At 36.9% G+C, this 144,179-nt stretch overlaps 2 protein-coding genes, 1 long non-coding RNA gene and 2 pseudogenes across 23 annotated transcripts; 2 read left to right on the top strand and 3 right to left on the bottom strand.

Moving 5' to 3' along the window:
- Positions 1–966: 966 nt before the first annotated feature.
- Positions 967–19,592, bottom strand: MACIR (macrophage immunometabolism regulator). Of its 3 annotated transcripts, XM_047730767.1 has the most exons (4): positions 19,406–19,592; positions 11,351–11,440; positions 10,759–10,816; positions 967–3,454 (listed from the first exon to the last, which is right to left on the bottom strand). In XM_047730767.1, the coding sequence occupies exon 4, from the start codon at positions 3,429–3,431 to the stop codon at positions 2,808–2,810; it is 624 nt and encodes a 207-aa protein (XP_047586723.1). In that variant the 5' UTR covers positions 3,432–3,454; positions 10,759–10,816; positions 11,351–11,440; positions 19,406–19,592; the 3' UTR covers positions 967–2,807. The 3 variants fall into 3 exon arrangements, with proteins under 3 accessions (XP_047586723.1, XP_047586722.1, XP_047586724.1); XM_047730766.1 differs by lacking the exon at positions 10,759–10,816 and having other exon boundaries at positions 19,406–19,591; XM_047730768.1 differs by lacking the exons at positions 10,759–10,816; positions 19,406–19,592 and adding an exon at positions 18,232–19,018.
- Positions 19,593–24,593: 5,001 nt separating this feature from the next.
- LOC125101355 (uncharacterized) lies at positions 24,594–24,674 on the top strand (annotated as a pseudogene).
- Positions 24,675–48,137: 23,463 nt separating this feature from the next.
- On the bottom strand, positions 48,138–52,904 carry LOC125100523 (uncharacterized). Its single transcript, XR_007127579.1, has 3 exons — positions 52,752–52,904; positions 50,439–50,514; positions 48,138–48,562 (listed from the first exon to the last, which is right to left on the bottom strand). It is a non-coding gene; the product is annotated as an uncharacterized LOC125100523 (long non-coding RNA).
- A 10,258-nt stretch (positions 52,905–63,162) lies between these two features.
- On the bottom strand, positions 63,163–141,449 carry PPIP5K2 (diphosphoinositol pentakisphosphate kinase 2). 19 transcript variants are annotated; one of them, XM_047729329.1, is made up of 33 exons: positions 141,216–141,449; positions 136,009–136,370; positions 130,305–130,500; positions 127,624–127,714; positions 126,096–126,181; positions 124,060–124,214; positions 122,699–122,800; positions 121,364–121,525; positions 119,504–119,625; positions 117,233–117,334; positions 115,801–115,887; positions 115,006–115,081; positions 114,815–114,924; positions 114,029–114,114; positions 111,557–111,682; positions 111,293–111,411; positions 110,840–111,022; positions 101,687–101,828; positions 100,693–100,916; positions 94,105–94,232; positions 93,235–93,349; positions 88,289–88,396; positions 88,080–88,196; positions 85,194–85,361; positions 83,525–83,641; positions 82,685–82,858; positions 81,308–81,380; positions 79,626–79,745; positions 78,675–78,737; positions 76,775–76,834; positions 75,022–75,162; positions 70,918–71,043; positions 63,163–63,368 (listed from the first exon to the last, which is right to left on the bottom strand). In XM_047729329.1, exons 2-33 carry the CDS (start codon positions 136,120–136,122, stop codon positions 63,256–63,258), a joined length of 3,906 nt encoding a protein of 1,301 aa, XP_047585285.1. In that variant the 5' UTR covers positions 136,123–136,370; positions 141,216–141,449; the 3' UTR covers positions 63,163–63,255. The 19 variants fall into 19 exon arrangements, with proteins under 19 accessions (XP_047585285.1, XP_047585284.1, XP_047585286.1 ...); XM_047729328.1 differs by having other exon boundaries at positions 111,293–111,414; positions 141,216–141,448; XM_047729330.1 differs by lacking the exon at positions 76,775–76,834 and having other exon boundaries at positions 111,293–111,414; positions 141,216–141,447.
- Positions 66,971–67,772, top strand: LOC125099840 (profilin-1-like; annotated as a pseudogene).
- Positions 141,450–144,179: the final 2,730 nt, after the last annotated feature.

Here is a 144,179-nt window from a genome sequence, read left to right as displayed (position 1 = left end):
TTTACATTTCGATCTATCCCCCACTGTCTTTTCCTCCCTGACTGCTGACTCCAGGAGCCCTGCGACCAGAGGAGCAAACACAGCCAAGGGGAAGTCAGAGATGCAAACACAACTCACCTCAGACTGGCGGAAGAGGGAAATCCTACTGCCACTTTAAACATCAACAGAGCCTCAAAAACATGGTATTTTTGCAAAAAAGAAAAAAATATATATATGAAGTGTGGTGGTGCTGCCATTTATTGAAAGTCAGGCACTGTAGGATAGATAGCATCAAGTGTCTTCCAGGCAAGTGTGCCCTGTTTAGTACGAAATATTAAATTGAATAAAAACGGTGGGGGGAGAGTTCAAAAGTATAAACTACGTCAAAAGTCTGAAGAAGGGGATTTCTTTTTCCTCCAGCGAAAGGAAATCCAAGCCAACCCCCCCCCTTTTTTTTCCATGGGCTACTACTCCCTATAGGAGCACAACAAGATCACAGAGTGCGGAAAAAGCAAGGTTGAAAGAAGGAGCTCTCCAAACACACTTTGTAAACTACATACCCAGAGTTTCAGAACTCACTTTCTAGGAAACCAAACTCAAAACTATTTCTCTTTACCAACCAGATCATTGCTCACATGACATATCTCGAACTTCCAACCCCTTCATTTTCCCCACTGAGGTTCACCTGTCTTTAAGTAAAAACAAAACAAAACAAAAGAGCTACACATTTTTATTTAGCTCAACAAAGTACTTAGGTGCATGGGCAGGGGATAGATCTCATAGGTACACAGCCGTGTTTTCTCATGGACTGAATACATACCATTGCCATGAATATATCCTTTACCCTAAAATGCAAATGAGCACCAAAAATAATTTTTTTTTTTTTTTTTACAAAAATGGGGCCTAAAAATAAGTCCTTAGGCGCAATTCCTGAACAGTAACTAGCCTGTAGATGATGGACCTTGTTTAAAGCACCACACAACGATGTGTGTTTACATCACCCTTTTATTTCATAGTTAGAAATAATACAGTTCCACAGGGTAAATCATCAATAAATAACGGTGTTTAATCATTAAACGTAAAAATCCCAACTCTTTGGCATCTGACAGGATTCTATTTCTTGTCAAACTAATGACTGTATAGATAGTTAATCTTAGTGATCATTCGTCAATACAATTATGTTACAAAGGTGCAATTTACTTTAAAATATACAACAGCTGAAAATTTCCAGCCCACCAAGAAATCTGATCAATTCAGTAAGATAGGGGTCAACTTCCCCAAGGCGCTTTCACACGGTTTGCCTCAGTGAAAGTCTAATAAATGTTGATTAAGAGTTCCTAGGGTTTTCTAATACTTATTCTGCTCTAAACAGAGTTTGCCATTCATTCTGGTTAAAGGAAAGTCATATCTGCGCCAAGAATGACCCACTCGTTAATAAAAGGTGTTCTTATTTTATAAGCAAGACTGCTAACACCTAAGAAACTCACAGCCCCCAAACTAAAATTTAAAATAAGCAGTTCTATGCTGCCAGAAATGCCAATTCGGTAATAAATTGCACCTTCAAGAGTCAAAAAAGAAAAAAAAAGAAATAGAAACTTTTACAAAAGGTTAAGTTACATACATTTTTCTCAAAATATATTCAAGAATAGTTGAGCTGTATTTGTTACTAAAGCCAGGGCGTTATTCCTTTAGCAACAAATTAAACCAGTGCAATTGACACAAATTGTTAAGTAATCCAGGATTAACCCATTAAAACTGCAGAAGCACTTTAGGCTCCCACACTAATCCTAGAAACTGGAATTTCAACGAGCGCTTGAGCTGCACAGAACTAAAACTAGAATGACCCGGATGCCATGCTGAATGGTATCACTCCATACTTAGTTTAAGCATTCGATAGTAGAAATCATGAGTCCTTCTACTAAAAGTTTCATTCACTTACAGAACATTCAGATGCAAACAGTATTATGCCTATCATCCGCAATTAAAAGAATCCTCTCTATTTTAAAGTTCCAGATGAATTTTTAACTTAGAACGTAAGCACTAAGGAACCTTTTTTTAACTTATGAAAACTTCATATTGGAAACTTTCTGGAAAAGCTTCCCCCCACCCATTGTAAAATAAATACTTTGTATCCCAAATTTAATTGTATTAAGACACACTTTAATAATGCTATAAAGAAATATTTTACAGCCATAGAGATCCATAACTTTCCATGCGGAAATAAAAAAATCCACTGCTCAACAGTATTATTGAGGCAAGTGAAGAAAGATTATTCTCTTGTCGATCTGAAATGTTAAATTTTTCAGTGCAAAACCAGTTATAAAATATTTAAACTCAATATTTAAAAATAAAAAGTGGTCCAATTCAGCAATGTTCAAGTTCTAAATTTCATAAAACAAATCATTACATACATCGTATAGTAAAATACAGAGATTAAAGAAGTACTTGAGTACTTAAAGATATAAATTTCTAATGAATCATACCAAGTCAGCAACAACCAAGCAGATAACATTCCCAATTTGAGTGTCAGAAGCATAAAGATGGCATCGCTGTACCACAGCCTTTTTTCCTCCTAGCTAAAAAGCTATTCAAACTAATGGCTGACATTCTGTTTTCTTTGCAGTGGCGTGCTCTAGAATGATTTCCCCCCAAGTACCTGTGATTTCATTCCTGTATTCAAATTTTGATCCAGACAATTTTTAGGTTCCAGGAACACTGAGCTGATATAACCATCTATAATGTGAAGGAGTCCTGTACAGAGAACGACAGTGGGTTTTCCCAGCCAAGCGGATGCTGACCTACACTGGTCGGTACTCTCTGCCCCTGGCTCATGTGTTATTCCTGGCAAACACACGGTCCCCTCGGAGGGTGAGGTGCTGGAGCTGGTACTGGAGCACTTCTGTGTCCGCTGGCTCCTTGATGCTCATTTTATCTAGATTGAGGTAGTCCAGAGATTTGGAGTGGGCCCTCTTACCTTTAAGAAGACAAAGAGGCAGAGGCCCGTGGAGGGCCTTGTAAGGTTCGTAAGGTAAAGATTTAGTGCACTTGTCTCCTGAGCTGGGCATCCGCCTTCGCCTCCTGCCGTTCACGGCCGGGATCTCGTAGGGCTGGTAGTACCGACTTCTGGTTTTGTACAAACGGGAGGAACGCGCGAGTCCTGCGTCCAGCTGCTTGGAGCGCAAGGAAGGCACAGCTTCTCCCTTACCCTCTTCACCTCCCGTGCACTTCTGAGCTAACTTCAGGAGTTCCTCGCCAGTGGTAAAGCCAACCAAGTAGTTGGAGTCCATGTGCAGAATCTGGTAGCCCGACACAGTCCGGCGCATGGGCGAGCACGGCGTGCTGGAGCAGCGGGGCTTCTCCGCTTCCGCCTTGCCCGGGGAGCTCGCTTCGGCCACCGGCAGGGGCAGCGTGGCCAGGGTGCTTCTGGACTCTCCGTTGACATCGACTTCCATGGTAGGCACCAGGCGGCACACTCCTGAAAGCAAACAGACTCAGATCGTAACGGCGTCGTGCACAGACCCTCGGGCCAAGCTGGAGCGGTTTAGACGGCTCGAGGAGCATGAAATAACACCAACCTGAAAGGCGGCCACTGTCCAGCTGCCAGACGTTTATCTGTCTATAACGCACTCCAGAGCAGGCATTAAAATGACTATGACTTCTGGGTGCCTGGTGGCTCAGTGGGTTAAGCCTCTGCCTTTGGCTCAGGTCATGATCTCAGGGTCCTGGGATGGAGCCCCACATCGGGCTCTCTGCTCAGCAGGGAGCCTGCTTCCTCCTCCCTCTCTGCCTGCCTCTCTGCCTACTTGTGATCTCTGTGTGTCAAATAAATAAACAAAAATCTTTAAAAAAAAAAATAAAGACTATGACTTCTCTACCTTCACAAACGTGGAGGCAGCTTAAAGTCTGGAGGATGACTAAAAGGTTCAGATGGAGAAGAAAACAGAAAACAGTCCTTCCCTACAGGAGGCACTCCGTTCAATCACGCAAGCTTTATTCCTTGATGTGGTAGTAAGCAAATCAAATACAGATCTCGACGTGAGGCAAATAAAAATATTCTACACGGCGCCACAGGAATCCACCAAAGACTCCCAACTTGAAAACTGGCATCTTTACATTTTCCATCATTTAATTTAAAATAAGTGCTGAGCTCTTCACACCTACGCTTTTTTTTTTTTTTTTTTTCCCAAACATGTTTAAGGGGCGTATAATGAAAGATGAAAACGGATCGATTTCTGCAAAGGTTCCAACACAGGCCTAAAGAAATGTTTTGAAGGTATGGAGGTGTCAGTCTTAAGTTCCCCAAATGTTGCAAATGTTCTTCCTCCCATGTCCCCAGTGAATTATTTACAGCAAACCATTTCCTAGTTTAAAAAGAAACCCTAAATCCAATAAATCAGGTCACTTTTAGTATTAAGCATATATAAAATATCAGATGCACTCTATTTGAGAAAATAGGCCACTGATTTACACATTACTTTATTTTACAATACCTAAGACCCTGCACTTTTGAATAGTTTAAGAAATAGCAGAATAATTCTCAATGAATGCTGATATTATTCATCATGATGATAACACTATATATTTTGGAAAGCACCACTGACAAGAAGTACCACGCAAAATGGCCAGGTTTCTAGGAAGCAGCAGATAAGTCAAATTTTGGAAAATAAAAAAAGTACCAAGGGAAACTGAGTGTCAGTGTCTTTTCAGAGAAACTTTATTTCTACTTGATCATCAGTATGGAGTAGAAAACACAATTTTTTAAGTATCTCAGGTTGCCAACCAAAATGATGTCAAATAGTAACTAATTTTAAGATGAAGAATTTATTGGAAGAGACTGTTATATTAAATGATACTTATAAATGCTTTTGTGAAACAAATAATCTTTTCCTGGTTGAAGCATTTCCCAAAGTTTGGGTATTCATTTGAAATCCAAGCAATTCTAAAGCTTTTAAAAAAAAAAAAAAAAGGAGCCTTATTCCCTCACTTGCATGCTATTTCCTTTATGAGGAAATAACCAAGACTATGAAGAAGTCCCCAGACACCATCCTATCCTCACTACGTCTACATCTAGAACACAGCTGAAAACTGAGTCCTGGGAGAGAGCAAATGCCAAAGGGATCCACAGAGCTTTTACTTACTTTTTGCTCTAAACTTTAGTCTATGTAGTTCCACATTTAATTTAATCAAAATACTGTAGCCCCTTCAAACCTTTCAGATTTAAAGTAATTAGCTTTATTGTATAATGTATAAAGTAAATTTTTATTTGATTGTGTAATTTATTTCTCTGTTAGGAGGACTATCGGCTACTTTGATAAGCATACAGAAACCTGAAGATTTCTTATCTGATACACTTCAGAGGGCCTGAGCTTTGTCAAACCTTATACTGAATAAACAAATGTTTCCTCTAAGCCAAATGACATACTAATCTAATACTTCCTTTCTTACTAATTCTAGATACCCAGAAGGAGCCCAGGAGGTCAGATCCAAGGCCTCCAAGTTACGGAACCTGACAGGGAGCTACGGGCGTTAAGTGTATCTCTAATAGTCCATTCTGAAAGACAAGGAGAGGAGGGCCAGTGAGGCTCAAAGAACCAGGGCTGTGCAGGAAACGGAGCACACACGAAAATGGGTACCCCACGTAAGAATGACCCAGGTGATGACACTCAAGCAGTCAGTCCACATGAGGTGACACCCTTGGTCTAGGTCCCTTCCAAATCTGGGAATCCATGACAATCCACACACCAACAGCAGCCACCTTCCTGTGTTCTAATTCGGTGCATTACAAACTTGCCCCAATCCAAGCATGCCCACTCCACCCATCAGGGTTCGGGTAATAATTTAGAGGCTAGGCTGAAAGTCATCTGTGCCTCTGAGGGATAAAAACTGCTAAGCAAGGGAAGAGGAACAAACCTTTGTTAGGATGCAAAGGCTTGAGAGAAAAGGGCAGAAAAGTATCTATTATCTAGAAAATAAGCACCTAGAAAATGAGAAAACTAAAGACAGTGAGTGAAGTGATCTATAAAGGTGACGATTGGATGGGACATGAAACAGCTACCAGGACAATACAAAGAGATGAGTAACACTGCGGCTTCAGTTTCCAGCAGCCATAACATCGTAAAAACCACCACGTGGGTTGGCCAAAACTACCTAACAGGATCTTCAGGCACATACCTGACAGACAGTGATTTCACCCTGATGGTCAAACAAAAGAAACCGATGTGATCTAAGAGCTCTGGAAATTCCAACCGAGCAGCCTGGTGTAAGAAACCTGCCATTTTTGCTGAGGTAAACAACACACCCCCTGTTAGAAGACACCACTTAAGCAGCAACTTAAAGACACAACCACTTCCAATACACTCTAACAGGTATGTGGCCTAGGAAATAAGGTCAACACTCTACATCAGGTTTCTGAATTACAGTCTCATGGTCCTGGAACATAAGAACACTTGTCTTAAATGTTACATAGATCACTGCAACCTACTGAACTTCTGATGAACGACTGCAAATTCTGGAAAAGTGCTCGCATGTTTTAGTGACAAAAACATCAGTACTTCTGCTCCAAACAGTAAGAGAGTCTCAAAACTAACAGCTCTGTGAGGTGGTTTCGTTGGTTTCTTCAGTGTATTGTTGAACGTATGAGAACCTCTTCAGATCTTGATATTCATGTAGGAATGTCCATGGTGCACAACCTGACTCTTGTAAACTGCTTAGATTTTTAAAAAAAAACTTTTTACTTACATATTGATTGCCCTTCTAAAGAGCGCCTAGCATGCACCAATGAGAAAGCTAGGTGGCGGCCATGTTTCAGAAAAGAGAACACGGACTGGCAAATATTTTGTTTTTGGCTAGGTGAAATGCTGACCAAGCAGTATGCCCTCCACTCTTCAATGTTGACTCACTGAAAGCAAACTTCTTATGCTATTAAATTCCTGAGAATTTCCTGACTGGATTTAAAGACTGGACTAAGGCCCTGGGAGTCGTTATAGGATCAACTTCCCCAGGTGACCTCTTAAATGAGAAGTAGTATAGGAGCACATCTGAAAAAGAAGTTGAGCTACTTTCTAATTCCATAATTCTACAAAAAAAAAAAAGGCAGTGATACTAAAGATGGAGATACTTTTTCACACAGTAAAATTTCTTACTAAAAGCACTAGATCAGGGATGCATGGGTGGCTCAGTCAGTTAAACAACCAACTCTTGATTTTGCCTCAGGTCATGATCTCAGGGTCATGGGATCAAGCCCCGAGTCGGGCTCCACGCTGGGTGTGGTGTCTGCTTAAGACCCTCTGTCCACCTCTGCCCTCAACATCCCATCCACCCTGCTCACTTGCTCTCTCTGTAAAAAAATAAATAATGAGAAATTAATAAAAGCAGTGATCAGGAAACATGGCTACCATGACTACAACTGGAGATGGCCTATGATCAGAATATTCTTCATATTTTATCATATAGATTTATTATTCCTTAATAAACCATTCATGATGAAGCATTTTATTTCCTATCCTAAAATAAACTAAGCCTCATAAATGCCTACTGCCAAGATAAAAGATTACAAAGAACTCTTACAAATACTGCAGGTATGTGCAAAAGGCAGCCACTCCCACCGCACCAGTAAAAATAAACATGAACCGGGAAACTAGGCACCAGGCTAACTTAGGCACTGCTGAGCACTAGAAATCACAGAGCAATGACAACCTTATTGATTCCATTAATGCTTTTCATATGTAGTTTAAAGCAAAAATAAAAACCAGAAACAGAAAGCCGAAAAGTGTTGTTATTATAATTACAGAAGCAGCAAAATTTCTGTTCATAGAAGAGTCTACAACAAAAAATACAACAGAGAATAGGAAATTCAACTTGTAGTTGATGAATACTTCTAAAACTTGACTCTCCTAAACAAGTTCCAGGAACATATATGATTTTTTTTTTAACTGCCACCTAAGGGTCTTCAGGATCAAATTCCTTCACAGTCTAATCCGTAACAAAGGTACTGACATAGACTTACAAAACGTGAAAGACCTGACTGTGTTCATAGGGGCCAGTGTGTTTCTTTGAAACGTGGAAGGATTCAAAACTCAACCAGGCTAGACGAGGTAGTACCTCAGTATCTGCTAGAAAAATGTACACAGCACATTATTTTTAAAACATGGGTATGGCATGCCATTATGAATTCTGTCTGCAACTAATGCCAACAGGTCCAACGTACAACAAATGTGTAGGGGACCCTGGCACACCGAGATGAGCACACTCAAAAGACCATCATTGGTGTAAAATCTGCTCAGCTCTGAACACTCCCCAAGAGGTCCAACTTCCCAAGCATTTGGCACAAGGAGCATTTAAAAAATATAACCGAGGTGCCTCAGCTCCTCAGACCAGCTCTGAAAATAGCTGAGAAGTTTCACAATTGCCTTACAAAGAATTCTTTTTGAAATGTACTGCATTCTGGGAATTTTTTTTTTTTTTTAAATCAGGCTTATCAAAAAAAAAAGTCACCATCAGTAATCAAAAAAATTATCCCATATGCTTGAACCGTTTTTAGTAACACACAGCAATTCCATTTAAGAGAAAACATATATAACCGTCTAAATATACAGAACAAAAATGTCACCGTGCGAACAAAATCCTTTTCAAGAAATGATCCATTTGGAATAGAGCCGGCTCTTGGCAAATGGAGCCTCCCAAGCATGACTACTGTCAGTCTAGCAATATCTAGAACCACTTAGTTTTGGTGCCAGCATCATCTTGGATTTCACCTATGCAGAGCTTCTGATCATGAGGAAGAGGACACTGAAGCCATGAAGGCAGGGGCTTGCCCAGGGCGGGATAGGCAGTCCAGGTTTCCTGACACTGGCAACTTCATCATGCTATGTGTGGGGGACACGGCTCCTCAACTTGTACACATGCAAAGAGCATCCAAGGAACTTCAAAAACTACGATGCCTGTGCTCTACTTCAGGTTTGTGTTTGAAGTCCTATGGGGCACAGCCTAGGCTCTGAACTTTTCAAAAAGATCTCCAGGACATTCTACTCTGCAGACGTGTTTGGGAACTTGTCAGACAGAACTTATCAGACAGAAGAATTTCACTCCTCTAAGTCTGTGCCTTTTTTGTTTTACTTTGTTTTAGATCAGTCATTACTGTCCTACTAGTGGATACATTTTCTGCTGCTTGAAATTGTAACAACCTATCCCTAATGCCTTCTAGCTTACTGGGTTTAATCCACCGTGGACTTAAAAAGCATGTGCTGATCAAACATGTTGAAACTGGATATAAAATAAAAATAAATCTGTGCTGAATGAGAATCAGGCCCCTTGGTGTGCACACACTTTGCTACAGCTACTTCAGCTTCTTAGAAGCCTGTATCAGATACAGCCCTTTGGAAAACAGTTTGGCAATTTCTGACACAGTAAAATAAATGTTATTTAAAAACCCACCTACACTACTGTAGGTATTTACCTAGGGAAAATGAAAATGTATATTCACATAAAGACCTGAACATGAATACTTTTAATAGTTTTATTCATAATCACCAAAAACTAGAACAATCCAAACATCCATCAACAGGGAAATGGAAAAAGAAAGAGTGACCCATCCATACTATGGAATACATTTCAGTAACAAAAAGGAGCAAACTAAGATTACAAGAGTGAAAGCAGCAGATAGAAAATGCTACATATGTGTGATTCTACTTATATGACATTCTGGAAAACTAAAGGGACAGTAATCAATCAACAATTGCAAAAGGTCAAGGTTGGGAGGTGGGGATAAAACTACAAAGGGGCACAGGGAACCTTGGGGGGGAGTGATTAAAATAGTCTATATATAGACTATAATGGGCATTCCACAGCTGGGTACATTTATCAAAACTTATCAAACTATACAAAAGGATGATTTTTACTATATACAAATTATACTTCAATTTGAAGTCTGACTTCAAAAAATAAAAAAAATATATTAAATTAAAATAAAAGAAGCCTGTCACACACTTCCAAGTTTTTGAACATCCTCCTAATTTTAAAATTCTTCAAATTATCGGATCTCAGAATCACAAGGCATCTTAATGGTTGTTCAGTCTATGTTTGAACACCTCCAATGACAGGTAACTCATTACCTCTCGAGTTGGTTCATTTCACCTTTGCAGCTAAGCTAGACTGTCCTTGTATTTAATATATAACTATATCCATAATATATAACTATATCCATAATATATAACTATATCCATACATAACTACACATGTGCCTCTGAAGAGAAAAATACACACAGACCCACACACACACATTCCTGTAACTTCCACTCACTACTCCTAGTTTTGTGTTTTATTTAAATTAGATGAGTTAACTCAGCCACATTATTTCTTACTCAATATCCTCTAAAAGTATTTTGTACTTTGAGTTTTCAAACATCTTGCTTTTTTCCTCAAAACTTAAAATTTAGTAATGATTCCGTTTTCCCAATGTTTTAAAAATGCATTGTCATAAATCTGGTACACTGTATCTAACTAATGAAACAAAAGTGTCTGGTTTTCCCCATCATTCTTTTGAATCATTCTGCTGCTGACGGTTAATTTGGAGATCACTTATTATGAAACCAGAAGTTTTTCCAGAATTTTTTTTCCCCGAGTATTCCCCCCACCCAAGGATTCTGACCACTCGAATTCAAAGCAAGGACCTATAAAGATCTTGCCAAAGTATAATGAGATATCAAAGCACCAATGAACTCACATTAGTATACTTTTTAAAATTCTAAAAAGCTACAAAGATAATTATTAAATTCTTTTCACCTCCAAACACATGGAGTCACATGGGTAACTGCATTGGCATAGATATAAAGACGATGCACTGAAAAAAAGACAACGAAAAGACAACAGCACTGCGTTAATTTTAGCAAGTTGAAATTGATGGTGCAATAAAAGGAAGGTCACACTTGCAGTGAACTTCTGTATGACCAAGTGAAACTGATGGTCCTTTCAGTCACCTGTATGCCTTTCTTTAATAACATATGACCATATACAATAAGAACTTTTTGCAAATTATTTTGCCCATCTCTAGGGATTAATGTTTTACTAAAATTTCCCTGAAATCAGAGCAATTACCTCTTAACTACTCTATTCTTAAGTATTATTCCAAAAATCTCCTTTATCTCACAGGAATAAGTTAAAACCCCAATCAATAAGGCAAACACTTCAAGATAATAAAGTGAGCAATCTGCAACAATAATTTCAGTTCCCATCATTAAAAATTTCATTACTGTAGTAAATATACTTGCAATCGTATCTCGACATTTCACATTCATCTGTTTATGTAGTCCTTAAAACACATGATGATATGTTCATACAATGGGTTAACAAAAAGAAAAAGCAAAATTTAACTCACCAGACTAAATCCCAGAAGATGTCACTGTAGAATGTCCAATGAGTCCCAAGGGAACACAGGCATAATATTTCTTCTGCTCTACTCCAGATACTAAACATGGAATATAAAAATAAACCTTTAATTTAACAAGTAACACAACTTACAAAGCAATTAGAACACTTCTAACTGCAACACAGGAAGAAACTAGCAGGAGGTAACTAACATCAGGTACAGGTTATAGAGGATGCAATATTAATTCCTTTTATTAAAGCAAACTGACTTTGTTTAGCTAAACTGAACCTCAACCATTTTATCATGTTTATTCCTCTGTATTCTGCTGCTGAAATTCTACCTCGAGATTAAAAGCAGCTAACTGGACTAAATACAGAAACACAAATTTGGGGGTTAAATGTTAGCTCCATCACCCTAGCGCTCTTTGTGTACTCAAGAAATTCACAGTATCCTATGAAAAAATGTTGATGAGGCTAGGGTTAAAAGAAAAGGTCCTATTCATGGCCTGGCTAAGAACTTTGTGTCCTGACCTTGTATAAAGAGCAATATTGAGAATGAGGACGATACCATTCTTCCTCCCTCATAGAGCCGCTTTGAGGAGGAGTCAGGGGAACGTGTTTTGCACGTTGTAAAGCCCTTTAGAGATGTGTGATGTTATTATTATGCAATTAATTTTTGCTGTCTACTCATCATAGCTGTAAAATAGCAACAATAAAAATCCTTCATAAGACTTCTCTGAGGCAAATGGTTGGAAAGGCCTTGGAAAACACTTTTTTTCTTTCTTTCTTTCTTTTTTTTTTTTTTTTTTTTTTTTTTTTTTTTTTTTTTTAAGAGAACACCACTTCTTTATAGAGTTTCCACATTGCTTAAGATTTCGAGCATCTCCTCTAGGCCTCTCCCTTTCCTGGGGAGGTAATGTATAAGAGAATCTGTCTTTATCTCCTACCTTCCTTGTTAATTGGGTGAATTTCTTGAGGTCAAGAAAACTCCTCAAAATCCCATCCACCCGTGAAGATTTCTTTGGTGGTTGGGTTTCTGTTGCTGTGTCTAACCTGGGGCCAGGGAGCCTCCAGTGGGCTGAGTGGATTCATTTCACCAGCACAGGTGCACAGGGCCCCCACGAGGGGCTTCAGTGAAAACAAGCCCTCACAGCCAAAGCAAACTGGCAAGGGAGAAGGCAAGGACTTGTCACCTTATTACTTTCCTTACCACTACTGAAGAGTTGCATCCAAAGGAAATGCATCGTTTACTGAGTTAAAGGGATCTGCCTCTTGAACTTTGCAAACTGGAAGGAGTGAATGCACCAAGACCTAGCCGTCATTCTGAGACGCTCCCATGGGTATCAGCCTTTGCAGCTCCCCTAGATTTAGGAAACCGCTTCGTGATGCTCCCTTTCTCGCTGCTTCTGTCACAGACTGGGTCCAGGCTGGGGAACCAAGGCACCTGCAGGAGGAAGACTTCTTGCCCACCAGGGAGCCTCTGGTTTTTACATAAAGTGAACTGTAACGCGGCAAGTGAACTGTAACGCGGCAAAAAACTGTTGCCTGTATTACTTTTTTTTTTTTTTACCTAATATACCCATTCTTGGAAATGCCCCCAATACTACTGTTACAAAGTTCGAGTTGATTTCTTATTCAAGTAAATGGATTTTAGTGGGGATGGAAATTTAAAAAGAATTTGAGCCCCTCCCGCATGCCAAAGCTAGGGGCCAGTTCTGTGGCTTCATCTTAACCCCGACTCCGCGGTGGGGGGTACCATCCCCCTTGCAAAGTGTTCCATGAAGCAATGCTATCTGAGGGTCAGGCAGGAACTGAACCCCGGTTTGCCGGACTCCGAGGCCCACCGACCTTGCTTTCTATACATGTGGCCCCTGCACAGTGGTAAGCCCGGATGGACAGCTTTTCACACAACAACCATGTTCCTGAAAAATGTAAATTAATTTCTGTAAATGGAATTCTATTTCAAATGTGTGGAGAGGCACTTTATTTTAAAGCTTTATTGCCTCACTTGCGAAGTGATTAGAAGGAGGTGCTTTTAGCTACTAGTTCTCGTGTTATTTCCAACTTGAAAATGGGAGGATGGAGAGGCACATACCGGAGTCCTCTACAAAGTCCATCTAAATCCTGGACCCCTTCTCCAAGAGGAGCGCACAAGATACTTGAAAAGCATAAATCGTAAGGGAGGACAAAACCATTACCAAGCAATCCTGGCTGGTTATGTGGTTGGAGGCCAAATACAGAGAGACATTTCCACTTCATTTTTCAGGGCTACCTTTATCACAGAGTGAGATCCATTTCATTTAGACTTTTGGAAATTTAGATAGAAAACCTAGGAGCAGCAGGAACATTAGAAAAATCTGGACGTGTTTTAATTCTAAACAAAAACTAGTTTTAGGGGCACCTGGGTGGCTGAGTGGGTTAAGCCTCTGCCTTCGGCTCGGGTCATGGTCTCAGGCTCCTGGGATCGAGCGCTGCATCAGGCTCTCTCCTCAGCAAGGAGCCTGCTTCCCCCCTCAGCAAGGAGCCTGCTTCCCCCCTCTCTCTCTGCCTGCCTCTCTGCCTACTTGTGAACTCTCTGTCAAATAAATAAAATCTTTAAGAAAAAAAGCAAACTAGTTTTAGAAAACACCGTAAAATCTCATTCAAGCTATCATGTAATTTGTATCACGTGTTTGGTGATATGTGCTTCTTTTCAAGCTTTTAAATGCATGAAAAAATATATTTTCCAACAGTTTTTTCAAGAGCAAAAGAAAAATCAACCTAAAACTTCATTCTGGATTTGAAAACAGAGAGCCTTAAAGTAATTATCCAACTCTTGCCCGGGAGCTGATGTGGAAGTCTAGGAAATGGTCAGTAATTTCATAGTAAACAAAGTGTAGTAACTGATTATCCCTATTAGGGTCGTGCCAAGCCAGAAATAGAATACAAACACAGAGTCCAAGGGAGCCACCCAGGCGAAACTAAGGTGAAGGAGCTCCATTCCCTGTCTCATTTTTTCCTCATTTCTGACTCTGCTTATTTCTGTGTATAACCACCTGCTATCTGTGCACGGGGACTAAGAGGAAGAGAATAAAGATGATGAAGAAGAGAAGAATGAAAAGATGAGACCAGACACTAGTATAAGAATGTCTTCTTGAAGAGATTGCCTATAAAGGAATCTAGTTAAAAAAAAAAGAAGGAGAAAAACTAAAGAAAGGGCTTTATCCCATGTCCTGTAGAAACAATTAAGATTGTATGTAATGTAATATGAAAGTTCCCAAAGAACTGGATTTTTAATAAAAAGAAAGCAATGTTTTTGAACACCTTCTCTATGCCAAAAGCTATAAGCAATTTATAGGAGAAATAAGCAATTTCAAGGAGAAAATCCCACCCCCACTTTAAAGTATCTGACCAAGTAATATACTATTTGAGAGTCAGAACAAGAATCTGAATGCCTACCAGTCTGACTCCAAAGCCCACGGACACTGGCAGAATAGGGATGATGAATTAATATACTTTGTTTACTATGAAAGTACCAACCATTTCCTAAATTTCCACTTTAGCTCCAGGGCAAGAGTAGACAATCACTTTAAGGTTCCCCTGCTTTTAAATCTAGAATGAAGTTTTAGATTGAATAACATTTTTAGAATACTTTAAAAATCTATAAATCCCTAACACTTGCAACTGATTCTGGCCAATGCTTTGACCATGAAGGCTTGGCAAGGTATCAACAGATCTCCTCTCCAAGACAGTCAGCAAGAAGGAAAAGAACTCATGGGAAAGGCTTACAAGATATACTAAACGCTGTGCAGAAAAACAGACAGAATAGAGCAGAGGCTAGAATATATAATGCTTCCAGCTACAAACAGCTGAAAGGAGCAGAAAACCCCGTGACATTAGGCTGGAAGCAATGAAAATAGGAAAAAGTCAGCATGGCCAAGGTCTTCCCGCAGGCCTCTGGATAGGGAAGCCATGAGTGACTAAGCAAAAGACACCCAACATATGACTGCAAATGAAGCTTCTGCAAATAGGAAAGTTTGCAAACATTAACTAGGAAGTGTGTCAAATTTCTCAGGCAGGGTGATAGATATCAAAACAGGTAAATAAAGAAGAATGTCCTTCAAAAGTAGGGAGGCCATATGTCTCAGTTCACAGCCAGTAATGCGGCATAATTATTTATAGCACCCCCTTTATCACTCCAAAGTGTCCCTGTTGGGCAATTATACTGTTATCCTACTCAAAAATAATATTTAACAATGAAAAGGTAATGAATTAAAAGACTGGGGAGGGGGAAGTGAGGAAAAAAGACCCTTCTGCTTGCACGGTGGCTTCCCACACAGATCTGAGGAGTATTTATTTGGGTGTATCCACTCAGCTGCTCAATTATTCATTCACTCATTCTGTCATGCAACAATATTTCTTGAGTCTTATTATATCCCAGCATTGTACAGGTACTGGGACAAATACAAAAAGTGAAGCTGGAGACAAGGAAAGAACGAAAGACAGACAGACATGGAAACACAAGGAAATCTAAAACATAGAATAGTAAACTTGAATGGTACTGGAAACCCAGAGAAGGCAGTGTTTTTCCCCCAAATACAGAAAGCGCTACAGGGAAATGTTCAAGCCCACACAAAATCCCTATGTACAAAACAGCCGTAAGTATCAGACTTCAGCACAGATCTACTAATAAAATAGCAGTAAGAAAAAAATAATAATAATGGAGAACAAACAGTGTTAACAGAGGGAGATGGTGGGGGATGGGCTAGATGGGTGATGGGTAGTGAAGAAGACACCAGTTATGTTGAGCACTGGGCATTATATATAAGTTATGAATTACTAAATTCTACTCCTGAAACCAATACTACACTATATTAACTAACTAGAATTTAAATAAAAATTTGGAAGAAAAAATATATAAATAAAAATTAGGGGCACCTGAATGGCTCAGTCAGTCAAGGGTCTGACTCTTAATTTCAGCTCAGGTATTGATCTCAGGGTTGTGGGTTCAAGCCCTATGTTGGGCTCTACCATGGAGTCTACTTTTATAAAGAGGTTTTTTTTTTTTAGAAGAAGAAATTAAAATCTATCACTTCCAATCATATGGTTATAAGTACGGAGGCCAGCAAATAGCCCTTGTGAAATTTGGTAAATAAATCCCACTAATCATTAAAGAGTATATTATAGAAAACAAGATAAATTTTAGGCAAAGAAAAATGGTAGAGTAGAAGTTATGGGTTCTAATTCTAGATCCAACACACAAAGAAAAAAATGAAAACAGGCAATATTTCTCAGAGTAGCTATTCAAGGAGAGATCAGTAACATAAAAAAAGCAAGTGAAAAAAATAGGTAAACGTTGCATTCAGACTAATGAAAATATTTTGCAACCACTAGTCTCAAAGATTACTCTAAAAATAAAAAAGACAAGGACCAAAACATCTCTCAAGTAACAGAACACTGAGCAGAAATAAAATGGTTTAACTGCTAAAGTTACAACACACACAGTTAAGAACAAAATGCTTAGCTGTACCTACCCTACTCTACATGTTCCTCGTAGAGATTACTTCAATCTCACTTTTCCATTTGTAACTCATAAAAACTAAATCATCAACAATTTTAAGAAGAGTTATTGAGCAGGGTGTGACATTTCGGAAACCATACACCATCCCTGACCTTACAAACAAATCATTAACCTCACCAAGGGGGTAAGACAAACCATAATAAGTTCAGTAAGACCAAAGGGGTGGAAAAAAAAGGTGTTTCTCTTCCTACTATCAGTTCTTTTAATAACAACCCCCTGAAAGTGCAGCATCCATTTTCCCTCTATTTCTGCTAATAGAAATTAAAGCTAGATTACCAATTGTCTCACTATTATGTAAAGTCACCCTTCACTTTTAGGGAAAAAAAAACAAAACTGGTTTCACTACAAATATGACTGGCAGTAACTGGAACTGCAGATCTACATGCAGTCTTTACAAGAAATCTGCCTCTGAGGAAAGCATAACCAAAATGGGACAGGTGCACACAGTGGAATTGGCTAACCTTCCACATGAAAGCTTAAACCCAGGAACTTATTTTGATAGGCTGGTGATGGAATCAAGAGTTCTCTCTGGAGGAAAAGACCTGATTTTTTTTTCTCCCAAAGGATATAAATCAGCAACAGCAAAGCAAATTTCAACCCTGCATATAAAGTTTTATTACTCCCACCATACTAAATACTTCAAAGGGTGTACAAGAGCTCTCCAAAGGATACAAAATTATACAAAGGAAACAAATTCACTGACCATGATGCAAGGTCAATAAATACCCTGTATATCTTTTGTCCTGGTGTTGTCACTATTAAACAGTCTCACCTGCAATTAATTAACTAGAATGTTGACAAAAGCATACTGTATACACTGCTCTTATCAAATCAAGAACTCTACGGGTTCATTAATCCTAACATTTCATCCTCGCCATTTTATTAAGTTTATAATGCATACACAGCCACATGACAGAAACACCGAAATCTATGCAAAATTCATTAAACATAATTGTGTAAGCATAAATCATGGTCTTGAATTAATAAAGTACCCAACACTTCTGCAATAATAACCAATACTGTATTTTGAAATCACTGAGAAGATACAATTTGCGAAGAGATCATTTCTATCTCTCTTAGTGTGTAACGTCCTCTACAGGGTTAAAAAAAAAAATACATAAAGCAACTAACAACTCTAAATTGTAGGGTGGCTCATCTCAGAAAAACAATATAAAATAAAGAGTTCCAGTAACGTCAGAATTGTGCAAGAATTGGTCTTTTCAGCTAGGAGTAGCGAGCATGCAATAAAACGCTACTACCTCTATTCTTCCTCAAATGGTGAGAAAGTTCCCAGCCCCAGTTTTACCTGTGCACTACAATCATACACATACCATCTCAGCATCTTGGCTGGACACAGATAACTAACCCACCCAGGTGCAAACTGCTGCGGGCGGAGAAGCAGGAAGATCCTAAGGATGTGGAACATTTGCAAGGGGAAAGGGACGGGGCCATCATTCCCTTCATGTTCCCATCGCCTAGCTGGCAGATTTGCAGATTCCACCACTAGAGAGAGTTTGGCAGCTTCACAATGGGGCCGCCTGCTCAACGTGTGACTGCCGCCCGCCTGGAAACCCCTTTCCTCTGCTTACCACCCGCCCCAAAGTCCACCCGCGACAGGTGGGGAGAGGGCAGAGATGCCCAGCGACAAATCTGCCGCTTTCGCTTCTGGCCAGCACTCGGCCCGAATCTACACGCGCGCCCCCGGGCACTGTCGGTCCGTCCGCCCCCGCCGCACCGGCAGAAGCGCAACCGGCGCGGGCTGCGGGCTAGAGAGCGGCCTCACCCCCCGGATCAGCTCGAGAGAAGAGGACCGACGAGATAAGCCCGTTAGGGCTCGCCCCCAGGCGCTATCTGGCCGGGGCAGTCGCACCCGGCGCGCGGCCGGGGCGTGCGGCCAGAGGCGCAGCAGGCCCGGGAAAGAGCTACTTCTCAATGGGGCCCCGAGGCCAGCTGCCCCGCGGTGCGGGCACGCTGGCGGAGGAACTAGCGTGCGCGCCAACGCGCCCCGACTTCCGCACCGCCGCACCGCGGGAGAGGCGCTCCGGCTCGCCGAGTCCCCGCACCTCCCCAGCGAGCGCACGCCGCGCGCACACGGGGGCGCACGCCCCCGCACACTCACACGCGCTGCACACTCACGGCGTCTCCGGCCCCACCCCTGTGCCAAGCAGCCGCGGGCTCCCCGCACCCCGCAAGGGCCCCACCCAGTTCACCAGACCCCAGCCTCCTGCTCTGGCGCCCAAGGACCGGCCCGCCAAGGCCCGGGGCCCCTGGGGCCGACCCGCCGCCTATCCCGGCGGCCCGCCCGCCCGCCCGGGGTTCCCCAGCACCGGGCGGACACCGCGCGCCCGGCCCCGACACGAGGCAGGGAGGAAGGGGCGGTGCCGCGACAGGGGCTGGCACCGGGACTCGGTGACTGGGGCAACCCCCAAACCACCCACCCATCACCACCACCTTTTCTACAGCACAAAAGGTTGCAGGCGGAACCGCCGTCCCCGTGCAACCTACCGGTGGCCCACGGTGCCGCCACCTCCGCTGTGCCCGGGCCGCGGAGCCGGAGACAAGGGCGGGAGAGGCGCAGGGTTGCGGCGCCGAGATTCGGGCAGAGGCCGCCAGGCGAGCCAGCCGGGTACCCTCTCCTCTCCCACCGCGTTCGGCGCCAGCTACCGCCCGGCGTAGTCCCCGCCTCCTCCTCCTCCCCCGCCCGCCTTCCCGCCCTCCTCCCTCTGGCTGCGGAGGCGCAGCCCGTCAGCGCTGGGCCCGCCTCCTGCGCCCGCTCCGACACCCCGTGGAAGGGCGGGCCGGCGACAGAAAGGCGCTAAGAGGCCTGAAGTAGTTGACTGGGATGGGGGAGTTGCGGACTAGGGTGGGGAGGAGGAGTCCTAACACCTCCTCCCGGTCCCAACCCGCACTCCGACTCAGGAGCTCGGTCCGACTCGCAGGCCTGGTTACACTGAGGTTCCCTCAGTTAGGTGGTGGGGTGAGGTTTGTCATTTGTGAGTCTCTGCTTGAAGGACTCAGCACTGAGCAGAAGTAGAGAAACTGGAAGCCCATGAAATGACAAATTATAGGGTCAGTCTTGAAAATCGCGGGGTGAGGTGCATTCAAATTTAGATTCTGATTGGATTCATTGTTTTTGAATCCTCAGACTAGATCTTTTCCATTCTTGTAAGAATTGATCAGGCTGGGGCGCCTAGGAGGCTCAGTGGGTTAAGGCGTCTGCCTTCGGCTCAGGTCATGATCCTGGGGTCCTGGGATCGAGCCCCGCATCCCATCGGGCTCTCTGCTTGGTGGGGAGTCTGCTTTCTCCTCTCTCTCTCTCTGCCTGCCTCTCTGCCTACTTGTGATCTCTCTCAAAGAAATAAAATCTTAAAAAAAAAAAAAAAAAAGAGTTGATCAGTCTTTTCTATCCTCAATCCATACGAACCACCTCTGCCAAACAAGAAACTCGGCGATAAGAATATGACATTTGTTTCGCTCTCACGATGTGCCAAGCCTTTTCACATGCATTTCCAAATTTACACACCTCTCACTTCTGTAAGGATGTGACCATTATGATCCACACTTTAAAGGGTTGGAAAGTTAAACTTCCTCGAGGTCACACACCTAGTTAGTGCCTGAGCTGAGCCTGAACCCAGAGAGTAGAACCACAAAACGGTTTATAAATGTGGCTAATTTATGCTCCAGTCTCGATCCAAGAGAGTTTGTTGTTAACTTTGAACAAATTTAAATAAATCTTGATTCAAACATGTTCCAAAATCTACATATGCCTCTGATAATATAAAGGCAAATGAATCTGAACACCCCTATTTCAACGGAGTGATGCCTGCGGGCTTCTCCCCTGGAAGACATTTTATACTACCTCTGTGTGCCCTGAAGTAAGTGTGGGAAGACAGAGGGAGAAGGACACTTTGAAGAATATTCTCTAAAGAACAATTTCAGGAAACAGAAATTACTTTATTTCCAACATTCATACGTAGGTAGCTTCTCAAATACAGAAGCTGGCGCCATATACTATGTATTAAATAAATAAATGAATGGGTTTTTTGCATCAATTATTTCAAATTATAATCTGTTTGACACAGTGGTGAATTGTGCTGATGATCATGCTCATAAAACCTCTTCCAAATATTGTCTATTTTATATTCAGAAACTTCCTTTTATTCTGTCCTAGTTGAAATCTCATAACCTCTCAGAAGAATGACTTGTACTTGCCCTTTGCTCTGAAAGTTTGGCAATGTTCTTTGGCCAAAAGCAATAAAATGCTGGTTTGCCCTTAGCTTTATTAGGCTTCAGGCTAGCCACCTTGAAAGGGCTTTGCCTCGAAATTGCCTTGCCCTCCGGGTGGTGCTTCCATCCCACCTTTAACTCCTCACCCCATCAAAATTTCAGTCCCTTTTTGAGTATCACAATGAACACCCACCTAATAAACCAGTTCATGAGGCAGTTAATGACCAATAATAACTTTATGTGTGGCCCCTTGGTACCCTGATTGGGTACTGCCTTAATTCAGATCTGTTGTGGCTTTGTAGCGGCCACAACTACAACTGTTGTGGCTGAGGGGAGATGGGGAATGCAGACGCTCTTCCCAGAGCTTTTTTGTGTTTTATGAAGATCTATTCAATCTATAAAGAAAAATGCCATTCTTATAAACAATAAGGACACATGTAGAAAAGATCTTGTGATCTGAAAGGTCTGAATCTGAGAAGTCCAACACTCCATCAAAGATCCCTTGTGTAAGTTATATCTTTGCCTCAAGCCACCCTTCCCAGAAAAATCACTTTGAAATGATGGTTGCCTGAGAAGGCTTATATATGGATGGAACAGCGTCACTTAGCAAACAGCCAGTTGAGAGAACAAGGTAGATAGATTTGATAATAATGTAGGGGATATAAACTACAAAGCCAAGTGTGTAAGAAATATCACACTGCAGCCTTTGCTCTAAACCCGTTTGTTTCCATCAGGGGCTAACCAGGGAAAGAGAGGATTTTGAGTATTTACAAAGACATAACTAAGTCCAAGGAAATGATGCCACAGACAGTGGAAGAACTCAGAAGCTGAGCAGGGGTTGGTGAGGTGATTCAGAAATTAGCAAGCATGGCCCCTAGCTGGAGAAGGAAAGGGAGGAGACACAGGTTCTGGAGCCCAGGGGCCTGGCAGTATGGCCAGCCTGGGAGCTGCGACCATGGAAGAGGGACAGCTACTGCCAAAGAAGTCATTTAGGGCAAGGGAAAGGAGGAAAACGACTGTAGATTTTCCTTTCCTCGCACCATCTCATCTCCTGCCGGTGCCTGACATTCAGCCAAACTTCCACCCCAGCCATCCTGAGAATCAAAGAAACACCCGTCAGGGTTAGCTCTCTTGCCACACAGAGGCAAGTAGGGGAAGGGCCAACAGGCCCTGAATCAGCACATCTTTTTATTTCACTTTCCAGGCTTCAGTTTTCCTTAAAGCTTTTTCCCCACTCCCTTGTAGGGTCAAAGTTCCAAGAGTTCCACACCAGGCTATGTGTAGGTGGAGATGACAGGGAGTGGGAGGAAGTCCTTTGGTTTATATGCATCTGTCCACAGAGGCTTCTAGTGTCCCTTCCCAGAGCTACCACCTACAGCAACATGCTGCTGTGTACAACGTGTCCATAGATGGGATGGCTCTGTCCTACGCTCGTGAACCTTCCCTTTAGCTCTCGCCGGCTCTAGCACCACACCTGGAGACAGAGAATATGCCTAATGTCTCAGACTGTCTTGTTAAGCCTCATACATTATCAGTCACTTGTATTTAGGGTCCTTTAGCAAATATATGATGTAAGCAGGTTGAAAGTTTAAGAATGAATAAAGAGATAGATCTTGCATTCATTGTTGAAAACAAAGCAAGAGTGGCTCCATTAATATTAGATAAAGTAGACTTCAGATCAAAGAAAATGGACAGACAGAAGGGGACATTATAAAATGATAAAAATGGTCAACATACATGAAAGACTAATGTATAATGCACCAACTAGGAGAGCTGTAAGATAGAAGCTGGTGGAACTGAACAGAGAGATAGGCAAACACACAATTATAGTTAAAGACTTCAACACCCCTCTATTAAGAACTGATAGAACAATGAGACAATAAATCAGCAAGAATCAAGAACATCATCAACCAATAGGATGTAAATGACATCCATGTCCACCCATGAACAGAAGGATGCACAATCTTTTCAAATGCCCATGGAATGCCAAGAAGGATAATATCCTGGTTCATAGACCAAATCTGAACAAATTGAAAACAACTTAAATCGTACAGAGCATCTTCTCTAACTACAATAAAATCAAACTAGAAATCAATAATAGAAAGAAAACCAGGAAATGCCCAAGCACTTGGAACAAAGCAACAAACTTCTGCATAGTCCATGAATCAAAGAGGAACTCTTGAGGGACATCTTTTTTTTTTTTTAAAGATTTTATTTATTTATTTGACAGAGAGAGATCACAAGTAGATGGAGAGGCAGGCAGAGAGAGAGAGAGGGAAGCAGGCTTCTCGCTGAGCAGAGAGCCCGATGCAGGACTCGATCCCAGGACCCTGAGATCATGACCTGAGCCGAAGGCAGCAGCTTAACCCACTGAGCCACCCAGGCGCCCAAGGGACATCTTAAAAATACATTTATTTAACTGAATGAAAATGAAAATACAACATTTCAGAACAGGTGAGACACAAGTAAAGCAACATGGAAAGGGAAATTTGTAGCACTAAAATGTATACATTAGAAAAGAAGGGAAAAAATCTCAGATTAATCTAATCTCTTAATCTTAAGAATCTAAAAAAAAAAAAGAGCAAAATAAACCCAATAAACCCAAAGCAATCAGAAGAGAAGAAATAATAAAGATCAGAACAGAAATCAATGGAATTGAAACAGAAAAACGATAGAGAAAATGAATGAAATGGAAAGCTGATTCTTTGAAAGGATCGGTAAAATTCACAAACCTCTAGCAAAGTTAAGAAGAAAAGAGAAAACCCAAATGATCAAAATCAGGAATAAAACAGAGAATGTCGCTATAGACCCTGCAGACATTAAAAAGACGATAAGAACATATTATGAACAACTCTATACTCATAAATTTGACAACTTAAGTGAAACGGACCAATTCCTTGAAAAATACAAACTACCTCAATTCACCCAATATGAAATAGATAATATGAACAGCCCTGTGACTATTAAAGGAAATTAATTCATAATTTTAAAACTTCTACAAAAATAATATTTGGGTCTAGAGTACTCCTGAAAAACTCCATCATACATTTAAAGAATTAATACCAACTCTGCTGTCCCTCCCAGAAAATAGGAGTGAACACTTCCCAATTCATATTATGAAGCTAATAGTACTCTGACACCAAAACCAGAAAAAAGACCTCTTTAAAAAGACATCTATAGGGGCGCCTGGGTGGCTCAGTGGGTTAAAGCCTCTGCCTTCAGCTCAGGTCATGATCTCAGGGTCCTCGGATTGAGCCCCGCATCGCATCGGGCTCTCTGCTCAGCAGGGAGTCTGCTTCCCCGCCCCCTGCGTGCTTGTGATCTTTCTCTCTCTGTCAAATAAATAAATACAATAAAAAAGAAAAACACAGCTTTAAAAAAAAAAGACATCTATAGACAAGAATCCATTGTGAATATAGCTGTAAAAAACACAACAAAATATTAGCAAATAAAAATCAGCAATATAAGCTTTGCGCAGTGGCAGTATCGTAGCCAATGAGGTTTATCCGAGGCGCGATTATTGCTAATTGAAAAATCAGCAATATGTAAAAAGAAGTATACACTATGACTGAGTGAGCTTATCCCAGGGATGAAAGTCTGGTTTGATACTCAAAAATCAGTATTATCCACATAGTAATAGACTCAAGGAGAAAACTCGAATGATCTCATCAATTAATAGAGAAAATGTATTTGATAAAATTCAACAGATATTTATGATTTTTTTTAAAAGCTCATAGAAAAATGGGAATAAAAAAGGAAGTTTCTCAGTTTGATAAAGAGCATCTGCAAAAAAGCTACAGTTAGCATGATACTTAATGGTGGAAGATGAAATGCTTTTCCCTTAAGTGCTGGAGAAAAAACAAAATTGTTCTGACCACTCCATGTTCAAGTTGTACTGGAATTTCTAACCCACACAATAAGGCAAGAAAAGGCAAACAGACTTGAATGGAAGAAATAAAACTACTGTTATTTACAGATGACCTGGTTTTCTATAGAAAATCGCAAGATATTCAGACCAGGGAGGGAGACAAATCATAAGAGATTCTTAATCTCAGGAAACAAACTGAGGGTTGCTGGAGGGCAGGGGTGAGCAGTTTAGGGTGGCTGGGTGATAGACATTGGGGAGGGTATGTGCTATGGTGAGTGCTGTGAATTGTGTAAGACTGATGATTCACAGACTTGTACCCCTGAAACAAGTAACACATTATATGTTATTAAAAAACAAACGAACAGGGCGCCTGGGTAGCTCAGTTGTTAAGCATCTGCCTTCGGCTCGGGTCATGATCCCAGGGTCCTGGAATCAAGTCCCACATCGGGCTCCCTGCTTGGCAGGAAGCCTGCTTCTCCCTCTCCCACTCCCCTTGCTTGTGTTCCCTCTTTCACTGTGTGTCTCTCTGTCAAATAAATAAATAAATCTTTAAAAAAAAAAAAAAAAACGAACAAAGTTCCTAGGACTATTTAAGTGAATTCAGCAAGGCCTCAAGATACAAGAGGTACATTAAAAACTACTGTATTTCTGTGTACCCATAATGAATATATGGAAACCAAAACTACAGTCCATAAAACTGCGAAATTTATAGGCACTCAAAAAAAGAGAAATACTTAGGTTTAAATCTAACCAATGTATGCTGAAAACTACAAAATGCTGATGAAAGAAACAAAGATCTGAATAAATGGAGAGAAATATGGTGTTCATGGATTGGAAGATTCAACCTAGTAAAGATGTCAGTTCTCCCCAGATTGATCTTTTGGTTTAATGCAATCCCTATCAAAATCCCTGCAAGGTTTCTTATGTAGACACAAATGACCTTATTCTATAATGTATATGGAAAGACACAGTCTCAGAACAGCTAAAAAAAAAAAACTTAAAAAGGTAGAGGGGGTGGGGGCGCCAGGGTGGCTCAGTGGGTTAAGCCTCTGCCTTCAGCTCAGGTCATGATCTCAGGGTCCTGGGATCGAGCCCCACATCGGGCTCTCTGCTCAGCGGGGAGCCTGCTTCTTCCTCTCTCTCTGCCTGCCTCTCTGCCTACTGTGATCTCTGTCTGTCAAATAAATAAATAAAATCTTTTAAAAAAATGGTAGAGTAGGGGTGCCTGGGTGGCTCAGTAGTTAAGTGTCTGACTCCTGATTTTGGCTTAGATCATGATCTCAGCATTGTGAGATCAAGCCCTGTGTAGGGCTCTGCACTGGACATGGAACTTGCTTGGGATTCTCTCTCTCCATCTCCCTCTGTGCCTTCCCCCTCACTCACACTTGAGCTTTCTCTCTCCCTCTCTTTCTAAAAAAAGAAGAAAACAGGAAGAATCAGTCTACACCTTTGCAAGACTTATTATATAGCTATTTTAAATGAGAACAGTGGAATAGAATAAAGAACCCAGAAATAGACTCACAGAAATATGGCAAACTGATTTTTGACATAGAAGCAAAAGCAATGTAACAGAGGGAATATAGCCATTATAACAAATATTGCTCCAAGCAATTGGATATCTTTAGGGAAAAAAATTGAAGTTTAACCTGTCTCATACTTTATATAAAAATTAACTAAAAATGAATCACAAACTTAAATGTAAAACATGAAACTATAAAAACCATAAAACATTTAGAAAGACATATACTTCTCAGTTACAACATGAAAAACATGATTTTAAAGTGAAAAACTGATGTAGACTTCATTAAAATTAAAAACATTAGCTCTGCTAAAAACCCTGTTAAGAGGATCAAAAGACAAGCTAAAGATTGGAAGAAAATATTTGCAGACCATATAGCTAATGAAGAACAGGAACCTAGAATATATTAAAAATGCCTAAAATGCAAAAAAAATTGAATAATCCAATTATAAAATAGGCAAAATATATAAAGAGATATTTCACCAAAGAGGGCATATAGATGGCAAATTAGCACATGGAAAGATGTTCAAGATCCACTAGCCATTAAGGAAATGCAAAGTAAAACCACAATGAGATATTACTTATACAACTATCATAAAGGCTAAAATAAAAAAATAATGACAACACCAAATGCTGGTGAGGATGTGGAGAAACTGAATCGCTCACATTGCTAGTAAGAATGGGACATGGTAGGGCACCTTGGTGGTTAGTGAATTAAGGGTTTGCCTTTGGCTCAGGTCATGATCTCAGGGTCCTGGAATCGAGCCCCACGTTGGGCTCCCTATTCAGGAGGGAATCTGCTTCTCCCTCTCCCTCTACCCCTCCCCTGGGCTCGTGCTCTCCCTCTCATGCTCTCACTCTCTCTCTAATAAATACATAAAATCTTAAAAAAAAAAAAAAAAAAGAATGGAACATGGAGTAGACATTCTGGAAAACAATTTGGAAAAACATTCTGGAAAAAAAAAAATTGAACATGCAGTGACATGTGACCCAACAATTACATTCCTGAGCACTTTTTCCAGAGAAATGAAAACCCACATTCACCCAACAACCTGTACATGAATGCTTGGAACCTTCATTATAATAATGTTCAGCATTATTTAGTAGAGTCAGAAACAGGAAACAACCTAGATGTTCTTCAGTGGGTGAATGGTTAAACCTTAATGCATCCATACCATGGAATACTACTCAGTAACAAAAAGGAAAGAACTATAGATACATGGAACAGCCTGCAGAGAATTAAAAAAGCCAATCTCAAAAGGCTACAAACTGTATGATTTCATTTACAGAACATTCTTCAAACGACAAAATTATAGAAGAGTAATGGTTGCCAGGGGTTAAGGCTGTGATGTTGCACTGTAGTATAGAACTAGGTAGCACTCTAAGTTACCAAGAGGGAATCTGGGTAAAGTGTTTATGGGTTCTCTCTGTATTATTTCCTGTAACTGCAAAATAAGTCAAAATAACAAGCTTTAAAATACTGAAGGAATTTAAAAGCAGCCCATCTGCATGTCGACAACAGATCTCTAGAAGCATAGCCAAGAAGTGGAAACTATGAATTGCGCCCAGGGAGGAAAAGATGATGGTTGGGGAACAGAGTGGGAGGTAATCCATTTAGTATACATTATTTTGTATATTTTGATTTTGAATGATGCAAAATTAATGCTTATGCAAAAATAGATTTTTCACATAATCTGTTTTGAAATCCTTCAACCAGTCAGAGCCTGATGGTTTCCAATTGTTAACAGTTTTGATTAATCTGTTAATTTTCTACTCAGAAACTACATGAAGTGGCATTTTTCCCCCTTGCAAATCAGTAACCTAGTGTGGTACTACAATTTCTTGTTCTTCCTAAACGCTTAGCCAAAATCCTCCTTTTTTAATTAGGAGGATTCACTTTAATATGCCCATTCTTTTCCAAGAAAAAAAAGAAGGTTATGGAAAAATCTGTGTTCCTAGTTGTTACTATTGTAGCTAGGACAGTGTGTTGACTATGAAATTACTGACCCCTTTCTCACATTCCACAATAGCATCAGGGCAAAAGTTGGATAATAACTTTAAGACTCCACTACTTTGAAATCCAGAATGAAGTTTTAGCTTGATTTTTCCTTTGATGTTGATAAAAACAGCTGGGAAAATATAACTGACCCTTGAGCGATACGGGTTTGAACTGCGCCCAACCATGTATACTTGCCTTTATTTTTATTTTTACCTTCTTAAAGATTTTATTTATTTATTTGTCAGAGAGAATGGGGGTCAGGCAGAGGGAGAAGCAGGCTCCCCACTGGGCAGGGAGCCAGATATGGGGCTCGATCCCAGGACCCTGGGATCATGACCTGAGCTGAAGGCAGATGCTTAACCAACTGAGCCACCCAGGCGCCTCTAAGATTTTTATTTTCTTAAATACAGTACAGCATTGTAAATGTATTTTCTCTTTTCTGTGATTTTCTTAACATTATCTTTTCTCTAGCAGACTTTACTGTAAGAATACAGTGTATAATATGTACACAAAATATGTGTTCATCGATGGCTTACATTTTGGCGCGGGGCTCAATCCCAGGAGCCTGAGACCATGACCCGAGCCGAAGGCAGAGGCTTAACCCACTCAGCCACCCAGGTGCCCCTAAAACTAGTTTTTGTTTAGAATTAAAACACGTCCAGATTTTTCTAATGTTCCTGCTGCTCCTAGGTTTTCTATCTAAATTTCCAAAAGTCTAAATGAAATGGATCTCACTCTGTGATAAAGGTAGCCCTGAAAAATGAAGTGGAAATGTCTCTCTGTATTTGGCCTCCAACCACATAACCAGCCAGGATTGCTTGGTAACGGTTTTGTCCTCCCTTACGATTTATGCTTTTCAAGTATCTTGTGCGCTCCTCTTGGAGAAGGGGTCCAGGATTTAGATGGACTTTGTAGAGGACTCCGGTATGTGCCTCTCCATCCTCCCATTTTCAAGTTGGAAATAACACGAGAACTAGTAGCTAAAAGCACCTCCTTCTAATCACTTCGCAAGTGAGGCAATAAAGCTTTAAAATAAAGTGCCTCTCCACACATTTGAAATAGAATTCCATTTACAGAAATTAATTTACATTTTTCAGGAACATGGTTGTTGTGTGAAAAGCTGTCCATCCGGGCTTACCACTGTGCAGGGGCCACATGTATAGAAAGCAAGGTCGGTGGGCCTCGGAGTCCGGCAAACCGGGGTTCAGTTCCTGCCTGACCCTCAGATAGCATTGCTTCATGGAACACTTTGCAAGGGGGATGGTACCCCCCACCGCGGAGTCGGGGTTAAGATGAAGCCACAGAACTGGCCCCTAGCTTTGGCATGCGGGAGGGGCTCAAATTCTTTTTAAATTTCCATCCCCACTAAAATCCATTTACTTGAATAAGAAATCAACTCGAACTTTGTAACAGTAGTATTGGGGGCATTTCCAAGAGTGGGTATATTAGGTTAAAAAAAAAAAAAAGTAATACAGGCAACAGTTTTTTGCCGCGTTACAGTTCACTTGCCGCGTTACAGTTCACTTTATGTAAAAACCAGAGGCTCCCTGGTGGGCAAGAAGTCTTCCTCCTGCAGGTGCCTTGGTTCCCCAGCCTGGACCCAGTCTGTGACAGAAGCAGCGAGAAAGGGAGCATCACGAAGCGGTTTCCTAAATCTAGGGGAGCTGCAAAGGCTGATACCCATGGGAGCGTCTCAGAATGACGGCTAGGTCTTGGTGCATTCACTCCTTCCAGTTTGCAAAGTTCAAGAGGCAGATCCCTTTAACTCAGTAAACGATGCATTTCCTTTGGATGCAACTCTTCAGTAGTGGTAAGGAAAGTAATAAGGTGACAAGTCCTTGCCTTCTCCCTTGCCGTTTGCTTTGGCTGTGAGGGCTTGTTTTCACTGAAGCCCCTCGTGGGGGCCCTGTGCACCTGTGCTGGTGAAATGAATCCACTCAGCCCACTGGAGGCTCCCTGGCCCCAGGTTAGACACAGCACAGAAACCCAACCACCAAAGAAATCTTCACGGGTGGATGGGATTTTGGGGAGTTTTCTTGACCTCAAGAAATTCACCCAATTAACAAGGAAGGTAGGAGATAAATACAGATGCTCTTACACATTACCTCCCATATTCTTGTTACAGTTAGGAAAATGTCTCTATTCCTTTTATGAATTTAAACTTTTCTGCTGTGACACTGTTGTTCAGTGCCCTCTCTTTCTCTGTCTCTCTCTGTCTCTGTGTATGTGTTATTCTTTAGTTACCCCTAGGAAGGATGAATAGGCATAGCTTAGCCTTAAACTCTACCTTCTGAGTGCCAAAGCACACCTGGACTTTCCTTCAGGTTGTTCCAGATTGAATATCTCATTGAAAATGTGGTTGAAGATGATTTCATTTTCTGGATTATACTCCTTGGAGGAGGGGGACGGAAATAAGGGCAAGGTAAAATCCCTGTGGGGGAGGCAGTAGGATTTTCCTAAAAAGGGAAGGAAGAACATTGGCAGCAAGGAAAAAGAACGGCAGAAGAACAATACAAAAATACAGTGTGCTCTAAAATGACCCCTTCTGGTGGCACCTGGATGGCTCAGTGGGTTAAAGCCTCAGCCTTCGGCTGAGGTCATGATCCCAGGGTTCTGGGATTGAGGTCTGCATTGGGCTCTCTGCTCAGCGGGGAGCCTGCTTCCTCCTCTCTCTCTGCCTGCCTCTCTGCCTACTTGTGATCTCTGTCTGTCAAATAAGTAAAATCTTAAAATGACCCCTTCTCAGGGGTTGAGCTTGCCTCTTTTTATTTTTTTCTCTTGGACTAGGGCAACAGATATATATCTTCGGTATAATATTAAAGGTTCTTATCCTTGGTTATAATTAATTTTCTTTAATTATTCCTCACTCTTCAGAGAAAACTGTTTTACCCATGCAGCCTTGACTGCTAGTGCTTTTGGAGAGTTAGACTACATAATAAGTAAACAAAGTGTGGAATTTCCAGCCACAGGAATGTGGAGTTCAGGCCAGCTCCCTAGTGTGGGGGGAAATTAGGGAGCTGTAGTTGGTAGCAGCTGCCAGCAGAGATTGGAGATTGCGGAGCTGAGGCTTCAGGGATGGGTATGAAATGAACTTCCTCCTTTGCAAATCTCTTAAAGAGAAAGTAAGAGTTGGTGAAATGGGAAGAGGTTGCCACGCAGATCACACTCAGTAGACACAACGTAGCCCTTCTCACAACCTGGAAACCACCTTTAAGACAAGTAACCCCCCATCCCCACCTTCACCTCTCCCCTTCTTATCTTGGTTTGTTTCATTAAGAACAAACTTTCAATGTCAGAGAATTATCAGCTGTGTAGTCATCTAACTAAATAAGACAACAAATCAATCTGAGCCCATTTTAAGAGGTTGGTTCCTATTAGATCAGTAGATTAACACCAGTAATACACTGTATTCACATCAGCGTCCGCCTTAATTGAGTATGACGCAGACAGCCACGGTTTCGAAAGACATTAACCTAGTGTACGTCACCTTAAATTTATGAATCTCTAAGTGACATTCCCTTGATGTCTCTGTATTTTCCATTTTGTTTCAATAGCCACATGGGTCAGATGTGTTTCTGAAACATTGTAGGTAGAGAATAAATAGAGAATGAAGAAAAAAAAATATTTACCGTTCCTGTAAGTTTCCAGTTGCCCTTTTGAAGTCCCCACAGTTGCATGTAACTTTAACATTCATGTTCCCAAGTATTCTGCCCTTGTTGGTGTACAATTTGCATACAGTAAGTTCTTTGTTCAAAATCTGATGTCATCAAAAGGGCAGTCAAATCACAGAACTTTCATATCCTTGTTTCTGGAATGTTACCCATATGTTAATGTGTACCGCAAAGGTGATGATCATTTCTTGGACTTCTTGGAATTCTAAGAGATTTCCGTATTGAAGCTATCATCCTACCTAAGTATGCAGCAGAATTTATGACTAGAAGACTCACAGGGACAGAATGGATCTCGATGGTCACTAATCTCTGCCTCTCTAGGTTCATTTACAAAGAAGATAGTCTTATTCTGAGACTGGACTCACCTTCTGTTGCCCATGACAAAGGCTTTGAAATGTCGAGAGGTGTGTATCTGTAAATGATAAACTGACATTCGCAGAACACTGTGCAGTTTCTGTTCTCTCCTCCTGTGCTACAGCTGATAATCTTCTGACTGTAGGGATCAGGTTCTCCATTTCCTGGAAAAGCTCACTATCCAAAGTTCTATAAGACAAATCGGAAGCAGAAAGCTCACTTAATCATTCTCAAGGGAAATATTTCTTTTTGGTAGAGAAAGCAATTTGATGCTAGAAGCCCACTTATTTCAAAATTGGGTAAGAACTACACATACCACCATTGGTTCAGGTCAGATTGTCCAGGTCCCCTTGTTGGCCCATTTGGACCTTTCCTGGGCAACCTGAAGACAAAAGCTCCAAACGGTTCTCAAGCCTAGATTTCCACTTCTCCAGGTTACCCTTTCTGTCCTTTGAACATCTAAGTATTTACCTAGAAAAACCCTCCCCTCCACTCCCCCACCCCCGGACACTTTTTTAAACATCTGACAGCTTCCGGTTTTTTGAGGAGGTGGTACCTCCACTCATACAATTTGGTGAGTTTAATCAACATGTTATTATATTAAATACCATAAGCAAATAGTAGGATAATGATGACTTCCTTCTAAGACATTGTGATTTTTGCACTATCACTTTATTTTTATTTATTTTTTAATTACACTATTTTTTTTTTTATTACCTTGGAATCTTGTTCCAAGATTCATTGTTTATGTATAACACCTAGTGCTCCATGCAATCCGTGCCCTCCTTAACACCCATCACTGGGCCAACCCATCCTCTCTAAAATCCTCAGTTTGTTTCTTGGAGTACACAGTCTCTCATGGTCCCTTTCCCCCTCCGATTCCCCTGCACCCAGTTCATTTTTCCTTTATTGATTACTTTTGAAACTTAGGTCCATTCCTATTGAATCATCAGCCAGAAACCATAAATCTGCTCTTTGGTTCCTGTGTTCCTCAATGACATAGCCATCTCAGGGATGCTATACCACTAACTCGATCATAGTTACCAAGCAAAAGAAAGCTTTTGTGTTTCTGTGCTAAATCATCAGAGTCAGAAAGAAAGAGTTGGCTCTTAAAATTACACTGTGCATGCTTAAGGTTGGTCCTTAAATCAAATCTGGGGTGTCTGTGTATATGTGTGTGTGTGTGTGTGTGTGTGTGTGAGAAAGAGAGAGAGAGAGAGAAGGAGGGAGGGAGGGAGGAAGGGTTGAGAGAGAAGACATTCCTACATTCCCAGAGGAGTTGTTGATCATCCCCTTTTCACTGAAACTAGTTTAACTTAATCATATCTCTAGTCATATTTTTTTCTCTTGCCTTTCCATTGCTGCAAATCCTGCATGAGAACTTTCTTCATTCCGATATCCTGGGAGCACATTGGTGACATACAATCAATATCTTCAATATCTTCATGGTCCAGATTCTATCCTCCAATCCCCTTGTCCCCAGGATAGTCAACACTGAACTGTTGGGCAGGGAGCAATTGCTCACCAGTCTTGTGATCTTATGGAAGGTCTAGGTCAGGGACCAAAGCTTTTCTTTTTCTCTTTTATCACCATCATCCAGTCTAGTACACAATAAATGAGTACTCAATAAATATTGAGGGGAGCAAGGAAGGAAGGGGCATTTTGCAAATGATCTGTCAAAAAAAAAACAAGCAAAAAACTGGGCATTTTATGTTTTAAGCCATGGTAAAAGGGGATTGGTGGCAAGGAAAGCCCAATACTTAAGGTAATTGGAACCAAGACTGCCATTTTATATATGTGGGGGAAGGGTTAAAATTACTAATACACATGAGAGTGGTGATGATGAAGATGATGAGAATGATAAGTCTTACTAAAACTTACTTTTTAAAAATTTTTTAAAGATTTTATTTATTTATTTGACAAAGAGAGAGAGAGCACAAGTAGGCAGAGCAGCAGGCAAAGGGAGAGGGGGAAGCAGGCTCCCTGCTGAGCAGAGAGCCCAATGTGGGCCTCGATCTCAGGACCCTGAGATCATGACCTGAGCCGAAAGGCAGAGGCTTAACCTACTGAGCCACCCAGGCTCCCCAAAACTTAGTTGATTTTTAACTGGAGAACTAAAGAAATGAGGCGAGAACAAACTTTTGATTGGTTATAATAATATTACTGACACTCATTTACCTTAACTACTTCTATCTAAACCAGATTACTTTGCAAAATGATAATGATGATAAACACTCTGGTTGGTAAGATTACTTTTATTATAATTTTATCCCCCTAGAGTATTTATATAGGCCTCTTCATAGTTGTCATGTAGCATGGTGATATGTTTTTTCAGATTATTGTTTAGGACTTTGAAAGAGTAAAAGGAAATACTGCATCTATTCAAGGAAAAATAGATTTTCCCCAGCCATGGTGAATAAATTGTTTTGTTCTTTTACTAATTAGTCATATCCTCAAACCTTGTTGGATTATCTTTCTAATCAGCCTTGGCAAACCAGTGCTATTTTGTTTCAACTGCAGATAAATTGATAGCTTAGAAATGTAGCCGTTTCTTACGAACAGTACATATAGGCATAGCAGAACCAAGACAAATGAAGAGTTGTCAGTGTTTAGAGGTATCTGATTTGCTTTTCCTGGAATTAACTAAACTTTTTTGTCCTTGGTATTCTTAAATTTCATAGAATACACCAAAATGTGGGTTTTTCTTTATTTCTCATGTTTGTCACACTACAGTTTTCGTTCACTAAAAGCATTCATCGTTCAGTCTGGGGAATTGATCTCCATCGTTTCTTCAAATATTAACTCCTTCCTTTGTTTCTGGATCTCCTAATATCCAGATGTTAGGCTTTCTACCTATCGTCTCCATACTGGTTAACTTTTCTTCTACATTTTCTGTGTCATTATTATCTGTTCCCTCTGGGAAAGTGCCTCTATCAGATTTCTAGTGTGTCCGCTAATTCGGCAGCTGTACCAACTCTACTTTTTATCCCCTCTACGGGCCTCTTTATTTCAACTCCTATGCTTTCTTACACATAATATTTCCACCTGTTTCTTTTTACATTTTCTTATTATCATTTCGTGTTGGTAATAACGTTCCTAATCCGTTTGAGTTGTATTTACAGGGCCTCTTTTGAATCCTTGTCCCATCACTTGTAAAACTTACTCTCTTGATGGACTCTGTAATCTAGTTCGCTGTTTTCTTTAAAACACACACACACACACACACACACACACACACACACACACACACACCCCAAAACTTCCCTCCTCAGATATCTCCTCAATTTAACCTATCGGTTAATATTCCAACTGGAGTACTCATTGCTCTGTCCAACAACATATATGGGGGAAGGGCAAGGGTCAAACTCCAGTCTAGCTCTGACCTGATGCCCTTGGATTGTTTACAGGGTAGGAGAGAGGTGTGAGTCCAAAGGTGGAGAGCCACGGGCACCAGAGAAACATCTTAGTTTGTGTCGCCTGTCCTGGAGGTTTGGGTGAGGAGGCAGAAGAAGAGAAGTGACCATCCAAGAGCTATCAATCCCCACCTGCTTTTTTGGGAACTCCTAACCAGTATTTGGACCTCCAAGAGTTTATACCTGACACCACCTGCACGGGGCTGGATCCTGGCACCATTGAAGGCCCTAAGGCAAGGCAGAGAATGCCCTAAACCAGGACCATTCTGTCCTTGTACAACTGTTCAAAACAGCCCTCAGTCCACCCAGGACTTTCTGACAGCTTCGTGTCTATCCCGGTGTTTCTACTGCCATGGGTGTTGATCTTGGGTGAGTGATCTTTTGGGGCTTAATGGCACAATGTCTTGACTGGAAGGGGTGATTAAAGCTTACATCACTCAAACTCCATATACAATCCTTTGTCATCCTCCCGTGCTTCATAAAAACTGTTAACATTTCGTAGAGGCCCACGGTGCTAAGATGCTTGATTGCGATGTGCAGATAATGGCAATGTGGAACTTTCAGGCATGTAAATGGTATTCTGTGATAAGATATATGAAGGGTGTGAGATTGGAAATGGTAAATCAATACATACCACCAAAATCATGGCCGTGTTTGTTTTAATCTCTTCATCGGAGACACGTGATGATGTTGTCTTTCTGATCCAGAAAGAGAAAATCCTTTAAGACAGCATCCTACCTATTTGTAAACCATCACAGGCCCACCAAAATCTGCCTGGCAGAAATGGCCTTGACTGCTCTGATAGGTAGCAGTGCTAACTTCTGGCTTTCTGTATCAGTCAAAACAGCTAACTACATGCTTAAAAACAATCAGCCCTCGAATCTCAGTCCTTAAACACCCCGCAAGTTAACATTTCTCTCTCATGTTATATGTCCCCATAACAATGCTCTGCCTCATGTAGTCATTCAAGGACACAGGCTGAGGGACGTTCCACTGAGCCAACATATGGTGGCACTTGAAGGGAGGGAAGGGACATCTTATATCGGCTCTTCTGTGCCTAAGGCTGCCAGCCCTCACTGCCGATGAACGCTCATTGGCTAGAACCAGTCACATCGCCCCGTCTGCCTGCGGGGGGCAGGGAGGGGAGCTGGAGTATGTTGTTTTCCACAAGCCTAGGAGGAGAGGAGAATGGATATTGATGAGCACTGGTAATGTCAACAACATGTCCCCAGTGCTGTGTCACTGTATTTATGATACAAGCTTCATTTCCAAGATGACATAATGTGCACATTCACCGTTTAGCTTTTTCATTCTCTTTTTCTGTTTTTTTTTTCCCCCCCAGTGGATTTACTTCTTCCACATCCCTTATAAAGATATTTCCCAAGGTTCATTTTCCAGCCATATGCTACTTTTCTTATGCACTATCTTTCTTGAAGCTTTAAGAAACATCTATCATGGTGTTGCTCATAGTTCCTTAACTATAGTAGTTTAATAAATATTGAATTATTGATGAGCTAATTAAATATCAGCTCAAGGCTAAATGGTGATTTTAGAAATTCCATATGTGTCATGCACATTTAGTAATCTTTTATACTTAATAGTAGAAATCTTCAGTATTCTACGTCTCTTTTCTCATATTACTCCCCTCTCTACCTTTTCCTATACCTTAACACCTTAACTTTACTATTAAAAAACAGTATTGGTGCTATAATGAGCTCTGGCCTTTGATAAACCAGAGTTTTTAAGTAATAACAGTATGAGGATATTCCAATGATATAAAAGTAAACAAAAGAAAGTATTTTTTAAAATTTTCCACTTTAAACGGTCGAGTGATTATCTTTGTTTTTAGTTGTCTCTAAACAGTGTTACACAAATAATACTAACTTCAATGCCAAAATAATTTTGGAAACAGTATTTTTTTTTTTTAGTATCTTCAATCAGAAGCTATTTAAGAGGAATTTTTTTCATAAATAGTAACAACTTTTGGGGCTACGAGACCAAAACAAATTTTAAAAATATCAAATTCTGGGGTTTCCTGGGTGACTCAATCGGTTAAGCGGCTGCCTTTGGTTCAGGTCATGATCCCGGGGTCTGGCCCAAGCTCTGCATCAGGAATCCCAGCTCAGCAGGGAGCCGTCTGCTGATCCCCCTTCTTGTGCTCTCTTTCTCTCTCAAATAAATATATAAATAAAATCTTTAAAACCTATGTTGAAAGTTGGGTTGCCTGGGTGACTCATTTGGTTGGACCGTGGACTCTTGATTTTGGCTCAGGGCATGCTCTCATGGTCATGTGATCCAGCCCCACATCAGGCTCTGCACTGGACTTGGAACCTGCTGGAGAATCTTTCTCCCTCTGCCCCTCCTCACTCACGTGCTCCCATTCTCTCTCACAAAATAAATAAATAACATATTGAAAGTTATTTTTATTAAAACTTTTGCATGAATATATAAGCAATTCAAAAAACAAAGTTGTTCATTGATTCACTTTTAAAAAATATCTATTGAACACAACAGTGCTTAAGGCATCTTGTTAATAAATTGACTTTGAAATCTCTGACATTCAGGTACTAATGAATAGAGTCTAAAAATCTATGGAATTCTCTTAGATGGAGTTAAATTTGTATACTTCTCAGCCTGTATTATGTATGAATATATAGAGAGACACATGTGCGTATATGTATCTATATCTATGCATTAAGAGAGAGAGCAAGGCAAATGATGTAGCTCTTGTTTTTGCTGCTTTGTTATTGGGTTCCATGGGCCGGGAAAACTTGTTTCTTGCATTGTTTTTTTAGTCTGTTTTTAGCATTGTTTTTTTTTTTAGTCTGTTTGTTTAGTCTGAAGCTATACCCAAAGGAAACTATGATTCTATATGCAATTAGAAGTAAACTTTTTACTCTATACCAAACATTTTCACGGAAAAGATTATATATTAAAACAGATTTATTTTCAAGTAAATTATACCAATTCTCTCCTATAACTGCCTACTTGAGTGCTAAATGCTTTTACATACCTATTTTTTTTATAAAGAGCCAGAAAACAGTACCAGATATACATAAAATAATGGTGTCTGTTATGAATTTTTACAGATTAGAGTATAATTAAAACAAACCACTTGCTTAAAAAGTACAATTTGATAGGCACTGACATGTACACACACTTACGAAGCGATTACAACAATCAGGATAATGAAGATATCCATCAGTACAGGGTTGCCTCATGCCTTTGTCATCCTTTCTTCCACAGTGATCTGTATCACCATCCTGTCCACCCCAATCCCCAGCCCCAACCCGGGCAGCCAGTGATCTGCTCTGGCACTAGATTTGTTTTCATATTCTAACAAGTTACTTACAAGGAATGATACAGTGTGGATTCTTTTTTTGCCTGGCTTCTTACACGCATCACAATTATATGGAGACTCATTTCCGTTGCTTCATGTATCTATACTTTGTTCTATTTTAATGCTGAATAGTATTCCATGGTATGGATATACCACAATTTGTTTATTCATTCACTTGTTTGTAGACATAAAGATGAAGCTGCTATGAATATTCAGGTTCAAGAATTTGTGTACATATTTGTGTACATGCTTTCATTAATTGTGGGTAGATATCTAGGAGTGGAATGACTGGGTCCTATGATATGTATATGTGTGATTTTTTAACACAGCTGTCAAGCTCTTTTCCAAAGCGGTCAGATCACTTTATATTCTCACAAGCAGTGGATGAGGGCTCCAGTGGTTCTGCTTCCTTGCCAACACTTAGTACAATCGGTATTTTTAATTTTATTCATTTTAACACAGGTGTAGTAGTATCTCATTGCAGGTTTAATTTACTTTTCCTTAATGACTGGTAATTTTTTTGAATTTTTGTATGCTTTTTGCCATCTTTACATTTCTTTGCTCAAGTATATATTGAGATCTTTTTCAAATCTTATCTAGGAGTGCTTGTACTTCCAAAAATGTTTATACATCTTTTTGTTCTTGCAATAGTTTGAAAGTCTGAAATTATTTCTGAATTAAAAAGTAAAAAAGAAAAAATCATTATAAATATGGTCTCAAGAATTATAAATGTTAACAAATCATCTTTAAAGATATATTGGAATATACAAATACAATAAGTACTTAAAATATAAATATATACAATATAATATTAAATATAAATTAAATCTATTTTAATTTATTAAATATTAGACAATAGTTTAAACACAAATGATGCTAGCAAAGATCAAGAAGTGGAAGAGGACAGGTGTGAGGCAACAGAAACACAGAAAGTTTCCCATCCATGGGCTAAGGAAAAAAACTCAGTTTCAATCTTGACTTGAGTAATTAGAGATCTGTTTGTTCGATGCAAGTACAAGTAAGAAGTGAAAACTGTATAAATCACCACAGAAGACAAAAGCAAAAGAACCATATTCCTTATATTGAAAGACAAAGAACACAGGACATGGCACCAAAACATAAAAATAAAGTTAAAGCAACATGACAGACAAAACAAACATTAAAAAGATTTTTTGAGAAGTGCAAAAATGTTCGCAACATAATGTTAAATAAAATGTGTAAGATCCAAAATGGATTCAGAATGACCATAATTATGTGGAACACACACATATATATTCAGCACAGGAAAAAAACGAATCGAAGTAAATACATCAAAGCAGTTGTCTTTGGGTGGTAAAATTACACACAGTTTTTATTTTCTTAATTATAATTTATGTTACTTCAAAGTTGTCTATAGTGAGAATGAGGTGCTTTTATACTAAAATAGGAGTTATATTTTTTAAAAAGAAAAATAGAGCTTTCCGTCTCTCCCTCTTTCTCCAGAAAAACCTGATTAAATGGTGCATGAAATGGCATCAGGACCTTCTGCCTAACATCTCCCAGGAAAACTGTTAAGTCTGCCCCTCGGGCAACATTGCTGAGGTAACAAGTTTTATCACATAAGTTGTTTTACCTGGAACGCTCTCCCTCACATCAATTTTAGTTTCATTCTGGGCAAATGAAAGGTCATATCAAGAAGTTACAGGAGTAAACATTAATGTCAGTCAGTTTTGATTAAAGTGGAGAACTTCCTCCCATTTCAGAGGACCTAGAAGAGGGGGAGTTTCCCTTTATATTTGCAGTTGTTTTTTGTATTATTAGATGATTTTTGGGATTCCCCTCCAGCAGTGTCCCATTTGACTTTATGGATTCACAAAGGCTACACAGAGCAGAGATCAGGCACGGACTCTGAAGACAGGATCTGGACTCAAGTTCCAGCCCTTGAGCAAGCTAGTATCTTGAGCCTTAGTTCTCTCATCCATGAAATGAACACGATAATAATGGGACCTACCTTACAATTATTTTGAGAATCTGATGAATCTCTTGTCCCCCAGAGCAACATGAAGTACTATTTCTATCTCTTGTCATACACAGAATTGGGAAACACACTGCATTTCTCCACTGGGCTCCTGCTCCCTTTTGACCTCCCAGTCTTCTGGCTATAGTGGTTTTCAACCCTTTATCTTCTATCCCCTCCTCAAAAGCTACCCGGCCCCGTGGATCCTGCATCCTTGCAGTCCTGCTTTCTCCACTGCAGAATCATGGCTGGGGATAATCCACACCAATTTATTTACACGCTGTTCCTTTTCAGAGGGCCTTTATAGAGATAATGCCTCAATGCCATGCATCCAGAATGGTGCGACAAAGAAGAGTGGTCCAAAGGATGTTAACACATGTGCTAAGAGAAAAGGAAATGGTGTTCTGAGTGCTTAAAAAGTCAGTAAATATGCTTGGTTTAGCAAAACTGATGTACGCCATTTTGAGCGCTCTATAATAGGTTGATGTGTATGTCTTGGTGGGGAAGACAAAGTATGTAGCATTTCTCAAGCTTATTTGCCTGGTGGAAACTTTAATTTTCTCTCTCCATTCCTATTAACTGCTGGAATATTTGGCAGAACACCACTCTGAAAAATACCGCCCGTCTTTCATGAAAGTAGTGATACTCCGTGGTGAAAATCCCCCCACGGTCTTGTGAGAAAGAACTGTTTCTGAAGACACCGTTCAAGTCACGCCATCTTGCCTTGGTGACCAGATGGGTTCATCACCAGAATCACCAAAGTGATTGAATCCCCCCTCACCTTGCCACAAGCCTTCAGGCCGGTGCTCATTCTACAAATTTTTACGGAGGGCTCACTGCATGGCAGGAGCTGATCTCAAGATCAGTAGCTCTGACTTTGTTTCCCTGGGAGGCGGGGGGGGACTACAGAGCCTTACTGGACAGCTCATAAGGACTATGTGCCAAAGACTAGAAAATATGAACCAGACATTCAGGTAAGAGACTTTCCCCCTCCTTTTGGGCGCTCGAGAACAGAGCCAGGCCTGAGGTGTGGACGGATGGTGAAGGAACGAAACAGTGCTATGAGTTCTGCTTGGCCCGCTCTTCACAGAACAGCACTTGGGCGTCCTTGGCCACATACATCCCATCTCCAGTGTGAGAGTCATCCAACTTAAAGTCCAACAAGTTACACAGACTGATAATACGGACAGTGATGAAAACTGAAAATATTTACTACGTGAGGCACTCTGTTTATGTTAAATCCACTTCTACTCAACTCAAAGAGCTAAGTATTTTCCCATCCCCAGTTGAAATGTCAGGCAGCTACAATCATTGTTAGGATCTTAACAAAAACATACATCCTCGAATCCCTTCTGGATGCAAGAATATTCTCATTTTAATAATGAAAATGTTCAGTGCAGTGTAATAACTACTGTTCCAAACTTTCTCCCAGCTCCCTCCTTGTCCTAGTGTGGGCAACTCCTCCTGTCCTCACTTCAGAGGTGTGGCGAGGGTGGGAGAAGTAAGGGACAAGTGGCACAGATACGGCCCCTGGGGCTCCTGGGCTGGTGGGCCGCCAGCCGGGATTCCTTCTAGGTGGAGCTCCTCGAAGACACTGTCGCTGGGGTGCTCACACCATGAGGCTCACCGTGCCTTGCCCCCAAGTGGTCATCATGCTTCCTCCCTCCTGTCCTGGTCATCCACTTGGTGGCCTTTGTGGTGTTCAAGTAATTAAACAAGGGAAGCCAGGAGACTGAGGTGCCTTTAATGTCACGGTAGCCTACATTAGCAAGCGGAAACCTAAGTCTGAGTCAGTTCCTGTAAGCACACTCCCTCGAGGAAAATGAAATTGAAGAACAACCAATCACAGACCAGCCAACTGGTTGTTCCTAAGTAAGGCAACCACTTAAGCTACAGCCACTAGAATCATTCCCTTGCTTTCCTTCCAGGTCTGCTCTATGCAAGCCTTTTCCCCACCTCTTGTCTGCGGAGTGCTCCTAGCACTGCTTCAGAATAATCCATGCTTGCTCAAACAAACTCGTGAAAATTGCAATGTGCCTCGGGTTATCTTTTAACAGTTCTATGAGATAGTCTTTCCAGATAGGGATTCTGCCATCGTTGGAGTTCACATCTTGCCCATGAGAAGCATTCCTGTTTTTTTGGCCAGTCAGCAACAGACATGTACTTTGCGTGCAGTTCAGCTCCCCTCCCTCAGCTCTGCCACCTCAGGGCTAAGCAGCCACAGCCTCTCACAGGACCTTGATGTGCTCCAACTCCAGGGACTCCTGTCAGGCTTCCCCCAGGGCTTCTCCTGAAGGTCCCTTTCTCATGGGGGTGAGAAGGAATGTTACCCACTCTTCACTGCGGTGGGGAACCGTCTCCAAATACCTTCTCTTTAAAAACAGTTCTTGCGGGGCTCCTGGGTGGCTCAGTGGGTTAAGCCTCTGCCCTCAGCTCAGGTCATGATCTCAGGGTCCTGGGATAGAGTCCTGCAGCAGGCTCTCTGCTCAGCAGGGAGCCTGCTTCCCCCCTCCACCCTCTGCCTGCTGCTCTGCCTATTTGTGATCTCTTTCTGTCAAATAAATCAATAAAATCTTTAAAAAAAAAAAAAACAGTTCATGGGGCACCTGGGTGTCTCAGTGGGTTAAAGCCTCTGCCTTCGGCTCAGGTCATGATCCCAGGGTCTTGGAATGGAGCCCCGCATCGCATCGGGCTCTCTGCTCAGCAGGGAGCCTGCTTCCCTTCCTCTCTCTCTGCCTGCCTCTCTGCCTACTTGTGATCTCTGTCAAATAAATAAATTTAAAAATCTTAAAAAAAAAAACACTTTAATAAAATAAATAAACAAAAATGCCCAGTAGAGGGATGCCTGGGGGCTCAGTAAGTTAAGTGTCTGCCTTCAGCTCAGGTCATGATCCCAGGGTCCTGGGATTGAACCCCTCAGCGGGGAGCCTGCTTCGCCCTTTCTTTCTGCCTGCCTCTCTACCTACTTGTGATCTCTGTCAAATAAATAAATATTTAAAAGAAATAAAAATAAAAAAATAAAAATAGTTCTTTCTTTCGACCCACCCAAGCTCTCTTACATGCCCAAGGGAGGTACTGAGCTGGGGGTTGCAGTGGTTGACAACACTTTCTGTAGGTACTGTATCAGTGGCCCCTTGAATCTGCAGAAATTTTGAAACTACAATTTAGTTCTAGACTTTTGGGGATTCAGTGAAAACGGAAGTGGAGAGTCTCGCTCTAACAGCCGGGTATACAGCCAATGTCTGATTTTAAATGATAGCAGTTCTCTGATTATTCATTAGATTCTAGGTACTGGAGAGAGCATCACATAGGCAAGGATTTCTGTCCTTTTAATAAGTGTATATCCACAGCTCCTAGAACAATGTCTAACACACAGTGGCGCAACAAAATTTTAAAATGCATGTATTATTTTACAGATAAGAAAACCGGGGCTTACAAAAGGTGAGTAACTTGTCCAAGCTTATTCACCTAGTAAACCAGGGAACCATGGCTGGAATAATTAGCGACAGAAAGCAACTCATGGTAAGCAGAGGTATTTTACTTAAGCTTTTCTTTTTTTAAAAGATCTTATTATATATATATATATATTTGTGAACTTATATGGAAGTGTTTGCATAAGGCCTTTAAATTCATCTTATTTTCATAGAACTCTTCCAGAATTTGGTTACTCTATTTCAGACGTTCTCGCTGGCTCATCTCGCCGGCTCATCTGTCAGACTACCCGGCAACCTGACCTTGGATGGTCACACTGCCATCTGGTGTTGTATATACGAATTACAGGTCTAACATTACATACCTTTTGCATCAGCTAACTCATTTACTCTTCTTCACAACAAACCTGTGAAATAGGTACTATTTGTATTTAAAAAAAAAAACAACACAATTTTTTTTTAAAATTTATGAGCACCCAAGTGGGAGTAGGGGCAGAGGGCGAGGGAAGGGAAAAGAATCTTAAGACAACTTGGTGACGAGCCCAGAGCTAGACGCGGGGCTCAATCTCAAAACTCTGAGGTCATGACCTGAGCTGAAACCAAGAGTCTGACCCTCCACTGACTCAACCACCCAGCTACCCTATTTTACAGATGACTTATAGACTGGCAGGACCAGGACTTGATCCCAGGCTAGCTAACTCTAAACCTCACTCTTTTACTACACTGTCATTCTTCTCTAGTAGAAGGAGAACCAATTTCACTGTTTCGGTACTGCCAGATGTCTTTGGCCCTCTGCCTCCTCGCTCTTCTCCAACCTTCTTTTTGACCTTCCGTGGGGTTATTATGCTCTCCACTAGCCATCTAGGTGATGCGAGGCGGAAACTCAAAAACGTCCTGTCATTTACTCACATAATTTTCTTTTCCTCATTTCTGAGTATTTCACTGCCAATCCGAGTGAGAAGTTATAGTCTGGTATTTCATCAACCATAATGAGGCTTACTCTTTAACATCTATAATCTCAAGTTCAATAAGCATGATGCAAGAATTCACATGTGAAATTGTTATAAAATAATGACCCACATGGAAATGTTTGCCTCATTGGCTTATAGTTATTTCTCCCTAAGTTAATACTTCACTACCTGCATGGTTTGGAAGAGAGCAACTCTCCTTTGTGGAATCAGGAAATCTGATTATTACATATCGTCGATCTAATGTCAGAGCACATTTTTAAAAAATGAGTAGGTCAAACATTCTTAGTGAGACCAACCTTTAATGCTATATCCATTTTTTTTTTTTTTCCGTGATGCTTTTATCTTTAAAATGCCTTTCAGTTTACAGGGCACTTTCACATAAGCTTTTGGGGTTTGTTGTTGTTGTTAATTCTCTTAATTACAATTTGAAGTATTTTTACTCTCATTTACAGATGAGAAAGTCGGGATCTAAAAAGTTTTTTTTTGTGACATGTCCAGGGACATAGTTAATAAGTAGCTGAGCTAGGACTAGAACTCTGTCTGACTCTAATCCAGAGCCAGACCATTTTAAAGGCTTTCCTAATATCCATGCTAATGTCAACTTCTAAATTACCTTTCTTTCCCAAGAGAGGCCTTCACGAGAAAAGAAGTTTAAGGTCAAAAGCTTTTGGAAAACATTGTCTATTAAACTCTCCAGTGGAAGAATCACAAACTTGTAATCATTTTTAAAGGCTGTGAAGGATTCCTGCATTAATGAAGCTCATTTGACTTTGTTTCATCTAAGCTTATTTGTAGATTTAATTAATCATTAAACTTTTTCCCCAAGTAATTGCTAATAACATCCAAAGGACCTGCATTAATAACTGTTCAGTGTTAGATGAACAGCATACCAAAAAGGCCTAGTTCTACCATGTGGACAAACTATCTTTAGGATCAGTCTAGCAAAGATCTGAGCAAGAGAATAGTCATGAAAGAACAAAAATAAGAGAATGCTTTTGTTTTTTAGTTCTTGGTCAAAGAGATTTGCTATGTTATAAATGCCATGGAAGTAAGAACCATTTCTAAACTTTTTTGTAAGACAGGTAGTGCAATCCACTGTCAAAAAAAAAATGTTTAATGGAGAAAAATTACATTAATTTCTCACATTGGCTTTATTAATCATAAACAATTGCTTATCAGAAAATTGAAAAATTAAGCCCATTTTTCTACTAATAAGTGGCAGAGCTTGTGGTTATTCTGATGCAGAAAGACCATTTGCAAAACCGCTATATGCTTAAGGGACTTTTGAACATCATCACTTAATGACTTGACCAATGTCACAAATGTAATTTTCTTTTTTTTTTTTTTAAAGATTTTTTTTTATTTATTTATTTGACAGACAGAGATCACAAGTAGACAGAGAGGCAGGCAGAGAGAGAGAGAGGGAAGCAGGCTCCCTGCTGAGGAGAGAGCCTGATGCGGGACTCGATCCCAGGACCCTGAGATCATGACCTGAGCTGAAGGCAGCGGCTTAACCCACTGAGCCACCCAGGCGCCCCACAAATGTAATTTTCTTAAAGGGCCAATAATATTATTAGAGAGTGTTCAAATATATTAGAAAATAAGTTGTCTTGAAATTGAAAAAAATAAATGATTATTTTCTTTGGTGCTTTTTGACTTAAAAATCAATTCATTTTCCTTTTTTCCCTCCCTGCTATTCTCTCTTATTCACCTACTTAGTGATCCAAATTTCTTATCTCAGAACTCCACAGTAAAGGAATTTTCAGGTAGAGTAGGTAGAAATGGATGCATGGGTGTTTATCTTCAGGGCAACTAAAGCACTGAGACGTTTGGACAACCACAGATACAACCTGTATTAAGCTGGCAGACTCTGTTCCCCTCTCTCTCTGCCAAACTGAAACAGGAAACTTACATCTAGACAGGTATTATACCACGCTTAGTTCTTGCCTACATGAGTACCTCCATGTACACAGATATACACACATTTTACTAAATTATTGCTCTTTCAAAAAATACTGTTTACTTAAGATAGGAGGATTTGAAAATCCATTAGCCAGAAAGTTTGAAAACAACTAGTCAACTTCCGAATTATAGTGAACGTGGATTTAATCCTACAGATTGCTCCCTATTACTGTCATCCCTAGAGACTGGAATGTTAATCTAGCTCTAACTGTTGTACTTTTGTACTTTGTAAAGAGACGCCCAGCCTACTGTAAACTGCCATCCTTGTATTGCTTTCATGGCAGAAATTTTTACTAAAGGTCAACTTGTATCATTCAAGCAAATAAATCCTAACAGCTAAGGCTGAAATGTCTTTTATCTTTTTTCTTTTTTAAGATTTTATTTATTTATTTGACAGAGACAGAAAGAGAGAGAGTGCGCACAAGTAGGAGGAGCGGCAGAGGGAGAGAGAAGCAGGCTTCCCGCTGAGCAGGGAGCCGGATGCGGGGCTTGATCCCAGGACCTTGGGGATCATGACCTGAGCCGAAGGCAGACGTTTAATTCACTGAGCCACCCAGGCGCCCCTGAAATGTCTTTTAAGTGGCCTCCCACTTTCTCTCTTCCATGAAACTAAGAGGTATCTCTTCCCCTGTTCTGTGGTATTGAGGAAATAACAGTATCTTCCCTTGGTGGTCTGCTTTACAGTCTACTAAGCATTATCCCATATATCATTTAAGCGTTGCTTATCACAAAAAGCTTGGGGAAGCAGTAGTAGTAGATATCATCCTGAGTTTTACCTATGAAGCAACGGAGGTTAGAGGAGGGTGACCAGGAGACGCAGTCATGGAGGTCAGGGCTGAGACAGACAGATCTCCCAGGTTTTCACCCATTCTCTTCCTGTAATCATACTGTGGTCAGAGTTGAGATAGAGGCTGAATAAATAAAAGACAAGATTGAGCTTTATTTCTTGAATAAAGACTCCTGAAACCCTGTCAAGATACCAGAATTTCTGTGCAAATGCTTCTGATGTGAAAAACATTTTTTCAATAACTGCATAATGAATTACAAACACCAAATGATAATCCCTAAGAACTTCAGCCACTGAGCAAGGTTAGCAAATCAAAGTACTACACAGTGAGAGAGCTGGTCATCAGGAGATGGTTCGGGGAGACGAAAATGCCCAGGAGTTGGGGCACCTGAATCCCTTTTCCATCTATGCCAACTGGCCCACTGTGTTTCCTCTGGCAAACTTTCTGGATGTCAATTTCCTTATCTATCAAGTAAGAATAATCAGACATGTTCTGCTCACCTCCCCAGGCTCTTTAAAGAACTTGGCAAAATAATTCGTGATGATGTTGAAAAGAATATGTCTCGTTCAAATGAAAGGACTGTAGTTGAGTTACTTGACTAGAACTTCTGCTCTCTTCAAATCATTTGAATAATATATAGACTCAGCGTTCTTAAAATTGTGTATTTTATTTCTGGCAATATGTGAAACGTTCAGGAATATGTAAGTGATTTTAAAATCCGTTCTGATTGGGGGGGCCTGGGTGGCTCGGTGGGTTAAAGCCTCTGCCTTCGGCTCAGGTCATGATCCCAGGGTCCTGGGATCGAGCCCCACATCGGGCTCTCTGCTCAATGGGGAGCCTGCTTCCTTCTCTCTCTCTCTCTCTCTCTCTCTGCTTGCCTCTCTGCCTACTTGTGATCTCTGTCAAGTAAATAAATAAAATCTTAAAAAAAAAAAAGAATTCGTTCTGATGTTCTAATGACTACCCCCATTTACTCTGATTTCACTTCTGCTTTTCTTTTTAATAAAGGTGTTGGTTGAAAGTGGAATGTATACTCAGGGAAATATTTAATGTCTCATCTATAGTCTGAGAAGAATAAAGTAAGAACCAAGAACAGGGCAGGCTTCAATTTCAGGCAGGCTTCAATTTGAAAAAATTCTGTAGTAAACTGTTCTCTTCAAAGTGAAAACAGAAACAGAAAAGTTGCAAATCTATTCTGTGCAGTGTGGGCAATCAACTTCTTAGTAATGCAAGTAGGACAATGAGGCAAAGAAACTATCCTCCTGATCGTACTTAGTCAATTTCTAAAAGCTGGCAAGATTCTAGGAAGGTATAATAACTTTTTATATGAATTGCAAAACGCTATTAGAGAAAAGAACTTGTTATTATAATACCATTTGCAAAGCTCTAATTAGGTGCAAAAAAACTGTTCAACCGTCAGACGCCTGCCCTAGAAAGTCTGGAGCATGTGGACAGTTTGATAAAACTCAGAAGTGATTTGATGCATAGAAATTGTCAAACCTAGAGATTTCTTAAGAAAGGAAAATGGTAAATAATGGAATTAAATTTGTTAAGGAGGTTATGTAGCAGGATATTAACACCAAGGAGACTATTTTACCTTTTATTTTTTAAGCCACATTTAGTTATTTTAAATTTTATTTACTTTATTTACTTTGCAGAGTATTTTGATTTTTGGAATGAAGATTCTGTCTTAATCTGAATTTTGGGTACTGAGGCTCGGGTGGATCAAAAAAGTAAATTGTTTATCACACAGATAGGAATGAGTGGAATTAGGAGTTTAACTGTCTATCAAAATCCACACTTTTCTACTACCCCACATTGTATCACTTTCTAATTTTCCAGCCCATAATTCCACCTCTCGTAATTCATTGCAAGGGAATAATTTATCAGGAAAAAAAAAAAAAAAGCTGATACGGAAGAAAAAAAAAAAGGAATTTAAGGTCTCTATAATAACAAACATTTAAACACATTATGGTAGATGATCTAATAGACTATTTACCTATTGTGAAAATGAGATTTCCTCTTAATGAAAGTTGAACTCTTGAAATGTATCTAAGTTTCCTTCCCCAACCACTCTAAAATGACAAGAAAGGAGAGATTAAAAAATAACAAACCATAAAGCGAGTACGAATGACAAGAACATCAGATGAGAGGTGTCAACAGATTTATGGAAAGTAGAAAGCACACCACATTGTATTACTGGGTTTAAAGGGCAGAGACAACTGCAAGGCACTGCAGATGGGACACGAAAGTGAAGCAAACCAGTCAATCCAGGAAGCCCGGAAGGGCTGGGGGCATATGGTTTAGTGGAAGACAAGGATGGCAAGGGGTTTGGGGGAAAGGCTGTGTACGGACACCAGTGCTTTTCTCAACATCTGCTTCTCACCCAGCCCTCTATATTCACCCTTTCTCCTCCCTAGGAGAATACCAAATGCTTCTCTGAGTGTGACTTTGTGGCCATGTGATTCAGGGGAGGACATGGGTGAAATGTGGGAAACAGAAAGCTAACACAAGAAAGCAGAGGAGGCAGGCTCAGGGAGAAGGGGCCCAGAATTACACACAAAGCAGGGCACTCTGTTAATTTGAGTTCTGTAATGCCATAAAGGTCAGCCTGGGAGTACAAAAAAGGTTTTTCAGAGAGCACTTTGGTTTTTAAAATGCTCTATTTAATAAACTTATAAATTCAAAGTTGATTTTAAGCACTTAAGTTGACTTAAAGATAACAGTATGAAAAAAAAGATAACAGTATGGTATTCATAAATTTATAAATAAATAAATAAATTCATAATAATAAATAAATAATAAATAATAAATTCATAAATAAAATCACTTTTGAGGGATCCTTTTATTAATATTCAGTCCCATTGAGTAGCTTTGTTCATGACACTTGTGTAGGCTTTTTAAATTGCATTTTAAATACTTCAAGTGTGTGACAAATATTCCAAGAATTTATAAATTCTTATAGATTTGGTAAGTTAGATTTCAACTTAAAATCAAAATCAATTGTTAACTCAATCACACACCTTACAGTTCGCATCATAAGGCTGATTTGTTAACTCCCATTAACCAAGTTTTCTTAAATACTACAATTACATAAACCTCAAAACTGCAGAGATTCTTTAACACAAAAAAATCACTTTCTTTAACACAAAAAAGAGTTTAAATTTGATTCCTTAACTACTCCTCTACTTAATTAGAAGTCTTCCCAATGTTAAAAGATAAATGGTTCTTTCCCACTAAGGAAAAAACTCTTACCCACCCACAAAATATTGAAGTTACCATCCCATTTTTGTGGCCACCTGTTAGCATGTCCAAAGTTTCTTTCTATTCCAAGAAGACCTTGGACTAGCCTGGGATGGGATTCTTGCCTTCAACTTTGATGGGACTTACAGAGCACAGTATATTGCTGCTGTACTAAGTATGCTATGACCTTAAGGAGGAAGAGGGTTTTACGTAGCCTGCATCTCTTAGACTGTAAATACACATTACCTAATTTTTCTGTCTACTCAAAGAAGTCTCTAAGTTGGTCACCTTTATATAACTGGCTATGTGACTTGATTAGATTTTGAATTTCATTGGCCCTCCTTCAAGTATAAATATCCCCCTGTGTAACTTTAAAAACTGAACTTCATGGGGTGCCTGGGTGGCTCAGTTGGTTGAGCAACTGCCTTTGGCTCAGGTCATGGTCCCAGAGTCCGAGGAAAAGTCCCTCATTGAGCTCCCAGCTCCGTGGGGAGTCTGCTCTCCCTCTGACCTTCTCCCTGCTCATGATCTCTCTCACTTTCTCTCTCTCTCTCTCTCTCAGATAAATAAATAAAATCTTTAAAAAAAAAAAACAAACTGAACTTCATGAATCTTTCATTCACTTCAAATTTTTCCTGACTGGTAGGACCACAAAACTGTTAGGTATGGTAAGATGTCATTGGATTGACTTCTGAGTATCTGTCACTTTTTTTTGGGGGGGGGGTCTAGTTTTGTGTGTCCAACTTCTAGAGTCATCCTACTGACAAGAAACATGAAGGAGCTATTCAGGGGCAAAACATGGAACTAAGTATTTACCTGGTTGTTGAAAATAATACCGAACTCCACATATTCATTTACGTATTCATTAGAGAATTTAAAGAACTCACAATACATCCACTGAATGGAAACCGATTTTACAAGAAAGGGAATGATCAGAGCATACTACTTTGCTCAACAATAAGCAATATTTACATACCCACTCATACTGTAGGCCCTGATTAATGATTTAACAACCTTGTTAGAGAGTAGAAAGGAAAAGCAGAATTTAGAAAGTTAAATTCTTACTTACCATAACGAGAAGTCAATAGATAATATCTAAAATGGATACATCAAAACACAGTTGTGTAAGATTATTATATAGAAATGTAGAGGTGAGTCTCTGAAGAAAGAGCTGGAAAACACATAAGGAGATGCAATTTAGAAAATAAGCTTGGGGTAGGGATGGGTAGAGGTCAAAAAAAAAAAGGAAGGAAAGTGAAGCACTTTTTTTCATTTTAGTAACTTGACCTAATATAAACATATTAATTTAATAAAACTTATAAAACATTTTAAATGAAATGATAGAATTTTAAAGTGATAGTTATGACCATGATAAACACTATGGGTCATGGGAGAATGTCATGCCATGGAGTAAAGAACCTAGGAAAAACAAAATTTTCTGTTTGTGGCACAATAATTAGACGTATGTAAAGATATCTAAGAACAGTAACTGGAAGAGACCATGACAAAATGAGAACAGTCTTACCAGGTTGATGGAATAAAAATGACTTAAGTTTTTTTGAACTTCATATTAGCTTGACATCACTTGTTTTGAAAAGCTATTACAATTTACAGACTACCAGTTCAGAGCACACACTCTGAGATTGTATTAACATGGAAACCATCCCTGTCTCCGATAGTTTAGACTCCAATGTCAACAAAATTCTTTAAGCCTCCTAAATTAAAGCTTCTCACTCAACACCACCCTAGGCACCTTTATGAAGTCGTCCTTGTTTGCCTTTCCTATCTTCCCCTATGAGCAATCTCTTCCCGCCCCAACCTTATTCTGATCCTTTCATGCCACAATAACACACCACCACCTACTTCCTCAGAAAAAAATTCTCCTAGGATGCCAAATGTCTGCTGTGGTTTTCTCATGGGATTTGCAAGTTGTTTTTTAATGGTGAGCTCCTTTTCAGTGTGATTTTCTTTGGTGGGGAGTTCCCTGTGTGTACCCTGGACTGTGAAAGTATCCCAGTCATGTGTTTCCACATTTGCTTCTTTCTCTGGACTTACAAGACTTTTCCAGACAATGAGTAGGTGTAAGATTTTACAATTCTGGTTCACACAGCATGGAGTCTTTCCTGCTCTCTTCTATGAATGGAGCCCAGCTCCAGCAACTTGCCATGCATATAGTCTGCCACCTCAATCCCTATCACACTTCTTCAAGAGTGCCCTTAGCTATATAGCTCATGCTGATCAAATAAACTATCCCTGAAAAATCAAGGATTGAGGTACCCTTTGAATCCCTTAGACAAAAAGACTTCAAGCTTTATTTAGACACTGCTTTCTTTTGTTTCCAATACCTTTTGGTTTAGTTTCTTGTTTTTGAGCTGTTACATGCATTTTCAAAATAAATACTTTATCCAGAATTTTTAATTATTCATTTTGCCATGGTCTCTGTGATAGCTTTAAAGCACTTGGTCCCCAAAAGACAGTAAATTTCTCAAAGAATGCTAATAGGTCTTTTCATAACACCAGGGCTTAGCACAGTAATGGGTTTATAATCAGCATCCAGCACACATTTGGTGAAGGAATGCCTTTCTCAGATGACTGTGAGAAAAGCAGTTGATAGATTATGGGGTTAATGGCCAGATTAATGATGTAAGCCTTCCAAGGGTATTTGCATTTTAAAAGGGGCTATCTATGTGTTTGGCAGGGAGTTCATTGAGCTTTCTTAATGATTTTCCCCATATGATCCCCACTGTTGACATTTCAGACACTGTATCTAGCAAGTAGGTACGATTTTGAGCAGATAAATTCCTCCCAAATTCCCACCCCTTACTTAGCAACCAACTTTCCTGCTTATGTAGTAGCCTTCTGGCCCAACCCAGTAATATGAGATCATCTGATCCCTACAGGGTAACTAGTTTTTAGGGATAATTTTTTGTTGTTGTTAAAATGAGTTATAATCATGTTATAATAAAATGATATCAGGTCTACTGTTTCTCAAACAGGAAGAAAGATACTTATTCATCGTTGCAACATTGGTCAGAATAGAGGGCAGAAAGTAACAAGGTAAAGAACTTTCTTAGAATCAGGTCAGAGACTGTAAAGAGAGCTGAGAGCCCAGATAAATGTTCTACAGAATAACTACAGATGTTCATTAAAACAAGCAAACAAGGTATAATGCACATGCAGCAGAAATACAGAACGTATTATGTACACTCAAAGATTTCCTATTAATCATCTGCTTTAACACAATCTATCATACTACATTATCAATATACTAGGTATAATTTTTTTCTTTTTCTTGCTACAAAAACATTTCTCTAACTATATTCCATACTGTTTAGGCTAATATAAAATACAGTTTGCATTTACAATACTAAGCAATATCTAGAACTAAATGCACTCTGGGTAATAAACCAAAGTTAGTAAATATTCTCGAGTAGATAATTCTAAAATTGTAATTACAAGTTTTGTAGCATCAATTGAATTAACAGTAAATTCCTTGAAAGAGCCACTGGGAAGCAAGAAGGAGGAGTAATGGATATCAGTACCACTAACACTTATTTTAGTTACGCTATCTACCTAAATTAGTGTTCAAAAAGGAGGTAGATGTGGCATATTAGAAACTTTCAAAAAGATTTCCAAACGACCAAAGAAGAATCAGTGATACAAAACTATCGTGAATTATAACATTTGGGACTCCCAGGTCTCATTTTTCCTATTGGACAAATTAGCCTTTCTACATATAGTGAAAGACAGTCTTTGATTATCTGGCTTCCAATTTCTTCATATCAGCAATGTTTTGACAACACAATAGTAGATCCCATGTCTTTCATTCTCTCTGCCTCACCTAAAGCTTCTTACTCAACACCACCCTAGGCACCTTTATGAAGTCGTCCTTGTTTGCCTTTCCTATCTTCCCCTATGAGCAATCTCTTCCCGCCCCAACCTTATTCTGATCCTTTATTTTCTTTTCCCTTCACTTCCCATCTATCCATCCATCCACCTTTAATACTAAGCATTCTGTTCTATTGACTAGTTTGAGAAAAATCTAGTTTTTTAAAGTAGTAAAATACTTTCAGAAAGCATATTGGTTTTTTCCTTTTTTAAAAAAAAATTATCCTTTATATATCAAGCACTCATGAAGCACATTACATAGCATGATAAATAAGTAGCCCACTTTCTTCATTGAGATACATCCTTGTAAGGGCTTTAAAATGGGTACCTAAACCATACATCCATTATCTCACCAGGGTCACCCAATTGTGTCATTCAAACCACACATGACAGGAGATGGATGGGTGGGAGGGCAGACTTCATTTTGTTTTGTTAAATACTGTGGGTTTTTTTTTTTTCCCAAACCCTGCTTTAAGATGGAATGTATTGTCTTATTTTAAAGATTTTATAAATGAAAAAGATGCTAAAATAACTTTTTTTTTTGTCAGATTGTTACTAGGCAGGCTGTTCCTGTGGCAACAAAAGCAACCATAAATGAGTATTGGAACTGTCTAGAACATCCTTGACCGCAAAAATGCTGAAATGCAATTGAAAACAGAGCCCTGGTTGACATTTGGACTATACACAACTCTATTACAACAAAAGAATACAAATAATCCTTCAAATTTGTTCTTGCTGTTGCAGTTTACCAAATTACTATTTCATTCGATACTGACAATATTGGACTTAAGACAAAACTGGCATTACTAACTTCATTTAAAAATATTAACTGTTTTGGGGCGCCTGGGTGGCTCAGTCATTAAGCATCTGGCTTCGGCTCAGGTTATGATCTCAGGGTCCTGGGATCGAGCCCCGCATCAGGCTCCCTGCTTGGCGGAAAGCCTGCTTCTCCCTCTCTCACTCTCCCTGCTTATGTTCCCTGTCTCACTGTGTCTCTCTCTCTGTCATTAAATAAATAAAATCTTTAAAAAAATATTAACTGTCTTATAAAACAGGAGCTTCTCCTTTACTTCTTCCTCCTCCTCTTCCTTCTTGTCAAAGGATAGTAACCAAAAGAGAAGTGATTCCTCATTTGAAAATGGAGAAATCATTTCTCAATAAAAATGATTATCCCTAAATATAAAACAGAGATATAAACTGTCTTCAACAAAACAGGAAAACAGTTGTAACTTCAGATACAACCGATGAAAAGAGCTGTCAAATGAAGACAGATCTAACAGGAAGATGCCTGGAGAGGATATCTCTACTCCAGACCTCAAAGTCATCAGACAAAAAGACTCCAAAATAGTGGACATTATCTGAGGGGCAAAACCAACTTCTTGTCTGAGACAATGGAAGTGCAGTGGGAACCAGCAATGAGGGGTTTTCTGGATACGGCCTGGGACCACAGAGTAGCAAGCGAGGCAAAGCCAAAGGAGGAGATACGGACATGTCACTTACAAGAAGCTGTCTGTGGATGAGACTAGAGGGGAGGAAAGAGACTCCAAGAGGGAGTAGCTCTGCAGTTGTCAATTATTGTTTGCTGGAGAGAATAAAAGGCTAAAACAGCTCTCGCAGAGCCACAATCCTGTCATAAGTAGCTTTCTGAATACCCAGGAAGAGCTGTTTGTTCAAAATGCTGCATTACCCACTATATGGGTGTATACCAAATAGGTGAACTAGAAAGAAACTTATTTCAAGATGAGTGATGAATGAAAATGAACCCACCTGTTACTCGCACAAACACTCCAAGAAAATGACAGGAACAGGACAAATAATAGCAGGTAAAACCATTGTTGATACAGGGGTGCCTGGGTGGCTCAGGCAGTTAAGCATCTGCCTTCGGCTCAGGTCATGAGCCAGGAGTCCGAGAATTGAGTCCCTGAGTTCCAGGATCGAGTCCTGCATTGGGCTTCCTGCTCAGTGGGGAGTCTCTTCTCCCTCTGCCCTTGATCCTACTTGTGTTCACTCTCATTTTCGCTCTCTCTCAAATAAATAAATAAAATCTTTTTTAAAAATTGTTGAGAAAACTATTCAACAGAAAAAAATTGATCTACTGAGCATGTGAAATATACGACCAAATATACTGTCATAATTCAACTTAAGGAAACCAGAAGTTCATCTAGAGATACAGGTGATCAGAAACCACATAGCAACACAACCGAAGGAAATGCGATAGGAATTAACAGAGTTCAGGAAAGAAATGGAAAAGCAAGTCATCCCAAAACAAATGCCATACCAGAGGAAGTACAAAAGGGAGAAGTGAAACTGAGAGAAGGCCAAAAGGGGATAAGGTAGAAATGGTTTCATCTTGATTAATCAGGGGTTCAAAATGTGGCATTTAAATTGATAAGCATGTAATAAAGCCATAAAATATTTATAGGTATAAAGCTAAACACAAGGAAAACCAAACAAATAAAACAGTCAACTAAAACTGCTCTAGAGGGAAGGCAGAAAAAAAGTATACTGATTGGACATTGTTCATAGCAGGGAGTCAATAGCATCTAAAAAATGAAATACATAAATCAAATTACAGTTAAGAAGAAAACCACTAGGGGAACAAAGGAAACTAGAGCAAATATGGATAATACAAAATGCAGTGTACAATGTGTACTGTTGATTACTTATCCTTTATTCATCCTTCCACCCCTCATCCCTAACAGAACCCAAATTTTGGTCATATGTCCATCTTTTCTTCACATAATCATGTGCTCAAAGGAGGGATTCTTAACCCAGAGTGTTTCTGCTTCTCCAGGGGACATTTTGACAATATCTAGAGACATTTTTGACTCTCTTTTAGGGGGGGTTACTGGCATTTAGGTTAGAGACCAGCAGAATGCTTCAGGCCAAAATCCTATGATCTTTCAAGCCTTATCATAGGCAATTACAAAAGCCTTTACATTGGCTTTATGACAGAAAGCTGTCCTCCCCACACAGTCTTTGAAGGGAGCTGTAGTCAAGGACTCAGGCCACCAATGGCCACCATGCTCATATTCATATCTGCCTTCCCAGCCCTGGCACCTCCATCCAGAGGCCTCCTTCTCAGGGGGACCTTGGCTATGGCAATGTTCAGGCGTCTTCACTGAGACCTTCTTACTGCGGAGAGAGGTCTTGATCAACATACACTTCTCCTCTCTGTTTTTTCCACTTCTGGCCTTTCTTTCTCTCCCCTTCCTGTCCCTGGGTTCATAAAATGGCAGGTATCTTCTGCTCAGTGCTCCTCAGCAGTGAGACTATTTCCTCCATCCACACTGCATGTCATGTGATTGATCCCTACCCAGTGCCATTCAGTGGGGGGTGGGGCAGGAGGGAAGGAAGAACAGCGAAGAGCCAATACTACTTTTCTTTTGGGCCTCTTGCTTATATTATCACGGTAAGTAAACAGAGACTTGATCATTATTTTCATTTTGGCTCATTGTATTAACTGACTACTTCAACTCTTGCAGCCTAGCATAGGAATATTGCTAAACACCGACTAGGAACAGAACAGCCTTCCACAATAAAGCATTAATTGGTCCAAACTATCTACAATGCTGAGGCTTTTGGGGGAACTTGACCCTATCACCAGCTTCAGAGCCAACAAGCCCATAGAACTCTCCTAGAGAATGTTACTCATCCAGGAACGGATAGATGACCAAATAAGTTGGCCCAATCACATGGAAATGAAAGACTTCCTATTCCATGGGTAAGAGAATTTTCTTCAATTTTTGTTGTGTTAGGCATGAACAAGGGAGCATAAAACCCTAACTGCCATGGGCAGCCATTTTGTGAACATGAGGTAAAACAACTTTGGGATAAATCTTGTACAGTGCTATAGGAGTGAGGGAGAGAAGGTGGGTCCTTGAAGACAGTATGGACTGAGAAGACTGTGGCTGGAACCCACCTCCCACCTGTGGACTTGCAGAAATGTGTTCTAAATTTCCTTATGATTTTAAGTTTCAACTGGAGTTTTTCTTACTTGGAGTGATAAGTATTCTTTTACAAAAAGATAAACAAAATAACAAAAGCAATAAAAGTAGAAAGCATTAACCTAAAAGCAAAGGTATATTACATATGAATAGACTACACTAATATATGAAATTAGAGGAATCCTAAAATTGAATCACAAAGCAAAACTCACCATATACTATTTTAAAAAACTTGAAAAAACTGACAAAAACACAAAAAATACAGGGATGAATAAAGGTGTAATCAAGCAAATGCAAGCTAAATGAAAACTTCAGTCATAATCTTAATATCAGACATTTTAAATTATAGGACAAAAGCATCCAACAACAAAAGATTTTGTTGTAATGATAAAGGTTATACCCACATTGGAAATCTACCAGTCCTGAATTCATATGCAATGGAAAACACAGCCACATACAACAGAGGAAAAAAAAATAAAAACTGACAATAAAAGGAGAAAACCCCTAAGTGAAAACTTTCATTTACCTTTGTCTCAAGTTATGCCTAAGCACATGGACCAAATGAAAAGGTTACAGAAAATCTAAATGATATATTTAATCAAAATATAATTTACATATAAAATAATAGTTAGATATTATTATATATATTATTATATATATTATATATATTATTATATATTATAAAATAGAACTTATATAGTTCTCCATTCTCTGAAAATAGAGTAGACCTTCAAAACAATTGACCCATATAAAGAAAACATCACATGGCAATAGTGTGGTACCCATTATTCTGTACAAAGGGAGAGCTGTTTCTACTTGGACTCCTTATGACAAGTGACTCCTTCAGAAGAAATATAAAAATTGTTCCCCTGGGTAAGAAGCTGCTAGTGGTGACAGCTCTAGGTACAGTTTATGAAAACTGGAGAGAGGCTAGAGATGGAGGTGCTGAGCCACTGCAGAAATGATCCCTACTTGTCTAAGAAGAATACAGGCAGTCTACACTGTCCAGGTAAGTCAAGGATAAAATGATGTAATATTAATGAACACTATATGGAAAGCAAACTTTGATAAGCGCAAAAGAAAATACTGAGGACTTTTCATCAAGGATGAAAACCAGACAAAAAGGTAAGATCTTAGTTCAAACTGGCATGAAACTAGGTAATAGTGGAGATGCAGAGCAGAGCCAGAACACCTGGAGGGAAATCTGGGTAGTACTGTTCGAAACAGATTTTTGTCTTGTCTAAAGAGTTTTAATGAAGTATTTCTTGAAGAAGTGTACATTCAACTTGTCTCTCTCCGTGGCCATCTATTGCCCTTTTGCTCCATGTATATACTAAGCACACTGTCACAAGTTCTCTGTCCCTTTACTGTTTTTCTTCTGCCTCCATTTCCTGCTCAAAGGAAACATGAGAACAGCTGTTCAGCACATTTTGCTCCTTAACCTGAGGTTGGTGAATAACCCCCCACCCCGAATATTTCCTGTTGAGGATGGGCTATGAGACCTCAATACAACCAGGGCAGCAAAAGCCACCAGCACAACTTCAAGGGCAAAGTTAAGTCTGAGTTCAGATGTATGGTTAAGGATGGGAAGAATGAATAACTGGCTGGGCAGTTCCTCGGGCAGCGCCTTCTAATCTCTTTGCCGGGTGGAGGACTAGGCTGCAAGCGTATCTTCCAGTATTTAAAAGTATTTAAAACAAACGAAAAATATACCTTCCAGGGACAGAATCATTTGAGAAACAGATGGTTCAGTCAAACTTCCACTAAATAGTGGTAACTATAATTTCTTGCTCTTATGTATAAGCCTTTTTGTTGCTTCAGAAAAGGATTAAAATATTCTTTGAAATAAGACTGTCCAGTCTATACAAAAATATTACTGAGTTTAGTGACTACAGTCAAATCACAGTTCTTGTATAACAATGGAAAAAGTGAGCTATGCTGAACTTTTCTAGTTAATTTTTAGGAAATATATTGCAATGTATATGGCCAACAGCAAGTTTTATTTCACAACTAAGATAGCACTGTTTAATAATCAAATAGTTTTCTTCATTTACTTCTATTTTGAAAGCTAAAAGGGAAGATAAAGAATAGGAATAAAAAATAATTTGTCATTTAAGTCACTCTGATACTGGAAATAAAATATTTTAATTCAGTTCCACTTAAAAAATAAAAGGAGTTTCTTACTCCCACACTTAGCACATTAACATTTTCACATACAGAAAGCTTAGGTACATTCAACTGTTTACAAGACATGTCTCCACATAATACAATTACATTCAAGTGAAGTATATAAACTTGTATAATTATATATATTTGTGACTCCTGTATCTGGTACTTTTAAAACTAACACATAATATGCTTATTTTCTAAAAGTCAATTCTTAGATGATGATCTAGAGTTAGGAGAGTCTCCTGAAAAATTTTAATAGTTGTGTTCATATGAGAATTCAGTAATTTCCTGAACATAAGCTTCAAACTAAAGCTTTAGCAATTTAAGTGACCTGACTGGCAATGCATGGAATTCTTATCAGGTTGTACTGTTTGGTTTTACAGTTTAAGTCATTTCAAGTGGTTTATAATTATTTGTGCATTAGGAGGGAAAAAGCACCAAGGAAAATAAATATTTTTTCACATCATAGATGAAATCACAAAACAATGATCTCAATTTCCTTTCAAAATCTAATCATTTGAAAAGAGCATTTATTTCAAATGTTCTATCTTTAAGCTTTCTTAGTGAGATCAACTAATACACTAGAGATAAGAGTAGAAATGCTAAAAAGAGGTGCTATAGATAATATCTACCAACTACAGAATTCAGACATTTTTCTCACATTGATGATACCCATTTTTGAAATGATTTCCTTAGATCTAAAAAGAACTTTGAAAATAAGTGTAACATTTATAAACTTGTCAACTATATCTCTTAAAAAAAAAATCTAAAGATGTCTTTCTTCCCAACACATGAAGCAAAATTTTCCTGATGAGCAAAAGCACCTTATGGTAAGGAAATATATAAAGAAAATATTTTCTACAAATTAATATAAGAAATTTATGTGCATAAAGGTGTAGTTATTCCAGCTGTATATGTAATATTTTAAATAACATATAATAAAAAAACTCAAAGCACAGATTGAAAAAATAACCCATATGTTAATACTCCAGTTATTAAATATTGCAGCATATATGTAATTCTAACAATTGGGAGAAAAGGTTTCTAATCTAAATGGTCAATGAAATCTCTTTGGAAATACACTTAAAAAAATCTGCATCAGTAATCCTGACTGTCAAATTCTAACCCAAGCTACAGGTTTTTACAGCTAAGATAAAATCCCATGAAAATGAAAGTGGATATAGAGGTCACCTCACAGATTCTTAAGTAAACAGCATTATTGGTGTGACACTGGTACAAGCTATCTGGGCTTTTCTGTCCTTGTCTTTACCAAAGGTACACCGTAAACATAACATTAAGAATGACAGACCTACCTTGCTATAACTTTTGGTACTCATAAAATGTTAATAAACATTGTCTTAAACATTTCAAGATCATGAGAAAAGTTCCTTACCTGAATATATACAAAGAATTCTCTAGATTTAACATATTCTAAAATGAATTCAGAGATGTATAAGAGAAACATAAGCTACTTGCTTTGACAGTTTTCAGTCAAGGTTTATTATGTGTCCTTTTCTATTGAACATATGACTTTTATATATTTAAGGAGTTCCAGCTTCTGCTAAGATTTCATTTCTTTTTCCCAGTGGTCTTTTTGTGTTCATGCATTTCTGTTTTGTTAGTTATATTCTTTTTTCGAGATGAGGTATTAGGAACAACTGCATTAGAAGGTCCGCTGGTAGCTATACAAAAAAAGAAAACTATTGCTTAGATTTTCACAAGAATTCATGTTCAAATAATACTGCTAAGTGATAAAATAATTATAATTGTGATGTAAATGAAACATTATAAACATTCAACAGAGCATTTTTAACCTTTTAACTTTTTAGAATTCAACACGAATACAAAAAAGTAATTTCAGGGCGCCTGGGTGGCTTAGTGGGTTAAGCCGCTGCCTTCAGCTCAGGTCATGATCTCGGGGTCCTGGGATCGAGTCCCGCATCGGGCTCTCTGCTCAGCAGGGAGCTTGCTTCCCTCTCTCTCTCTCTCTCTGCCTGCCTCTCCATCTACTTGTGATCTCTCTCTGTCAAATAAATAAATAAAATCTTAAAAAAAAAAAAGTAATTTCAATGGGCCATGTTCACAAAAAATTTCTCTTTTCACTCTACATTCTTCCTAGAAAACTAATTTATTCATCATTTTTAACTACTATCTATTGTGCTAATGATCTTCAAATGTACACTCTGGTCCCAGATCTTTTCCCTTACTTCAAGATTTGTATATCCTGTATATTCCAATAGAAATCTCTGTATAGGTAATTGACAGGAAACATAAACTTAATATGTTTAAAACTCATCATATCCCTAAAAACATCTATTTTCTACTCTATCTTTTATGTCATCACTATTTAAAAAGCCTGAAGATGGGGTGCCTGGGTGGCTCAGTTGGTTAAGCATCTGACTCGAGTTCAGGTCATGATCTCAGGGTCCTCCCTGCTCAGTGGGAAGCCCGCTTCTCCCTCCCCTCCCCCTGCTTGTGTGCTCTTTGTCAAATAAATAAATAAAATCTTTTACAAAAAAATAAAAATCTGAAGGTTAGAAAACTACAGACATTCATGATTTAGAATTCATTCTTCTATATCCAAATGAAAATCAAGCCCTAATGAGTTACTAAAAAATTATTCTAAGCCAGATTATACTTTCCGGTCCAGATGGGAAGCTTCTGTAACACCAATTCTTCTGCAGATAACAAGTATAAACTCAAGATAAAATATAAAAAACAACTATTTGAAGACCCTGCAGAGTAAACAAAAGCAGGCATACAATGGAAAAAATCAGCACTTGGAAGAAGTGCTGAGTCCCCCCAACACACATATATTTTTGAAAAAGCTTCTGGCCTTAAAAAAAAATGGGGTGCCTGGGTGCCTCAGTCAGTTGAATGCCTGACTCTTGATTTCAGCTCAGGTCATGATCTCAAGGTTGTGACCACGTTGGGCTCTGCTCTGGGTGTGGAGCCTGCTTGGGATTCTCTCTCTCCCTTTCCTTTTACCCGTCTGTTCCCCACCCTCCCAGCACCGCCCCCCCCCCCCCCCCCCCCCGTGCCCAGCCCCTAGCTCATGGTTCACAAGCTGTCGCTCTCAAAAAAAAAAAAAAAAAAAAAAAGAAAAGAAAAAAAAAAAAAAAAAAAGCTTTTGGCCTGAGGACAGTATCCAGAGTATCTAGTCTGAACCATGTACACTGACTAAAACTCCAACATAAAACTCATTCTTAGCATTAAGAACCAGAAGATAAGTATTGGAACAACTACAGCTGCTGGAAGTCAGGTGGGTGATCCCAGAAAGGGAAAGCCCCCTATTCTTTGTATAAACCCTGATCATATTTATGGCATGAGCAGGGTAAGCTCCAAGTCATCCAGCTGAGGCTAAAAGAAATGAAGTGAAATGTGAGAGGCCAATGACTTCAAGGGACACAGTTTTGCAATCTGAGTTCCGTCAAGGTTAACTCTTTGCTTTACAAGAACCCAAACAACTCAATTGTCTTGTGAGAAACATAACAAAAATAACAGTCTGGAGTTTATACATCTCATTCATAATGTCTAGGACAAAATCCAAAATTCCTCAATGTATGAAGAAACAGGAAAACATCTTTCTTCTTGAGAATGGATAAATTGATAGAGACCAATCCCGAGATCAGCCAGAGCAGTTACGCAAGAATTTTAAAGCAAGCACTTTAACTATACTCAAGAACAAAGGAAAAGGTTGCTTATAATGAATAAGAATATAGGAATATAGGAAATCTCCGAAGAGAAAAAAATTATAAGAATCAAAAAGTGTCTAAAACTAAAGAATAAATAAATATCTGAAATAATAATCTATGAGATAGGTTAACAGCAGAATGGAGAGGAAAAAGTGAACATCAATCCAAATTATTAAAAAAAAAAAAAAAAGGGGGTGCCTGGGTGGCTCAGTGGGTTAAAGCCTCTGCCTTCGGCTCGGGTCATGATTCCCAGGGTCCTGGGATTGAGGCCCGCATGGGGCTCTCTGCTCTGCAGGGAGCCTGCTTCCCCCTCTCTCTCTGCCTGACTCTCTGCCTACTTGCGATCTCTGTCTGTCAAATAAATAAATAAATAAATAAAATCTTAAAAAAAAAAAAAAAAAAAGTCCTGGGCAGGCTTGCCATAGTCAAACTGCTGAGACTTTGTCAAAGATAAAGGGAAAATACTCAAAGCAGGCAGAAAAAAAATAATTCATTAATCCACAGCATACACTGGAACAATTCAAATTAGCAAATACTTCTTATCAGAAACAATGGGAACCAGAAAATGGGAACACCACCTTTTAAATGCTGAAAACAGTAACAACAACAAACGAACAAACAAAACACTTTCTTCCTAGAATTGTCTATCCAGCAAAACTACTTTCCAGGAATAAAGGTGAAATAAAGACTTTTTCAAATACAGAAACAGATCTGCAGTATAAGAAATGCTAAAAAGATTCAGGTTGAAAGCAAAACCAGATGGAAACAAAGACTTAGAAAAAAAAATAAAAACTGATATGGCTAACGTGTGGATAAATAAAAGACTTTTTTTCTCTTCTTAATTTCTTTAAAATACATATATGACTACTTAAAACAAATATTCCAACACTATATTATAGCCTTTATAATATATGTGGAAGTAACACACATAGATAACTATGTGTTAAGGATGAGAGGAGAGGAAGGTAAACGAACCTATAGTTGCAACGCTTCGCACATTTTGAGTATAAAATTATCTCTAAGTAGACCATGAAAAGTGAGAGATGCGTATTTACAGCTGCCAATAAAAGAATAATTCAAAAAGATAAAGCTAAGGGGTGCCTGGGTGGCTCAGTGGGTTAAGCCGCTGCCTTTGGCTCAGGTCATGATCTCAGGGTCCTGGGATCGAGCCCCGCATCGGGCTCTCTGCTCAGCAGGGAGCCTGCTTCCCTTCTTCTCTCTCTGCCTGCCTCTCTGCCTGCTTGTGATCTCTCTCTCTGTCAAATAAATAAATAAAATCTTTAAAAAAAAAAAAAAAGATAAAGCTAAAAAGTTAATAGATAAGTTAAAATAAAATACTAAAAAATACTAAATTAATACAAAACAAGGCAAAAAAGAATAACAATCAGAATATATAAACAAAATATAATAAAATAGTAGATCTAACCCAACCATATCAATAATTACAATGTTAATGAATTATAAACATTTCAACTATATTGTTAGAATGGGTTTTTTTAAAAAGCCAAATGTATGTTGCCTACAACAACAACAACAACAAAATTTCTTAAATACAAGGACACAGCAGAGAGCAGAGTCGAGGTCTGGAGGGCAGCACGCCCCGAGCTCTCTGCCTACCCTCGCATGTCAGCCGGAGGCCCAGGGGCCCAGGTGGACCCCAGCAGCAGCAGCGCCCAGAGCAGCCCCAGCAGCAGAGCCATGGCCGGGTGGAACACCTACATCTACAACCTCATGGTGGACGGGACCTGTCAGGACGCGGCCATCGTGGCCTATAAGGACTTGCCCTCCATCTGGGCCGAGGTCCCTCGGAAAACCTTCATCAGCATCATGCCAGCTGAGGTTGGTGTCCTGGTTGGCAAAGACTGGTCAAGTTTTTTCGTGAACGGGCTGACACCTGGAGGCCAGAAATGTCCTGTTATCCGGGACTCACTGCTGCAGGACGGGGAATTTACCATGCATCTTCGTACCAAGAGCACCAGTGGAGCCCCCACTTTCAACATCACTGTCACCATGACTGCCAAGACGCTAGTCCTGCTGATGGGCAAAGAATGTGTCCATGGTGGTTTGATCAACAAGAAATGCTATGGAAGTGGCCTCCCACCAGCGTTGTTCCCAGTACTGACCTCATCCGTCCTTGCCCCCCACCACTCACCATGGCTTTTGTACCCCTCTCCTTCCCAGACATACAGATAACACCATTTTTATTTTGGGGGCTATTATCCCACACCCCTTATTGCTGCCAAAACCACATGGGCTGGGGCTGGGGCTAGATGGACAGACACCCCCCCCTACTCAAACCCCTCCTGTGTGTATGGTTGGAAAACTTTTTTTGTTTTTTGGGGTTTTATTTTCTGAATAAAAAGATTCTACTAAAAAAAAAAAAAAAAAAAAGAAGACACAGACTATTTGTAAAATACTCCATGCATACAGTAAGCATGAGAAATGTGAAGTAGCAAAATTCACAACAGATTAAACAAACTTGAAGACAAACCATTACTAGGAATCAGAGGAAAATTTCATGATGAGAAATGAGTCAATACATTAGGAAGTCATATCAAATATGTAGGTACATAATAAAAAAGCTTCAAAGCACAGAATAAAAACTGACTGAATTAAAGGTAGAAATAGACAATTCCACAGTTGAGTGAAAATTGCTCTCTAAGCAATTGATACAACAGTGAGAAACTTTCCTCCTATGCACCTGTTCCCACCCCTCAAAATGGTAAAGACACAGAAGATCTGAATATGATTATCAGCAATTCTGACCTAATGGGTACTGATAGAACATTACATTACTGAACTATAGAATAAAATTTCTTTTCTAGTGCTCTTGATACATTTAAGATGTACCAAGTCCAAATGGTAAGCCATAAAAAAGTTTCACATTTAAAAGACTGCAATCCACGTATGTTACAAAACAGCATATGTTTTATAAATGCTAGCAATGAAACAAGGAATTAGTAACAAGATCAAATCCCCACCCCCCAAATATTTAGAAATTAACCAATATGTTTCTAAATACTCCATGACTCAAAGAATAAATCACAATGTAAATTAGAAAATATTTTTAACTGAATGAGAATGAAAATAAAATTTAACTTTTGTGAGGTGTAGCTAAAAGAGGGAAATTTACAGCTTTAAATGTTTATATAGTAAGAGAAGAAATGTCTCACAAAAAGTGATTTAGAAACTAGAAATAGAAAATAAATATAAAATAAGTAGAAGGAAGAAAATATTAAAGAGTGGAAATCAATGAAATATAAAACAAACAGCTAAAATCTAGCTCTTTGAAAACACCAATAGAATGGATAATTCCCTAGTAAGGGTAATAGAGAAAAAAAAAAAGCCACAACACAAATTATCAGTATCATGAATTATAGAAGTTATTACCACATTCATTAAAAGGATAATAAAGTAACAAGAAAGTTGACAACTTAGATAAAATGAACAAATTCCTTGAAAACTACAAGTTATCAAAGCCATCACTAAAATGAAACAGAAAATTAATTCTATCAAAATTTAAGAAATACCCATCTTACAAAAACTCATTCAGAAAATAGAAAGAGGAAGAAATACTACCCAAATCATTTCATGAAGCCAGAATCAACCTGATACCAAAATCTAAAAGATATTACAAAAACAAAACAAAACAAAAAACCCAACTACAGACCAGTCACTGTCTTTCACAAATGCAGGTGCCCAAATCATCAAAGTCAAAGTGAATTCAGCAACATATAAATAAATTATTCATCATGACCAAGTAAGGTTTATCCCAGAAATGCAAGATTGGCTTTTAGTGGCTTCTATTTGGAAAGTCAAATACAATACCATTTCATCATTATTTAAAAATGCTTATGAAATAATGCATTTATTATGTGTCTAATATATAGAGAACAACAATGTACCATGATTCAAAGAGTATTCAGGTCCGAGGCCTACCAATTAACAGTTATATGAACAGGAGTAAGTCACAACCTCTCCTGTAACTTTTCATCCATAATGGCATGGCCATGGGCCATGTTTAGAAATATAAGAGTAAAAAAGCTCTTTGCAGCATAAAAAACTATATAAATGTTAGCTTTGAGTTATATATGGAATATACCATAATTTATATTTAAGATACTCAGATATTAAGTTTTATATTTAAGATTATATTTAAGATTTCAGCTGTCTATACCTGCATATTCTGATTATTTAGAATGTACTAAGTTTAAATATATTTAAGATATTGTCTTTAACTTATTAAAGCCTGATAATCTGACAAAGCTATAATTAGGTATAAATATCAAGTCAGTAGTGGAGTGTCATCAGAGCTCTTGTTTTGGTAATCCTAGAAATATCACCAGTGGAGGGGGCTGGATTGGGTCTTCAAGAGTGGGAAGTAATGGGAGAACATTTTAGAAGAAGAAAAATGACTTGAGTATCACAGGGATTTATTTGGGGGGAAGTGAAGAGAACAGTTTGCAACACTGTGACAATAACAGCAGCTAACATTTAGTGAGTGTTTACTGCGTGTGTCAAGTACTTTATAATATTATTGGATTCATTTCTGACAACCTTTAAGAGGCACTATTACCTTGATGTTATGACTATGAAACCAAGAATCAGGGAAGTTAAGTAACATACCCAAGATCATACAGCTAACAAGTAGTAGAGTTGAGATTTTAATCTAGGTTCCTCCCACTCCCAAGCACGAACTGTTAACCAAAAGAATATTTGAGTGCACTAACATGAGGCAAAGAATTAAGAGATTTCCAGTGAGGATACAGTCAAAAACTCAGAGCTGCCTAGAATTCTCTGAAGAAAAGAAGTATAGGTTAAGAAAAAAAGAACAGCTGAATGTCCTTATTTAGTATAGGAAAGTAGGAAGAAGGACCCTCAAACAAGAAGAGTAGAAGAATCAGATAAAGGTAAAATGCACCAAGACAGAGTACACTGTGGAAGTCAGAATAAGATACAGTTTCAGGAAGGCTCAATCACACAATCAAATATGCCCAAAACTAAAAACAGAAAAAAGTTGGGGCACTTGGCTGGGTCAGTTGGTAGAGCATGACTCTTGATCCTGGGGTTGTGAGTTCAAGCCCCAGCTTGAGTACATTACTTAAAAAAATAAAATCTTGAAAAAACCACACACACACACACAAAAGGAAACAAACAGAAAAAAGTTGATAAAAGATAGTTGAATTTGGTATTCTTACCATTAGACTGAGAATGGAAAATTAAGACACTGTAAAGGAAGACAAAAAAATTTCATATAAAAGGACTAAAATAATGCCTAGGCTCAAAAGAAAAGCAAAAGTTCATAAGTTAGTTTGCAGAAACATGTTAAGTATGAAATAATTTTTATTAACAGATACAGGGGTGGGAGAGCCAAAAGAGAAAAAAAATACAAATACATCAATGGACTACCGTAACAGTTTTTAACTCTAGGAATTGTAATGATCTTTCGTAAAAATAGATTTTAAACTCAAAAAGCAAGCTATTTTTACTCCTCTGATTGCTATACAGAATCCATAAATTCACAAGTAGTCCTAACCTGGCTTGCTGCTTGCTTTCATACCCTTTAAGGTAGCTGGTGGTGTTGGGAGGATCTTTGCAGGTGTATAAGTATTTAAAGTTATTTTTCTTCTCATTACTGGGCTGGAACGTGAAGCTGCAGAGGCTGAAAGAAAAAAAAAACACAACAGATATGGCAGTTCAGTAATTTCCTGCCAAGTCTTTACATTTTAGAAGTTTCTAATGACATATTTAGTGGACTTATAAATACACATTACAGGAAAAAATAAACAATGTAAGGTTTAGAGAGTAAATTCAGCAAAATCATCATTCCTATAAAAAGTTCTCTCATGCTCTTAGCCAAATAGATGTTTTGTTTCTACTGTAAATAATAAGCATTTAACAGTATTTACTAAAGGTATGCCAAGGGGCGTCTGGGTGACTCAGTTGGTTGGGCGGCTGCCTTCAGCTCTGGTCATGGTCCTGGAGTACTGGGATCAAGTCCCACACAGGGCTCCCAGCTCCATGGGGAGTCTGCTTCTCCCTCTGACCTACTCCTCTCTCACGTTCTCTCTCACTGTCTCTCTCTCAAATAAATAAATAAAAATCTTTAAAGGTATGCCAACAAGAATAGAGCAAAAGACATAATTTTATCCTGCCCTGATAGAAACTCAAGATTCTTAAGGGATGGCGGAGAGCTTATGACACTTTTATTGCCTGATTAAAAAAAAAAGACAGGGTGCCAAATTGTTTTCCCTTAAAAATATGAGGTGGAGATTAAGGGATAGTTAATTCATGAACACTATGGTCTATTAAACTATTCTGGTTAAGAATAAATTAATATGATTATAAGTAATAAATCAAATTGTCTTCCTCTATTACCTAATTGAGATTTATCTTAATGCAAGGGAATTTTAAAGATTTTTTTTCTTTCTAATCAAGGTGGGGCAATTAAGAGGTGTAAAAAGGAAAAGTAGGGATAATTCTTAAGTATAAGCTTCTCTGGGGAAGGATAGGCCAGAGCTGGTTAGCTACTGGCACAAGCTTCTGAGTTCCCAACCCAAAGGAGGCAGAGTTAACAAAATACAGATTTGCCTGTTTTTGTGATTTTGGGGGGGGAGCACCTGATAGCAATAAACAGCATGTCTCTGAAAAATATGTGGGTCAATTACACCAACTGTGCCTTAGATGGCTGATATCTATCTACACTGAATGAATATAAATCCCATTGGTGGAAGCTCCAAGTAGTCATTAATGACATAATACACAAATGAAGAAAAAATCCTTAAAGTACCATGTAAAGCACTACATTGCTACCAAGCTCTTTCCCGCTTGCATATTTTCATCCTGTTAACTTCCTTCTTTAACTTATCCAATTAGCATTTCCACACCTCCTCCCCATCAGATATTGTTAGTGTCCCATTTTAAGCTATCTACTAGTTAGCACAAAATTAAATTTGTCCTAAGTGAGGAAAAAGACTTTCTGAGTGACAGAGGATTAACAATGTCCGCTTCTTTATTATAAACAGCACAAAATCAATATAGTCTACATCATGATACAAATTCCTTGACCGTTCAGGAAATTAAGTATAAGTAATGTAAATATACTGTGATTACTATTAATTCTGCAGTTACAGTATAAAATACTAAATAAAAAAAGTCAGTCAGATAACTTTTATTTTAATTGGCATCTATTTTCTTTACTATTCAAAAAGAATGAAAAAACCATATACTTTAGAAGACCTGGGTTTTAGTCTTGCTTGACCACTAACTGCTTGATTTCCTCAATGGTATTCTAAGTTTTTTTCTTTAAACAGTAAATTTTTCCCAAATGAAATCTTAAACAAAATGGATGAAAAGAGATACTCTGGTTGAAGCAGCCATGCAAGACATAAGGCCTAACCATTCAGCATCGTCATCCTCATAGAATCTCCAAAAGCTCTTGGGAATACAGACTGAAGACCAAAGAACCAGATGGACTCTAAGGTTTATCCAATTCTATGAACTGTGTTAACTGTATTTACGTTCTCCTCTAGTTCCCTTAGTAAGCAACGGCAGGAAATTTTAAGAGAGCTACAGGTTGGGGTACAACTTGTATCCATGATACAGAGAAGAGCTAATCTGAACTGGAAAAGGAATTTGATATCCTTCTTTTCATTAATATACCTCAATAATATACTCTGATGAACTGAATTCACTAACCCCAGAAATAAAGCCAACATAATATAACAGCATCACAGAAATGAATGTACCTTCAAAGATGATCCTTTTGTAAATATTCCACAATTCTCTTTCCAAAAAAACCCAGAAGTCATTATTGCTATTTTCCTTAAGTCATTCACTGAAAATCTTCTAACGTCTAAATAGCATTGATATCTATCCTAAGTTCTAATTTAATAATCAGAATCTTTCTTTCATCTCTATTTTAAGATCATAAATCCTTAGCCCAGGGAAGAAGTGAAACATCAAGTATAAAGAGGGTAAAGGGTAAATGAGAATTCATTCAGGTTCTCTACTGCAATCTGAGGAAAAGCACTGTCCATTCTATCAGCTAACAGAGAAGAAAGGCATCTGAACATGCTTTGTTTTCCTAACTTTGATTTCACGGAGCTTAAGAAGTTACTTCATTTGCAGTATTATTAGTTCCCAGAATCAGAAAAATTCATATGAAAACTCTGAAATTAAAACCTACTTCCTAAAACCATTTCTAAAAGTATTTTAGAATGCCCTGATATCTCTCCATTATCATTAATGATTCAATGTTGACCTCTACTACCGGAAATGGAAGAAAAGGGAAGCCCACTATATTGCAGAAATGCAGGGGGCACCACTCAGACAGAATACAATGTGAACAGAACTCTCTAGAATAATACAGTGTGGTAGCCAGAGAAGAGAACCCAGCAACACGTGAAAGTGGCTTTCATTCCAAGCCCTCCCGCTTCATTCTTCAGAGAAACAGATTTACAGTATGCAACTTACGAAAAGGAGAAAGGTATACATTGAAAGTCTGTGACTTTCCAAAGATATGATTAACCCCAGCAAGATTCTTAACAGAGCAGAGCATGCTCTCCCCAAACTGTATGCTTCTTAAACTAGAAGTTCCAACATGCTGACGGATCCTATAGAGCTGAGAATGACAGCAGTCAACTGACTTCTCACACCAAAAAGGTAGCTCTACAGGTTTCCCAAAATGATGTCCCTTACAACAGTGCTAAAGAATGTGTCACCAAAAATGTGTTTTTACAAAAAATAAGTTTTGGAAAATCTAGGTATACAGCTTTCCTGACAGAAGAATCTTAGCTATTTCTACACAAATGTAACTCTATCTCTCTAAAGGGAGGGGGAACATAATAAACAGTTTCCAAACCTTCCTGAGCCGTGAATCCCTTTTCTCCATACAATGAATGAACGTTTTCAGAATATTTTCTGAAGAATGTAACTTGAAAACCCTTCTGTCCTAACCTGTTCTCTTTAGTCAAGAGTGCCTTCTCGGTCAGTATGACTACTTATCAAAGGTGTTGTGGGGATGGGCATGTGTGCCTGTGTAGGTTAATGACAAATGATATTTTGTAATTTTTAAAAAAGCTTATTATAAAATGACACACGATAAGGATGTGAAAAAAAAAAAAAAAAAGACCATGACTCTATACTATTGACTTCTATTGCTGGGTCTTATTATTTTTTTTTTTTAAGATTATTTATTTATTTATTTGACAGACAGAGATCACAAGTAGGCAGAGAAGCAGGCAGAGAGAGAGAGGAGGAAGCAGGCTCCCTGCTGAGCAGAGAGCCCGATGCGGGGCTCGATCCCAAGACCCTGGGATCATGACCTGAGCTGAAGGCAGAGGCTTAACCCACTGAGCCACCCAGGCACCCCTATTGCTAGATCTTAGATTTTTTTCTTTTTCCTTTCTGGAAGGAGAAAGATTTTTGGGAGGAGTCATGAAAAGTGCCACACTGTATAGTAATTATGCCAAAGAATTCCAAATAATCTTCCGGTATACCCCCTTTTCTCCTAAAATTCTATTCACTACCACTACTTGAGTTTGTTATTATATTTCTTTTTATATTAGGATAATATCTACTGCCACAAAATGATATAATAATAATAATAATAATAATAATAATAAAATAATTTTCCTACAAATTTCAGGGGTCTTCCTTGGAACTTCACTTGATGGAGAAGCAATGGAAGCAAGAAATTCATCCACCTGCTTTAAAGACAGGGCATTGTGAAGAGTCTCTAGAGGACAAATAGATGGTACCATGGAATACAATTCAAAGCCTGAAAAAAAGAAAGAAAAAAATGTGGATATTTAAAAAAATCATTACATATGAAGGAAGACAACGACTGCTTAGAACTATGCGGGTTAGGTCTTTCCAATCTATCACATGCAAACACATGAGATCTCTGAAGTCATGACGCCAGATGCTATGCGATATGCGATTGGAACGAGATGTGACAAAGATTTCATTTCAAATGTAATCACATAGTATAGCATGCACACAATTTCATTCTATATTTTGGTAAAATCTGAGAATGATACTTAAAACCTGGGGGTGGGGAGAAGCAGAAAACATTATATTGTTTCAGTTTTTACTTTAAAAAATCAGGTCTACTTGAAAGGTGAGTAAGTTGATGCCATGATGTGTCCCTGATGCCAGAATGCTAAAATTAACCTCTTACTGAAGAATAATTATGTTGTAATTACTTGTGAAGAGTGATTTAAATTAGCTCTTCTAGTCATACCAAGGCCAATGACTCTCTAGTGTGACCTGTAAACAACATTCATTCATTTATGCTGAAAATGAAATTTTAAAACATTTACCTACCTTTTTGAATTAACTCAATAATGCTATTGTTGAAATTGCTAGTTGAGTAAAGTCAAGCCAAGTAAAAAGCAATACAAAATACAGACATGTTTGCATTCAACAATGGCACAGAAATACAAAAACTCCATGAAACAAATCATGCACATATATATTATTAATACCATCAGTGAAACAAAAATGCTTAAATACAGTTTTTTAAAGATAAATAGGATATAGGTTATTTGCTTTTTATATGAATAGCCTGTTCATTTAAACTTTATTCAACTGAATGGCTTTTAAAATTGCTTTCATATACAACTGAAATAATAGGTCCCTCTGCAGCTATTCTTTGCAAAATTCAAACTAATTTTCCTCCAAAGGAAATACTTTTAACACTGAGATTAAGATTTTCTATAAAGGCTAATATGATTAAATAAAAATTAAAAATCAAACTCAAATAGACTGCAAAACTCTCCGCTTCAATAGGCATGTGCTCATTTTACTTGGCTGATTGTTTACTTAATTTGGGGAGGAAAGAGTGACCCGAGAACTGCCTAAGTCTTGGCTGAAGTAGGGAAAGTATGGTTGAAAGAGAATCGAGTCTTCCTAGGAAAATAACAAAAAGGTTTATAAAACCGGTTTGTTTGATTTTTCAGGTGCAAACCAAAGCATGACGTAACATTACATATACTCAAAAACAAAACAAAACAGAAACTATACCGTAACAGCAGTTAAAGCACCTAAATTAAGCACTAAAAAATTTAGGTTTGCACAAGTATTATGTTTTTTAAAGTAGAGGATTCATGCAAATACACGCAAACCCTTTCTCGGCATTACACGAAACTTAACAATGTGCTTTTTTCCCTCCTCTCCTCAGAATGTTTTGTAAGTGTTTTGTAACAACTACTTCCTTGCATTTGCCTGTTAGATTTCCTAACAGGCAAATAACAATACAGCAAGTTCCTCTGGTGACATATTTCCCCACTTATCTTTAGTAAACTTTGCATTTAATGCACAAGGAAAGGGTTAGCGCAGCAATTTAAAAAGCCACCCTGCTGTCATGTTTAGAAGCTATGAAAACATACCACTGGAGCCTAGACATTCCACAGAGGAAACGGACCAGCACCTATAGAGGTGTAGGTGTTCTGCACAGAGGCCCAGAAAATAAGGTAAAGCACTGTCAGAAGATACTTGTTTCACCATATCCCTTGAACTAAAGATGAAGGGAGGGGTAAGTCCATGATATGTATTAAGATGGAAAGAACATAAAAGTGAGGGGAAATAAAAAGTGAAAAGAGTCAAATGACAATTCATAGGACAGATAAGACAACACAGTATTAAAAAAAAAAAAAAAAAAAAAAAAAAAGAATCTTGAAAACCCGAAAGAAACATTTCTAGAGTTGAAAGGAATGCATTTTACATGCATTAAGTCACACATGTGGATAACCCACATGTGTGGGTCTTAGCCAAAGTCTCGGCCAAAGGAATATAAAGTTACTCTAGTTTCTGCTAAATTTCACAAACTTTTTTTTTAAAGCTTCAGTAAACACAGATTCCTCCTATAAAAAAAACTTGCAATACTGGCTCATAAATACATAAGCAGTCCGCACAAAAACTACAGTCAGTCTTAAACCTGCAATGTCTCTTCTTAGGATTCTGTGACTTCTGTGTTTCTTGTGACTTCGGTTTTTCTTCTAAGAGGTTCTTACGCATGTGGGTTCTTTAGAAGCTGCAGCTGTATCAAATAAGGATCTTTTTCTTCAGAAAGTAGCATTTAAAGAGCTACAAGGGAGGGAAAGCACATTAGGCTTTAAGGCCAAATTTTCTCTTGTTTGAGGATGAGATCTTCTTACTCCAGCTCCAGGAGTGTACTGTTACTTAAGTGTGCTGTTTAAGGATCCAGACAGGCGAGAGTAACTATAAGCTGTGCTTAACCCTTTTGTTTCATAGAAGTTTTTGAAAGACCTGACTGGAGTTTTTGAAAGATTTATTTGCAGTTAAAAAGAAAAAAAAAAAAAAAAAAAAAATTCCAGGGGATCAAAGCAACTTCATTCCGAAGAAAAGCAAAAATCTGTATGTTTTCCTTTAAATTCTTTGATCCTCAGTTATTTAAAATGATCAGTAAATAATCCCTTTTGTCCCAGAAGAACAAGCTCTGTGTAAGAAAGCAGTAGTAGTGCAAGGATTCAGTTTATCAACAATGGGCACGAAACACTTTATTGTTAGCCTCAGAAATGGAATTGAATTGAATTAGCTTTCTAGATTTTCAGCTTAGTCTTCTTCCTATCGTTGAGTTCTCCAAATTTTAGCAAAAAACAGTGGTACCAAAAAAAAAACCAAAAAGCAAAAAACACCAAAACTGATTGCTTCACCATAGCAAACCATATTGCCACATGAGAACAAAGTGAGGGCTAGATGAAGTTTTCAGACTGCTCCAGACCAAACGGAGTTTTGCTTTAGACAAAGAGCCACAGATAAATGATGTTACACAGTGAAATCTGCATCTCCTAGTTCCCAAGAACTTTTCAAAGACACATCTCATTTGGCTATTTGACAAGTGTGTCTCTGTATTTCTATTAAGTAACTAAATAAAACAATCACGTGATCAGAAAACAAATTAGGAAAAAAAATTAAAATGATTAAGAATTAAAAAGAAAACAGAATACTAATTGTATTTTTAAAATTTGTGTAGACTGATCACTTGAGAAATTAGAAGGGATTTTTAGGTGCTAATTTAGTATTAAAACTCATCATCATCGTGGTCATTTAAAAGTTTGATGAGTGATGTTAAGTGATTATGTAAATTACAGCTGAAAAGGGGAGCTAGACAGTATCAATGCTTCAGGTGAGTAAGTTGGAATTATATGCCAACTGAAATTAAGAATGGAGAAATGAATGATACTGTATACCCCACAGTTTGAAATAAAAGAAAAATAAAAAAGGATGAAGCAGGGGAATATCTTTTAAAATAAAAGCAAAACGTACCATTGGTTGGGTGTCGAGCAAATGAGATAGAAAACCTTTTAACAGCAGAACCGCGTGTGGCGTCTGAGAAAGAGAAAAACAGGTACCTGAAATTCGTAACAGCTACCAAAAGAAGAACACTTAAAAAAAGAGGGAAAAAACAAATATATAAGAAGGTTAGAATTAGGTGACATGCAGAAGGGAATGAGAGAGGGTACTGGTTAAAAGTAAAATGGCTTGATGATAGAGGCAAAGTGTTTAATGAAATATACAAAAGAAAGAAAAGCGGGATGAGCCAGCAATTCTGGTAAATCTATGTTTTACTGACTTAAGTAAATTTGTGGATATATGAGAAAACATTTTAAATAAAGTTAATCCTGAAAGGGCTAATAAACATTCCTATTAACAGGCACAAGCTTCCACGAGCCTCAAAAGACAATCTGAATATTAACACTAAGGTATTTTAACAAGAGTGAGAGGCTCTCCAACTAGGGATTCTAAAATATTCTCATCCTATGTTTATTTTATAAAAGTATTGCCAAAATATTTTCTTCTACTTATAAACATTCTGTTTACTTTATTTCATTTAGATCACTGTCAGTAAGTAAAATGAGTGATAACAATGAACAAAAGTTTAAAAGATCAGAGAAAGACTTATTCTTTATAATATGGCTTACTTACTGTCCATAAGACCAATACATATATATGATGCAGTTCTAAATTTCACATTTCAACAAACTAGTCAATGAATAAGTACTGTGTGTCTAACTACAATTAACTCTGATGAAACACGGATCCAAGCTATGGACAAGAAAGCGGTGATTGTCATTTAGGCGCTAGGTGTCATCAAAGGGAGCTATGTTTCCAGTTGAATCAGTCAGTGGACTTAGGCTTGCCTTTGAGAAGTACTGCATGTTTATGGGTGTGTGCGTGGGTGTGCATATGAATCTGTGTGTGCATATGTGCACATACCATCTATGCAGCCAGAAGAAGTCAGCTTTTTACGATGAGTACGAGCATAATCCTGTAGGTTAGGTGCGCTTGAAGAACCCCCGAGCACCGAGGTGCTAAACAGGCCCGCACAGTGAGACCCTGATGGGAGTTAGAGAAAATACATACACAACGGGTGTTCTTCCATTCACAATGGGAATTCATGCAGCATGCAATAACATGGCTCTTACCACACTTATCTGGCAGTGCCTTCAACAGACTCACAATTCACTTGTAATGTCAACTTTAATATAATCACCACCACCATTTATCATATGTACAAATGAAGGTATTTAACACTGGATAAAATGTTGCCTTTGAGGAAAATAATATACCTATACCATAACTAGACATATACGTATTAAAAGTACTAAAAATACTACCACAGGAACTAATTTAGGTTGATAAGGGATTCTGTCAGTTTGCATGAGCAGTTCATATAAAAAACCTCTTCTAGCACAAATCTAGTCATAACAGATCAGTATTTTTTAATGTATGTCTATAAATGAAGAATCTTTTCTGATACCCCTGAGTTAAGAATCATCAGTATATGTTACAAAATAAAGCAAATTATTAATCTGTGAGAAGACCATGTGAGAACAATTCCTTGTAGGTCATCCAGGCCTAAATCACCTTAAGTTTCTAATACTTAAATGACTTCAGATCTTAATTAATAAGACCCCATGAAACACATTATTAGCAAATAAAACATAGCCAGTATAAACTGACGTTTAATTTGTAGCAAAGATTTTTATACCCAAGGAAAACTTTTACCACTTGGTAAAGTTTAAAAAAAATTCTATCAAATACATTATGATACATAAAGTAAGATAATGTGGGAATATTAGAAGCTATCAACATTAGCTGTGTGTAATTAACTAAAGAAGATCCTCAAGTAAATAGTCATCAACAAACAGTTCATATACTTAGTATGTAGATCAAAGTACATAAAAGTTGAACCTTATTCATGCTTTATTAAACCTATTTAGACAACTATTTATAGAGAAAATACTATGCCATTACCTCATATCGTTTACCAACAATGAGCTTAAAACTAGTAAGTTTAGAAAGGTCCTTTTCAATGTTGCTTTGCAACTCTATTTGCAAAGAACTAGTTACGTTCCATAGGTCAATAATGAATAACAACTGCACTTATGCATTAGTTTTGCTTTGGTTTTCCTTAGGAGATAATCAAAAGGAAAATCAATACACCGAGAAAGGGTTTAAAACACTCCCCACTTAAAATTTTTTTTTAATCAGCAAAGAAGTTTCTTTTTCTTTTTAGTAGAAGGTTCTTTTTCGTTTGCAATAGCATATATACAATTTTATCAACTGGGAAAAATGAAGTTTCCTTCATAAATTAAAACATTTTGGGGTTTTAATTTATAGAATACAAGATTAAAAACTAGCATTGGCAACTGGACTAAGTAGTTCCACACTGCAGACAGTCAAAACAGTTATAAATCAAATTAAATGCTATTCCTCGTTCATTTTATTGAACCTTTACTGTATACTTTGAGTCGTACAATATTTTTTAATTAGTATGTGTTAAATTAAAACTAAAGCATAGCATTTGGTCATGCTTTCATCACTGAAGTTTTACATATGTGCAAAAGAGGGAATTGAAGAAGGTTTGGAATATAATTTCCCTTTAGACCACATACCTACAGTAGGGTTCTGCTTCTGTTCCACAAGAGTTCTTGGTGTTCGCAGGTAATTAGCATTTTCAGATACAACCTGTACAAGGAAAGCAAAATAAATGAGGTAAAACAGTAAAATCAATTAAAAAGTCCATACTTCATTTGAAGCCTGTTCCAGACAGACAAAGGTTAATAAGCTGTATGATAAATATTAGTAGAAATACATAAAACATGAAAGATCATGCAAGATCCCCTTCTGAAGGGAGTCCATTTTCATATGAAGTCCTTGCAATGAAGTGGTGCGAAGCAGGCATTCAGAATGAAATATCATGTATGAAACAAGACAGATGAAAAGAAACAATTAATAGATTGATATAATTTCACTCTTAAAAGAAGCCAAATGCCCACTCTTACACAGCTCCTGTATTTGAAGGGGGGAAAAACAATCACAAACAAAAGAAAAGACAGACAGAGACTGTTGAGGTCACCATACAATTATTGATCCATGCACGGGCTTTATCAGAGTAACCTTTAAATATTCACAGCCTTAATGGATACCATAATCCCTTTTCCTATAATCAAATGCATTCTATTTCCAAAAGGAAGTTGCTGAAATTCTTGGGAAAGTCATGTGTAACAGCAGACCTTCCATTCTTAAAGCAAAAAAAAAAAAAAAAAAAAAAAAAAAAAGCAAAAAAATTCTATTATTTTAAATTTCCAAATGTCATCACAGAAAGTCCTTCTGAAGTCCTTTTATTTTGGCCCATATTACTAATGGGTACCTATATATTGCATCTTCATATAAAGAGAGCATTAAAATATTATACAACTCAAAAAAACCCCACACTGTATGTATCCTTTAGATACTTCCAGATAATGAAATAGTGAGGGAGAGAATAATTAATATTAGGTATACCCTGCTAATTAACACAGGACCACGTAAATTTTGATAGTTTAAAAAATGTTCATACTCTCAGCAAATTCCAAATGGAATCTAATTTTTCAATTATGGGGGGGAGGTCATTAAATTTTCTTACCATCAAATTACATAATTTTGTTTCTGAATGTTTTGAAGGACAACTATGCCAAAAAAGATTTCTTTCCTTTTTAAAATTTTTTATTAACACATTAAAGTTCCAGGAATATAAAATTTATTGATTAATTTTTAAATCCTGGATATTTAAAATCCTCCCAATAAAAATCCTAAACACATGCAATGTAAGAGGTTTCTTTCTCTCAAATATTGTCAGGTATCACAAGCTTATTTTTAAATGAACGGAAAATTAAAATACAGAAGGATTTACTCTGATGTTAAATATAAGGGATTAGATGTCCTCAAAGACAGCTGTTTGTTGCTCTGAATGCGGGTAGGAAATGTTTAATGAAGTAAAGTTTAAAAACCTGTTGCCATGAGCCAAAAATACTGGATGTGAAAGCCAATGATTTGGGGGAGACAGGGGAAGAAGTGATTTGTTCCCCTGATCTGCGTCTTCGACGCCCAGTACCCACACCACTGGTATAATGCAGCCAGGTACCAGTACCCTCTGGGCTAGACACACTCAGGGGGCTCTCTTCCTGGAAGTGAGAAAGGGGGCAAAGAAAAAAAAAAAAAAAAAAAGCAGAGCATGCAAAGTTAGATACAACAGAGCCAAATGATCAGAAAGAAAAAAAAATACAGTTTGTTCGCATTTATCAATTTTTTAAAAAAAAAAACTATTAAACAGTAATTTGGGAGCCAAATATTTCAAATATTTGAGAAATCCATGGGAAAGAGTTAGAAATCTAATTGTATGTGATAACAAAGGAATTACCTTATCTTCAAAATACGAAATATTTATACTGCTTAATAGTTGTCACTTTTCTCTTAAAACTGGAAAGATTTAACAATTTTCTGTCTTAGCAACTTTTAAAGTATAAAAGTATTCTGCTTAATTTTAAATATTCAAGACATTCTGTGCTATACTGGGTAACCTTCTAGCCCAAAGCACTAAAGAATTGTGCAAAGGGTTACAGAAGTTTCAATGTATATGATGTAAAAAAGAAAACCTATCTGCCAGACACTTTAAAAAAGAGAGGTAAAATGGATTCAAATTGCACTTGTTTCCACTTTCAAGCTATTTTGTTTACCCCCTCCAAAGATTATTGATAGAGTTCAGTAAGCAAAACATGCAGCAAACATCATCATTTACATGTTTGCATGTTCAGGTTTCAGACAGTGAGGACAGAGTAAAATCTACTTGCACAAAATGAAGAGAATAGTCTTTTTCTCTGTGTGTCTTTTGGAAGTACAAACTTCTGATATCCATGGAGATGGTGGACGCTGGAAAAAGTCTTCAAGGTTTTACTTGAATAATTTACCTTATGGAAGTAAAAGTTTAGCATGGCATAGAAATAATCTCTTGAAAGCAATTATTTAAGTATTTATGAGAAAAAAGGTTTATAAATGTGCTCTGCGTCTTAAGATTAACAAAGGGCAGTGATTCTGTTGAAGATTTTACAAATACAAATGTGTTGCAAAATGAAGACTCACAACACATTTGGCTTTATCAGTGTTACAAGCTTTCTGGAGTACAGAAGGTTTAATGGTAAAATTTTGAACAATCTGATTAATGTGCAGATTGCTTTGTTCAACAACATCAAAATCACTGCCCTCACACAGATGTTTAAGTTATATTAATATGTCATTTTCCAATTTTCTGAAATTAAAGATACCTGAACATAGTCCCAGGTTTCTTATTTTTAAATTAAGCTATACTAGAACACAGTCCCAAATTCTACAGCTCTTAGTCATTGTCTTTAATAATTAACTTAAAATATCACAATCCCTATAGAAACCCTAAGTAGTATACAATTTCCATTATAAAATTACCACAATCTACTTATTGATGGATGTTTTTCCTATACATAATTTCAAATTGGGCCACATATTTATTTGAAATTTGAGAATCATAAAGCACTCCTGTTTGTATAATTTGGGGCAACAGAAATGAGCATAATTCTGTTTTGTTGTTATTTATGTTCTTACTCACCAACTGCTAGTTAAATGTTATATTTAACTCTCATGACTTGGCATATGTCATTATCAACAAAGATATTTTTCTAACTTAAAAGTTGAAGGTGGTTTCTATCTTAAAATCTTGCTCCGTACTTTCACTTGAGCATTTAGAAAACATTTATAAGCACTAATCTCAATCAGTGCTGGGAGAATCAGCCTATAGGGAATATAGATAACCCAAAATAAAGGTTTTTGAATTATAAAAAATGCATAGTGATGTCAAAGATTTACTTAACAAGCTACATTCCAACTGTTCAGCTTTCCTGTTAAATCTTATTTTAGTAGTTATTTAAATGTCATTCTATTAGAGAATATAAGAATTAGCCTTATTTAATTATAGACCTTAATACAAAAGGTAACATTTTCAACTATCTCCTCAAATCTTCAAATTCCTATACTGATTTGTGCAATCAGGCTAACAACTTAGAATTTCATACTTAATTTACAGTGTCATTGGAATCAGTTGTTGTCAAGGCATTTCTGGGTAGTTCCTCTCTACTTTCAGGCGAAAATTATTCTCTGCCTATTAAATCAGACTTTTAAAAAAGTTCTTTATTAGAATAATCTAACGTGACAGGAGAAAAAAATAGATGAGTTTTTAGAAAGGTCTTATTTTACTATGTCTACTCAACTTTGTTAGGAAAACAATACATAAAGCTCCAGATTCTTAAAGCTTTTTCTCTTTTTTAACGGCCTCTCTATTTTTAAAATATTAATTAGAGAAAGAGGCAAAGTTGACAATTAAAAATCTGTTAGGTTCCCAAGCTCCATAATTAAAGCTGTATTTTCTTTTCTGTTTTATTAAAATATAGTTAGTTTGTTTTATGAAAAACATGCTCTGACACATATACTTACTTCATTTGTAGGAATCTTCCTAGATCTTGGAAGTGGAGACTTCCTGTGTATATGAATTGGCTCTGATACCATAGGTTTGAACAGTATCACAGCACGATCAGTCTCATCTTTTTTAGAAGTATGTGGTTCATCATCATTATCAATTTTAAAAGATCTCCTGCCTTCATTCTGTGAGCAAAGAATACAACATACAAAATTCAGATAAAGCAAGTGTCTCTTATGATAAATTCAACCACCAAGCGGTGAAGTTAGTTGAGGCACATATATTAAGTTTGCTGATTCAAATGAATCAGTATTAACTGAGTTTTTACAACAGCCTAATATTAATCTGGGTATCATAAGACAGATGACAGAGTTCCTGACTTTAAGAAATACACAATGGAAAAATTAAACAATAAGTGACAATACAAAGTGCCACACAAAACCAACTGTTTAATTATATTTCATCAAATGTCAACATAAATAAGAAATAATAATAAGTAACAGTAATAAAGAACAGAGATCAGTTTTATTATACGGGAATATCATCAGCATAAGCACAAACTAAAACAGCATTTTAATTTATAAATTTCAGAATATTTAAATTATGTTCCAAATAGTCCCAACACATGTGATGATTGCATATGATTGCATCATCATATGATGACTTATTAAATATTTACTGGGTGTGTACCATGCGTCAGGACACAGATGAATAAAATAGAGTCCCAGATAAAAGATAAACAAATTAAAAACAACTTACACCAAATATCTATCTGTAATAGAAAGGGTAACTTGGGGCATAGTCATATATATAGTAAAACATGTTTTAAAGCAATAGCAATGAACATATTAAAACTAAATACAATTACATTCAACAAATCTCACAAACATAACATTAGTCAAAAGAAGTCAGGCAGAAGTACATAAAATCCATCATCAAACTAAGGAGTATAGGAAATAAAGAACTTCTTTAACTGGTTAAGAGATATCTAAAATCTTGATAACAATCATCACAGTTAATAAATCATTGAAATATTAGTGTGGCCACCATTATTAAATCTACTCAACACCATATTGGACATTTGTCATCATTCATAGATATGATCATATCTACAGAAAATAGATATGATCTATTTTATATATATTATATATATTATATATATTTATATATATTATCATGGATAAATTATTAGAATTAATAACAGCATGTTAGTAAGACTGTTATAAAATTTTCATACACAATTGAGTTAAAATTTACTATTCACTAAAACAAAATGAAATTTAAATAAACCATGTATGATAGCATAAAAATATAAAGAACAAGGAATTAATGTGACAAAGAAGATACAAGACATAAAAACCCTTAATTTTACAAAAAAGATACAAAAACAGCTAAATAAATTCAGAGCTATATCAACTCCTTGGACTAGAGGATCTACTACTGTAAGTTTATTGCCCTCAAAATTGATCTGCAGAATTTATGTAATCTCAACCAAAATCCCAAAAAGTTCTCTTTGGAACATTACTTTTTACTTTAGTTTGAGAATAAAGAAGCATTTATTTTTTTATTTTATTTTTTTGGGGAGAAGGGCAAAGAGAGAATCTTAAGCAGCCTCCACAACCAGCCTAGAGCCGGACTTGGGCTCACTCTCACAACCTTAAGCTCATGACCTGAGCTGAAATCAAGAATCAGATGCTTAACTGACTGAGCCACCCATGGGCACTGTGAGTGAAGTGTTTAATAGCAACACTTCTATTCAACACCATGCTGGTCTAAGCCAGTAGTTCTTCATAAAAAACATATCCAAATGGCCAATAAACATATGAAAATTGCTAATCCTTACTGGTCATGAGGATAATGTAAAATTAAACCATGACAAGATATCACTGTATAGCCTTCAAAATAGCTACATTAAAAACAATGACCATACCAAGTGCTGACAAGGGTATGGCAGTATCTTTAGAAAACTATTTGACTGTATTTTCTAAACTTGAACATATACACCCTATGACCTAGCAATTTTACTCCTCGATGTATATCCAAAAGAAATGTGTACATATGTTCACCAAAAGACTTGTACAAAAATGTTCATGGAAGCAACTTCATAGCTTGAACTGGAAACAAATAAAAGATCAAAGTAGAAGAGATGAACACATTGCACTATATTTATTTATCTTTATTAATGCCATGTAATCCTACATGACAAAAATGAAGAACAGAATGGATATATTTCATAGACATAATGAAAGAAAGAAGCCAAACCCACTCACGCTCCCCCAAAAGTGTATATTTTGCGATTTATAAAAAGTTCAAAAATAGGCATAATTCAAACATGGTGCTAAAGTTCATAACAGTAGGTATCTTTGAGGAGAAGAAAGAGAGGTTGGATAGGGAGGGGGGATACAAGGGGGTCTTCTGGAATGATGATAATATGCTATGTATAACCTGCCTGGCTATTTTTTAATTGTGTTCATTCTGTAATACATCATTAAGCTAAATCATAAGTGTATGATTTATCAATATGAATTATAATTTAGTGATAAGTTTTAAATTGAATACATATTTAACTTTGTAAGGTTAGTGTAAGGATTAAAACAATAATTTGTACCAAGTGCTCATTAGCACAGTGTTTACCATGCACTAGTCCTCAAGTAATACAACAACCAAAACTATAGTTAAGCATTCTAAATACTGGTCTTAAAAATACAAAAAATCTAAATAAAATATAAAAGTCTAGTATGCTTAGAAATGTTGTGTGCCCAAATCATACATAAAGAAATTTATATCATCTTGCTACTTGGTAGTTGAGGTAAGAATTGAAGTATATTAACAGGAAATTCTTAAAGAAATCTTATGGAAATCTAGAACTATAGTAACCACATTGCGAGTTTCATCTTTATTACCTCTCTTGAAGCTGGTCTATATCCATAGCCAGATGGTAAATTTTTGTCTTCTTCACATCCTTTAGCTCCTGGACTAAAATGTAATTCAACATGAAAGCGTTCCTCCGAGGAAAGATCCTAAAAAATATTATAGAACATTTCCAAAATGAAAAACTACAGGCTACTTATTTACCTCTGATAATAACATACAAATCAAGAACTCCTGTTACCTTGTTAGGATCCTCATAAAGCATGATCACAATCTGAGTCATGTAATTGAGTTCATTGACAACATTTAAGTAATCCATAGCTCGTTTCCACTGTTCATCCTTTGATTCCTGAACAAAAGGTATATAGTAAGCATTTTTCTCATACCACTTTACTTGAAAGTGACTTTATTTTCATTATGGTAGTTTGTTTAATCCTGAGTGATACCACACAAACAAGGTAAATACGTATATGCTCAACCTTTCAAAATAACTCAACTATACTTAAGTCTTGATAAATTACTTATGTTTCGCTAAAGTATTTTAAGAATCTCTTATCGGCAGTAATAGAAAGTCTAATGGTAACTTTTTAAATAGCTTCTAGAAAGTAAAAATAAAACTCTCTGAAATACAAAAGCACATTGTATTTTGAGGCTTAGTAAGGGGCAGTGAGTTATTAAACTTAATTTCCAAAGTGTGGAATCACCCTTCATAAACAGAATACTATCCTATAAGAGTAGAGCTATTTTTCCCAGTATTATATAGTCAATGTATGTAATACGTGCTTATGAGTAAATATGCCTCATTATACTGCAGTAGTATTTAAAATAATCAGCAGGAGGTGGTATATTTACAAGTTCGATTAATCTTATCATCTCTTTCATCACTCCTCCATCTTCATTTAGGTAATCATTGGTATTTAAACATATAATCATATAGCATCAGAACTGAAGAAATCCTAGAGAAAATGTACTACAAGCATTCGAAGTAGAAAATTCTATCTGAAAAGGCAAAACTACTCAAAGTACAAAGTCTACAGTCAATGCGCAACAGGGCCTACATCATAGATAACTTTCCTTCATTTCATATGTCATAAACTTTAGAAATAAATGCATATAACAATTTTTTGCATACAGTAAGAGTATACAATATTTTGGACTTTAGAAGATTTCTGAGGTTTTAAAAAATGAAATTTGACACACAAAAGCCTAAACTTACAAGACCACATGTTGATCACTTATTAAAAAAAAAAAAAAAAATCCCAAACCAGCATGTATTCCTTTTCAAATTTAGACATTACACATCTCTGAGGAAGCATTCCCCTTTTGAAGTTTCTAGAAAAGTAAAGTTAAATATACATCATATAATTTGTATTCTTCCATGTGTACTTAGCATCAGTTTAATAAATGGATATCCACACCTCTAAATGCTCTAATGCAAAGCCATTAGGGAAGCTACTCCCAACCTAAACAACATTCCAGAGGAAAAAACTGAATCTGTGTTTGTTTGCACGTGTCTGCTTGTGTATTTGTGGTAGGAATATATGCAAAGATGTATCTGCGTTTTTTTCAAAATTGGTAAGGGAGAATATTAGCATAGCATTTGAGTTTCACTAAATGTCTTACTATAAATAATGGATTTAAATTAAATACTAGGGCGCCTGGGTGGCTCAGTGGGTTAAGCCGCTGCCTTCGGCTCAGGTCATGATCTCGGGGTCCTGGGATCGAGTCCCACATCGGGCTCTCTGCTCAGCAAGAAGCCTGCTTCCCTCTCTCTCTGCCTGCCTCTCCGTCTGCTTGTGATCTCTCTCTGTCAAATAAATTAAAAAAAAAAAAAAGAGGCCAGAGGGTCTTAAAAAAAAAAATAAATAAATAAATAAATAAATTAAATACTAAAAATTTTCAGTAGGTAAAAAGATATATTAGAGTTTGTGATCCTATATTATTAATGAAAACACCATTTAATAATATCTAATTCAGTGTTTCAGTTATAGGTTCTCCTAGGTCTAGTCTAATGAACATATGAAATTAAATAATATTTAGTAGCATCTTCCTGAACACAATTAACATGCAAGAATCTATAAAATATCTTTTTAAAATTAAGTCTTATTAAATACATTCCCTGAAATCTTACTTACAATCATGTTTCCTTAACAAACATCTTTTGAAAAAAATCCATTATGGAGAGCTAGATTTTACCCAGTTCACACTGAAAAAAATCAAAAATTTCAAGTGGGGAGAGACTGAACAAGGTTTTAAGATACCTCTTATAGGGCCTTATAAAGGTGACATGAACTGCAATAATGAATTACAGTTCAAATAAATTAATTTTTTATATTAGAAAATGGGACATCATAATGATATTAAAGATCCTACATGTATTTACTAACATGAAAAATAATTTTTTTGAAATCCTGGAAGCAGATTTTTAAAAGGATGGAGCTGTTCAGCTTTTGTTTTAAAATGTAGCTGAATGCAATATATACTCAACAAGCTCTAATTCTACTACCACTACCCTAGTACAAGTTATACCTTTCTTCAGGTCACTGCAAGAGAGCTTCCAAACTGGTTTTCTCACATGTACTCCAGACTATCTGCTGTCCACACAGCAACCAAAGCCATTTACTTCCCTGCTTAAAAATGGTTTCCCAATCCCCTTAGGATCATCAAGGCACTGGCTCCCAAACCTATCTGTTGCCATTTCATCCACTGCTCACTAAAATGTTCCACAGGCTTATTCTATTGGCTCCTGTATCTTCCATGCTTCTTCCACCTTCTAAATAAGTGTAAGAGTCAAAAAGGAACCACATAGGAGACATAGTTCTCCTCCCCCAAAACAAACAATTCCATCATTACTACTGGATAAATTAAGTTCCTTACTTGCTAATTAAGCATCATTTTTTTTTTTTTTACAATTTCTTTTATTAAAGCTCAATAATGCATATATGCATGCAAGGGCTGTCACTTTGCTATTCCTTAGTGGGACAAAGAAGAAACTGAAATAAGAGGGAAGAACATAGGAATGAGAAAATTTGATGAGAACAGAGGTCCAATAATTTTAGGATAACTTTAATATTAACTATTCATCAAGGCTAATAATAAAATTAAGAATCAAGAGACTAACAAGGGCTCCTGGGTGGCTCAGTGGGTTAAAGCCTCTGCCTTCGGTTCAGGTCATGATCCCAGGGTCCTCGGATCGAGCCCCGCATCGGGCTCTCTGCTCAGCAAGGAGCCTGCTTCCTCCCTCTCTCTCTGCCTGCCTCTCTGCCTACTTGTGATGTCTGTCAAATAAATAACTAAATAAATAAAACATTAAAAAAGAGAGAGACTAACAAATCTTCATTATATATCTAAATGTCCTTTATTAAAAAGGTAAAACAAAACTGAATTTTCTTTTAAGAACCACTTTGTTAACAGATGTGTATGGATGTGTACACCAATACTTAGAGAAAATTGAAGGAAAAATTCTTATTTTTTGCAATTTTAGAGATGTATTTTGAAAATATATCTCTGTTATAGAAAATATAATAGAGTGAAATTGTTTCTAGGTAATCTATAGTTTGGGTGTACTGAGAAACAAGATATTAAAATTTCTAAGTCTCTTTTGTACATTATCACTTTCACTGCCAACCCCTACAATGTCGTTTTATCATTTCAAATACAAACTCCCTGGGAACCTTATTACTAGCTACCACCTTAGCTGTCATTTGTATATTGGCTTCCTAACTCTGCACATTTAACCCAAACCTCTATCCTCACATATGAACATACTCAAGCTGTCTAAACCTAAACTCATTACTTTTCCTTCTGAAGACCTGATCTTCCTCCCAAGTGTTACTTTTATCAGTGAATGGTAGGATCATCTACCAAATTACCTACATTAGAGATATGGGAATCTTTCTTGATTCTCTCTTCTTTCTCACTCTCCATATGTGCGAGCACTGGAAGGGTCCTGAGGAGAGTGTTAGTGAAAGCCTAACAGGCTGGAGGAGGTTGTTGGTGAGGGATTATATAAAGGTAAGAAAAATGTTACTGGAAACTACAGGAAAATGAACTCCTGCTATGTAGTGGCATAAAGTATAGAAAACACTAGTCTGTAGACAGTGGAAAATAAATAAGAAGTATTTCTAATGAACTAGTTTTGGAGACTTTTAGGACAAGTGCTAAACATGTCACCAAGATTCTTCTCACTACCTGTGATAGACTAGGAGAGAGATAAGCTACAAGGAAATTTTCAATTATAAAGAAGCTTGCTGGGTCCAAAAATAAAACTGTTTCTCATTCACAGCATTTTCAGGTACCAAATGATGCTGTAATTAACAAACTTTCGAGAAGAAAGGAAACACAAGACTGCCATAACATAGTGCGATTATAAAAACACTTGCTAAGACCTCCAAAAGCTGTAATGAGGTGCTTCACATATCTTCCAAAGAAACGCACTTTCTTGGGATCCTAGGAGTATGTCTCTCACATGCTCAGTATTAAGCAATAAGGATTGCTGAGTGCCATCCCTTAGTAACCACATAGGGAACCCAAGGTAGGAAGGGCTATCCTTAAGAGATCTTTAGGTTTGATGTGTTTAATATAGTATATTCTAAATTATTCCATTTTGTTTTGTTTTTTTAAATTATACCACCTGAGCTAAAAATAAACATACCTTTGGAACCCCAAACTTCTCTGGGCAGGAAGCAGGTTGAAGAAAACTAGTCAACTGCAAACATGAGCTACTTTTTATTTTAAAGGAAGGATGACCCAGATGAAGCAATCAAGAACCCAAATTATGAAGCCATGAGCCATTGAAAACAACTTCTTGGCAGTATGACAGAGCCTTAAATAAAGAATGGGCAACATGGGCCTGGGGAGCTTCGCTAAATTGCTATGGACCAGTAACTACAATGCACCTTCTGTTTTATCCTCTTTTGAAAAGTTCATCTACAGCAGTTATCTTATGCCTAATGCCTAACCCACCACTGTATGTTGGGTATTTGAAGGATAGATAATTGGTCTCTTCAGTTCATAGGTCTTTGAATTAAGATCAAATGCTCTTGAGCATTCAGGAGTTGTGTCCAAGGAACCCCATCTATATCTGGACTTGACTTAGGTGAAGAAACCTGGGATGTCAAGTTTATGATGTAATAAAATAAGACAGGTAATGTCTCCTGACAGATTGGAATAGCTTATTCTACTTACATTGCATAAGGCACCATAGCGAAGAATAGAGAGCAAAGAATGTACATGACTTTCACTGGTAAAATATAACCTGGTACGGACATGACGTTCAGGAGACAGAACACCTCTGGAATACCTAAAGTTAGTAACAGACAATGTTAGAACATAACCATCTGGTCAAACATTAAGTACTGAAATTATTTTGTAATGGAATTTAATCTTACTAGCAGTAAAAAACTATAATGAGTAAATCTATCCCTCTTCCAACCACAACTGAGGAGTTATCTATATAGATATTCCTCTAACATGAAGATTAACTAGAACTAACTGGGATCTCTGAGATTAGCCAAAAAAGAATTAATATTAGTTTGGGGTGCCTGGGTGGCTCAGTGGGTTAAAGCCTCTGCCTTCAGCCCAGGTCATGGTCTCAGGATTGAGCTCCATTTCGGGCTCTCTGCTCAGCAGGGGGCCTGCTTCCTCCTCTCTCTCTGCCTGCCTCTCCATCTGCCTGCGATCTCTGTCAAATAAATAAAATCTTAAAAAAAAAAAGAATTAATATTAGTCAAATTCACTATAAATAGGTCATTTTAGCTCCTCTAATAAAAATGACAAAGGTCATAACCCTAAAGAAGCTCACAGATATTTATCCTGCTGAATGTACACACTGATGATCCCATATGAAAGATGACACATGTCCCCTTTCATCTCAGTTCTTCCTCAGTTTGGACCCCTAAAGAACCTTGGTTGGAAGTTAAATGTTAGCAATACCTTGGTAATCCTTCTTTCCACAGTGCACTAAGTAACACATTCCTGATTTCTTCATAGGAACATTAGATTTGAATATGCAAAAACAGGTGCCTATAGATTTACAATACCAGTACAGTCTCTTACACAGGGTGGAGTTTATTTACAGTGTCATCATCTTGTGTCCTCTGGAGGTCTGAGCGAATTTTTCTAACTAGAGGAGTACAGTAGCCTTTGGCAATCTCCAGTTTTTCAGCTTTAGTTATACCATATTCCTGAGCAGAAAATAATATCATTATTAGAAAAAGGGTATAATGACAAAGCACTCTAGCAAAGGCACTGCTTATTTAAAACATCCGAGGTAAGAGACAAACACCTTTATTAAGCTTCTTTTTTTGAACATTATAAATTTCTGAGTTTACATTTTTTGCAACTGCAAGTATACCATCCTAAAACTTCTAAGTATAATTGGAAAGACTTTTTTTTGTAGAATGGAAAAAGCAAGTAATTTCTGAAGAGGGGAGGATGAATGAATGAATTAATCTTAATTGACAGTAGTTCGACTAAATCATAAGGTTTTTTTTTTTTTAAGATTTTATTTATTTATTTGACAGACAGAGATCACAAGTAGGCAGAGAGGCAGGCAGAGAGAGAGGAAGGGAAGCAGGCTCCCTGCTGAGCAGAGAGCCCGATTCGGGACTCGATCCCAGGACCCTGAGATCATGACCTGAGCCGAAGGCAGCGGCTTAACCCACTGAGCCACCCAGGCGCCCATAAATCATAAGGTTTTAAATGTAGAAACAATCCTAAAAGAAAGACAGACTAAGGACACAAACACTAGAGCACAGAAAAACAGTCAATAAACCTATGAAAAGAAATACAAATGAAACCATGAGATTTTGTTTATTCAAATGCCAAAGATTAAAAAGGCTAACAAATCACTTAAAAGCCTTTGGCTAATGCTTTGAAAGTGGTGAGCAAAAAAATGTAATGTAATCATCATATTTAATGACTTCAATAATAATTATGAGTTAATCAAACTTACAATGAGGTTTTACAGTATGAAGTGTTAAGAAAACATAATCACCATAATAATTCTAATAAAAATTACAGTTCAAAGAAACAGGTTAGAAAATGACCTGATGTATAAAGAGAAAAAGCTGTGATATGTGTGTAGATGGAAAAGAGGGAGAGGAAGAAAAGCCGAAAGTGGAAAGGGAGGGACAGAGACAGAAAGGAGAGTGCAGAGAGGAAGGGGAATAGACAGGCATACCCTCTCTCTCCAAGTTTATTCTAAGATAACCTGAATTTAAAGACTACTTCCTGGGGCGCCTGGGTGGCTCAGTGGATTAAGCCGCTGCCTTTGGCTCAGGTCATGATCTCAGGGTCCTGGAATCAAGTCCCATATCAGGCTCTTCAGGCTCTCTGCTCAGCAGGGAGCCTGCTTCCCTCTCTCTCTCTCTCTCTCTCACTCTCTCTCTCTCTCTGCCCGCCTCTCCATCTACCTGTGATCTCTCTCTGTCAAATAAATAAATAAAATCTTAAAAAAAAAATTTGTATAAAGACTACTTCCTGCTATCAGATACTTCCCAAATAGCAAAAACTCTATATGGATAATAAAACTGAGAACTGTCAAGTAAAGAAAAGGCTGACTGATTACAGATGAAAGGCCCATGAAAATAGAAACTTTTTGGGTCCCTTTATCATAAACTAAAACTTGGTTGGTTCAACAGTCTTGCCAACATAGATGACTGTGAATGGAGTATGTAAAAAAGATATATATGTAATTGTGTATGTGTAAATAAAAGGAAAATACTGGAACTAAAAATCATTAGGTGAAATTTTTTTGTGCTGTTAGCAAGGTATGAAGAGACAGATGCTTTCACACTGTGTTTACCTGGGAAAAAACTAGTAAAAGATTTCTGCAGCTACAAAAACAGTCTTGAGTATAAGTAAAGACATGTGAAAAGAGAGTGAAAGAAATAGAGTCCAGATTCCCAAATACGAAAAATTGGTTAAATAAGTAATTATCATACCATTACCCATTAGAAATAATGATGTACATATAGCTTTAATGATATGGAAAGAAGTTCTTGGTGTTAAGTGAAGGGGAAGAAATCAGGTAGTAAAAGAGTATGCTTTTTCTGGTTCCATTTGTGCAAAGAATATGTTTGTTATATGTATGAGAAAAATTGTATCTTTGTGAATTTAAGAGAAAAATCCTTTAAGAATTTTCTAAAACATTAAAATGTTTTCCTCTAGTTGATAATATCACAGTGACTTCTACATTTTCTAATTTTACACATATACTAATTTTGTAATAAAGAAATTATTCCCTTTAACACACATACATGTTTTGTTCATCTGCCACCACCAAGTAGGATCAAATAATTAATTGTTAGATATCCCAGTTCTTGTGTGTAATTACAACATTTCTGCCATAGATAGAACTAATTAAAATACCAGATGAGGCTATCTGAAAGCTTATTATGTGGTTATATTTAATGAGAGTATCAATGGACTTTATATGGTAAATGCTATTATAAACAATTCTCTCTATTTCATAATCCATAAATAACTAAACAAATTGTCTTCAAACGTTCATAAATGTGATCCCAGTTAAGAGAACCTTAATACCAAATTTAGTCTTAAGAGGTTCTTATCTACTGCCATAACATCATGACTATTTTTAAGCATCATTTTTAAGACAGAGCCTCTATTTGATGAAAATTGAGACTAGTTAAAAAGTGGAAAGTTAATTCTATCAAAAGAAAAATATTTATAGTAATTAAATTAGTTTAATTTAAAAATAAATAAAAGTAATAAACTGCATTATATTTAAGCTTAGTTGTGATTAGAATTACATAATTCACACAGTGTAGATTTAAGTATTAATCAATTCAGGGGCGCCTGTGTGGCTCAGTGGATTAAGCTGCTGCCTTCGGCTCAGGTCATGATCTCATCAGGGTCCTGGGATCGAGCCCCACATCTGCCTCAGCATCCCTGCTGAGCAGAGAGCCTGCTTCCCCCTCTCTCTCTGCCTGACTCTCTGCCTACTTGTGATCTCTCTCTCTCTGTCAAATAAATAAATAAAATCTTAAAAAAAAAAAAGAATTAATCAATTCAATGTAAGCACAGAAATACATTTTTAGAGGCATAACACTTTGAGGTATAACAGTGCATATACCCATTCTTCTTGCAGATAGTGATATTCTCAATCTAAATTAGCATATTCTAAACTAGTCAAAATTCTACGTTATTTGACTGAATCATCAAGTCTCTAAGCTTGAAATAGTCTTTATTTCCTTGAGAATCAAGTAGGCAAAATTTTCATTTTCTTTCCATTATAAACTACAGTTTCATCATAATTCCCATAAATACATTAATAACTTTTAATTTGTTAAGTGACTGGAAACGCATGCATTTTGTCCATAGTTGTGGATTTAGGAAGGCTAAGAAAGCAAAATAATATTTACTGGATTGAACTCAATACTCCATTAAAAAAGAAGAAATCCCAAGTTTCTGCCACAATAAGGAATATCAAACCAAAAAGTTAGGGAGGTCTAAGCCCAAAGCTGTCCTCTACTCAAGTTATAATCTCAGAACTATAGAAAAGCATACTAAAAAAAACCTCTACATTTAAAGTTATAACTTTTTCAAAATGTAATTATAAATTTATCAAAAATAAAACAGATTCTTGTAAACTTGGGCAAAATGTTGTCTGAACAATCCAAAGATTTGGATAAGTAATTTATCCAAGAAAGAAATTTTGGAGATGTCTTCAAGTAAATTCTCAGACTGCTGAGATCTAACCTAACTGCATCCAAAGACAATTACTGTAATAAAGACTGAGAACAGTTGAGCATGACAAATTATTTTAAAAGATATATATGATGCTTTAAATCCCCAACCCATTCTCATTTTTACTGATTCTTAGTACTTTGAAAAATTCATTATAAATATTTAAGCTACAAGGAGATGGTAAGAAGTTTCTTCAGTGATTTAAGCAATACACCTGAAATACATAGATACATAGGAGAAATTAATATCTAAAACCCTATTAACACTTGAGTGTCTTTTTAAGCCCAACTCTGAGAAACCAGCCTTTCATGCCCAATTCTAGAATGTTTAGTATACAGAATTGAGAGGCACGAAGTTACATAAGTCATGTAACAAAATAGACATGATTATGCTAACAAATCATTTGTGTAGTTAGCCACTGAGGAGCTAAGTTTATATATACTGAAAGCCTACTCTGAAGAATGCATATAGCCACCCTAAATATTTAAGACTGCCTTATATTAACAGTTTACCTGTTAAAAAGCATACTTTTAAATAATCTTCACTGACGAAATGAGTATAACTAATACTCACTGAGCCTGGACTAATGTCAAAGCAATCCAAAACAATGAAAACTTCCAGTGCAAACTAATTACATGGTTAGCAGAATCAACAGCAACCATTCCGGGGACCTGGGTGGCTCATTCAGTTAAGCCTCTGCCTTCAGCTCAGGTCATGATCTCAGGGTCCTAGGATTGAGCCCCACCTTGGGGTCCCTGCTTAGTGGGGAGTATGTTTCTTCCTTTCCTTCTGCCTCTCCCCCCTTGTCATGTGCTCTCTCTCTTTCTCTCAAATGAATAAATAAAATCTTTTAAAATAAAACAAGCCAGCAATCATTCTTGGAATAGTTAATAAAAATTTGAATCAACTTTCTTTCTTGAATTTCAAAACAAAGATGACTTTGACTCAGTAACTTCAGTTATAATCAAACCAGTGTTAGCTCAATGACTGTCTATACATTGCAGCTAAAACTGAGTTATGCAGAATTTAGTGTGTTCACTCTGATGATAATCTTAAAACATCTTACCTGTCATAAAACTCTTTATTCTGTAAAATTAAATTTCTCTTTTGCATTTTTTTTTTAAGATTTTTAAATCTGTTTCAAAGAGAGAGAGAGAGTACATATGCCTGCAGGGAGGAGTAGGGGGAGGAGACAAGTCGACTCCCCACTGACAGATCCAAGAGTCCAACACGGAACTTGATCCCAGAACCCGGAGAGCATGACCTGAGTTAAATCCAGAGCTGGACGCTTCAAAGACTGAGCCACCCAGGTGCCCCTAAATTTCTCTTTTGCAGAATAAAAACTCTCTTCCATTTAGTAAAACAGATCGTCAGATAACAAATCCTTGTTTGCGAAGTCAAACTTTAAGTTTCCTAAAAGGCCCAAAGATATATTCTTGATATGTGACGTATTTTTATCTTCTTTTTTAAGAATTCATTTTGCACATCACTGGATCATACAATATATGAAGATTGTCTATATTATACATCTGACCAAAGAAGTAAGCAGTGTTCTCTCAGGCTGAAAGCATAAGCTAATCTTTAGCAGGTACACAAATACAGTACACAGTTGTGTACTGTCTGAATTCCCAGTTTTTTAAGTTTGTAGTTCTTCCTGAACTTTCTGTGAAAATTAAGGGACACTGATACTATTTTAACCATTTCCATATGTATTTTTAAGTAAGGCTACTTTTGTTCAGCATCTTCATATTTTTCAGGTATCCCATTTTTTCCTTTATTTAACTTTGGTTCATAGGTGGAATACCTGATCTACTCCAATCTCTTCTTTATAATATCCAAATAATCTTTTGTCATTGAGTAGAAAACAGGTCCCAAATTTAAGAAGAATTTAGGAGTACCAGGGTGACTCAGTCAGGGGTCTGACTCTGGATTTCAGCTCAGGGAATCTGGAACCATTTTCCATTGTCATGTTCTGTATGTTACTTGTCTTGTCATTTGCCTCTTTATTATCAATCTGATTCTCTGCCTAATTACATTTCAATTATTTGAATTCTGGTTACACCTTTATTTTTATTCTCCTATAAATGAAAAGACCCATGACTTGCACCCTTCCAATAATAACTTACACCTTAACCTCCAAATAATTTTTTCAAGGGGCACCTGGGTGGCGATTAAGCGTGAACTCTTGATTTTTGCTCGGGTCATGATCTCAGGGTCATGAGATGGAGCCCCATGTCAAGCGCTGCATTGGGTGTGAAGCTTGCTTAAGATTCTCTCTCCCTCTGCCCCTCCCCCGTTCTCTCAAAAAAAAATTTTTTTTTCAAACTACTTGCACATATTTTTTATTTTTTTTCAAAATACTTGCATATAGTACATAATATGGAAGTATGTGGGGAGTGGGAGAAAAAGGTAGTTGTGGCCCTATGTAAATTTTGCAAGTCTTTTTAATTTATGTGCAAGTATTTTGAAAAAAAAAGAAAACTTTTTTATTGCATAAGTAGTAATTAAACTATTAAACTATCACTGTAATTAAATTATTAGAAAATCAAGTAATGATTTAATACAATAAAAAGCTTAAAATATAAGTCCATAATTACTTAACTTTCCTTTTAAAAGTTACGGATTTTATAGAGAGATAAAAACCAACTATCTTGGGGCGCCTGGGTGGCTCAGAGGGTTAAGCCTCTGCCTTCGGCTCAGGTCATGATCCTAGGGTCTTGGGATCGAGCCCCGCATCGGGCTCTCTGCTCAGCAGGGAGCCTGCTTCCTCCTCTCTCTCTGCCTGCCTCTCCGTCTACCTGTGATCTCTCTCTCTCAAATAAATAAATAAAATCTTAAAAAAAAAAAAAAACAACTATCTTTTTTCCAGTGACAGAAATTTTTTAAAAGAATCTAAAGAACACTCTAAGAAAACTGATTTCTAGATTTACTTACCTGAGGGATAACAATATCTGCTAATGCTTTCGAAAGCCTGTATAATTCCATTGTATTTTCTAATTTCAAGGAACCATTATGCTGGACATCATATTTTATACAGTCATATATGTCAGGGATTTTACTAATGTCATATCTTCCATTCTTTGTCTTAAAGTCCTTCTCCAACTTGGACCATCTACGTAGCATAAGCTCTAATGTTTCACTGTGGTAAAGCTGAATATCTAAAACAACATAACGGATTTAGTATTATTAAACTTAGATTAAGGGAATATACTAAAATGTTGATATTTAGAAACTTTTAAAAGTTGATAATTAGAAACTTTTTTTAGTGTCAGAGGTAAAACTATTAAGAAAGTAGGGAATGTTATCATAGTTATATACCATTTGCAAGCATTTATTTTGTAGACTTTCAAAGAGTAAATAATTGGCTTAGGACTTGGGTTAAAGAAAAGACCTTTATGTTACACACTTCAATAATCAGAAGAAAAAGAACAATTATAACAGACCTCTTTAAGACTATTTACAATTCTAAATTTTAAGTACCATTCTTTCTTACTAGATTCACAGAACTAACAACAGAATAGACACTCTTTAGCAGAAAGGAACCTTGGAAATTAAACAGTTCAAAGGATTTATTTTTACAGGAAGAATTCTAGATTTCAAAGTTGCTCAAGTTATAACAAAGTTAATATCAGAGTTAGAGCCCAGATCATCTTCCCATGTTTGTTTCTGATAAGCTGCCTACTTGCCGCTTAACTATATGACAGTGCTATGGGATTAATCAAACAATAATATTTTATTATTTGTTTCATGTTATCATAGAGAAAAGAAACTGTAACCTAGCTATTATTCTTTTGCTGGATGTATGTTCACTTAGACCTAGAACAGTATGAGGCTTAATTTAAGATTGATGTATCTTGTTTTAAAATGTTTATTTAACTGGATAATAATTTTCATTTGTTTCATGTCCCAAGGAATACGTAATATTTACCTGATGATTTGGGATCTTCCATTCGATGTCTGATTTGAGAAGTCAAACTTTGTATCAAGGAATAAACTTTATCACAGGTCTTAACAGGATTTTTAATTAAATGCATTGATTTAATTAGAGAAATGCTTCCAGATGGAGTAAGCTACAAATGAAGAAAGTAAAAATTTTACATCTAGTTATGCCTAATTATCCAAGAGAATAATACACAAATTTTTCCAATAGCTGGAGAATAATTCTATATCATAAATTAAGATGACCCCCCAAAATATAGTAATAAGATCAAGAACGAAGTAAAAATTTCAGAATTTTATGTTAAAAAAATAGTAAAGATTAGTTATCATAAGATTACTCACAGAGAAAATTTAGCAGAAGTACTCTAACTTACAATGAAATTTTATTCTAACTTACAGTGACAAATTGCTGACTCATACGGTTTAATATAATGTATTATATATAATGTATATATAATGTAATATATTGCATATATTTACATGCAATAACCCTAAGACTCCATCACTATCATTATCTTTTTTCCAGATGAGTTTTTTAACAGAGGTTACATGACATGCCTAAGATCAAACCAATAGTAGGTCAAGAATGAGAGAAAAATGGGCGCCTGGGTGGCTCAGTGGGTTAAAGCCTCCCCCTCTCCCTGCCTACTTGTGATCTCTGTCTGTCAAATAAATAAATAAATAAATCTTAAAAAAAAAAAAAAGAGTGAGAGAAAAAAAGCAGGTGGTCTGGCTATAGAGCTTGTCCTCTTAATGAACATGCTAATGCTATTGTGATGAGATTTTCCTAAGTCAACAAAATCCGTTAGTGACAACACAGTTTCAAATTAGTTTTGATATTTAGCATGGCAAGTTATTTTATCATTAAGAAAGTTTTCTTTGAAGTATGTAAATTGAATTTCACTTCTTTTTATTATAAACTAGTTAGTTTGGATCAATCCAACCATTGAAGAAAAGTAAGATTCTGGGCTAACTTCTGTATTTCTGCTTTAAGGTACCTGAGAAATAGCATGGTAAGAAATTGTGGCAGCCGAACTCATAGGTCAGAGATCCAGAGAATGATCCTGGCATTTAGGTCTATTTTTGTACCAGAGACATTTATTGAGTCTGAATAGATAGCAGAGAGGTAGAATAGAGGTTTAATAGTCTTATTAGGTTAAGGTGACCAAAGTGAAGTACAGTGTTCCCAAAAGTAGAACTCTGGCAAACTACACATTTAAGGTTTGAAAAAGTAAAGATGAATCAGAAGCAAACCAATCCATGAACAAAATGCAGACCAGGTTCAAGTCAACTATTGGCTCTGAAAAGATCTGTTCTGAAATTGGACTAAGGCAATCCTAGATTGTTGTACTGACAGGTACATGGCAGGAACAAATTAAGAAAGCCATATAGGAAGATGATAATATAATCTTTTTTTTTTTTTTTAAGATTTTATTTATTTATCCGTCAGAGAGAGAGAGGGAGAGAGAGCAAGCACAGGCAGACAGAATGGAAGGCAGAGGCAGAGGGAGAAGCAGGCTCCCCGATGAGCAAGGAGCCCGATGCGGGACTCGATCCCAGGACGCCGGGATCATGACCTGAGCCGAAGGCAGCTGCTTAACCAACTGAGCCACCCAGGCGTCCCTATAATCTTAAGCTAACTTTATTTCCACAAACAAATATGCATCCATTACTCAAGATACTCAGGCACACACACACACAAAAAGATACTCAGGCACAAAAGAAAACAGGACAATATAAATGCCAATAAGCATAATACACAACAGAAACAGAATCAAAGAGACTCTAGGTATTAGATTTATTAAAAACTAAAAAATGAGGAAAACACTAATTTGTAAAGATACATGCACCTTATGTCTACCACAGCATTATTTAAAATAGCCAAATAATGGAAGCAGTCCAAGTGTATACATATAGATGACCAGATAAAGGTGTGGTGTGTACAAACACACACACACACACACACACGAATATTATTCAACATGAAAAAGAATAAGATCTTGCCATTTGCAACATGGATAGATCTAAGGAGTATAGTGTTAAGTGAAATAAGTCAGAGAAAGACAAACACCATGATTTCACTCCTATGTGAATTTAAGAATTTAAGAAATAAAACAAATGAAGAAAAAAGGGACAACCAAAACAACCACTCTTAACTGAAGAGAACAAATTGATGGTTACCAGAGGGGAGGTAGGTGGAAGATGGGTGAAATAGTGATGGGGACTAAGACGACACTTAATCATGAGGAGTACTGAGTAATGTGTAGAATGGTTGAATCTCTATATTGTAAACCTGAAACTAATAAAACACTGTTAACTATATTGGAATTAAGAAAAAAAACAAAGAGTAAAAAATTAAACACCTGAAAAATGAGGAAACTTCCTGTGTTCAAAAAGATAAAACACTAAAAATAAAAAACTGCAAATGACTGAAAAATGACAAATTCAATATTAAAATAGCAAAAAGAAATTTTAGAATTGAAAAATACACTGGCTAAATTAAAAGCACATAAAATACAGCCAAAGGCAGATTTAGTAAATTGGAAGACTGGTGAGAAAATTTTGTCCATAATAAAGCATAGAGACCGAAGGATGAAAAAAAAATTTTTTTAAAGGATAAGAGAAGAGAAATTTCTAACAAACATGTATTTAGAGACCCAGAAGAAGGTAAGAAATGCTACATTAAAAGACAAAAATCAAAACCAGAAAAACAACTTCCCAAAACTGAAGCCACAGATACAAGAATCCTAATCGACTACTAGCAGGATAAGTTAAAAAAAAAAAGAAAAAATCTAGGGGCGCCTGGGTGGCTCAGTGGGTTAAAGCCTCTGCCTTCAGCTCCGGTCATGATCTCAGGGTCTTGGGACCGAGCCCTACATCTGGCTCTCTGCTCAGCGGGGAGCCTGCTTTTCCTTCTCGCTCTGCCTGCCTCTTTGCCTACCTCTGATCTCTGTCTGTCAAATAAATAAAAATTTTTTTAAAAATCTTAAAAAAAAAAAAAAGCAATCTACATCTAAACATGTAACAGAATAACTGCTGAAAATCAAAGGCAAAAATGTTAAAAGTGGCCAGAAGGAGTTACTGAAGAATAAAAAAAAAAAATTAATTAATTAATTAATTTTTAAAAAGATTATCTTCAAAGGTATATTAACAGTAAGATCAACAACTGACTTCGTAAGGGAAATGCTAGAAGCTACAAGATGGTCTAACAGTATCTTCAGTGCAATGAAAGAAAATAAATGTTATCCTGGAACTCTATACCCAGTGAAAATATCCTATATAGTCAAGTTGAGGGGCGCCTGAGTGCCTCAGCTGGTTAAGCATTCAACTCTTGATTTCCGCTCAGGTCATGATCTCAGGGTTGCGAGATTGAGCCTCACGTCAGACCCTGCTGCTGGGCATGGAGCCTGCTTAGGATTCTTCCTCTTCCTCTGCCCTTCCCTTACCCTCCCTTTAGAAAAAAAAAAATAGTAAAGTTGAAATAAAAACATCTTCAAACAGAAAAGAATTCACCACCAGTAGACTGATACTAACAGAATTAATATAGTTGTTCAGAGGGAAAATGATCTTAAATGGAAACTATGGACTTCCAAAAGAATAAAAGGTCATTTAAAGGGCAAATGAGAGGCGCCTGGGTGGCTCAGTCAGTTAAGCCCGCAACTCAATTTCAGCTCTGTTCTTGATCTCAGGGTCTTAAGTTCAAGCCCCTCCACACCGAGCATGGAGCCTACTAAAACAAAACATAACAAAACAAAAAACCCAAAAAAGGGCAAATTAATGGATAAATCTAAATAAAAACTCCTTGCATTAAAGAATAACAAAATGACATTGTACAGTTTAAAATACACAAAATTAAACAATATTAAGAGCATACAAGTTACAGGTAGGCAAATGTTACAAGGATTTTAAGGCTTGCTACTAAATGTATGGTCTAAGGAGTAGGCACTGACACGAACTGGAAGCTTATTAGAAAGCTGAATCGTAGTCTCCATCCCAGATAGGACGAATAAGAATATGCATTTTTTTTTTTTTAAATTTTTTTATTTTTTTCAGCATAACAGTATTCATTATTTTTGCACCACACCCAGTGCTCCATGCAATCCGTGCCCTCTACAATACCCACCACCTGGTGCCCCCAACCTCCCACCCCCCACCCCTTCAAAATTCTCAGATCGTTTTTCAGAGTCCATAGTCTCTCATGGTTCACCTCCCCTTCCAATTTCCCTCAACTCCCTTCTCCTCTCCATCTCCCCTTGTCCTCCATGCTATTTGTTATGCTCCACAAATAAGTGAAACCATATGATAATTGACTCTCTCTGCTTGACTTATTTCACTCAGCATAATCTCTTCCAGTCCCGTCCATGTTGCTACAAAACTTGGGGATTCATCCTTTCTTTCTCTTTTTTTTTTTTTTTTTTTACAGCTTTATAAACATATATTTTTATCCCCAGGGGTACAGGTCTGCGAATCGCCAGGTTTACACACTTCACAACACTCACCATAGCACATACCCTCCCCAATATCCATAACCCCACCCCCTCTCCCAACCCCCTCCCCCCATCAACCCTCAGTTTGTTTTGTGAGATTAAGAGTCACTTATGGTTTGTCTCCCTCCCAATCCCATCTTGTTTCATTTACTCTTCTCCTACCCCCTCAACCCCCCATGTTGCATCTCCTCTCCCTTATATCAGGGAGATCATATAAGAATATGCATTTTTAATAAGACTTCAGATGATTATTATGCAAGTTAACGTGTGCATAGTATTTTTCTAGAATCTGTGCATTGTCCAGAGTAAGAGCACCATGTATGTAAACATTTGACTTTAGGAAGTCATAGAAGCGGGGCACCTAGGTGGCTCAATGAGTTAAGCCTCTGCCTTCAGCTCAGGTCATGATCTCAGGATCCTGGGATGGAGCCCCACATCGGGCTCTCTGTTCGGCAGGGAGCCTGCTTCTCCCTCTTTCTCTGCCTGCCTCTCTGTCTACTTGTGATCTCTCTGTCAAATAAATAAATAAAATGTTAAAAAAAAAAAAAAGTCATAGAAGCCTACTGTTATCTCTGGGGTAATGACAAAACAAAAGATAAAATCAAATATAATTTTTAAGCTAACAGAAATAAGGAAGTAAAAAGTACCAATTTCAACAAAGGAAGAGAGAAAAATTAAGGCAGTATAAATGTAAAGCCCTTGAAAATATAGTGGATTCATATCTAAATTTGCCAATAATTTATATTGTAAATGAAAATGCCCTAAATATTTTCATAATACATTTTTAAAAATCCAGCTATATGCAGATTACAATAGATATATCTAAAAACGTAATTTTAAAAAAAAACATAATTTCACAAAGACTTAAAGTGAAAAGATAAAAAAGATACACAATGCAAGACCAAGTAAAGAGGGGAAAAACTGTTGTTGCTTATATTAACCTCAAATGTTGAGGCAAAAAGTACTGGTGGAGATATATCATTTCTAAATTTGTGTCTGTCCAACAACATGTCATCAAATATGTAAAGCAAAGATTAAGAAAACTACAAAGACAAGGAAAATCCACAGTTAGGGAAATGTTCACACACAACAACAACAACAACAACAACAACAACAAAAATTCAGGAAGAATTCTTGTTTTTACTAAAATGGTATAAAGTTTAACTCAAAATGCCATAGGTTTGGAAATTTTGAAAAACAAAAAAACAAAACCCTCTGAATAATCTATGATCAAAGAAGAAAAATCAGGGCGCCTGGGTGGCTCAGTGGGTTGGGCCGCTGCCTTCAGCTCAGGTCATGATCTCAGGATCCTGGGATCGAGTCCCGCATCGGGCTCTCTGCTCAGCAGGGAGCCTGCTTCCCTTCCTCTCTCTCTGCCTCTCTGCCTACTTGTGATCTCTGTCTGTCAAATAAATAAATAAAAAATCTTTAAAAAAAAAAAAAAAGAAGAAAAATCAAAGGAAATTAGAAAATATCCCAAACCACACAAACCTCAAAATTTATGCATGCAGTGATAAAGAGAAATTTATAGCCTAAAGTCTGTATTTTAGAAAAGACTGAACATTCATGAGTTAATAAGCATACAGCTAGTGACATGAGTTTATGGAAATAGAAGGAATATAATATTAAACAAAAATTAATCAAATGGAAAACAAGTACATAATAAAGAGGACCAACAAATCAAAGATATTTCTTTGAAAGGACTAGTAAAGTATATCAACCAGTCCAACTGATCAAGAGAAAAAAGACAGTACAACGTTATGAAACAGAAAAGGACATCTCTACAGATTCTGCAGACATCACAAAGAATTTTAAAAGGATATGATAAATAAGCTTCTATAAGAATGTAATTTAATACTGACACAAAATATAGTAACTGAAAATTAGTAAGTACTCTGGAATCCATAATTACAATGATTACATGATTTCCCACAAGGAAAATCTCCATAGGATTTACTAGTAAATTTTACCAAATATTTAATTAAAGATATGTACACAAACTCTTTCCACAAAATAGGACACCCTAACAAATTTTAGGGGATTAACGTAATTCTAATATTGAAAGCAGACCAAGACATAAGAACAAAAATGTGAAGGTCAGTCTAACTTGAACACAGATGTAAAACTCTTACCCAAAAATAGCAAACCCAAACTAGGGATATATATTAACAACAACAACAAAAAAATACATACATACACATATACATATAAAAGTTGAGTTTATTCTAGGAACCACGATAGCTTTGATATCCCCCCAAAATCAAAAGATACAAGAGATAAAAAGGAAATAATGATAAAATTCACCAACTTTTCATTTAACAAAACAGGAACAAAATGGAATTTCCTTATTTTGAAAAAGAATAGCTATTTTAAAATCTATAGAAAACATATTTAATGGGCAAGTGTTAAAAGCTATCTTTGAGAACATGGACAAGATATACCATTTCTATTTAATACTGTTTTTAAGCTAGTTACTGAAGATAAGAAAAAAAATAAATAAAATCAGAAAGGAAGAAAAAACCCTATATGCTCTTAAAGGATAAAGAAAAATCTACCAATAAATTATTAAAATAATAAATGAGTTCAATAAGGTTGATGCATACAAAGTCAACGTTAGCTTATTTTTACGTAACAACAGAAAATAAAATTTTTAGAGGTACTATTTACAACAGCATTAAAAATATATTAAAAGAAATACATTTTCAGAAACTACAGATGTGATCCATGTAAACCAATACTGCAACAGGATTTTTGACCGGTTATTTTTAAATTTACATGGAAATGCAAGAAAAGCCAAAAAAAAAACTTGAAGAAGGGACCTTGTAGTACTTGGGAGATCAAGAAAAGAATATAGTATAGGAAAAAATCATGTATATATATTATAAAGATGGTACCACAAAGTAGAGGGGAAAGGACAGTCTTTCAGGATGTGGTGCTGAAGTGTCTGGGATGTATAAAGAGCTGGGTAAAAATCAATTTCGACATCCTATTGCACACAAAAACGTCAATTTTAGCCAGATCATAGATAAATGTGAAGGGCAAAACAGTAAAGCTTACAGAAGGTCATACATAAGACTATTTTATGACCTCTAATTAGAAAAAGATATTAGAAGCAATACATTAAAATGCACTGACCACAAAGGGGAATGGGAGATACCAGCATCCAGTTATTGAATGAGCAAGTCATGGGGATAAACGGCAGAGCACAGGGAATATAGTCAATGGTATTTTAATAGTGTTGTACGGTGACAGATGGTGGCTACACTTGTGGCGAGCATGGCACAACATACCCTCTTGTCTGTCTAATCACTAATCAACTAATTATGTGTTGTATACCTGATACTAATGAAACAATGTGTGTCATTATACCTCAATAATTAAAAAAAAAAAAAGATATTAGACTACACTAAAAAAATGGACTGACCATAAAGGAAAAAATTAAACTTGGAATTCATGAAAAATGAGAACCTCTGTTTATTGAAAGACATCATAAAGGCTCAGAGTAGGTGGTAGGATTTAGAATACATATAAAAAAGAGCTCATATTCAAAATAACTTAAGAACTCCTACCACTCACTAAGAAAAAAACAGACAAGTAGTAGAAAAAAGGACAAGAGACTTGAAGAGAAGGCCTCAGGAAAGGATAGCTAAACGGTCAAAAGATACTAAAACCACACTGAGCTACTATTACACATCCACCTTCAGGACGTTCAAAACTGAACAGTCTGAGAATACCAAGAATAGAGACTATGTAGAATAATGATTATTTTCATGGACTTCTGGTGGAAGCGTAAATCGGCTCAATAATGGCTTTGGAAAACAGTTTGACATTATCTACTAATATTGAAACAGAAGCTTATGGTGGGTCACAACAATTCCAATCTTAGAATACACCAAGAGAATGTATGGTCATATGCACTAGGAGATGCACAATGACCGTCTCAGCAGTATTAATCATAAGAGCACAAGACTGTAACGATGATACAAAGTATATATAAATTATAGTATACTCATAGAACAAAACACAGGTCATCAAACTACGGCCTACAGGCCAAATGTGGCCTGTGGCATAGCCCATGAGCAAAGAACGGTTTTTACATTTCTTAAAGGGGGTTAAAAAACAAAAAGAATATGCAACAAGAGACCAAAGTGACCCACAAAGCCTAAAATTTACTATCTGGTCTCTCACAGAAAAAGTTTGCCAATCCCTAAAATAAAATACTACATAGAAGCGATTACTGGTTAACCGTGGAAATTCTCAAAAATATGGATGAACGTCATAAACACGGTATTGAGCAAAAGAAGCCAAACATAAAAGAAAACCTACTCTATTGTATGAAGCTTAGAAAACAGCCAAAACTGAGACCATAGCAATTAGGGATACATACTTATCCAAGTAAGTTTCTTGATATGAGAAGACTTTAAAAAAGAGCAATAGAAAGTAAGGATAGTAATTATTTCTAGGAGATTGGGAAGGAGCTACAATTGAGGAGGGGCACACAGGGGTCAGAGGTGTCCCAGTGTTCTATTTCTGTTTCTGGATGGTGGCTATATGAGTATTTGCTTTCTAATACAACAGGCTCTAAGTTTATGTTTTATATACTTTTCTGTACATGCATGATATTTCGCAATGTAAAAGAGTTTGTTTAGACCCACCTTTTCATAGTCTTCAGCTGTAAAATCTCTATCTTTCTGAAGTATTTCATGAAGTCTTGCTTTCACACGTTGCTGACAACTGCTCAAAGAGTCACTGTCACTATCCAAAAGACCATTCATATTTGCACTTTTTACCATCTGAACAAGAATGGGTGTAAGCTCTCCTTCTAGAGCTAAGAGCCCCTAAACATATTGAATAAAGCCAATACAGATTTTAAAATTAGTATACAAATTAATAGAAAGCATTTTAGTAATTATTTTGTTACATGCTGAATTTCACAAGGCATAGGCTAACTATGTGCAATAAATAAACTGTTAATAATATAGCCCATCACCATTTCAGGGCCTGAGTTTGAAATTTCAAATTTAGAATTTTTAAACACTGCCTTAGCAAAAATCTTTTAAAATGTAATATTAGATGACATTCCTAGTAATTCTAAAAAACATTTATACCTTTGCAAAAGCAGCTGCAGTCATCTGTACTCGTCCCTCATCAGAGGCATATATTTTGAGGTCATGTCGATAGGTACTATGTAATCTAAGTAAACCACAACCAGGAAATCCTGCATAATCTCCTGAAAATAAATACTCAAATCACTTAAGCTATATTTTTGTCTCACTATATTTCTACAAATATTTAGTAACATCACAAAATAAGTGAAGATTTGAAAACATAATGCATAGATTTAACCAAATTAAAGAAACGACAAGATTTACCTTGACCTCCAGGATACATACACCTGAAAGCTCTTCCAAGTTCTTCAGCCTGGACCCTGCCTGCAGGAGTTAGTTCTCCTCCCCATTTTAGAACCAAAAGTAAGGATGGTTCTTCTCTTCGGCTGTCTAAGACACATGTGAATGGATGGAGGCAAATGTCAAGTTTGTTTCTTTTAAAGAGACATATTATCAAGATTAATTTTTTCTTTGTTCTCTCTTCTGCAGTGAAATATAACTTTTATCTAAATTATCTTGTTCCTTTGAACATACCTATCTGTAGGCTTTTGTTTCTTTCAGGAACACTCTTTGCTCCTTCAGTTAAAATCTTACTTAAATTTCAAAATCTCTTCCATACTTTACGAAGAAGGCTCTTTCTCAGTTTTCTGAAAGAAGTATTGCTTCTACCTTCCCTGCTATCATAGTGACAGGACACCAATAAGATTTGCCCAATATATTTAATTTAGTTGTGCTAGCGATGTTAGATTAAGAGCTCCCTGACCACAGGATCAAGATCTTATCTTTATATCAAAAGTCTCACATAAAAGGTAATGCTACCTGAAGTGAAGATGTATACATTTTTATGATGAGAAATTAATGATCTGCATAATTTTAGGAAGACATGAGATGAGAAAACCTAAAATTTATTATAATTTAAGTTTATGAATGATATATATAATAAAATGTAGCCAAGAGCAATTTTTTAAATTTGGAATTGTACAATCTCTTTATGTTCCTTACCAAAGATTTTTCTCAGATATTGGGGGAAGTTCCACAAGCAAATGAGTTTCTATACTTAATTCATCTGCCCTTTATCATGTCCTAAGATCTGTATTGGGTTACAGAAACAAAGGTAATTTTAAAATAAGCAATATGGGGCACCTCGGTGGCTCAGTCAGTCTGGCATCCGCCTTCAGCTCAGGTCATGATCCCAGGGTTCTGGGATCCAGGCCCCTCGTTGGGCTCTTTGCTCAGTGGAGAGCCTGCTTCTTCCTCTCCCTCTGCCACACCCCTGCTCTTACACTTTCTCTGTCTCTCTCAAATAAATGAATAAAATCTTTTAAAAAAATAAATTAATTAAATAAATTTTAAAAATAAAAATAAGCAATAGAAGTGCTAAAAAACTTAATGTTGATTCATTAAAAGTGATAGAAATCAACCTTTGTCTTGGGATTAGACAGTAGTTGTGTTTATTACATAGGCCAATATTAATTTATGGAAGGAAAATTAATTAACAGACTTTTTCAATCACAGTTATTTACTGAATGTTTTTTATCACAAACATTAAATAAAAGAAATTAATCTGTATTGCTATTAATCACAAGTGTGACAAAACAGCAACATGTCAAATTTTAAAAATAAATTTATTAAAGATCAACATAATCAAACTTGTGCTTTCATTTAAGATAATCATTACTTCAATTTATGCTACTATAAATAATGACACTGAGAATATTCCCAAAGATCAATCTTTCCCTGAATATCTAACCACTTCCTTGGGATCGATTCTTCTTATTTTTCCCCAAGATTTTATTTATTTATTTGAGAGAGAGAGCATGAGACAGAAGGTCAGAAGAAGAAGCCGACTCCCTGTGGAGCTGGGAACCTGAGGCAGGACTTGATCCAGACACTCTGGAATCATGAGTTGAGCCAAAGGCAGTTGCTTAACCAACCAAGCCACCCAGGTGCCTAAGATTCTTCTAAGTAGAATTAAGATCAACGCATATGAACATTTTCTTAAGTTTCTAATATATACTGCCAAATAACTTTTCAAAGAGTTATGTCAATTTATACTCCAATCAATAGACTGAAATATACTCACACTGTTTTCTCATTAATATCCTTTATCACCGATTTGACAAAGAATAAGAAAACACTTTGCTAGTGTGATAGGCAAAAGTAGTTACTACTATTATTATCATTATTTTATTGGGCATCTGTACTACTCTATGAAATGGCTTTTCTAACCCCTGCCCATTTTTCTTTTAAAAGGTAAATGAATTTATGGAGTTTTACTCTGACTGCTTTTAGAGACTGACCTTCTTTAAATGCTTATTCTTTTTCAGTGGAGGAAAACAGCTATATCAGAAACATTTTCATTATGTACTTTTTTAGTTTTCTTGTACTTTTTGAGCTTTCTTTCTGTATACTCTGTCCTCTTTTACGAAAAGAGGAAGAAAGGGATCCATTAAGTAACATGTAGTCATAAATAAACTTTCTGAAACAATCCCAGAGTAAAAAGGAAGTCCGAAGCAGTTTCCAAAACAATAAAATCTACCCTTAAAGGATCAAGAATAAAATCTATCCTTTACTTAAAATATAGTGAGGGAAAGTTAACAAAACTCTACTGTATTTTTTCCTTTATTCAGCATGTCAGTCCCTAAATTATTACACTCAAGAGGGCCGAAGGTAGTCAAATGAGTAGTTAAGTCCCTACACATAATTAAAACACAATAGACATTAATAGTGATATACCTTCTTCTTCACTAGATGTTTTAGGACAACCATGAGGGAGATAAGTTAATTGGACTTTACGATTTATTCCAGAAAAATGGCCATACCTGAAAAACAAACGACAAGCAAAACAAGTAACATTTAGTAAGTATTCAATGCAATCTCCTAAAGAAAAACTAAACCCGTCTAGAGAAAAACTAAATCTACATATTAATGTGCCTTTCTATTTGTAATTAATTGCTGAATTCTCTAACATATCCTATCAGAAAATCTCCATAAAATAGATATTCATTTTAATCACATTAAAAATGAAAATACAAAAAAGCTTCTCTACAAAACTCAGACAATTTTGAAGAGATGAAGAAGTATAGAAATGTAAAAAAATAAATGTATGGGTATCTAAACGAAATAAGATTCTAAGTGGTCAAATATGTAAAGCTTATAATAGGCATACCGGTGTTATCAATTTCACTTGACTAAAAGAGCTCAAAATTGTTTTTTAATTAAACAACATTTAATCAGTGGTCATGTTAGCAATTTGGCTTTCATCCTAAGTAGTACTTCATAAAATATCCAAATTCTTCTCATCAAAATGAAAAGTAAAACTAAAATAATAACCTTCAAAACAACCATCTATTTTCTCACTGGTACAAATAAAAATCTCACTAGACCTTCACTAATTTCTCTTCAGCTTCAGCAATAAATTACAAAAAGATTAAACTGTAAAGGAAACTTAACAAACTCATACATTAAAAAAAGAACACAGCAAGTAATTATCAAAGTTAAGGGTTTCAGAAAGATTCTCACATTTCTAATACAGTCTTAAGTTGTTCAAGTTTTGACTTGTTTTCTTCAATTTCAGAATCATTATTTTGCCCCAGCTCCATAAGAAGTTGTCGGGCAATGTCCAGCACTTCCTATAAAATAATAAAGAACTGAATTTTTATGTAACATTGCCATTAGCAATTTAAAACCAACAAGAAATAAAATGCACTTGCCTGTAATTGTTTTGGCTTTTTGAGTTTTAATTTCCCCGATTTGTATCCATCACACTTTTCAAAAAGATCAAAAAATCTTATAAAAAAAGACAGCACAGTTAGTCCTTTGCAATAATTAGTATTAATACCATATACTTACACAAACCATTTATAATGAAGATATGGGACTCAGGTCTATGGATTTCAAATACTGTGTGTTCTCTTTCACTATAGAAGGTTGCTCCTCCACCCTGGGCAATAAAACTTACTATTCTCCTGAGCACATCAAACTAACAATCACTAGATTATTTTAAAAATTTTTCTCATGATGGAAACTGAGTATATGATTGTAATACTAAGTATTACATTCTCTGAAGTGACTGCCTACCCATACATATTAAAAATGTTTCAACACATATTTATTGGCTCAAGTTTTCAAATTTTATTATTTCCAAATCAAATACTGAAGAGAAATAAGATAAACTTCCATTCTACTAATATTCTTCTAGAAGGTTGAGAGGTTAAAGACTCATAGAAACCAATGAAGAGAGTAACAAACCAAGATTAAACAGAACACCTTAGGATGTTTATGCCTTTCCAGGAGTAAACAAAAGTCAGACCAGATGGACGATAATTGATGGATATTAACATAATTTTCAGATGCTGATACACACAGTTATTTTACATGGATTTTCACTGCATCCAGCAGTTTAAATTAATGGCCAAGAAATGGGGAAACAGATTTTCTATAAGATGTGTTAATCAAATCAACTAATCACCTATCAGAAATCTTAAATTATTCCTCCTAAAACATACTTTTGATGCCTCACTTCCATTTTCATTTTTTGTTTTGGTGTTCGATCCCCATGACGTATCACAGCTATGACACATCTAAGTTCCATCCTAAAATTAAAAAAAAAAAAAAAAAATGCTTTCAATTTCCTAACAAAGTTTTCTGTTAAATAATTCAGACTAATACAACAGCTCATTATTTGTTTAGAGCTACCTTTTACATTTATTTGAGAGCTTTCCTAAGAAGAACAGCATTTGTAACAACCAGTTGATTTTATCATATTCAATCTTAAGATTTTTAGAAGCTGGAGGGGGAGTAATATGAAGCTTTATATTAGCTTCCTCTCTAGAGATGGTTATGCTCACACTGGGATAAAAGTAAACGAATGGCAATCCTGGAACTTCATGAAATAGTTGTTCTGTAGCATAGATCGTTATAGACTGAGATTTCATTAAAACAAAGCAAAATAAAGCTTTACTTTATAGCTGCTATATTTATTTTGCCCTTGTAAGAACAGAACAGGTATTTCAAACTCAAATTACTAGAAGATAATACAGTCTTAGAAAGAATGCTAGGGTGTACTTTAGAGTGTGCCGAACTGTAAGCCACAGAATACAACCCTGCAGGATTTTAATAAGTTACCTAAAAAAATGTTATGCTAAATAGTTTGAGAATACTGGTTTAAAAACATTATAAATGGGGCGCCTGGGTGGCTCAGTGGGTTAAGCGGCTGCCTTCGGCTCAGGTCATGATCTCAGGGTCCTGGGATGGAGCCCCGCATCGGGCTCTCTGCTCAGCAGGGAGCCTGCTTCCTCCTCTCTCTCTGCCTGCCTCTCTGCCTGCTTGTGATCTCTCTCTGTCAAATAAATAAATAAAATCTTTAAAAAAAAAAAAACATTATAAATATTTTTTTGCCCCCCCCCCAACCAAGTCTTCTCAGAATTTTTAACATGCTAATGTAAATGTCTAAGCTGTGAATATGAAGCATTTGGTCAACTCACCTGAGTAGCAGGTGAGTTTCAAGCAGTAATTTTCACTAGGAGAATGTTATGAGACACCCTGGCAATATTGGCCTAATTAATTTACTTCAAGACATACCTGTGTATTTTTTCTGTACACACTCAGAAGTTGTAAAACCATCAACTATGAACCTTTAAGTGACATACCTGTTGGCACCTCATTTATTTCTATGACTTAATTCAATAGTTCTATAATTATCTAAGCATTTTTCAGAATTTTTTCCCCACAGAATTTTATTTTTAACAATAAAAAAGATTTTTAGTCTAGGTGGACCCCGCAAAAGCCTATAATCTATTTCTCCATCTGCCAAGTGAATCATATGAAAACATACACAGCAAAGTGTCCAATAACCATCAGAAATTTAATCTCTATTGTAACAGCAGAGACCGACATACAAAACCACACGAATTACTAAAAGAAAATATTCAAACTTACATAGTTCCAGATGTAGTTGGTACAATTGGGATATCTTCAGCTTCTAAGGGTATTGACCAGGGGATATGAAATTGTGGAGCAAGCTCTCTCATTACAATATTGCTTTGATACAAAAAAAAAAAAAAAACCACTAGAAATTAGTTCATTTTAAGACAAAACTCAGTATTTAATGACTAATAATACAGAATCATAAAAGTTAAGGTCAAACTAGTGATTCTGTGATTATAGCACATAAAAAGTAACTCAAAGAATCAATCCTGATTAAAACAAAGATTAGCAGTTCTAAACTGGTACATTAGAACACACTGAAGAAACGCTATAAATTTGGAATTATTGGGGCACCTGGGTGGCTCAGTTATTAAGCATCTGCCTTCTGCTCAGGTCATGATCTCAGGATACTAGGATCGAGCCTCGCTTCTCTCAGCAAGAAGCCTGCTTCTCCCTCTCCCACTCCCACTGCTTGTGTTCCCTCTTTTGCTGTCTCTCTCTCTGTCAAATAAATAAAATCTTTAAAAAAAAATTGGAATTATTTATTATTTACACTAGTTTCAAAGTATAAATCACACTGGAGTCAAATAAATCACTATAACTGCATTATATCCACTTAAAGATAAATTCTGAAAACAAAGATTGTCTCTTCTTTATGGCCACAGGTCATTTCTTTTTTTTTTTTAATTTTATTTATTTATTTATTTAGAGTGTGTCAAAGAAGCGGGGAGGGGCAGAGGGAGGAGAGAATCCCCAACAGGCTCCCCACTGAGGATGGAGCCCTACATGGAGCTCAATCCCAGGACCCTGAGAACTGACCTGGGCCAAAACCAAGAATCGGAAGCTCAAACAACTGAGCCAGACAGGTGCCCCAAGGGTCCTTTCTTACCAGTTAATCACTTTTGAAATTACTCTAAATACCATGGCTCTTTTTAAACAAATATCCATTATATTTTACTAATAAGTTAACAATAATTTTATAATTACATGCTAAGTAATTATAAAACATTTTTGTTTTGTTTCAATTCAGCATTCATGCTAAAATTTAGTAAGCTCCCCCAAATTTCACCTTAAGGGTCAGCTCTCTAATCTTTAAAATATATTATAAAAGCAAACTCCAATTACGACAATACATTTTTTAAATTTATTTTTATTAACATATAATGTATTATTTGCTTCAGGGGTACAGGTCTGTTGAGTCATCAGTCTTAAAAAATTCACAGCACTCACCATAGCACATATCCTCCCCAATGTCCATAACCCAGCCACCCTATCCTGCCCCCCAACAACCCTCAGTTTGTTTCCTGAAATTAACAGTCTCTTATGGTTTGTCTCCCTCCCCAGTCCCATCGTGTTTCATTTTTTTCTCTCCCTTCCCCCCAGGACCCCCTTGTCCTGCCTCTCAAATTCCTCATATCAGAGAGATCATATGATAATTATGACAATACATTTTAAAATGTAAGTTTCTTAAGCCTTTGCCATATATACTTTGAAATGGTTTAAAACTTTGTCTTGTGAATCTTCTAAATCAAGGTATAAGAAAATAAAAATCGCATTTCTACATGTAGTAATTTCTTTTGGGTTCACTTGATAATCTCATGAGATTATCTTTAAGTGACATGTAATGATAGGAAACAGTATCATTCAAAAGAAGTCTGAATTCCAAATATTTCTATTCTAATCCAGTTACTTATTTCATGAATATTCATTTTATACCTTCAAGTAAGAAAATGAAACCTTTTCAACTGTAATCATATACCAAAAACTTGCAAAACAAAGTAACCTAATAAATTAGCTGTTTTAATCACTGCATGGGGCGCCTGGGTGGCTCAGTGGGTTAAGCCTCTGCCTTCAGCTCAGGTCATGATCCCAGTGTCCTGGGATGGAGCCCCACATCGGGCTCTCTGCTCAGTGGGGAGCCCGCTTCCCCCTCTCTCTCTCTGCCTGCCTCTCTGCCTCCTTGTGATCTCTCTGTCAAAAAAAAAAAAAAAAAAAATCCTAAAAAAAAAAATCACTGCATAGCACTTCTAAATCTTTAAGTTAAAGTATCTTTAAGCCATCATCTATACTGGCCATAAATTACTCTGCCTTTGATAATCCAAAGTATAACTCAGGATTTGGTATAGTTCTTTGGGGAATGTCATTTTATGAACATTGATTTTTATTCTAGAGTGCTTTCAGGACCCTGATCATTTGATGTTTGCAATTATTTGGTTTCTGAATAGCTAGTATGCATTAGCTATAACAAAGGTAAAGAGGAGAAATGTAAAGAAAAATTCTTACCCAAGTATTTTTGCACAATCATCATAATACTTCATGGAATTTTTCACAAAACTGAAGCCATTGACATCACAGACATAGGACTGTCCATTGGCCCGTAACAAATCAAAACCACAAACTGTTTGCTATTTAAAATAAATTATGTTTAAAGTCAGATTTGAATTAGGATCCACAGTTTCAGTCTTACAACATATAAAATTTTATAAATGCCTAAAAATTTACTACTGATTATTAGTTGATTTCATAGTAAGTAATAAATGAAATTACCCATCTCTAACCTGAGTACTCTGAAAATATATAAAACACACCATATGACCATTTGAGTTCCCCCATGAAATAAATATAGAACCAAAATGTGTAAGAGATAAGAGAGGCCAAAAAATAACATACTATAAGACGTTCTTCAAGTAACACTTAATTAAAAAACAAGAGTAAAAGTTTTTCAAGGCTTTGTTAAATTTTGTCATAGTAGAAATTCTACTGCTTTAATCCAAAAATGCATAAAGGAAAACAGTTTCAAAGATATGTCCCAGAGGAAACATCCAATTACCCCTATGAATCTTTTTTTTTTTTTTTACGAGATTTTATTTTTAGGCAATCTCTACACCCAATGGGGGGGTTCAAACTCCAACCCCGAAATCAAGAGTTGCAGTCTCTACCATCTGAGCCAGCCAGGTGCTCTGCTCTCTGAATATTTTACACCCTGACAACTATATCCTTGTGAGCACCTGAAATACATTTCTTTTATTCGGGAGAAGAAAACAGTTGCAAGGCTCCTGCTCAGGCTCCTGAAATTTTCTATCTTCTGCATCTTATATTCAAATTATCACATGCCAGTATAATGGGATTTTAAGTCATGTCTTTTGGAATCCTGGTATTACAAAATTAAAACAATTTATATAAAGCTATTAAAATGTATTTATAGACAAATATTCCTTTCACAAAATGACTTCAATATATTAAGACGTAAAGGATTATTTAATAACCAGTAATACACTAGTCTTTACATTATATACCCAAGACAAGACTTCAAAAGGTAAAGTTTATTCTTTAAAAGATCAGGTTGTACTACCTCGGTTTAAATCTTTAACATACATTATTGGAAGCCTAATGATATAGACTGAGGGAATTAGTCAAATGCTAGAAATAAAAAGTTTTCTTTAAGAAATGTATTCATGGGGCGCCTGGGTGGCTCAGTGGGTTAAGCCACTGCCTTCGGCTCAGGTCATGATCTCAGGGTCCTGGGATCGGGTCCCACATCGGGCTCTCTGCTCGACAGGGAGCCTGCTTCCCTCTCTCTCTCTGCCTGCCTCTCTGTCTACTTGTGATCTCTCTCTGTCAAATAAATAATAAATAAAATCTTTAAAAAAAAAAAAAGAAATGTATTCGTATTGCTTTCACGAACACATTTTAACATATACTATAAATAGGCTAAAGGATGTATTGCCAAAGCTAGAAGACTGCTAAGGACCTTTTTTATTCAACAAAACAAGCATTTATCAATTCTGAGTAAATAGTACTTTTAACCAGTTGTTTTTATCATGTTAAACAATATCTCTAAACACTGGTTAATGCTACTGCCTTAGTTAAGTCCATCAAACTTTAATTTCTGAACAAATAGGCAAAATTCCCTTTTACATAACACAGAAAGAATACAGAAAAACAAAGGCCTTCATTTACTGTATATTTTTATTAATGGCACTATAAGAATCTCCTGAGAAGTATATAAACAGTTCAAATATATCATTTTTAATCTTCTGAGCTGATTTCTCCTATTAAATGCCCATGTAACATTTCTTTTACTCAAGAGAAAAAATCAGAATTTCTTTTACAAGGGTCTATGTGGCCTGTAAAACATCTTACCTTAAAAGCAAGGCAGACTTTCCAGGCAATTAATTTCTCTCGTGCATTAAGAATAACAGGGTATCTAACTTCTTTTCCCTCACTGTCTCGTTCCACCTTGCCATCAAGTGCTGGAGATTTTCGAGCTTCAGCATGCGCATAATCTGGACCCACTGTATAAACCTTTAATAAATGTTAAAATATATACATTAAAAATGTATATATTATATAAAATGTATTAAATTTTAAAAAGCAAGACAACAAATCAAAAGGAAAAAAAAATCAATAAAAAATACTTCAGTCTCCAGACTGTTCTTTTCACACTTCTTTCTATTTCACATGCCAAAATTTTCAATACACTGGAAAAGATTATAAATAATTAATTACATGGCAAAACTGGTAACATGAAGTTCTGTTCTCTACAGAGAATGATTATACTGAGCGGTATGAGGGAACACAAGGTTGCATAGAATGTGATCTTTCCCTAATTTTTTTTAGCTTAACCAAAGGAGAAGTACAAATAATTATAAAAACGTTATAGAAGGAAGTAATAGCCAAAAGAAAGATTGTGGTGGTGGTGGTGAGGGGCAGCATATGCTGAAAGGCAGACAAGAAAGGGAACAGCACCCTAAGTAAAGGTAGTAAACACAGAGGCCAGAAGCATTAAAAAGCACGATGTATTAAGGCAAGAGTAAGTTATTTGGCGCCATTTATACAGTAAGAAATAAGGTTCATAGAACAGACTGGGAAATATTCTGTATGCCACCTTTATGAATCTGATCATTACCCTACGGTCAACAAAATCCATAAGAGAATTTTAAAGGAGAAGTTCACGATCAGGTTTATACCTTAGAAAAAAAGATACTCTCATTAGACAGAAATTAGTTGAAGGTAAAGCAATTAAGACCTTATCTGTCACCCAAGGAAATTTCAAACACATTGTTATATTACACTACAGTTGTCACAGATCTGAGAGCATCATTTACACTAATCAGTGCTTAGAAACTAGTGGCTATTAGACCCTTAGCCCACTATATTTTATTATTTAATGTCCTTTTAAAGAAGCACACATATTATTGTATCACAAAGTTGGTTTTTAAATATTTTTATAACTACATTTCAAAAAAAACTGTCTCCCTGGCAATCTTGTTTTGGGCATCAAAGAACATGATTCTAAAATAAGGGTCCACAGGCTTCAGACTGCCAAAGGCATTCATAATACAAAACAGATAAAGAACCCCTAGGCAGTCATAAAAAGAAAGGGATCCAGAATAGAGTCTATGCTTGGGGTAATCTCTTTTTCTGTATTACTGGTAAACTAAAGGCAAAATTAAAATATACTGTAATCAATCCTACCTTTACATCAGTACCATCTGTAGGCATAAACTCTTCATATATATACGAGCCTGTTTTTCGTACATTGCTTTCTGGGGAATAAACACTACTTCTACTGCCAATCTGAAAACAAAAGATGTCCACAAATATAAAAGCTAAGTTATTCATCTCATTTTTATAATATAACCTCTTTATCATCTATTTCCATCTTAGATATTTCCAAAAACTTTTATTGGTGAACAAATATTTAACAACACTTACTATAGAGTTGACAGTGCATTATTTTCTGATGTAATGTAACTTACATGTAAGTTAAGTAGCATAAGAATACAATGAACAGTAAGAATAATGCTCCTAAGATTCAATCATGTTCTTGCATGTTCTTGCATGCATCTCTTTTGTTCACTTTTTCCACCACAGAATTTTCCACTGTATAGGTACACCATAATTCATTCATTTTATTAATGAATATTTAGGTTGTTTTCTAAGCTTTAGCCAGTAGAAGAGTGTTGCTTTCAATATTCTTGTAAGTGTCCCAGGTGCAAGGGCATTTCTAAGGTACATACTACAAGTAGAATTACGAGGTGATAGAATTACTAGGTGCTCATATTCAACTTACAAAGATAATACTAAAATATTTTATGAACTATTTTAACAATTTAGAGTCTTCTAGCAATGTATGTGAGTTCCCACTGCTCTACATCCTCATCTATAATTGGTATGGTTAAACTTAATATTTGCCACTCTAATGGATATAAAATAGTACCTCACTGTGTTTTACTCTGTATTTCCATAATTGCTTATAAGTATACGTGCATCTTTGATTTTAATACACTGTTAAATTATGTTGCTGAGAGGAAAAAGGCTATCTTAATGTACATTTCTGCTAACAACATTTGGGCTTATGCCTGTTTTGCAACTATCTCGATCTTTTTTATTTTTTGCCAATCAAAAAAGTAATTAAATGTCATTACCTTTTAGACTTCATTTGCATTTACTTTATTATGGGTACAGTTTTGAGCACACTTTCATGAATGTAAATGTTATTGATATTACTTGTGTCTATGAATTATCTATCTTGAAGGCCATTTTTCTTACAAACTACTGATCTTTGCTTGTATTTCTCATATGCCAGATACATAAATGGAAGATAGAAAGAAAATCAAGTAATTTTCTTGGTATTTTGTACATAGAAATTTTGCATAAACAACATTAAATAACTAAAATAACATCTTGCTTTTCTAACAAAGAAGGATATGTTTGAATTTATGCCTGAATGGTACATTTTTATTTAATCTTAATTCTACTGAATACTTGGTTAGTTTTAGTATAATTTCTATGAAGTATGAATAACAGTATCCCCTAGGATAACAAAGGCTTACCTTTCGAAAAAGTCTTTGACTTCCACCACCTGCAGATGTGGGATAGTAAATGTAAACATTGTGATCCTCTGCACTGACTGGCTTTTCTACAAATGGCTTTTGAAAAACTTCACCATTTACTTCTACATGATCTTCCCCTTCAATGAGATTGCATTCTAAAAATCAAACATAACAGCAGGAAAAATTAAATATTGTATATTAGCTACATTTAACATTATTGTTACAGTTTTTACTAGAATAGAGTTTACAAAGAAAAGTAACTGTGAATAACGTATGATTTTATTTTAATTAAAAAGTCATGTAGAAGTGCCTGGATGGTTCAGTTGGTTAAGCGTCCCACTTTTGGTTTCAGCTCAGGTCATGATCTCATGGGTCTGAAGATGGAGCTCAGTCTTGGCTCCACACTAAGCAGGAAGTCTGCTTCAAGATTCTCTACACTGGGGGCACCTGGGTGGCTCAGTGGGTTAAGCCTCTGCCTTCGGCTCTAGGTCATGATCTCAGGGTTCTGGGATCGAGCCCTGCATCGGGCTCTCTGCTCGGCAGGGAGCCTGCTTCCTCCTCTCTCTCTCTCTGCCTGCCTCTCTGCCTACTGTGATCTCTACCTGTCAAATAAATAAAGTCTTTAAAAAAAAATTAAAAAAAAAAAAAAGATTCTCTACACTGGGCTGCCTGGGTGGCTCAGTGGGTTAAGCCTCTGCCTTCAGCTCAGGTCATGATCTCAGGGTCCTGGGATCAAGTCCCACATCAGGCTCTCTGCTAGGCAGGGAGCCTGCTTCCTCCTCTCTCTCTCTCTCTCTCTCTCTACTTGTGATCTCTCTCTGTCAAATAAATAAAATCTTAAAAAAAAAAAAGATTCTCTACACTGCCCCTCCCCTAACCCCTCTCTCTAAAACAATAAATCATCTTTAAAATAATATTTATGCAAAAATATACACCAAGATTTATGGTCTGACATTAAAAACTACACTTATTCTTCAAAATCTTATGAACCTGACATTTTACCTTATCATCCCACAGAATTCAATATTAGATATGAAATGATGACAACAAGAAAGACTGAGAAATCTTTCTAGATTGCTATCATCTTCTGAAAATTATATGGAATTATTTGTATCACAGATACCACAAAACATGAAATTATTTAAATTATTAAAGTAACCTATATAAAGTAAGCAAGCAATCCAATCAGGAAGTTAATTTTTTGCTCTAGACAAATGAAAGAAGGTCTCTGTTACTGATAATAAATGCTATATCTAGTTTTTTAACAGAAGTTGCTTTAGAGTACAATAAAATCATCAAAATTCCCCAAAATACCCTTGTCAGAATATTAACTCTTAAAGCAGATAAACATTTACCTTGGCTTTTTAGAATGTTACATATAACTTACATGCTATGTTTTAGATAACCAGAAAAATGAAGCAAAGGGTGCTTTAGGATATTAATAAGTAGTGATATTTCTGAATCCCAGTCATCAGAAATTATGGTATCTTAGCATGAAGTTTCTAATCCTGAATTCAACAACCACAGATAAATCACCTGATTACCGATCACCCGTAATCAATACAAATTTATTAAGCATGTAATTCAAAAATTCTTTATGATTCCCAGATATATGTTAAATGTAGAACAAAGAAAAGTAGGATGTGTAACTCTTAAATTATTAGCGGGCCTTTTAGCTTATAGTGGCACACTTTAACTGAACATAATGCTCATTAAAAAAAAGTAAAAAGGGCGCCTGGGTGGCTCAGTGGGTTAAGCCGCTGCCTTCGGCTCAGGTCATGATCTCAGGGTCCTGGGATCGAGTCCCGCATCAGGCTCTCTGCTCAGCAGGGAGCCTGCTTCCTCCTCTCTCTCTGCCTGCCTCTCTGTCTACTTGTGATCTCTCTCTGTCAAATAAATAAATAAAATCTTAAAAAAAAAAAAAGTAAATAGAATAGTATGAGTTCTCTGAATTCCTTCTACTTAATTAGAAAGGAAATAACTCAAAAGTATGTTGAATGACAAAAGGTAGCTTGCTCAAAATCTCATGTTCTTACCTTTGGGATTATTTGGGTCACGGTTCAAAATTGCATAACGAGGAAGTAAAATACCTTCAGCTTGAAGAATACTATATACTTCTCTTCTGAAGAAAAAGGAAAACATTTTTTTAAATTTTATTGCTCTATTTGAAGAGTACATTATTACTATTGTATTAATTAAAAAGGCATGGATATCAAGTCTTCTTATTTTTTAAATAAACAAATAAATCATTTAAAAATATTAAACATTTCTAAGGAAATATTCAGCCACAATAGAGCAAAAATGTATGCACAATACTTTATGTGACATATTAAAACACTAATATTTAAAAGTGGGAATAAAAATGTATAAAAAGAAATGGTTAAATGCAAAGTTGTGATATGGCATGACAGCATATTATCTATTAAAAACTTTATACTCAAAGAATATTTAATGACATGGGAAAATGTTCCTAGTATTTTAAAAGAAAAGTGACCCTCATTTTGTAAAATGTGAGTGGATGTATGTATTTCTTTCTACATGAAAAAATATGATAGACAGTAGTAGGGTTAAATGCCTTTCTTTATGCTTTTATTTTCCAAATTTCTTAAAGTAAATATACATTTACATATTTATGTATATATTTGTAACATAGAAGCATGTATTAATATGTTAATCTAGGGAAAATGTTTTAAAATGTTAGATATTGTATTATTTGGAAGAACAGAAAAAATAACAAAACCAGAAAACTATAGGGCCTTAAACTTTATAATGCATTTTCACACATATAATCTCATACAATAATCCTAACACAAAAGAAAACTAAATATTGGTGAAATTATACGGTAGCCATCAGAGTGAAACATTATTCAAACAAAATAAATAAATATATTTGTATTCTACAGTTTTTCTTAGAAATCCATGCTTTCAGGGGCGCCTGGGTGGCTCAGTGGGTTAAGCCGCTGCCTTCGGCTCAGGTGGATCGAGTCCCACATTGGGCTCTCTGCTCAGCAAGAAGCCTGCTTCCCTCTCTCTCTCTGCCTGCCTCTCCATCTACTTGTGATCTCTCTCTGTCAAATAAATAAATAAAAAATCTTAAAAAAAAAAAAAAAAGAAAGAAATCCATGCTTTCAGCCTATAAAATGAATGCTAAGATATATCATGAGATAGTTTTCAAAACAGTTGCACTATTCCATTAAAAAAAAAAAGTCTAGTTCAATGAGTACAACCCTAATTTCATCTTCAGTCAAATGACAGAGAAACTGTTCATAATTTCAAATTGAAACTAAATTTTCAATGGTTCGGTAGGCTCTGGAAATTAAACAAACCTAGTTTAAGTCCTTGTTCCACTATTGACTGAACTACTTGTGACTCTGGGCAAATTTATTCATCTCCCTGAGTCTCAAGTTTCTTCATCTATAAAACTGGGTATAAATTCCTATTTCTAAGTATTATTTAGAGGATACCACAAGTTAATATATATGAAAACACCTGATGTCAGCTTACAGTAGACATTAAATAAATGTTATTTTTCCTTCCCTTAGTTCAGCCATCTCCATCACTCACCTATCTTGTATGAGATACTGCATATTCAAGTCATTGATTACAAATGGATTCCTGAGTTTTGCATAGGCAACTGCTTTGTCCAGTGGAAATCCTAAGAACACATATTATTAACATATTCTGTATAATCTCAAGATAAGTTGACATCTATAATTTTATCAATTTGATTCTGTATCACTTCCCATAAAAGGTAAATTTAATTATGCATATAATTGCTTTCCATACAACACATGGAAAAACACATACAACTTGACATGTATTAATAATAAGTCTTATTTTTTCCTAGTTAATTTGATTGATAAGGCATAACAAGCCAGTGGCTATATAGCCAAATAGAGAGCACTGACATGTTAGTCAATGCCTGATTATTCAAAGTCACCTAATAACAAGTTAAGATTACTTCATATACAAAAGAGAAATCTAAATATAATTAAGTGTATCACAATCACTTGCTGTTTAAAAAAAAAACAAGTATAACTTCTTCTCACTTTAGTTTGATATTTATACATATAAATTGCCAAGAATTCAAAGAACTTATGCACCTTTTAAAACAGCAAAAACAAAAGTTAATTCACACACAATAGATATACTCTAAATATAAAATTTATGCATAGAATCATACTTGCTGTTACTAGGTCACTGTTAAGGTATTAGAAATTAATTCCCTAAAATTTCTAGACTTTGATAAAACTACTAATTACATGGAAAACAAACCAAATGGCAGATATAGTAAGAGGTCCAAAAAAAATCTAAAGCATTTAATAATTATACTGCACTCTCTGTATTGACACTAAAAGTCTCCAATTCTATCCGTCAATACATATTATGAAGAGATGGTGTGGCAGTATACCACAGAGTCTAATAAAACAGGGTTCAAAATCCTGACTCCATCTTTCATTAGCTTTGTGATCCTGGGTAAGTTATTCCTTAAGTGACAATATTTTGTGAATATCTTATCTATGGAAAAGCATAAAAATCAATAAGCATGCATAACTTTAGAATTTAACCTTGGGTACTACAGTATTACTGTGAAGACACTGTATTTTGTACTATTATCAGAACAGTTGGGAGGGGAAGTAAGTACAAAGGCATACTGAAGTTAACAAAACTAAACAAACAACTATGGTCAGTTTAAAAAGACATTCCTAAATTCCTCTTGGCTTTTAAAATTTAATGAAAGTACTCTATACCAAGAATGACTTCCACAAACTACAAACCCTTCTCGTTTTGTAAAGACTCTGAGAAGAATTCATCACTTGTCATCAGGATAGCTCAGTGTCTATGATTTAAAGCATCTTAACAGAATTCAACGTATAGGAACCGCTGTAACAGTTTTCTGGTTCTGTTACTGCTGTTAAAGAGGAACTTTTTCCTTACCAAGAGACAGCATATGGGATATGACCTTAGATAGCAGCTAGTTTTTACAGGCAAAAACAAATAAGAAAGGTAAGAAAATGGTAGTAAAAACCATGTGGTAGTAAGGGAAGACCACCTTACCCTGAAGGATAAGCCAATTTTAAGATTCTCTGAAGTAAAGGACTTCAATTTATAAAGACCAGGACCTTGGCTTGTCTATAGGATATAGGAGCACAAAAAATCTCAACCATGTTCCATCTCCTTCTTGCTGAAGGAGAAATTTCTTGAACACCTAACTAAAGTAAAACTTTAACACAGCTGGAGATTACATGTTTTGGTAACAAAGTGATTTAATATGAATACATTTATAACTGAGCATGCATCTTTTAAATTATAGTTCTTAGAAATTCACTTAATTCACAGATTCTTGGGTTACAAATTTTCAAATATTCACTAATAATTTTGATTTGTGGGCTTTACTATGAAGGCATAATTCACCATCAAGTAACTTAAGTTTAATTAATACTTCTGTTTGATTCATAGAAAAACCAAGTAAAATTGAATATTCAAACATTAAGCTCTTTAGAAATAAAATATGAATATATATATGTGGAAAGATAGATCATTTTCTGTATGGCAAAAGCATATGGCTAAAAATACCCAATAATTCGAGAATTTATTCTAAGTAACTTAGAGTAGCTCCAACAAAGATATGCATTAAAAGAGTTCATAACAACCATATTTCTAATAGTGAAAACTGGAGACTAACTGTTAAGATAATAGTTAACTATGTCATAGGACAATCTCATGATGACACCCTATGATGTCATTAGAAATTAGGTCTTTGGAGTACCTGCGTGGCTCAGTGGGTTAAAGCCCCTGCCTTCTGCTCAGGTCATGATCCCAGAGTCCTGGGATTGAGACCCGCATCGGGCTCTCTGCTCCGTGGGGAGCCTGTTTCCTCCTTTCTCTCTCTCTGACTCCCTCTCTGCCTACCTCTGATCTTTGTCTGTCAAATAAATAAATAAAATCTTTTAAAAAAAAATTTGGTCTTTGAAGAATGTAATAGAGGGGGAAAAAACTTCTTGATATAACTAATGAAAAACTTAAATATAAAATTACATATACACAACCACAGTAAATTTGTTTAGAAAAATACACAGAGAAAAAAAATGCCTGAAAAGAAATACATAAAAATATTAACATCACTGATCTGTGAGATGGGTGAATTTAACTTTATTTTCCTGTTTTATCTAATATTCTACAATTAATACGTATTAGGTTTATTATAAGACGATAAAGGGAGTTCCCATCCCATTCTTTAATACCTTTAGAATGGAACGAAATAAGACAATCACATAAAGGCCAGTTTTCTACTGGTTCATTCAAAATAACATCTTCTTCAAATACTACTACTGTGATATATTTAAACAAGGAGATCCGTTCAAGAATTTCCTTCATTGGTTTGGATTTGGATTTCTTTGCCATGGAACATATTCCAACCACAATCTGTCTTTCTGGTGGCTAAAACAGAAAGAAAACAACAACAACAAAATCAAGTTGACTTAATACAAACTCCAAAGTAGAGCTATATTAAATCTTTTTCAGAAGTAGATGCAGGATGTTATCAATACAAATGATACATTAACCAAAAAAGGCATTTTTTAAAAATTACATTTTTGTTATAATAAATAACAAATAATAGAAAATAATACAAAAGTCTGGAAAACTTTCACTTTCAGGACATTGTTACTATTTTTGTTCTGATTTTAAACTTAAAAAATACTCCTTCCTTAATTATCTCTAGTACTTATTTACCTTTGCCACAACATGAAGGGAAAAATGAGGGCCAAAACCTATCTAATCCAAGTAAAAAGACCAATGAGAGTGGGATGAAACATTCTCGTGCCTAAAATAAGATATTCTGACTACAAAGCTGTATTATATAGTGTTAAACTATTTTTGTAGTTTGAGCTTGAATAGGAGTTGGTCAACAACTTGGAAGAAAATTTTGGAAAAAGCCAAATTGCTAACAGAGGTGTCAATGTCTTTGAACTCCAATCTTCATACTAAATATTCCTATTTAATGGTATTGCTCATATCCTAATGCCCTTGCTATAGCTCAAAGGCCACAGTTCATCCTAAAACTAAAAAAAAAAAAAAAACCAGGATATACAGGATATAGAAATACTTTTAAGTAACTCAGAGGTCTACAAAATTACTCAAGATTCATTCTGAGATCTTTGCATTCAAGTAATGAAGAGTTTTATCAAATAAATAAAGCTGTGCCCAGTTTTTTTTTTTTTTAGTTTTCCCTCGTCCATATTTTATGTTTCACATAATATTGTAATCTGAGCTCGAAAATGTTTTACTAGCCTTTCTCTTATTGTAAATCTAAAAATAAAATTGGGTAACATCAGATTTAAATTACTATTCTTCTTATATCTAAAATTAGATTTCTTCATTCCCTCTTCTAATTCATGAAATTTAGAGATTAAACTGATAATGAATTTGTCTGTAAATCCTAATCTCCCTGGGATTTGCTGTTTTTCCCCCTTGATCATCTACTTTTATGTACCGTTATTCAATTCTTTCCCGATTAAAAGACTCTATGTAGCTTATGATGTTCCTAATGAATAATTCCCCACCAACAAAATATATTTGCAAATGATATATCCATTAAGGGGTCAATTTTTATTTATTTTTATTTTTTTAAGGGGTCAATTTTTAAAATATATGAAGAACTCATACAACTCAATACCAAAAAAATCCAATAATGCAATTAAAAAATGGGCAGAGGACCTTAACAGACAGTTCTCCAAGGAAGACATACAGATGGGCAAAAGATTCATGAAAAGATGCTCAAAATCACTAATCATCAGGAAAATGCAAATCAAAACCACAATGAGATATCTATCACCTCACACCAGTAAGAATGGCTAGTATCAAAAGGACAAAAAATAGCAAGTGCTATCCTGTACTGTTGCTGGGAATGTAAAATGGTATGGCCACTGTGGAAGATAGTATGGAAGTCCCTAAAAAAATTAAAACTGTTATTAATTATTATATAATTAATATTGGTTTAATAATTGTGACAGTATATAATTAATCATTATTGGTTAAATACTGATTAAATTAATATTTATTAATTAATTAAATTAATTAATTAAAATGCCATATGACCCATTAATTCTACTTCTGGGTATTACCAAGAAAACAAAAACACTAATTCAAAAAGATATGCTGACTGCATCTTTATTTACAAAAGCCAAGATATGGAAGCAATCTAAGTGTCCCTCAATAAATGAATGGATAAGGAAGGTATAGTATATATATTAGTCAGCCATAAAAAAGAAAAAAATTCTTGTTACTCACAACAACATGGATGGACCTACAGGGTACTATGCTAAGTGAAATAAGTCGGTCAGAATGACAAATACCTTATGATTTCACTTAACATGTGAAATCTAAAAACCAAAACAAACAAAAAAACCAAATGGACTCAAATACAGAAAACAGACTGGTGGCTGCCAGAGGGAAGGGGGGAGGTGGGATGGGTAAAAACGGGGAAGGGGATTAAGAGGTACAGACTTTTAGTTATAAAATCGTGGAGATGAAAAATATAGCAGAGGGAATACAGTCAATAACAGTAACTTTGTTTGGTGGCAGATGGTGACTATATTTATCATGATGAACATTTTATGTATATAATTGCAGAATCACCATGTTGTACACATGAAACTATTATGTCGATTATACTTCAGTAAAAAAAAGCACTCAACCTAACATTCCCTATTGTTCTACAATTTACAAAAAGGCTACTAAGTTAAATTTTATTTATTACAGATCTATTTAGTATCTATTCATTAGTTAAAATGATCTAGGAACTTCCAAGTTTAAAACGCACAAATAAACCTGCATTATTAAGGCAAAATTATAGGATTTTCCTATTAGGTAGAACCTTGGAAGCATGAAAATAACTTTAAAACAGATTTAAGTTATTTTGATAGATTTAATGTCTAAAATGAAATTCATACCTTTATTTTATTTTTCTGAAATTCTTTTCTTTAATCTTAAAAATAGGAGAATGATCTGGAACAAATTATTTTATCAATCTGCAGGCCAAATGAACCAAATCAAGTTTCTCAAAAGTGTCAACTATGCACCATAAATGTGAACTCAATTTAATTAGTACCAATATTCTAAGAATTACACTAAATGCTAAAGTTAGATAAACAGAAACTACCTATCCTCAAAGTGCTATGAATCGAACAGATCACAGTAATAATGTAGTACTTTATGCTATGTGGAATACAAGTATATATGTCAAGGTACAGAAATAGTACTGTGGGGGCACCAAGGTGGCTCAGTCCGTTAAGCGACTGCCTTTGGCTCAGGTCATGATCCCAGAGGGTCCTAGAATAGAGCACCATGTCAGGCTCAGCAAGAAGTCTGCTTCTCCCTCTCCTCCACCCCTCCCCCTGCTTGTGTGTGCTCTCTCTCTCTCAAGTAAATAAAATCTTTAAAAAAAAAAAAAAAGTACTGAGGAAGAAGTATTCAAATCTACAAGGAGAAGGGGAAGAATGTATAGGGAATATGAGCAAGGTTTTGAAGAATGAAAAACAATTCATAAGGTACCCCTCAGAAAATGGCATTTCAGGGGCAGCTGGGTGGCTCAGTGGGTTGAGCCTCTGCCTTTGGCTCGGGTCATGATCTCAGGGTCCTGAGATCGGGCCCCGCATGGGGCTCTCTGCTCGGTGAGGAGCCTGCTTCCCCCTCTCTCTCTGCCTGTGATCTTTCTCTCCGTCAAATAAATAAATAAAATCTAAAAAAAAAAAAAGTGTGGGGGCATTTCACAGAGATGAAGAAATACCTACAAGAGCGAAGAGGCATAGTACAACATTGAATAATATGTGAAAAAAAATTGATATTGTTTAAACATAAAAGGTAGAAGGGAGGAGAGACTAGTACAGTTCTAGATATAAGGGACAGACAATATTTGTAAGAAATGGACTTGATCTGTCAGTGATGTTCACAGATGAACTCAGAAGAACTCAGGCGAAAAGGGGTAGGCTAGCAGAGGCTGAGTCAATAGTACTTTCTAGCTTAAGGCAGACAGAAAAAAATATCTTTTATTCATTGGATTTCTGCATAACACTTTAGATGATGAAATATTTTGCTGGTAAGAGAAGCCTGAAAATCATTTTTTTCTGGGGTAAGGTGGGGGTGGAATAGGTTTTAAGTGAATGACAGTCTCATTGGCATTTCAGACGTGTTACAACACTGTGAAAATGGTTGATGAAAATGGATGCAAAGAATCATCCAATAGCTATTTTTGTTTTTTGGGTTTTCTTCTACTCTTACAAAGTATAATGGGTTTTGATTTGAAAACAAAATTATGAGGGCGCCTGCATGGTGCAGTTGGTTAAGAGACATACTCCTGGTTTCGGTCAGAGTCCTGAGATCAAGCCCTGTTTCTGTCTCTGCGCTCAGCATGGAGTCTGCTTGGGACACTCTCTCTCTCTCCCTCTGTCCTTCCCCACTCTCTCTCTGTGTCTCTCAAATAAATAAATAAATCTTTTAAAAAATTATCTTTTCAACTGGAAATATAAGAAAAAACAAACGTAAGGTTGTATCTTAAATCAGTTTTCACGGTAAAGCAATCTACTTCCAAAGGGAAAACAAGTTAAGAAAAATGTTGAGCTCTCACCATAGCACATCACCCAACCACCCCATCCCCTCATCCCTCCCACTCCCCTCCACTCCAACAGCCCTCAGTTTGTTTCCTGAGATTAAGAGTCTCTTATGGGGGCGCCTGGGTGGCTCAGTGGGTTAAGCCGCTGCTTTCGGCTCGGGTCATGATCTCAGGTCCTGGGTTCGAGCCCCACATCGGGCTTTCTGCTCAGCAGGGAGCCTGCTTCCTCCTCTCTCTCTGCCTGCCTCTCTGCTTACTTGTGATTTCTCTCTGTCAAATAAATAAATAAAATCTTTTAAAAAAAAAAGAGTCTCTTATGTTTTGTCTCCCTCTCTGGTTTCAACTCATTTCATTTTTCCCTCCCTTCCCCTATGATCCTCTGTCTTGCTTCTCGAATTCCTCATCTCAATGAGATCATATGAAAATTGTCTTTCTCTGACTGACTTATTTTGCTTAGCATAATCCCCTGTAGTTTCATCCATGTCATTGTAAATGGCAAATTTCATTTTTTATGGCTCTATAGTATTCCATTGTGCTATGGTGAGCACTGTGAATTGTGTAAGACTGATGAATCACAGACCTGTACCCCTGAAACAGACAATACATTATATGTTAATAAAAAATAAAATAAAATGGCAAAAAAAAAAAAAAAGAAAATGTTGAGCTAATGTAACTAGAGTAAAATGAACATAATAAATGTGTGTTATTCCCAAAGATTCGGTACAGCTATACATCCTGGTAGATCAGATCAAAAAGAAAACAAGACTCATGTTCCTATATACCTCTCCGGATACTTGAGGTAGCCTCTCCATCTAGTCACACAGTTACAGACTTCTGAATAGTTAATATATAAGGCTATCTTTGGGTCAACCACCACTTTTATTGACAACATGACAAACTTAAAGAAGCTGGCTAAGTCCTTCTTTAGTACCTTTAAAATTATCTCCTTCAACTTATTTCTTTATCTTCATGTACTTTTTAGGTACTTCTGTATACAAGAAACCCTTTTGGTTTATGGCCCTGATTATTCTCTCCTTGCCACGTTTTCAACTGAATCCTGTGTTATGCTAGGCATATCAGTGAACATATCATGAAAGACACTAAAATTAGCATCATTAAACAACTTAGAAGTCTGACCCCTAATGGATTTCTTGCCGTACCATAGATTCAATAATGTTACTAGTAAAATATAATATGCTTTTTCAGTGCAGAAGATTTCCAACGAATTTCTATGTGCAAAAATGTCTTCACGATTTAGATACTATTAATTCACCCTGACAGTGATTAGTAAGAAGCCTATATTGTACTGGTCTTCTCTCACCAAAAAAACAACTTACAGACTCATCTTCTTCCTCCTCATCTTCATCTGTATGGTGGAAGAAATGTCGGTAATTTCCTGAGTTTATTTCTGTATCTTCAGGCCCAACAAAGAATCTGGGGGCCTCACTCATTTTTATTTCATTTGATACAGATATAAAGCACTATGCTAAAACTGCTTCTAAATAAACCATTCTCTCTAAACTAGCTGACAGAGCTCTGTCACAGCTTGTTTCTGCTTATACAATCACTTGAAATTGTGATGACAGTTAGTTGGCAAATGTTCTTCTGTTCTCAGATATCATTGCTTCATTGTTGATGAAGTTTAAAAGACAAAGAGTGAGGTTATTGCTTCAGTGAGTTGATGCAGTAATCTTTCTACCTAAAATGCAATAAAAAAAATTAATTTTGGAGACTGTACTTCAAAAATATTCATGTAAATGACACTTGTAAAATCCTAATCAGTAACTTCATGCATACCTTCAAATGAAATGACATTTGCTTCCATAAAATATAAAAAATTAAGCTCTAATCTTCAATAACCTACATTTTAGCAATGTGACAAACTGATTCAAAATAAAAGGATAGTAACAAAATAACAAAGTAACAATAACAAAAATACACACTAAATTCTTCAAGTCCAAAAATATCTAACAATGAGAAAATTATTCAAATTATAACAAAATTCCATTAAAAGCTAAATACTTCTGCAATGCACTTAAGAACACCTAAATAGAATGGAAAAAACAACAACAACAACATAAAGTGTAATGTGGGTTTAAAACCCACTGACATCTATAAATCAATCTGAAATTTGATTAAACCAATTTTTAAAAGACTAACTAGAAAGTTCAGGGAATAAAAACCGTTTCACGTTCTAGTCTCAAAAAAAATATCAACAAAATAAAATTAGAATAAAAACAAGATTTCATTATAACAGCAGTTCTTAAACTTTTAAAAGTCAGAAATTCCTTGGCTAGCCTAATAAAACCTACAGATCTTCTCAGAAAAACATGTACATGTGTAATAAATTCTGCAAACAATTTTATGTGACTGACATCCAAGCTTTTCTATATAAACTGATGCCTATGAACATCAGTTTAAGAACTCTCATATAACAGTGATATCTCAAAACATCTTTACCAAAGCTGTTTGTATTACTGTTCCTTGATCATATTAAAACTAATAACCTACCAAGATGAAACCACATATCAAATAACTCATTTGCTTATCGGTAATATAGCAAATTATTTGATCAAATATTCTTAGAAGTTGGATTATATGTTAGAACCACAAAGCCTAAACCCCAAACCCTTTTTCCTAAAGATCTAATTCCAGTTTAATTGGTGACTCCCTATTAAATATTAAAACCCTAGTGTACCTAGCCAGGCTTCACTTTATGCAACTTTAAATTAAAATTGCACAGTGTTACGAAATTTGAAACAGCTGGTGATTAAAAAATTAAAGTAAAATACTTGCTCATGAATACCAAATACTGCTCAACTCTGATTTTTATATTGGAAACTACCATGCTACTAAGTATCCACACTCAAAGAAGTGGTTCTCAAACTTCACATATCAGAATCACCAGAGGGTTTGTTAAAATATTAAACTAAAAAAAAGTCTCAAAGTAGGACCCAATACTCTAAAAATTCCAACGTGATGCTCATGCTGCTGGCCTGGAAATCACACATTGGGATGCACTGCTCTAGACTTTGACAAAATTGGGTTAGATAGCTTTTGCTGATAAGTGTCCTTAACTTAAGTTGTTAACTTAATTAAGCTGTCCTTAGATCTGTGTCCTTAACTAAGTTACTGAAACTCCAGCCACCATCTGTAAAACAGGGTAAATCTCATTAATTATTATGCAAATTAAATGAAAATGAAGATACAATGGCAATTAGCACAAGGTAAGCATTTAGTAAATGTAAATGTTAGCTATTTATTTATCTTGCTGGCTCTTATAATTAAAACCTACATCGGAGCACCTGGGTGGCTCAGTGGGTTAAAGCCTCTGCCTTCTGCTCAGGTCATGATCCCAGGGTCCTGGGATTGAGTCCCGCATTGGGCTCTCTGCTCAGCAGGGAGCCTGCTTCCTCCTCTCTCTCTGCCTGCCTCTCTGCCTACTTGTGATCTCTGTCTCTCAAATAAATAAATAAAGTCTAAAAAAAAAAAAAAAAAAAAAAGACCGAGATTCCTGGCCTATCTTTACTGGCTCAGAACAAATACAAACAATTCAGTTTAGAAGGTACCTACTTAGCACCCACGTAATGAAGCCACAGAAACTCCTTTTTGCTGCTGCAGCTGACACTGGAGACTTCATGACATGTTTTCCAGTCTTACCACACTACTTGAGACTATCACGAACACTACTGCCTGGAAAAAACACTCCTTTCCTTCACTAGATCTACCTCGGTCAAAGCTGCTTAATTTTTAAAATGATACCACTGATCAAGCATCAGTCCTACCTAGTATTCATAAACCCACCTTTCTTGAAAAGCCTGATTTTCCTGAAACCTTAAAAGCAGTTTCCAGTGCAAGCACTGTTGTAAATGGTAGCTCCAGTTCCAAGGCGCTATTACTGCAGCTACATAATAGGTTATTAAATAGGCTTCTGCATGCTGGCCAAAGCAGCCAAGCATCATTTAGAAATACAAGAAAGCCCATGCCAAGTTTCACAAAACCCTCACGTTGATTTTTTTTTCCTTCTTCAAACATTCATACACTATTGTTTTGCTGAGCCTGTCTCTCCTTCTACTTATAATTCACTATTGCCCTTGAAAATTCCAATTCCTCCTTGAATAAACAACTGCAAAGTCTTCAACAAATGCTTTTCTGACAACTGTCCTGCTTCTGCCAACCCTAAATACGCGTCAGCATCTTTCCCATCCTCCACGATCCACAGCATTTGAGAGATGGGGGTATAGCTCAGTGGTAGAGCATTTGACTGCACAGCATTTGAGAGGTATCTCTCCAATTACCTGTTTCCATTAGAGTTAACGTTTCTCCTCCACAAATTTTTATTGTGAAAGATTTGAAATATTCAGAAAAGTTGAGAGAATGGTTCACTACACACATACATTCATATACTTACCGCTAGACTCCAACAATTGCTAACATTTCGCCATATTTACTTTCAATTTATATACACATATACTTGCTCTATCATTTGAAAGTTATAGACATCAATTTACTTCATTTCTATATCCTTCAGTATGCATCTCCTAAAAATAAGGACATCCTCCTATATAACCAATTATCATTTCCAGTTAGGAAATTAATAGTTCTTAACACTGTGTATATGTAGCTGTGCAGGTGCTTTTAGAGAACAAGGACCTTATCTTGTATATTCCTAGTACTTAACTGGTGCAGAGCACTTATGTGGGTGATCAATAAACGTCCCACCAACTGTTAAGTGTAATAACCTCACCACAACCACCACAAAAGTCATACAAGTTTAAAACCTAAAATAGCAAGATCTGACCATGCAACTCTGAAGGTTCTGCACATTAGCTTAGTCGTCTGCTTTCAAAAAACACATGCTGCAGTTAGTCTTTTGGTTTCTGAACTATTTATTTCTGCCTCACAATATGGAAGCTGCATGAGGACAGAGATCATTTCATCAGACACATAAATAGGCATATTGAATTCTTTTTTATGAATACTTTTTTTTTTAATGAATACTTTCAACCACTGAAAATATTAGTGAAGAAACTGGAAGCAAAGAAGCATAATGGTAAGACAACAGTAGTATATGGGGTGCCTGGGTGGCTCAGTGGGTTGCAGCCTCTGCCTTCAGCTTGGATCCTGGTCCCAGGGTCCTGGGATCCAGCCCCTGCGTGGGGCTCTTTGCATGGGGCTCTCTGCTCCGCGGGGAGCCTGCTTCCTTCTCTCTCTCTGCCTGCTTCTCTGCCTACTTGTGATCTCTGTCAGATAAATAAATAAAATCTTCAAAAAAAAAAAAAGTAGTATAATTAAGAATACAGATTTTGGAATCTAATAAATGTGGTTTCTAATACACATTTAATAATAAGTTTAAATGTTTACTGGTAACAAAAGTGGTTTTAGTTAGGACAAGTTAAGTGGCCTCTCTAAGCCTCAGAACTTATATCAGTAAAGTGATAATAATACTCTAATATAACTCATGGAATTGTTGAGAGAAGTATATGAGAAAATACGTAAAGCACTTGGCACAATTAAGAATTCAGTTACTAGGGCGCCTGGGTGGCTCACTGGGTTAAAAGCCTCTGCCTTTGGCTCAGGTCATGATCCCAGGGTCCTGGGATCCAGTCCTGCGTCCCCTGCGACTAGCTCTCTGCTTAGCAGGGAGCCTGCTTCCCCCCCCTCTCTCTGTCTGACTCTCTGCCTACTTGTGATCTCTGTCAAATAAAATCTTTAAAAAAAAAAAAAAAAAAGAATTCAGTTACTGGCAACTGCCTGAAATAAAAACTGTATTTTTCACTGAAGCCTTTTCAATAGCAAAACAAAACCCTATCCCAGGCTAGGACAAGGATGCTGGGTACTAAAGCCAGCCACGCTTCCTCCTACTTCCCCATCTAAGGCTTCCAGCACACTGAAGCAAAACAAGTATCACCCACAGGAATCCAAAGGTCGCCAACTCCCAGAAGTCGTCCAGAACCTAGTCCATGAGATCCTGTGGTCCCCACCCTCGGTCCTTCTCCCTCGAAGCGCGCGAGGTGCAGCACACTCGAACTGATTAGGTGAGGCAGTGACCTGCCGTCTCCGTTTTTACTCTGGAAAAGCTGCAACGCAAGGGCCTTTCTGTTCTTCTCAAGGGGGGGGGGGGTGTGCAGGCGGCGAGGAGAAGAGGGGTCAAGACTGAGGAAGGAAAATAAAAATAGCCGTCGCTACCCACATCAGTCCCCAGACTCGAGGCTGCCTGCTTTGGAGGAGCGAACCCACAGCCTGGAGTACCAGCCACGGACGTCGGCAGTTTCCTTCGGTTTCTTCTGAAATGTCGGGTCTCTCAAGCCCAAGGAATACAGAAGGGAGGCAACGGAGGAGAAGAAAATAAGACGCGAAAAGACCCTCGGGGCTGGAGTGTCACGCCTCCGCGCCCACGCCGCCTTTCGCTCTGGCACACGCCCCTGGGAAGAGCGCGTGCCTAAGCTCCGCAAAGCGCAGAAGACAAAGCAACTAACTGCCCAGCAGCGGCCTCGGGTGACCGAGCTCGGCACCTCGGTTCTCCTCGGGGCTGAGTCCTCACCTGCTACCGCAGCAGCAGCCACGCAAGCTGCAGAAGATAGCCGCGCCCTTCCCAGCTTTCGGCTTCCCCTTTAATCCCAGAGACAGAAGAAGGCAAGTGGTCCGCAAAAGACTCCAGCTGTTAGCTTGGACGCAAGTCTCCTCTCTACAGTAAGAGCTGAAGGGCCACACAGAGGTACTGCAAAGCACTACACCACCTCCCTTATCTCGGTCACGCCTCTCCACGCCCGCCTCGGGTCTCACACAGAAACCTCACCGGGCGGAACGCTTTCCGGCAAGTGCCAAACGGCCTGCCCGGCCCCCATAAGCACACCCCTCTTAAAGGCACGGTAGTTCCGTTTCCGGCAGCACCAGATAAGTCGCGAGAGGAAGCTTAAATCCTGTCGTTTGTGTTTAGGACCACTTTCGGTGAGTGGTCGTTCCGGTATGCTTTGTTAGAGGTAGTGGTTTTTTTAAAGTGAGGCATCACCTGAGAGTAATTTCGAAACCATTTGCATCGACTAGTTTAAGGACGGGTTTAATTGACCGCGGAGATTGCGCAGGCGCTCTTGGGGAGAGAGGGCCTTGCTTGGGCGTTGCGGTGTCCCGCGCCAACTGAATTGAAAAGGGGCGAGTTCGGTAGTCGGGCGTGGGGTGGTGCTTCGTCTGTGGGACCGAGTTTTGCTTCAGATCGTTTGGCTGATCAGGTTAAGTTTAGCTGGACCTTGCCCTTAAGAATTGATTAACGAGCCATTCAAACTCGCTGGAAATGCTCTCCGATAGTTAAAGTAGCGTCCGAGACCGCGAGCAGGTTGACCGTCGCAGTTGGCGGACTCGGAAGAATTCTCCCCACTTGACTTTACCATCGTTGTCGTTTGATCTGGAATATTGCCCTCTTGCTCCCAAATTAAAATTACCTTTGGCGGGGAAAATCGCGAGTTCGGGGGAGAATCTTGTCCGGTAGTAAGGAAAAGAACACTACCTCAGTGTGGGTTTTCCTCAAATGAGCGTTTCTGGGCCAAAGTAGAGAAATCGTGTTCAAAATGGAAATTCATGTATCACACGTGACTTTCTGTGTATGCTTCTGGAAGTGAAGGCATTTTGGTTAAACGAATTTGTAGGTTGAAGTGAAGCAGATTAGAAGTGTTCTGGTGTCATTAGTTTTCCCATTCTTAGACATTACCAAAAAATTGTGTTCCTCTTTTTCTCAAAGATTAGACTAAATCAGAAGTAAAAATTCTGATCACAAGTTAATATATTGAATATGTTGAAATATTGCAAAATTTAAGTTTTTAAGCTGGAACACATGCATGTGACAACTCTTTGGAGACTTAAGTTGTTGCCCTTGATGGGTTTTGTCCAATTCTTATTTAAAGTGATACTTAACTGCCTTACTTTTTGCATACACAAGATAAAATTAAAGGAATTAAGTAACAAATATTTACGCAACTACTTATTGATTTTATTTGACGTTGTCTTAGGGACCTAGCGTTAAAGCTCAACCAAATATGACCCTGACAGTTCTTCTTGCAAAATTAGAACTTGTCATCAGCGACCTTCACCTCCTTTTGTCATCCCTACATATTTTAATACACAAGTACTTATTTAACACAAATTCTTAAAAATAAGGACTATTTAAAGAAGGCTTAATACTTATTTTTATAACTTAAACCACTTAATTCTCCCTTGTAAATGATACTTCTGTTTAATATTTGGATATAGGAAACTGCTTGATTTATGTTTGTTTTACTCTTACAGCTTAAAGCCTGTATTATTTCTGTATATAAATGCCAAATATTAGCAGCAAATTTTAACCTATTTAGATGATTTTCATTTTTATGAACTGATTTTTCTTATGTATTTAAGCTTGTGAACCACATTAGACTATAATCATTACAAAGTTTGCAACTCTTCAGTCTTCTGGCTTTCCTTGTTAACATTAAAACATAAACATTACCGTAAAACATTAATCACCATTAGTGAAAACGAGATTTTAAAATCTTTTTCCTTGTAGATAAAGGTTTTGAGAAAAGAGTTTTCTATTACTTTGAACAGTTTGAGATGAATGATAAATATTTTAACAATAATTATATATTGAATTACCATTTGCAAGGGACTTTGCAAATCCTTAATCTCACTGATCTGGTATTTATGAAAAAGGAGGAATAAGTATTATTTTCTTTTTTCATATGTGATTACTGAAGCTTAGGTAGGTCATACACCACAAATTTTGACTCCTAAAAGCCATGACTTCGTAGACACACCCTACTTATGTTGCCATATATATGTAAGAGAAGTAGTGTTTTCCTAAGTGAAATAACAATTACATTTGGAACATGTGCTCTTTTTTTTTTTTAATTCACTGCTATCTTTCCTATGAGGAATGGCAAATAATTCTTTACTCATTCACAAATACGTGAATGTCCACTGTGTCCCAAACTATGTGAAATGATATAAACATTAAAAATTACTAAGACTTTTGTCACTTTTCATATGTAATCTGAATTATTAATTACAAAATAATTTTACAACTTCACTAGAAGAGGCCTGAACCAAGTATTATGAAATCTGAGATTGACAGTAATGAAGTTATTAGCATAGCAGGGGGAAAAAAGCCAACAAAATTTGAAACAACAGAAAACAAGGGTCAGATGTCAGTGCCCCCACTCACTGTGTTGCTTTGAGCAAATTGGATAATCTCTCTGAAACTCTATTTTCTTATCTATAAAGTGGATATACAGCTAGTGCCTACTTCATAGGATGTTGTGAGGATCATCACAGTAAAGCATTGTATAAATGTTTGCAATTCTTAAAAATTGCCTTTGCAGTTCATTAAAAAATTCTCCTTTTTTAAAAAAATTTTTTTTATTTATTTGACAGAGAGAGAGAGGTCACAAGTAGGCAGAGAGGCAGGCAGAGAGAGAGGGGGAAGCAGGCTCCCCACTGAGCAGAGAGCCTGATGTGGGCCTCGATCCCAAGGTCCTGA

This window comes from Lutra lutra, chromosome 5 (genome assembly GCF_902655055.1).
Source record: "Lutra lutra chromosome 5, mLutLut1.2, whole genome shotgun sequence".
Lineage (NCBI taxonomy): Eukaryota > Metazoa > Chordata > Mammalia > Carnivora > Mustelidae > Lutra > Lutra lutra.
This window is presented reverse-complemented; position numbering and strand designations above follow the sequence as displayed.

Excerpts from the sequence above, each read along its gene's own strand:
- PPIP5K2 (XM_047729328.1), bottom strand. The coding sequence starts at position 136,122 with ATGAGTGAGGCCCCCAGATTCTTTGTTGGGCCTGAAGATACAGAAATA. Across the intron at positions 124,215-126,095 it reads TGACCCAAATAATCCCAAAG|AATGCAATCTCATTGAAGGG; the intron begins GTAAGAACATGA and ends TTTGATTTTTAG. Across the intron at positions 121,526-122,698 it reads CAGATGGTACTGATGTAAAG|GTTTATACAGTGGGTCCAGA; the intron begins GTAGGATTGATT and ends CATTTATTAAAG.
- MACIR (XM_047730767.1), bottom strand. The coding sequence starts at position 3,431 with ATGGAAGTCGATGTCAACGGAGAGTCCAGAAGCACCCTGGCCACGCTG.